General features: G+C 40.2%; 2 protein-coding genes across 2 annotated transcripts; both read left to right on the top strand.

Annotated features, from left to right (window-relative positions):
• The first annotated feature begins 66,646 nt into the window (after window positions 1–66,646).
• LOC137496901 (uncharacterized) lies at window positions 66,647–78,739 on the top strand. Its single transcript, XM_068229820.1, has 5 exons — window positions 66,647–66,779; window positions 75,023–75,099; window positions 77,689–77,775; window positions 78,397–78,483; window positions 78,734–78,739. The coding sequence occupies exons 1-5, from the start codon at window positions 66,704–66,706 to the stop codon at window positions 78,737–78,739; spliced, it is 333 nt and encodes a 110-aa protein (XP_068085921.1). The 5' UTR covers window positions 66,647–66,703.
• On the top strand, window positions 78,387–120,903 carry LOC136884233 (gastrula zinc finger protein XlCGF8.2DB). Its single transcript, XM_067156291.2, has 4 exons — window positions 78,387–78,483; window positions 79,464–79,583; window positions 107,210–107,283; window positions 118,791–120,903. The coding sequence occupies exons 2-4, from the start codon at window positions 79,488–79,490 to the stop codon at window positions 119,554–119,556; spliced, it is 936 nt and encodes a 311-aa protein (XP_067012392.2). The 5' UTR covers window positions 78,387–78,483; window positions 79,464–79,487; the 3' UTR covers window positions 119,557–120,903.
• The last annotated feature ends 23,276 nt before the right edge of the window (window positions 120,904–144,179 follow it).

The following is a 144,179-nucleotide window of genomic DNA, read 5'->3' as shown; positions in this document are numbered from 1 at the left end:
TGGTAATGGTTCTAATCTTAAAGCATGTTTTGTATGTGGTTCTGTCGAGCATCTCAGGAATTCTTGCCCTTCCAAGAACAGAAAACTGGATATTTGTTGCTATTTGTGTGGTTCTCGGCAACATTCCAAAAATTCCTGCCCTAACTCCTTCCATAGACGTAGCAAATGACAAAAGGGTAATGGTAAACTATCTGCATTTCAAAATTCTGAGAATTCAAACAATGTGAATGAAGTTCTCTGTCCCCCCGAATGTAATAAAATATATGGGCTCGTTTCTTCCCATGGTGCTTTCACTAAGGTGGAAGTAAGTAATGAAGCTGTCCTTGCATTGGTGGATTCGGGTAGTATGGTGAATTTGATTGATTTTGATTGGTATAATTGCCTGAAGAGTGCCTGTAAATTTTCTGAATTGCAACCCGTTGGCATTAAATGTGTTGCAGCTAATGGTAACAAATTGGATATTTTAGGAACTGTGAGAGTAAAACTAAGAATAGGAAATTTCACTTGGAAAATTACCTTCCTAGTGGCATCCCAACTACCCTGCAATGTAATTTTAGGATCTGGATTCTTGTCAAAAACGGGATTAGTTCTTGATCTTCAGGACAAAATGTTCTTTTTTAAATTTTCCCCCACCTGTAAATTTAAATTGATTGAGAGTTCTAGGGGTACCCTTAATGTCTCTTGTGTATCTGGGTCTGTACCAGATGAAAGTAGTGGTATTGAAAACTTAAAACTTGATCATTTAAGTAAAGAAAAGGCTGAGGTAATCCGTGTTCTCTGTAGTGAATTTCCTGAAGTATTCACCAGTAAATTAGGGCTAACTGATGTTCTTGAATATGATATCGAACTAACTGATACCAAACCTGTGAGGTCTCCCCCGTATAGACTCTCTCCTCCACGTATGTTGGAATTAAAAAAGATTATTGAGAAAATGCTCGCGGAAGGGGTTATCCGTCCTTCTACCTCTCCATATGCCTCTCCTGTTTTCCTTGTACCCAAGCCCTCTGGTGGCTTCCGTGCTGTTTTGGACTATAGGAAATTAAACCAGAAAGTGGTTCTTCAGTCTATTCCGTTACCTGACCTGCACACCTGCTTTGGGTGGTTTTCTGGGGCAAAGTTTTTCACAGTACTGGACCTTAACCAGGCCTACTATCAGATTCCTTTATCTAAGCGGTCGATACCTCTTACTGCCTTCATTACTGACTGGAATTTGTATGAATTTCTCCGGCTCCCGTTCGGTTTGAATTCTGGTGCTGGTGTTCTCACTCGTTTGCTTGATTCTATCTTCTCTGATATCAAATTTAAATGCGTTTTTAACTATCTTGATGATGTCGTTATATATTCTAAAACCTTTGAGGAACATGTGACCCATGTTCGGGAAGTTCTTGAGCGCTTGAGGAAAGCTGGCCTCACCGTTAAGCTATCTAAGGTAGCCTTTGCCCAACCGAGTATGTCCTTTCTTGGACACGTTGTCTCTTTAAATGGAGTTTCCATTGACCAATCCAGGACACAGGCCATTCGTGAGTTCCAGCCTCCTAAAGATGTCAAAGGCATTGCCCGTTTTGTGGGAATGGTTAACTTTTTCAGAAAATTTATTCCCAATTTCGCTGAGGTAGCTGCTCCTCTCAATCATTTAAGGCGGAAAGATGTGAAGTTCTTCTGGGGTCCTCTTCAACAAGAAGCTTTTGGGAAATTGAAACTTGCTCTGTCGAACGCCCCTGTTTTGGCCATACCTGATTTTTCTAAACGCTTTATTGTTCAGACCGACGCATCTGGAAAGGCTATTGCTGGTGTTCTCCTGCAAGAGTACGAGGATGGACGCAGACCTGTTGCATATGCCTCCCGTGTCCTAACTGATCTTGAGAGTAAATACTCTGTTTACGAGCTGGAGTGTCTTGCAGTCCTGTTTGCCCTCGAAAAGTTTCGGCCATTTGTTGAACATGTAAATTTTGACCTGGAGACAGATAATCAGGCTTTGTCGTGGGTTTTGAACCGGCCCAAAAGAACTGGGAGGATCACTCGATGGGCACTTAGGATTTCTGCCTTTAATTTTCAAGTTAAGCATATCAGAGGTACAGATAATGTCATCGCCGATAGTCTAAGCAGAATGTTTGATGGGGAACCTTGTCCTAAGGAAAAATCTGATGTTGTAAATTTTGATGAAAGTAATGTCGTTGGAGTTAGTGCCATCCTTACTAATCTACCTTTACTTTACCATGAATTTGAAGATCATCAGAAATCTGACCCTGAATTAAGTGAGATCATCGACAAAATTAATAATGGAACTCTTGTGAAGCCTTACTCTCTTGTCAAGGGTGTCCTGTGTTGTAAGGGTCGAGGAGACCATAGTTTCAAAATTGTTGTGCCCAAGGTGCTAATAACGATTATCTTCAAGTATTATCACTACTGTCCAATCGGAGGTCATTTAGGTGTGTTCAAGACAAGGCAGAAAATTAGGCAGTTTTTCATTTGGAAAAGGATGGACTGTGACATCAGAAACATGATTAAGTCATGTAAAATTTGTGCCATCAGTAAACCTAGTTTGAACAACCGTGTAGGTTTGTTATCATCCTCACAAGCCTCTCGCCCGATGGAGCGACTATTCATCGACTACGGGGGACCAATGGTTCGATCTTCTCAGGGGAACACTCATATCTTTGTGTGTGTCGATGCGTTCTCACGGTTCACTTGGATCTTGCCTACTAGGTCTACCACTTCTCGGACTACTATTAACTGTCTAAATTATATCTTTGCTTCTTTCGGCCCTCCCAAGTTCCTTGTTTCTGATAATGCCAGTGCTTTCACTAGTCATCTGTTTAAAAGATACCTTTTCGAGTTGTGTATCTCACATGTCACAACCACTCCTTATTATCCAAACCCATCTTATGCTGAAAGAGTAAATAGAAATTTGAAGTCTGCGTTGATAGCCTATCATCACCATAATCAATCTAAGTGGGACTCCTGTTTGCATTGGTTAGCTCATGCTTTCAACTCTGCAATCCATGAGTCTCATGGAAAAACGCCCATGTCCCTTATGTTTTCTTACATTCCATATTCCCCAATGTCAAATGTGCTTGCCATTGATGATCTTTTGCCTGATCTCTCTAAACCACATGATGTTCGGAAGGTTTGGGACGAAGCAAAGAAAAACCTGTCCGTGTCATATGAGAAAGCCAAGAAAAGGTACAATTTGGGTAGGAAATCAACTAGAGTGAAGGTTGGCGATTCAGTCTTCATTAAATGTTATCCCATCAGTAAAGCTGTTAATAAATTTTCTGCCAAGCTGGCGCCTAGGTATCAAGGTCCTTGCACCGTATTACAATTTCTGTCCCCGGTATCTATGTTAGTGAGTGACCCGGTTGCTAAAAGAATTAGGCGTGTCCATCTGTCTCAAATTAAACCTGGTTGATGTACAGTACTGTTCTACTATTTCCCTTCCTTTGGGGTTTCTGTTTTGTCAAGCACCTGGGGTGCTGGAATCAACATACAACTGAGAACTGCATTTCAGTGAGCTAATTAAACAATTAACACGTTACGGTTTATTGTAAGTGTACTTGTCAGTTTCATTTAGGTACATGTTTCTGTGACTTTGGAACCTAAGGTTGTTATGCTTCTATTTGTTTTGGGACTGCTGATGTTTCAGGTGTGAACATGGTGGTTTGGTGGTGTGTGGAATTTATCACATGTCTGTTTCTTGGGGTTTGTTACCAATAAGTTTCCTGAGCTGTACACCTAATATCTTACCTTTTCTGGGTTTAAATTTTTATTTATCGTGTCAATTCTGCCTTGGCTGTGAGTAGGATTTGATAATGAATTCTTCGAGTCTGCCTTTTGTCATCCTTGATACTCATACTGTGGTATTGCAAAAATGTTATGACCGTGTCCTGTTGATATGTATTTAACCTCCTGTGCAGGGTATGTAGTTGGTAGCCTTCTGAACTATTGGTTGCTTGTTTTAATTTTGTCACCTGGGTGATCGTTCTAAAATATATATATTTTTTTAAAATTGGTCGAGTTTTAACTATCTGGTGGTTGATTTAATCATGGAATATTTTGTTCATATCCTTGACTTGTTTCTGGTGTTGGTGATCTTATCATAATTTATCTCTTTGAGATTAGGTTTAATATCTTATTCTGTATCTTATTTGTGGGCTACTATCGACTTTCAATAATAACTGTGCCTGAGTGCCATTTGTTTAAGCTTCGAAGATTAACACAGTTACTTACCGCTGATCAGTTTCTGCAATCCTTTTGTTTTGGTGAAATCCTTTGGGGTGGTCTGTTAACCTGTGTCGGAGTTGGTAGACCGTTTGCTTCGTGCATGGATCTTGGATCTTTATGGTTTTTCCATCTCTAGCTATTGGTTTCAGTCCCTCTTCATATCAAATGATGCGTTGCCCTTTGATAATTATTCTAAGAACTGACAGTAGTACCTCTATTCTTAGTAATCTCAATTTATTCCTTATTTGGCTTATGGTTTTCCTTTGGTTGAATGTATTATCCCATCGTTTTGAAATTTGGTCCTGTTTTAAAGCTACTCTTCCTCTATGGGTGGTATTAGGTTGTCCTTTATAACGTTTATGAATCTTGTTGTATTTTAATTCACGCATTACCGTTATCGCCACACTACTGAAATATTTTCTTGAATTTACTATCTTCTTGTTGATCTTATCGTTCTGTGCGAGTTGTGGAGTGTATGTTGGGGTGTTATCTGTACCATCTTCCATCTATTGATATTATGTTGAGTAGAGAAGTCAATACATGGACTTAAAGCCTGAGAAGTTATCTTCTTTTACCTTTGTGCTTGGTTTCCTGGTCCTGAATTTGGTGGTGGTGTGGTTTTGCACCATGAATTGGTTAAGATGTTGTGTGGCATGTCGTGGTAGAGGGACCCTGTTATATTGTCTCTTAGTGCTGGTTACCATTGCTCCTGTGAGGATTCTGTGAGTCAATATTAGTTGTGTTATTGCACTCTGGGGGGTGTTTAAGCACCTTTGATTGAACCATTGTGTCTTTGTGAAGATGGAAATTAATTAAGCAGTTTGTGCCTGCAACCCGTATGGTATGTTATGGACTTGGTGAGTGAAAATTGTAATTACCCGCATAACCTATTGCCCTGATGTCATCCTTTTTTCCACTTATTATATTGTAAAGTTCAATTTTGTTAATCCTACCTTCTATGGTTGTTTTTCCTTTGGTTAATTTGCTAACATTAGTAGTTATCGTTGATTTGTCTGCTTACCGTTCTGCATTCTGGATTGTTGAGCGTGTTATTGCTTACCTAGGTGCTATCTCCTTTTTGGAGTCATCCTGCCTATTAATTTGATGATCCCTTAGTGGAATTCATCCTTTCTTCTGTATGTTGTCTAGTAAATTATTATCACCAACATCGTTACCTACTATATATATATGTAATATTTCCACTCTCCTGTTGGTGGGGAAGAGGTCCTGCTTACTCATGGGCAGCAGTGTGTATCTACGGATATAACCTATTTTTAAATAACCGCGTAGTGGCGAGGTTCCTTGGGCTATCAGTTATGTGCGATGTTGGGTTATTGCCCATCACGTCCCCAGTAGTCATCTAATTGAGGTATCTCATTACCTTTTCTGTTTTAATTGGGTGTACTATTGTGGAAGGTGCTCTAGTTTTTCCTCTTCCAATGTGGGTTGGTTATGTGACTCCGTGTTATATCCTCCTGAAGCCTTATCCATCAATTCTTGAATGGTACTTTCATCTGTGCTAGTTTGTTCCTTGCTTAGTGTACCCCCGCGGAATGATTGTCGATGACAAACTGTTGCGCTCCCTACACCTGATAGTACTAGAGGTCTCCAACTCATTATACCTAGGGTTTCCTTTGCTTGGAAAGGCAGTTACCATTAACTCAGTTATGGCTTCACAATGTTTGTGCCCTGGTCGGTAGTTGCTCAGCTTGATGTGTCCTTTTTGAATAATCTCTTCTTCTGGGTTATGCGAGGTCAATTGCTTATGAGTTAAAATCTGCCATCCTTTATGATCTAATTAGTTATTTGGGTTGAGTCATGATGGGTTCTTCACAATTAATGAACCAGTGGCTCACTGATCTGTAGATCTCAGTCTGTTTAAAAAAAAATAGAAAAAGGAAGGGGTTCTTACTCATCTTATCCGTCTGTGGGTGTTTAAGTAAAGCTGTGTTTTGGGGGATTGTATCTTAGTATATTGCTGGTTTTGGGGATTTTTCTTATAGTGGTAAGGGTTCTCCGGTGGAGCACGTGGATTGATTGTTCTCCTTGTGGCTCCCTGTATAGGTAGAAAACCTTAGTGGATGTCACGTCCATTGTTCTCATTCACCTCCTACGTTTAAGTTTAGTGTACTGAACCATTTGGTACTTTGAGGTAAGTACTGTAAGCTTGACATTTATGTTCCACCCTTGGAGTAGGGTGGGTTAAAATTACCCTTGCCTGTGACTATCTATTATGTGTAGTAATCTTGTGATTTTTGGGGTGCTGGTAGATTATTAGGTTCGTACCTACTTAGTTAAACCTAATTTGTGTTCTTGTGTAATTTTGTTTGGTGGGTCAATTGGTACGATTTAGTCTTGAGTCCGCCTTCTACTAAGTTAAGCTATGTGTGATTTATTATTGATTTTATAAATTTTCTTTACTGTATGTATCACCGGACTTGTTTCTTCCTTGTGATTTTTCCTTTTCTTTTGCTTGTATGATTGACTACTATGTCAAAAGGAAATGGGTGAGATATTGCATTTCTTGATAATCTAGAGAATATTTATTTCCTAACCTGTAATAAAGTACTTAATCTTAATATTCTTTAAACGGGTGAATTGTAATATGTAACAGGCTTTACTAGAAGCGCGCTGCCTAAAGAGTGTAAATTCGGCTAAACCTAGCTGTTTTAAACGTTAGGTAAATGGAATCCTGTTTGAGGGAAGCGTGATCTCTTTACTAAACTCTTGCCACCACAAACTTGAACTGAAGTGAGGATTGTGATATTAATATGACTCAAGGTCGGTGTGTTATTGTTATGCATACATGAAGTCGTCATTTGTGGTCTCTATCTAATGTGGACTTGATTTGAAAATTAGCTTACTTCTTGACCACTAAACTGAACTGGAAGCTATATCAGTGAATACACTAGGCTTCGGGGGGAGAGGGCAGTTACGGTGTAACGCAATTTACCCTACCCTGTGAACCTATTTTGAACTGGCAACATCGCCGTAGAAAAAACTTAATTATTCTATACGACTAAGCGTATGGTTTCCCTCGTACACTAAGAGTTTCAGTGATACTCATTGAACATTATCTATATGCCTTATTGTGGACTAATGACTACGTCAATACATTCTCGCAATTATGTATGGTGTGGACTGTTTCATTCCTCGTCTAATATGTGCTGCTACCTTCTGTCTATCACCCACAATAGAGTTCCCCTCCCCGCGCGCTCTTCTACCTATCGGAGCGCGGCTACGGCCTGAGGGAGCAAGCCTCGCCATTTGGTACTATCAACAGTTCGTTGTTGAGAGTCATGGAGTGCAGTTGCGTTAATGGGATTCTCAAGATGTTGGCGTGTTGTTGGAAAATAGACCCCGGCTGAGGGACTTGAGATATGGGTTTGAAACCCATTTTACTTCTTCTTCTGCATCGTCCTATTTAAAAAAAGGTTTTAACTAATTCTGTCCTGGGAAACCAAACTCTTCAGTAAGCGTCTGTAAGTATATGAGGATCTAACTCATCTTCGCTGAGCGTCTGCTTCACTCAAGTAAGTGGTTCATCATTTGGCAAGTTATATCCTGTGATTATGAAACTGCGAGGAAATTCATGTGATCCGTGTTTCGAAATTAACTATTCCATGGTGAAGTTTGTGAAATTAATATTTTTTTTGGGAAACTACAAACCGGACGGACGTGTGGTTATTTCTACTAAAATATCAAGCTTATAGGCATGTAAAGACTATGAAAATAAGGAGATTTATTTATTAACCATCATTTTCACCCGTTAATTAATCATGTAAATTCAAATTGTGTTGCGGCACTCGGTTGCCTTTATTCTGTGCGAGGTTTTGCAGTAGCATATAATTCTAGTTTCCTTGTTCTTTTTAAGGGAATCTTGTTTTTTCCTGTTGTTTCGGTATTTTAAGTTTAGTGTATTTCTAGCTTTTTGTTGGGTTTCTCGCCTTGGTTATGCCTTGTACCTTATTGGGGGACGCGGCGTGTTTTTTGGGTTGCCATGGCAAAGCTTTTTTTTTGGGCGAGATTGTTGATTGTTGCCGGTGGGTTTTGCGTGTTGGTTGTGAGACCTAAGATTACTGATGTATTTTCGACTGATGTGAAAGATTTCCCTATCCTCGCTTGGTCTCTTCTTGTTTTCCTCCTGTTTTTCTGTGTGATTATCGCTCGTGGCTTGAATTTTGCCCTTGTAGTTTATTAATTGGGCTAGAGTTTTATGTTTCTGCGAAGCCTCATTTTGCTAACTATTTCAATTAAACTGATCAAATGAGTGGGTTTTCCCAATGTTTAAACTTTAGTTTTAATTTCATTTTAGTTACGTTAACAAACGGGCCCGTGTACACTTTCTGTAGTCAATTTAAGTTTTTATTCGTATAATTATCTATAATAGTAAGGTTATCAATCCGAACCTTTTCTTGTAATGAATTTGGTGTTATGAATTAGAGGCATTACTTTTTAGCTAATGAGTTCCATCAGTGTTATTACCTGATAGGTCTACGTTTTCAGTCTGTGTTATTCTCCTTTTTTTTACTGTTCATTTTCAAACTAAACAATTTTATTCTCTCAGATGGGACGATGTTAGTTTTGGTTAAATGATAAGATTTCATTCCTTGATTAAAATTTTTGAAAAGTTAATCAAGAGTTTTCTTTCATTATCCAATGGTTCAGCGCCGAAACAAGGAATTTTATCCATTTCCTCTGGGTGATTTTATGGGCCCCATGGTAAGTACCTGATTGGTGTAATTTTCCTATCTTTGTTTCTGACTTTCGTCTTGCTTTTGGTAACTGTCTATTTCACACCGATTCATAGGTTGTACCGACCGGTGTTTGTTTGCTAACCGCTAGTGTAGTGACTTACTGCGCTGGTGGCTTAGTAAACTACTTCGACACTTGTACAGATTATTATTATTTTGTCCACTGGCGAACTTCGCGATATTTACAAACAAATCAATGGACTTCATTCCGTCCCACAATAATTTAAATCACCTGGCAACCCTACCTCTGGATTATCTTAACAACATGCCTTAATATCTATAAAAGTTCCGATAACGGAAAAACACTTTGGAAGCACTTCTAAATGAATATTAACATTATCTTTAAGTGAAACGTGCTCCATATCATATCAAACAACTCAAGCACTTGAATGAACAACTCAACCCTACAATACTCTATTTAATAATCAAAATTATGATGAGTGCTCGATCTAATCATGTACATATTAATTTGTCCCTTTGTCTATCTATCTTTGAATTTATACGAGCCGGAAACGGCTCGTTTCACAATCAAGTTACCATGATAAAATAATATGATTTCCTCCCCCTAACGATAGCAATCTACAAATATTTGAAAAGGTTACTCATCTCTTTTTTGTAGTCTGCTAAGCCGGACGAGAAGCACAGGCCCCGTCCAGTCTTAGCCCTGCATTCCACTGGTATTCATGCCAGCTTGAAGAATTAATCCTTGACCCTTTTCAACTTTACACATTTTGAATAAAAACAAATAAAATAACTGTTGCACTCTGGAATAATTTCCACCCTAAATTCTACTCACAAATTTTACACTTTCGGCCTTGTATCTAGCCCACTTAATGTAGATATACATTCTTCATTCCTTTCCCGGACACTAGGAACTTGGGATACCTCGGGATCCCCTTTACAACGGCCCGTGCGCGCACTTGAATTTCCCGTCTCACGTTCGTGTAGCTGACCAGGTATCAGTTTAGAATCGACTGTTTACTAGGTGACATAAACACTCGTGACCGTTCTCACGTAACGCACTTCCTAATCTGTTGGTAGAATCTCACACTCCGTAAGTTATGCTTTACTGAGTCCTGTCTATTTGAAACACTTCATACTAGTATACTGCTCAAGACTGTAATATGAGCTACATCACGTCATGAATCACTGTACTATGTAACAATAATTATAATACTTCGAACCCTACTCCACGAGTAAGTACACACACGCACCCCTGGCGTAATTACGGCTCGAACAAAATATCAGAAGTTGTCACGCACCCCAGGCGTAGTATCCGCTCGAACGCTTTGTCAAAAGTAGTTGTCAGTCCTTGTCCACGACCTCATATTTATACTCGTATCCCTTCTCTTCCGAGTTCACCGGAGTTCACCTTAGGACGCGCAGTCCCGATATCCTCATATGACTATTTGCGCCTCTGCCAGTGGCTTAAATATGATATCCAATGATGTCATTATGTTCTCAAAGGCTCTATACCAATTCTCAACTATTATCGTTCGCTGGTAATGGATATATTTGCGAATTTAGCTGCCGTATCCCGGCCTGAGATTTCGCGCTCTATTGTGGCGTCCTTTGCCTCCAGCCAATCAACGAATAGCGTCCATGAATTCTCAGAATTACACCATGCAATCTCCCGCAATTATTAACTTTTTATAAGTTTTATAATATAGTAAGGCTCCTAAATTCCACCTTATTCTGAATTGATAACTCATTCCCTTCTATCAGTTTAATCCGCGGAGTTAGCCTCGCTAGTGCATCTGACAATACGAAGTTGGCGTACCTGCGACTGGTCGATGAAATTTTCTATTGGTTCACATAAACCACGGGATCGGGAAGGCTCATATTTTTTTCTTCCAGTGCCAACCCCGCGTTCAACTCCCGCTAGTACATGGAGATACCCTGCCATCATTTCTCAGAAATTTGCACCCGGCTCCCTGCGCTGTTGTCACTACCTATACTGCCCGGGGCTATGAAAACCTTCCGCAACTTGTCAACAACTCGTGCCTTTCTCTTTCCCCCTTCGTCACAATTTCTGAGAATTCTAATTCTGCCGTTCATTGTGTTTGCTAATCTCAGTGGAGACAATAGTCTGTGCATGTTTCACCATACCATCTCGGCCTGGCCTGCTCTTACTGTATGTACAGTAAGATCTTCTCGCTTCTGAAAATGAAATATATGTTCCTCCATAACTAATTATAATTGCATGACGCTTATCACACCCCCACCAGGGCGCATTATTTCCCACGCTACGTTTACAAATTTTGTGCATACATAAAATTTTTAATAACTTTGGAATCACTATAGCGTCATCAATTGTTTTCTGACATCCTTCTAAACTCAATCAGTTCCTTGGCTTCAACAATCTCGTTCCGTCGTTGATGATTCTCCTTTCGAAGTGCCTCGTTCTCTTGTTCTATCTGATGAATCATTGCTATGAACACCAGGACGTCGCTGTCTGGGTATCCACATTCTGAACATGGTCTGGCTATTGATGTAGGCCGGATCATTTGGACATCTACTTCCATGGCTTCTTCTTCTCCTATGGCATCTTCTTCATCTCCTTCCCCCTCTTCTTCTGCCTCGTCATCTTCGTCTTCTTCGCCTTCTTCTCAATCCGCCTCGTCTCCTACTCAAAATCTCTTGTTTTTCTTCTGGCCCCTAGTTGACGTTCGTTGATGACCCTAGGGTCATTTGGATTCAGCGAGCAACCACCTTCATTTTGAAGCATCGGTGATTTGTCCGTGCAGGACGCGTTCCTATCCCCTTTGCGAACGCCATTAGCCTCTTTACTCCAATAATCTTCAAGATATCGCTTCGATTCCTGCTCCAGCTCCTCCATGTTCTGTATGGACGCCTCTATGTAGGGTTTCTCTTTATCACGATCCCACACACTACATGGCCTGTCTTCCTTTCCGCCTTGATTCCTTATGGCATTCTTCCATTTTCTGTTCATTTCATCAATATCTCTCCTACTGTTCTGCTGTCGATTTTCTGATTCATTATATGCGTTCTGACGATCTCTGTACTGGGCTGGGTTCCGTCCTGGGTACGGGTAAGGCCGACTGTCATTCCTACTTCCCTCATATCCACGGTATCCCCTACCTCTCTGGAAGTTTCCTCGGTACTGCGGTCTTCCTTTCTCCTGAAATGTCCCTGGGTTGTTCCATGGTCTATGTTGCCAATTTTGCTCGTACGTTCTCCCCTTAGGAGTTGTTAGATCACGACTGGTGTTTGTGCTCTGGTCTCTAGTGGACTCTGTTTTCGGGCTTGTACCCATTTCAATATTATTGACCTGCGGTTCTGACGATCTTTGGTGCCTACCATTTCCGTGATGGGTCGTCTGGTCAAGCTGTCTGAACAGACTTTCCGCCTGTACCGCAGTGCGTACATTAGAAGCAATCAGCATTCGCTGAATTTCGAACGGCAACTGCTTCACAATGGCACTTATGAGCTCGATCTCACAGACCGGATTGCGGTGAAGTACTCGGAGTACTTTGTTGGCGCAGAAGTAGAGTATCGTCTCGAGTATAACTCTAACCTGAGATTCTGCTGCGATTCCATACTCCAATACTTCTGTAAAAAGGCTTGGCGGAACCCCATGAAGTCATCAAAGGTGTAAAGAAACGCCCTGAACCAAATCGCTGGTGCTCCGTCCAGAAATTTTTCCACTGTCCGCAGTTGTTCTTCGGCAGGTATTCTGTGCTCTTGTATGTAATTCGTGATCTCCCTGATGAACCATTTTGGCGTGATTTGCCCCCGAGAATCGAACTTGGGAGGTTTGTCATCTGACATCCTAATAAAATGAACTATAGGAGACGTCGCAAGGTTCGCAGAGGCCGACGATGATCCGTCTCCAATGTGGAGTTTCGAACCTGTCGTATCAGCTGCCAAGTTTCCCTCCTACATCCTGTTCAACCCTCTGTTCTCTGGGGTCTCGAACTCCCTATACTCTAGGTTAAAATCTCGAGTACCGGACCTGTCCTCGTGCGTCTTTAAAAGTTCAACTTTCTTCCTTAGTTCATCTATTTTATCCGCGTTGACATCCGCAATGAACTTAGTCTTAAACTGTCTCTCCACGCACTCTTCCAGTTTACTGCCTAATTTTCGTTCCAACTCTTCGGTTTCCTGCTCCCGTATTTCAAGTGCTTCGGTCGCTTTGATCAGCTTATCATTTATATCTTCACAAGCCTCCAACGTGTGATCTAAACTTTCGATCCGGACTCCTCCATCCTCTAATTTGGTTGAAACCTCACGATTATTTTTGAGGGATTCAACTTCTGACTCCAGAACCGAAACCTTCGCTTCCGTACGTTGGTGGTCAGTACGTAACGTTTCCACGTTTTTCACTATCTCGTCAGTTTTCCGTGTGGCTTGAATGATATGGCCTTGGATCTGAGACCTAATCTCCTCCCGTCCTAGCCGACACTCCTCTCGCATTTTGTCATTCTGTGCCTTTGACTCATCACGATCAGCTGACATCTGGGTCGTAATTTCATTGAGTCCTGCCACTAGCCTTTCCCTGATTTCGTTACGATCCTCCAATGCTTCGGACCTAACTCGCTCTACCCTCTCGGTCACTCGGATAAGACTTGAATCGAAATGTTCTTTCATTTCCTCCTTCGTCTTATGACACGCTTCGCCTACCTGGTCTAGCCCTCGGGTAAACTCCCGTTCGTAATTTTGACACGCGGTCCGCACTTCACTTATTTGCTCCACTAACTCCATCTTACTATTATCACAAGTAATCCGCATTTCTTCAAATTTCTGCTCCATAGACTTATTACTTTGTTCTGTAGACCTATTAGTTTGTTCGATAGACTGTTTTATGGAATTATTATTTTGCTCCATAGACTGTTTCAAGGAATTATTAGACTGTTCATTAGACTTTTCTAACGACTTAAATTGAAGAGCCATAGCCCTCATCATATCCACCATCGTAAGCGATTCATCCTCTCCTACCTGTCCATCCTGGGATATCTCCCCCTCTACAGCAGACATTATGTATTTATATAATAACAAATTAGGGCCAAACGGCTCCTCGCCCTGCAGCACTACATTTTAACAGTTGGTCAAGGTCCTATCATCTAACTGTTCAATACTCGAATTAAATTTCTATTTTCTTACCACAATTTATATTCAATCACTCGTATCAAACAACGAGTAGCATAAGGACAACAAATCTTGCTTGGTTCCATCCAGAATAAATACGTGTCAGACACATATAGAAAATAATTATAAAACTGTTATGTCAAACACCACCTAGAAATTTTGACATAACACAGCCGTCTCGTAGCTTTAAATCTGAAATTAATAAATTCTCTTCGACACAGTTCCAGTTCTCATTCCTGTATTAACTTGGAGTTTGGTACTCAGTATAAATTTTACCATATTCTCCTTGTTCCTACAATACACTCCTACTGCCCTTTGGTGACCAAAGTGTGGAGCCTACACATTCGCAGATATAAAATCGCATCAGAAAATTTACAAAAAGTATTATTTACTAACTGATGAGCCCAACAACCTACTTCCATCATCCTATAAAATGAGCCCCGTTCGGAAATTACTACTAGCCTATGCTATGTTAATAAATTTCTGAACACAATGACAGAATAAATAAATTAAAAACAAGTGAAATGTAAACATCAAATTTAATAAACACAGTATTATAATAATGGGGTCATCTCATACACCAGATGATGCCATCATTATTTAGATGTACCTTCCTAGATCTGAATAAATGCTTCCCAACAACGCATAACCGTGATGCGGTATATAATTAATTGAAATACCCCAGTTGGGTTTAATCATGATGTAATCAGCCTAAATGTTTAAGTCCCACGATTCGGTCTAACTATTATGCAATCCGTCCCTTAGTTGTGTGACATAATGTCGGCGCTAATGCAACAAAGTTTCGTTTTTTTTTTGTTTTTTTTTGCAAAATTAAAGTCACACGTTGCTCAAGTATGATGCAATCAGCCCTTCACGTTGGCCAACCAGCATTTATCTCAGGGAGTGTTACGGTCCGAATCTATCGCAACTAATAAACAATAAATTTATATTTTGAGATATAAGATCTCAAACTAAATGTAAGGGCGCCATCCAGTCAGTACTACAGGGTTGAACGGGACACTCTAATCTTTAACTTTAAGGCTCATCATAAAACACACAAATTATATATATATATTCAGATCAAAGAGAAATTATGAAGGCTCCATCCTAGGGATAGGGACGGATATTTAAACGGTCGCCAAGGGTTTACTATTCTACAAGAACAAGAACCTGGAACTGTTTCCTTGCAAATGCTAAAGGAGCATTTTATTTAAGTAAACAAATTAATTTTTACACACAATCAAAATCTGTTGACCTTTGATTTGCCGGTAATTTGGCAAATTATTCCTGAAAAATGATTACATGATATTTATCACTTTTGACCACCCTTCCATTTGGGTGGTGGAACCGTTGATATCTGAAGGTATCAGATTTACCTTCGTTAACACCATGACCATATTTGGTCGTGGACCAATTACCTGTTGGCTAAGTGGGCGCGATCACATGGACTATGTTATCGCCTCCACTTTGATTGAGATGAGACCAACCCGGGAAACTACAAACTCTCCCCGGGTTCTTAACCAAGATATGCTAATCGTTAGTTGAAGGAAACGACAAAGCGACTCTAACCTAATGGTCCAGATGTAGGGATTTGCCTTCATTTTACAACTATTAACTTAACTTATTATTCGCAACACTTGACATTATTACGTTAATTCGCCAGCTGACTTCCCTTGTATCATTCGTCAACAGCATCCAAAATAATAAAATAAAATAAAAATATTAAAAAATATTATTATTATTATTATTATTATTATTATTATTATTATTATTATTAGTATTATTATTATTATTATTATCAACATTATTATTAATAGCGGAAATCGTGATATCGTAACCCGTAATCATCCTCGCTATAATACTTCAACTTCTCGCTCTTATTATTCTCATCAAAAATTAAAAAAGTAGCTTCCTTTTTATTCTTCTTCTCCTCCTTCAGATATTCTCATTATTATTATTATTATTATTAGTTAAAAATCTCAAATTTTTCATTTCAACTCCCAACATCATTATTATATCCGAAATATAAAAAAAGTAAATTCTTCTTTTTCAAAAAAAAGTAGCTTCTTTTTTTTATACTTCAAATATTATCATTATTAAAGTGGTTTGAAAATGTCAGTATTTTCAATTCCATCCATCATTATTGTGTTCATAAATAAAAATTTTAAAAATCTTCTTCTTCTTCTTCTTCAAATATTATTATTATTATTATTATTATTAATTTTAAAAAAATAATTTCGCTTGTTAGACGGTAGTCCACTCTTTAATATGTTTAACGCATAAACTCTTTTACAATTCCGATTTATTTTGGCACTAATCAATCCAGATATGATTTACTTGGAATATTATTATTATTTTTATGCTTTCGAGAATCTTTATTTTTATTCCCCATCTTTATAATTTAGTCACATACGTTCTCTCCCAAACAGAAATCACCAAGATCCGAATTCACATCGGTCGGGACATAATAATGTTCGAACCCGCAAGCTCATTTTCGTACTGTCGTTAATTCATGGAGACCATATGCTCCTAAGACAATTCTCAAATCCCATAAACACCTCGCAGTTGGGCAAATACCTCCAATCTCTGCAAGTGTTAAATTAATCCTTCCTTTTCCATTTTGAAGTCCATTTATCCATCGGAACTCTTCAAAACATTTTCATTAATTAACCCTCGGTGTGTGGACTCTCTTCTGCCACTCATATCACCGGTATAGAAATACAACCTCTATGTAGGCCTTAAGATCCATCTATTTCTTCATCAACATCAGTACAATTCACTTTCATTTCGGGCCGGATTTCTGTCCCACAAACTCCAAATCTCAACTTTTGGCTCAAATCACTCTGGGCCTCAAACATAGCGTGACCATATTATCAAAATGCCTATCTCGTTTCTACCAAAATTATTTATGTTTATTATGGAGTCCAAAAACGTTAAATCAACAATTAGTGTTAAAATCGGATTCACTGCCCAAATAAAATATTCATGCCACATAATATCTCCCCATTTAAATGACTTTGATTTGCAATCATTCTATCCAACTAGGCCCGTGCCTTTATTCTCAAAGATTATTATTAAACACGCCTTTACACATTACCCAATATTAATGTAACTACTTCGACACTCACAAGGAGCCTAACGCCAACAAATATATATCGGAAGGAAGTGATCTCTGCCTCCTACATAATTAGGCTTCTTTAATAGTAAATTTAATTGCATTAATAAGTAGACAACAAGTCTACATGAGCATATGTAAGCCACTTACCGGTGTACTGAAACTCCTATTCCTTCCTTCTTCTTTCGTCGTGGATAGAAAAAAATCACACCCAAACGCTACGCAGATATTGAACAATCTGCCACACAGTAGTTTAACGAAAAATTAATGTGAAATGTGCATGAAAACTACATAAACCAAAACTGCACATAACACAGTAAAATACATGTTTGGAGTGAATCTGTAGTAACGTCAGATTGCGGCGGCCGCAAGTTCCCGTCTTCACTTGCACCAGTGCTACTAGATAGGGCGCTGCCTGTGGATGAGGGATATAAAAAGTTCTAGCAGACAACCACAAGTGACGTCAATACGCATAACCCAAAAACATTGTCTCCCGCGAACAGCATCGAGTAGCACAAACAAGCTGAGCCCGTTGCCTACGCTATAATACAAGGCCTTGAAATGCACTCATGGAAACGGGTAGCATCCTAGTTCACCATTCAGCCGCTAGGATCGCGTTCTTGCCCCCTTGTGTTCGCATGGCCGTAAATTATAATGAATTTACAGTACTTTATTTATAGAGCGGTGCTGCATTGGCTTGGATATGTCATTGAAGTTTCAAAACTTTCCTTTTGAGGGTCTTCTTATCAAGTTTCAAAACTTTCCCTCTTCTACTTGAGTGGCTCGAAGCAATGTTGTCTAACAGAGGTCTCAGAAATTTTCATTGTAGAAAAACAGCTGGTTGTCGTGTTAACACTTTCCACAATTAATTTCACTGTTGAAAATGTCTTTCGAAATAAAACGTACAGTTTTTAGTAACTCTCTTCGGGGCAAGTACTGCGTAGCGGAGGTGACAAATTCCGTCGTTCACTGCAGAAGTGCCACAGACGATGATTTTCGGTATCTGAGGACTCCTCGATCTTGAAAACGAATAAGACCCAATGATGGACCTTGAATAGCTGGAGAAGAGATATGTTCTAAACAGCCTTTACAGTCTGGTTGTTCTTTCGCCACACGAACCATAATGTCATTGTATTCCGCTTGGCGTCTTAGGTAGCTGAAGAAGAGCTCGATGTCATAGCTCGCTAGGTTCCTCGTCAATGCATAATGCAAATGTATACCGGTACTTACACATATGAGGTATTTTAGGCAGGCCACGGTGGATTGGGTAGTCAAGATCTATGTCTGATACATTTCCCTCATGAATATTTTTTACTTTCTCTGAATGCATTTGAATTTTCTTAATATAATGACAAACCAAAAACCAAACCCCATGGCACTACAGTCCTTGAAGGGCCTTGGCCTACCAAGTGACCGCTGCTCACCCCGAAGGCCTGCAGATTACGAGGTGTCGCGTGGTCAACACGACGAATCCTCTCTGCCGTTATTCTGGGCTTTCTAGACGGGGGCCGCCATCTCACCGTCAGATAGCTCCTCAATTCATATCACGTAGGATGAGTGGACCTCGAACCAGCCCTCACGTCCAAGTAAAGATCCCTGACCTGGCCGGGAATCGAACCCGGAGCCTTCGGGTACGAGGCAGGCACGCTATCCCTACACCACGGGGCCGGCTCCTTAATATATGACAGGAAATCGTTAATTAACCAACTGAGGCGTTCATCTTCAGTACTAAAAGATGCTCGTTTGTTCTCATTACTGGAATATGTCCCATGTGAGGTGTTGCAGACGTCATGCGCATCGAACAATTTCATAAAATGTTCCATAAAACAAATGATTTATTTTAAACTGTATTTAATGCTCTCGGGACAAACCACCTCCATACTTTTCAAACCAGAGATTGTTCCGGGGGGAAATAAAATACGGTATTTTTAGCTCTTGCTACATTCATTTACTCCAAATTTGTTGGGCAAATTATTTTTCTGGTTGGTTTCCAAATTTATAATTTCTCAGTTTGAAGAGGCCTCTCAAATGATCGCCGGTCACGGTAGCAATGTTTACAAAGAAGTCCAGTGACAAATTTTGGGATCGCCCGATTCTTATGACGTAACTCGGATCAAAACTTAGGAACCTAATTTCATCAGGTGGAAATCGTATCTCATGCGTAATACTTCCTCTGTATAATCTTTCGAATATTGAAGATTCACTGGAAACTTGTGAAACGAAATTCCACTACCTTTAATTTCTCGTGAATAAACCATGACTAGAACTGCGAATGCTTAACATCAGACAAATACATAATACATTCACAACCAACTTAGTTAATAAACACGTTTAAAGGCACGAACCCTAGCGGCCCAGCAATGAACTTCAGTGTGACCACTTCGATAGCGTATTACGGGCTCTATATCCAGGCCCTGTATTATAACGTAGGTAACGGCTGAGCCATAGACACGTTCATGTACAGGGGTCACCGACGGAGAGAAGGGACACACCATCTCAAAGGGCATGCATACAAACACACCAAGCGCTATGGGGTCAAAGAAGGAAACATTTGAACTGAGCAGAAAAACATAATCATAAATAGGAACAAAATCAGCTCGAAGTTAAAGCATAACATAAGGAATCATAAGCAGGCTTGCGAGATGCCACGGCAACCAAACAAAATCGACACTGATTACGCACGGAATATCATAAGAGCAAAAGGGAAACATATTACTGTTACCTGTATGTGCCACCTATCTCCGGAGAGAAGTACGGATACCGAGCTCCTCTATTGGTCTGTAATAATTATGTTAAATTATGATTGTAAGAATTATGAAAAGAGAATTAATTTTTGTTGAGTGAGATTTAATTTTCCGGTCTAGAAAACCAAGAATAACGACCGAGAGGTTTCGTCGTGCTGACCACACGACACCTCATAATCTGCAGGCCTTCGGGCTGAGCAGCGGTCGCTTGGTAGGCCATGGTCCTTCGGGGGTGTTGCGCCGTGCGGTTTTATTTGGTTTAGGGGGTTAATTTTTTGTGTAGTAAATTTAAATTTATGTTCTGTATGTGTATGTGTGACCAGAAGTGTCAATGTTGGCTGTGTGTTGGTGTTTCGCTAGTCCTGGTTTGTCGCCCGTCCAGGTACTGATCGCACCCTTAATGATGCTTATCGTTTGGCAACGGGACTGTACCGGTGGTATTGCGCAGTGACTCACATATTTGTAAAAAATCAGCATTTGTGTGAATTTCCAGCTTGTGCCCTCCGCCTCGGCCGAAACCTAAGATTCCAGTGCTTCTATGCTTTAGATTGGAAGTGAGAACTTTTCATGTTTTTCGCGGCGGGATCATTTTACTTGGTGTGGGGTGGGGTGGGGTTTAATGTAGGATGAGTGATCTGCTTTGCACGGTGGGTAATGGGGGCGGGTTTTGGGACGAGAGTAACTTTAGGAGAAGTTTGTGTAGGAGGGTGGATGTGACTTGGCTGGGCTGGTGCGTATGCACGTTGGTGAGATGACCAGGGATCGAGGGTAGTTGGATTTTAAGGCTTAATCGTGGCGGAGGTTTTATGCGCGTTTAGATATTTGCATGCCTGTAGTGGGCTATAATTGCCTTTTTAAGAAAAGGACAGCCAGGGAATGAGGCGGCGTGACTGCTGTGCCAGTTCCCGCACCTCGCCTGGTCCCTTGGTACCTTACAACCAACGTAGCGGTTCTGTTGCAGCAGGTGGGTTCTGAGTAAACTGCTGCAGAATGATTCAATTTAAGGGAATAATAGCATTGTGTGATGAGTGTGCGTCTGGTGGGTGTGCGGGTTTGAGTTGCTGTTGTGGGAGTGTTGCGTGTTGGTAGTTCTTGTGAGTTAGGGGCAGGTACTTTACGCCTGCTCTTAGTCTGTGTGCACTTGGTTTGTGTTTTCCTTTCTGGTCGCGAGAGTGGTAAGGTCTCGGTGGCGGGTTCGATTGGTAGTTGTGGAGTGAGGAGGGAAGTGTCTGTGTCTGGTGGTAATGTAACGCCTGTCTGTGTCGTTTGGTGTCTGCCTTGCCTGTCTGTTGTTATGATAATTCTATGATATTTGTTTGTGTTGCTGAGTGTTCGATGGGAAATATATTACTACTTACGATATTACCAGCTCAAGGATTTGTAGCTCGTGGCAGAAAGGCGAAAAATATGGAAATAAAGGCAGAATCAGCTCATCTTATCAGAGTTAGGCACAACAACCTCCCCGGAGAAAGGACAAGGCAAATAAAGTAATGTCAAAGACCGGAGCCTTGCTGTCCCTCTAGTGAACAGGAAGAGTATTACAAGAAGGAGCATAGAAATGCCAAAGAGAGAAAATAGGTAGCAGATATGAACAAAATCTCCACAGAAAATGAGGCTAGGGTGTGTAAAATAGTGAACCGAGGTTTGTTTCAAATTTCCTATGTGTAAGCCACCCACACAGCGACAATAATTAACACAGAGAAACTCCAATGAGGATAGGGTAGAGTGACGTAAACTGAGATCCATACCACAAGAAGGAAAGTCTATGGCCGGCGCAGAAAATGCAAATAGGTTTATTGAGAGATGTATTATTTACTTACTTTGTTTCTGATAAACCCCGTACAGTGCGGGCTTATGATAATACAAGATGGGGTTCTCGTGTCGGCTGTATTCTCAGAGACGACTCTTATATGGTTTTGATGAGCCTTGATACATATTACGGCAAGCCCTTTGTTACTGCACAAGAGTACTTTCTGAGTATTTTTGCCTTATCCATTACTTGATTTCTGTTGACCTGCTGTATTATCATATCCCCCGGTTTCGTATAATAATCTCTGTGTTTCCCTTTAGCTTCCCTTCTTTTCACTATGGTAGTATAGTAGATACTACCCTCCGGTTGTTGTTTCCGACATCGGCTCCAAATTATAACAGTTTCCACGTTTGTTCCGGGGAATTACAGGTACATCAGCATTTTCTGCTGGTTATTATCGTTAGGTGTGTGTTGAGGTCATATACTCCGCCATTCAACCTCCACCGGTCCTGGTGACTCCTTTCTTTCCAGATACAGCGTGTTCCTTGTTTTCTAAAACCCTCTCCATTTCTCAACTTTTTCCTCATTTTCGTCCCCAAGGAACCCATCACTCGCCATCTGTTACTCGTCCCCAATACCAGGATACATCTCGTAAGTTGGACCGCAGTAGGGTTGTCTGTTGGAAATCGTTCTGCTTTATCCTGTACTCGATGTGACTTACACGGCGTCAACCTCAATCAGTGTGTAAGGGAAGCTAAGTGAGCACCGGCGGGATGACCCGACACTTATGTCCGAACAAAGAAGGTTTGGAGTTTTCCTTCGTTGTCGCCATGGGTCAAGGTTAATTGTGGCTCTAGGAGCTTTTATGCTATGTTGGATATAGTCGCTACTTCTTCCTTTCCTCTGGATGATTTGGCATTCAAAACTCTCAACATGCTTGACGAATTTCCTAGTTTGGTTACTGCTTATCACCAGGGTTTCTGCGCCCCATGATTCTGGGGTCACATTTCATGCATTTGGCTGGTGTATCCCTGGATTTTATCACCCGAACCTTTTAAATCCGACAAGAGTTACCCTTTCGAAACATGTTTCCAAAAGGCTGCTATTTGTACCATTTCAAACTTTAAATCAGCAGCGCTTCCGGTGATTTGGCGGAAAATCAGAATCTGATGTCCAACAATTTGTTGGAGGATTTCTGCGATGTTATGACTGCCGATTTATGTTGGGCAAAGAATTTCTCGCGTTCCATCGAGTTGAAAGATGACGTTCCAGTTAGATCCTATCCTTTCGGTTGTTCACGACCCAAACTGTCTGCCATGATGGATTATGCCAACGATCTCCTGGAAAAGAAGGTAGTGAGTCCTTCAAAGTCTCGCTACAGTACCGGGCGAGTTGGCAGTGCGGTTAGTGGCGCGAAGCTATGAGCCTGCATCGGGGTGATAGTGGGTTCGAACCCCACTGTTGGCAGCCCTGAAGATGGTTTCCCGTTGTTTCGCATTTTCATACCAGGCAAATGCTGGGGCTGTACCTTAATTAAGGCCACGGCCTCTTTGTTACTAGTCTTTCCTATCCCATCGTCGCCATAAGACCTATCTGTATCGGTGGGGCGTAAAGCAAAAAAATATCTCCCAAGAGTAGCCCTGCCTTCATCATTCCCAAAATGAACGGTAATATCAGACTCATTGTGGATTATAGAAAGTCAAAGGCGAAAAGGTAAAGGTGAACGCAACGACCCACACTCATACCGTGGTATTGGCCTGGAGAATACCATTTTCTAAGTCTTTACAAGCCTAATCCTCAAGAGAATCACCCCGGCACTAGACCCATGATCCCTGAACAGCAATTCGGGTTCAGGAAAGGAAGGTCCACCTTGCATGCCGTAAGGAATCTATTAAATGACAGAGAGGAAGCTCTTAGACATCCCAACGGAATATTTCACACAGTGTTCGTAGACTTCACAAAAGCTTTCGACTGACTGACCAGATCAAAGCTTGTTCAGAAACTAGAACGTATGCTAACGGAGGACCACGGATTCACACGGGTAACAAGGAACATTTTGGCCTAAAGTGGAGGTATATGATGGAATATCGACCTCAAAACAAATAATCCAGACAAATGGAGTTCTGCAAGGGGACCCACTGAGTCCCATCCTGTTTAATGTCGCGACAGTAGCCATCACAATGATTTTAGAGGAAACAACTTCAGTTTCTCTCTATGTTTACGCAGACGACATGGTCCTGGGTTCCCCAAACCGGCAAGAGCTACAGAAAATCCTAAACAACCTTCACAATTGGGCAGTTGATAACGATTTCAACATAAACCAGAGAAAGACAGTGTACGTGGCTTTCCGAAAAGGGGGAAAACTAGCAGCGGAAAACAAAATGATTCTCAACGAAGAAGAACTCACGTCGGTAAATACCTACAAATACCTCGGCGTCACCCATTAAACAACGTGCCACTCTTTCAGACACCACATAAAGGAACGAGCAACAGCTGCCATCAGAGGAACATACGATTTGAAAAACATAACCAAACTCTCACTACGAACAGCAATGACACTCTTCCACGCCAAAATAACTCCCACTATCTCAAACGGCCTAGAGATAATATGAGAAAGGCTAACCACAACAGACCTCACCACGATAGAAAAAGTGAAAGCACGATTCCTTAAGAGAGCACTGGACCTGGCAAGATCGTCACCGTCCACACTAATCTATGAATTAGCAAGGGAACCTTTCTATATAGAAGACCTCCGATTCAAACTACACCTGCCATCTACCCTGCAAATGGAGAAGGTACTTGAGCAGAAGCATCTGAAGCAACAGTACATACCACTGGATTTTTACGCAGCGGAAGCAATGACCGATAGACGATGGACACAAGAAAATCAGGAACTCAGAAACGTAATCACTAGACTCGACGTACACGGCTTCCATGACAAAATTTGCAAAAACATAAAATATCATGAACCGAACAAAGAATGTATATGTTCTCTGGGTGAGAATCCATGCGACAAATACCACATAACACTATGTAGTAAAAGGGAAAAGAGCATAGTTGACTATATCAAAGACTAAACCGCCTCGAGCATCTGTAAATCGCAGTATATTTGTGACAATATTTCATGATTACTTTGTAACCTTGAAACCTATTGTTGTATCCCATTATATGGCCATCTGGCTGCAATAAAGTCTTATTATTAATAGAAATACTTTGTTGACAATTTCTTATTGCCCACCATTTAAAGCGCGTTCCAACACTTACATGGCGCAGAATTGTCCACCATTTTTTTACTTCAATTCCGCCTACCAGCAAGTACCCTTACATCCTAAATATCGGCCCCATACTGCCTTTGTCACCCCGTTTAGGCTTTTTGAATTCAGCAAAATACCGATGGGCAAAACGATAGGTGGACAGGCGCTCAGCCACATTCTGGATTCCATCTTTGGGGATTTGAAGTTTTCCTACGTGTTCAACTTTCTTGAGACTTGTTTATTTTTCTCCGACCTCTGACAAGTACCTTTTTCATATTCGCGAGGTCCTTTGTCGTTTACGCAAGCATGGGTTTACTCTAAATCCATAAAACTTGTCTCTATGTTCCAGACGTCTACAATTTCGGGGTGATGTTATATTAGATTCTGGTATTAGTGTGAACTCCGACACGGTTAAGTGTAGCCTATCGAAGATTTTTCGCAACCCAAATACTGAACCATACAGTTCATGGACCAATAGTATGGATTTTAGTATTAGATATTGGGATTACCTGAGACCACCAAGGAAGTCATTGTCTTACAATTTATGTCATAAAAGATTCCAGAAGAAGCGTTCTCGTGGGAAGAGAGCTAGAGCATCATTATGAAAAATTCCAGAGACTCATTAAAGGGATTTATAGCCCAAGCGAAGCCTCTTAATGGAGACCGGGGACGCTCCCAAGATCGCGGCAAACAAACCTTTGGAGGGAAGAAGGAATTAATTTAATATCCCTGGCTACGGAAGAGATGCATTGGATCTGATACAAGAATTGCAACCTGCATAATTTATGCTAAATTTGGATATGCAACATGGCTCTAATCATAAATGCATTCGTTAAGTAGGGTACTTGACGTGCTTTGTGCGGGAGAACTTCGAGTCGCGGGCGCGCGTATCCTACACGCGATCAAGCGGCGTGGTTACGCTAACCTGATTATAAATGCAGGTCCGCCTGGCACGTTAGCCTCATTCTCTGACCGTAAGGCTGCTTGAACGAAGTCGTCACGCTGCGAGTCGGCACCGAGAACAACGTCTTATCTTCAAGCTGCACATTCAACTAGCACTACTGAATCTGGAAGAAATTACCCCTGCATCAAGCCAGTACGAGCTTTTACATAATCATTGCGAGGAAGCCACAACGGGAGCTGAAGCCGGCACGACATCGGTAATCGATCCAGGAACGTTGGGCGTACCTGATCAGCGCGACGTCGAAGGAGACATCTTCTAACCATCTAAGGAGCTGCAAGAAGGATTCACGCCAGATAGAATGTCTCCAGTTGTCCGCTAGTATCTGCTGCAAGCGTCGCAGTTTATCATGATGTGGTAAATTCAGTGGTCCACAGGAAGGGCCACTCCGTCATGTCATCAATCATATAAGGTCAGAGCTTTCCAATTCTGTTTCAAGCATGTCATTTAAATTTAGATAGGAACAGGGTGGGCCGTCAGCCAACAGGTTAGTTTATGGTAGGAAAATTCTTGGTAATATATAGCTATGCCTCAAGCTCGAACCCAGTACATTAGTGTAGGTAGTAGGTTGTATGTTCCTTGTTGGTGTGATTATATTTCATTTCGATAGTATTATATTAGTGTACGTGTAATCTTCATGGGTCAGGTAGAACTCCCTTGGTCATGTTAGGTAAGTCTGACAGACAGGCACTGTTTATAGTGTAGCGTTTAGGCATATGTCTTTGCAGACGTAGGTTGTGTGTTTGAGATCAGGATTTACTCCGTAACTGACCTAGCTTATCTGACAGGGTGGGCGTGTCCGTATGTTTGAGAGATTTGGGCATTATGCATGTAGCTGACTGTATGAATTGATATGAGAGAGCCCCAGCACAGATTAAGAGTGTATTAGATGCATATGAGATGCCTTATTATGGCTATGTGATGATAGCACACTGGATTGTGCCTTTGTATTATTAAGGATGAGCCCATTGGAGGCGGAAATGAGATTTGTTGTATTGCTTGTGGCGTTGAGAAGAGGGCGTGTAGCCCATATGTATTTAAAAGAGCGCTTTAGCAGCCAGATTATGTGAGGTACTTTGAAAAGCGAAGTTTCTTTGCACTCAGCCTACAAGTCAGTCAGCTGAGCTCATAATTTGTGTGGGCAGCCGCCTGTCTAGTGAACCGCTGGTGAGAGTTGTTGTGTTTGACGTCACAGTCTTGAAACTCGGTTATATTGCTGTCTGCAGCTTGTCGAGTGTGTAGAGGGGAAGGACGACCTTGATGTTTTGACGCAGGGAGAGATTATAGTTCTGTTTGTTCTGCTCTACTTTAACGTTTTGCCCGTTTTATGTTGACCCTTGGACAAGGTAGTTGTGTTCCTTTTAAATTGTTTTTGTATATGATTATTTAACGCCTTGCTCTTCATTGGACCAGGGATCGATACCGGGTCAGGGCACTGTACATTATGTGTTTATATTTGTTTGCACCGGGGTTCGATGTTCCCAGGCATAGTAAATTTTTATGATGAGGAGATTACTGTTAGATGTGTATTTCAGCAGATATCCATTTTCTCTTTATTTCATTACTTACACCATTGTCCCATGCTTGTTACAGCATAGCTGTTTCGTGAAGGCAGTGAACTGGTAATCATCGGCTCAACATTATATTTACCCCAGTCACATTTGAAAGTTCTTATATTTGTAAATAGTATTTTTATGTAATAAATCCCTGGTTGTAAAACTTTGAATGCAGCGATGTTTTCTGTTAGATTTTTTTTTGTAGGATTTTTCTCTTACCCTGCATTATTTCGTATCGACCTAAGTTACCTTATTTAGCCCTCATTTCTACCCTGATACCCTGATTCATGTTCTACTGAGCTGCAGATTGTGGATACGCCCCGCAAAGTAAGACATGTGCCGTATATACATCTTTTCTTGGGTGTATTGGTCACTATAATGTTCTTTGTTCGAATTCGGCATTTGCCTGACGGGAATCAAAAGCATTATAGGGCACAATATGTCCATGGTGCAAGGAGGTTCCTGGCTATGGCGGAGTTCTAGTGGCTTCATCAAAAAATGTTCCCAGATTTTGGACCTTTAAAACAGTTAAGAAGGTAAAAAACACCCGTTTTATTTGGGGTGAAAATCAAGATAATGCCTTCTCCAGTTTAAAGAATACCTTACGTAAAACCTCTGTATTGCACATCCAGGATTTCTCCGAAACGTTAATATTGCAGAGTTACGGTAGTGACTTTGCTATCTCTGTCGTTTTAAACCAGAGGATAGATGATTAAAATTTAGCACGAGTCGTATATTTTAGTAAGTTGCTACACGGGGCAGAACATAGGTACTTGGTGTATGGAAAGGAATGTTTGGTTGTTGTGGTAGGGATAGATAAAGTCCATTCTGACTTAGAGCACAGTCTTTTTTATTCACACCGACAATCAGGCTCTGTCGTGGATGAACCTATTGTTAAAAGTTTGGGAAGGACGGCGAGGTGGATATTGCGTCTATCTGCTTACAGATTCACTGTCGTGCATATTAGGGGACAGAACAACGTTGTTGCTGATTGCCTCTCCTGTATGTTCGATGGAGTTGAGTCTCCTGTCAGCGATTCTGATGGTAATCCTTGTCATGATGGGAAAATTCACTTTCTTCAATATTACCCGTGAACTTTTACGGATATCTCGAAACACCTGAGGGATGACCCAGAGTGTACCAACCCGGTCAAAGGAGCTTTAGGAGACAAGTTATTTCAGATCAAACGAGGAGGAACAAGTCTGCCCAAACTTTTGTCCCAAGCAACTTGAGGCTTATGATATTACATTATTTTCACGAGTCCTATTTGGGTGTCCATTTGGGTCAGTACAAACCTTTACACAAAATTTTTATTGGGCCAAAATGAAAAAAGAGGTTTTAAGATACGTGAAGAGTTGCGACACTTGTCAGAAGTGTAAACCAGCTCAAAACTCCCAGACTAGTTTTCATTCAGCTGACGTGGCTACGTACCACAGAGAGAAGTCTTTTATCGATTTCTTCGATCCCTTCGTAAGATCTAAATTAAACAATATCGGGATTTTGTCCGTGATTGATGGATTGCCCAATTTCGTGCGGTTATTTCCTGTCATGAGCATTAATTCTAAGTTTGCCATTGACTGTAAATCCAGACATACTTTTGGAGTATCCGGCTCCAGGGCTAAATGGTTAGTGTGCTGGCCACTGGTCACAGGGGTCCGGGTTCGATTTTTGGCAGGTTTGCGAATTTTCACTGGCACGGGCGTTGAGGTGTGCGTTGTCTTCGTCATTTCATCCTCATTACTGGTGTCAAATCAAAAGACCTGCGGAACATGTCTTCGGAAACTCCCGCCACTAGAAGTCACACGCCAAATCATTTCATATTTTTGGAGTTTACGGTCCGCCAATTTCTTGGTCTCTGGCAACGCTTCCACCGTTACCTAATGTAAATTCCGAGACTTCTTCTTCTCGTGCAGTGTTAGTCATATATTATTGAGTCCCTACCATCCCTAGGCCTCACACGTAAAAAGAAACTATAATAATATAAGAGCCTGTTTGAGTACTCATGACAACGTTGATCAACACTGTTGGGATAGCAATCTCTCTGATTTTAACCCCCTGTGGGTGGGGGAGGTAGTGTAACACCCATGGTATCCCCTGTCTGTCGTAAGAGGCCACTAAAAGGGGCTTCAGGGGCTCTGAACTTTGGAGCGTGGGTTGGCGACCACGGGGCCTCAGCTGAGTCCTGGTATTGCTTCGATTTACTTGTGCCAGGCTCCTCACTTTTATTTATCCTATCCGACATCCCTTGGTCAACTCTTGTTCTTTTCCGACCCAACGTTATTACGTATGGAGGCCTAGGAAGTCTTTCATTTCCACGCCCTTCGTGGCCCTTGACCTCCTTTGACCGACACCTTCATTTTTCGAAGTGTCGGATCCCTTCCATTTTCCCTTCTGATTAGTGTTATATTGAGGATGGTTGCTTAGTTGTACTTCCTCTTAAAACAATAATCACTACCACCACCACCTCTCTGATTTTACCCTTCGTTTTAATAGTGAATCAAATCGGCGTACTACTGCTTAACTATCCATGGGTAGAAGTGTTACTGATCCACTGTAATTATATTGGAAACTTGATTACTTGTCACAGCCGTCAAACCACCGGAACGTGCGAGAGAAGTGGGAAGAAGCTGTACAGTATAGGAAGGCCCTAGCCCAGGTAGCCAAGGGGAGACCTGCTCCTGCTTTCAAGGTCGGCGACCCTGTTGTTGTAAGGAGGTTCCCAACTAGTTCGGCCGTAAGATATGCCAGCGCCAAACTGTGTCACAGGTGGACCAATCCCAAGCGAGTTATTGTAGCCTGGGATAGTGGTAACCTCAAGATATCCAAAGCTTTTATTTCTCATTTGAAATAGAATCATTTCAGAGGAGAGTAATTTCTCTGGTGATTTAGATATTTCACTTAGTTTGTTCTTCTGTTGGTGTAATAACTTATTGAAATTGCGTTTGGTAACTAACTAGTTTGGCGCGGATTTTAAACATAGCTATTTTTATAGATGATACCTTGGCAGAACCTAACCTCCATCCTGCCATCATAAATACGTGGGCGCGTAATTTAAACAGCTCTCAATATAGAAGCGGTTAACTTGTCGAACCCTAACCTCACATTTTTGGACAAGAGAACGTCGCTAACCTCACTGCTGGCATCCTGGCAGTGTCTAACCTCCCTGCTTCCCTCTTCCTTGACTATCTCTTCTAACCTCCACACCTACCCTGTATCAGGTATATGAGGGAGGTTATATGCTTTTTGGTTAGTTTACTGTTAATCGTCAAGCTATTCACATCGTGGTAAGTCCACTGGTCCTAAAGCATCAATGGCAACATTAGAAAACTCTATGGGGAGGACACTTTCAAGAAGGCTTCAAAATTCAGCAAATTAAGGAAAAAGAAGTCTATTCTTTTTTCTTCTTTGTGCTTTCTACTGAGAAGCAGGGACCATAACATCATTCCCGACTGTGTGAAGCCCGGAGAATATATCAACGCGCTAGCGAGGTTTTTGTGATCGAGAGAGTGCATAACACTCGTAGGGAACTGGATTCAGTCTCACGAAAGTTGTTTTGTTTACACCTGCTCTTAAGCAACACGCTCTCGCGGGAATTGTGGTTGACTTTCGATCGCATTACTGCTATACAGGCTGAACGAAAATTAAACCAGGTGTCGTTCAGGCAAAAAGTAAAAGTTCCTCCGTCTAGCTCAGAAACAGGCGGTCTGTCGCACGAACCCGGATGCTAGTAAAACTGTCGTCAATCTTTCGAAGAAATCCTTTTACGAGAACCAAACGGCAGTTCTAGCTAGGGGTCTTAATTTTGCTGTCGCTCAATCTAAAATTCCCACTGAGGAGTTAATTACTTCCGTTGAGGCAGCCATCCACAAACTACCTACGGATGAGGCTGAGGAGTTGAGACAGGAATGTGTGAGACTCATAAGGTCCGCTGTTGTACACGCGCCCATTTTAACAATAGGCGAAGGGAGAGCTCTGAAGGAACTTGGAGGTGATTCTGAACTGATTCCTCTCTCAGTTGATAAGGGTAATGCGACAATGTTTATGGACACTGACGGGTATAAGAATAAGATCTCGGCTATATTGTCAGAGCCAGTTTACAGACTGAGCTTATGTGACTCCAACACTCGTGTGTCCAACGCTACAGTGAAACTCTTAAGACAATCTTCAATTCCAAAAGAGGAGGCTAAACATCTGTCCCCGCGGAATGCAGTGTCACCTAGATTACATGGACTGCCTAAGATTCATAAAAAAAGGTGTTCCCCTCAGACCTATTGCTAGTGCGATAGGTTCCTACGTATGCTCTGGCTAAATACCTAAGCAAATTGCTTCAGCTACACATAGGATTATATAATGATACAACGGTACATAAACTGCCTAAAGAATGCTAAATGTTACCCAGGAGCAGACATTTATTCTGACCATATATTAGTTGTAGCAGAGGTAATGATTAAATTGAAAATAGTATGGAAAGGAAAGAAGAGAGAAGAAATTAATATTGAGAAACTGAAAGATAAAGACAAGTGTAGAGAACTAGAGGATGGGTATTGTAACTGTTACCGTGTTTTAGTGGTAGTAGAGGTGAAAGAAGGTGCGGGCGTGAACGGGTCTCAAACTACGGAATCAAAGTTAATGTAAAATTTAACAAGGTTATATTTTCTTTTTAAAATAAAGAAATAACAAACATGGCAGGTACAGAGTAGCAAGTCAAAAGGGTAATTACAATATTTACAGAATTTGGGCTTCGAGCCCTGACTTCACAATGCTTGGGCAATCAGCCCAACCTTACTTCAAAATGAGTATTAACAGAGGGGCAGAAAACCCCATTCATGCTCAGGAGCACTTGCTCCAAATTACACCGAAAAGCCTCCACGAGGCATCCAACACTCAATTTTCGAAAAAGAGCCACATGCTCTCAACTTTAAGCCTCTCAAAGGCCACACCAAACTCCACCTTCAAGTTGTCCTCACTGGACATAGACGCAGGGGTAAAATACCCAACCTACTGAGGTCTATTAAATGAAAAGGGGTAATTACATGACCTCCAAAATAACAATTTGAGAGGAGGCGATCTGCACTCCTAATACACTTTGTTTTTAAAACCTAATCTGGCTCTAGGCCACTAATGCAAGGGCTAATCCCATACTACAGAGGTGACTTTAGAAAAGAACAAATTTACATAATGTTAAGGAAGAATAGGTTGAGAAAATAAGTTCACCTCAAAACAATATGAGTGGGAGCTCGAGAGGGTTACGCACTCTCTATCCCAATACGTAGTTTAAAAGATAGAATAGATACAAGTTTCTTTACATTTTTAAGGAAGGTTACATAATGGAAAAACTTCGGACCCGTCCCGAGAGTTAAACTGCTGAGCTAGCAAAGAAAGAAGTTATTAATTGGCCATTACCTTGTTGTTGACCGCTGCCGAAGAAAGAGGCGCTTCCCGCCCCCTGCTATGTACTTTACACACTGAAAGATGGAACAGAAGTGGCCCGGAGACCCTAACATCAGCAGTTTATATCCTCTCGCGGAAGGTTCGAGGCGTTAGGGGAATGAAAACACCCTCCCACAAACTCTTTAATGGGTAGGATACAGCAACATATTCAAGTTGGGGGAAGATACCTCTGATTGGTCAGAAATTAATAAAAGAAATTCGGGATTGGTTAAATACAAAACAAGGGGAAAGAGAGGGGTATACAGCCAACTTAAACAATAACAGAAAGAAATTTAACAAGAAACAAACTTTTGAAATAAAAATTTTCTCCAAAAAAACCCAGTTCTTTCACTCCGCACTAGGGTGCACTATTGTTGATCTTCAGTAGTGTCCTCTAGAAGAGAAAGTTCACACTTCTTTCTACAAGCGAAACAAAAATACGTCGAAAATGACACAGTTCAAAAACTCTAAAATGTCCAGGTAGTGACATCTTCTGAGAAACTTGAAAATTAATACCGTCAATAAAGTTCAGACTTCCTCCAGCAGAGGAGTTTCAACTGGCGCACATTTTAAATTAGCGGCGTGGAGGTGTACCGCCCGGTACAGACCTCCCCCCCCAAATGTTCCTCCAGGGGTGACACATGAAATTTGTTTGAAAACAAGGTCCAAGTTTTGATATAGATATGGAGATTAATTGCCGAAGAATTTATAAGATTTCCTTAATGTGGTTTGATTCAGTTTCAAAATTTTTGTTGTAACTGGAGAAGTAAAGTTTTTATGTTTGTAGAAGTTGAATTCAGAAGGAAAACTTTAGTTTTTAAAGTTGAGGAAAATTTTCTAAGTCCACCAGAAACTGCAGTAGAATACCCAAGAAAAGGTAGTAAAGTTGATCTGGAATGTCCATATAATTGATGTTGATTAAGTTGGATGGCCAGACCGGCCATTGCAGCTTGCGTCCAGAGGAGGCCGCTCGGACCCCTCAAGTACCCTGAGATACCGCTCGCCCGCACTATGAGGGGAGGAGTGGTGTAGAAGCACGCCGCGCCCGCGGTGAACATATACAGGCTGCGGGCAAGTAACAGGTCGTGCGCCGCACATCAGCCTTGGCCGGGAGGAGAGCTCCGGCTCGCCATGCACATATCGTCCTCGCTGGGGTCGAGGGGGCCCTTCCTCTAGCCCAGTCGCGGCACGGCGCCACGCGGCTGCGGGGGCACTGAAACATTAAAACTAGGCGGCAGAATTGTTGGACCATCATCATTTTTTGAGGGCACAGGCTTGGTGGAGAGGTTGAGGGGCCAGTGGCGTGCAGATATCCATGGCATTTAATATAAGCAAGCCACAGTGTGTATAGCAGGAGACGGGAGCGTGGTAATGGCCGTGGTAAGGACAGAATGGCAGTTTAACGGTGCGGGGAGGGTTTACAAAAATACTTACATATGAAACTAAATTTTATAGAAGGGGCAGAAAGCCTTAAAAGTGAAACTCAAAAAAAAAAATAACCTTCATATTCCTTTCAAATTATATGAAGCAAGTTGACACAAAATTTACACTGGTTTCACCTGTGACAGGTGAACCCTAAATATCCTCTCGGTGGCTGGATTACTTAATAACAACGTAACCGGCGTAAGAAAATCGAGAATGATACAAGGCCCATGAAATCTGGGGGCAAGCTTGCCCGCGGGAACAAAGTTCTTGACCATAACTTGGTCACCTACCTTCAAAGGGGTGGGTCTCCGTCCACGATCATACCTTTCCCTAACCTTTTCATGAGACACTTTAAGATTGGCTTTAGCTTTCTTCCAAAGATCTTTAATGTTGTCCGGATCTATTGTCTCGGGTAGAATGTCACTCAGAGACCAGAGGTTAGAGAGCGGCGTGTTGGGAACAAACTTGAACATCAAAGAGGCTGGAGTAAATTTATGTGATTCATGAACCGCCGAATTCAAAGCAAAAGCTAACCAATGCAGGGACGTATCCCACCTGGAATGATCTTCATGATGATAGGCAATAAGCGCGGACCTGAGATTACGGTTAACCCGTTCAGCCAGAGATGGTTGAGGGTAATAAGCAGAAGTTGTCACATGAGTGATGGACTGGTCAAAGCAGAATTTACGAAATAAATTAGATGTAAAAGCCTTAGCATTATCAGATACAATATATTGGCACGGACTAAAAGAGGCAAAAATAGAATTTAGGCAAGTAATGGTGGACTGAGCGGTAGCCAGCTTAGTCGGAAATAACCAGGAAAATCTTGTAAAACCATCTACGCATACAAAGATGAACTTGTTGGCATTTCCCTTTGACTGGGGGAAGGGTCCTACATAATCAATATACAGGCGTTCCATGGGGCGCGACGCTTGATGCGAAGACAAAAGGCCTACCTTGGTGGACATGGTGGGTTTACTGATTAAACAGGGTTTGCAAGCCTTCACTAGTTCACGGATTTCACCGTCCATACCTTTCCAGATGAACATTTCACGAATCTTTTCACGAGTTTTAAAGATACCAAGATGCCCTCCTAATGGGGTTTCATGATAATACTTGAAGATCATAGGTACAAGAACAGCTGGAACGACAACTTTCATCATCTTATCATGCCTCGATGGGCAACATAAAACACCATTCCTCAGAACATAAGGGACAACATGTTCCCCAGAAGAAAGGGTTTCCATTATCGGAGCCAGCGTCCGATCTTCACGTTGGTATTTCTCGATATCCCTAAAGAGCATGGGAGCATCAGTTAAGATGGCATTAACATCAGATAGTATGGACTCGGGAGGTGATGAACTGTCGACCGGTTCATGGGTCTCGACGTCGTTGGAAAACATACGGCTGAGTCCACCAGCAACAGCATTTTCAGTACCTCTGATATGCCTGACATCGAATTGGAAGGCAGAAATACGGATGGCCCAACGGGCTATACGACCAGTACGACGCGGCCTACCTAAGACCCAGCTTAAAGCTTGATTATCTGTCTCCAGGTCGAATTTGACGTGTTCCAGATAGAGACGGAACTTTTCTAAGGCGAATAAGACTGCCAAACCTTCGAGCTCATAGATGGAATACTTGGCTTCTTGAGCCGATAGAGTCCTAGATGCATAGGCGATGGGTCGCCTCCCTAGTTCAGTCTCTTGAAGAAGGACTTCCGCTACTGCTGACGACGACGCGTCGGTTTGGACGATGAATTTCTTCGAGAAATCAGGCATAGCAAGTACAGGGGCATTACAGAGAGCTAATTTAAGATCTTCAAAAGCGGCTTGTTGAGAAGGTCCCCACTCGAATTTGATGCCTTTCCTACGAAGAAGGTTTAAGGGCGCCGCTCTATTAGCGAAGTTAGGAATAAACTTCCTGAAGAAATTCACCATACCAATGAACCTGGCGATACCTTTAATGTCCTTGGGAGGTTTAAAATCACGGATGGCCTGTGTTCTAGAATGATCGACTGCTACACCATCAGGTGACACAATATGCCCTAGGAATGACATAGAGGGCTTAGCAAAGGCAACCTTGGACAACTTGACAGTTAACCCAGCCTTACGAAGGCGATCGAGAACTTCTCGCAGATGATCTAGATGTTCTTCAAAAGTCTCTGAAAATACGACGACATCATCCAAGTAGTGATATAAGTACTCAAATTTGATGTCGGAGAAGACCCTATCTAGTAGCCTAGTGAGTACAGCTGCTCCCGTGGGGAGCCCGAAAGGCACGCGGTTGTATTCGTATAAGTTCCAGTCCGTGGCAAACGCTGTAAGGTGTTTAGACTCTTCGGCAAGGGGAATTTGATTATAGGCCTGATTCAAGTCCAAGATAGTATAGAACTTGGCCTTACGAAACCATGAAAAACAAGAATGAAGGTCAGGAAGGGGCACAGATTGTAACACCACCTTCCGATTGAGAGCCCTATAATCAATGACAGGCCTGAAGCCTCCTTGGGGTTTCGGGACTAGAAAAATAGGCGAAGAATACGCCGACTTAGAGGGCCTAATAATACCATCCTTCAACATTTGATCGATGATTTCTTTCAATGCCTTCATTTTAGGTGGAGATAACCTATATGGTGGAAAACGGACAGGAATCGAATCCGTGACCTCAATTTTGTATTCAATAAGGTCAGTAACACCAAGAGTATCAGAGAACACCTCTGGAAATGACTGACATAATTTACGAATACTATCAGCCTGCTCCTCAGGTAGATGTCTAAGGTCTAACAACATCTCATCCTGGGTAGGCGAAATAGATGAACATGATACAGAATTACACTTTAACAAGGGAATTTAACAATTGGACGCAAACAAGAATGTGCACGACTTACTCTGGAGATCGAGCACAAGACCAGTGTGAGAAATGAAGTCCGCTCCCAGTATGATGGGGCAAGACAAGTGCTTAGCCACAAACAGTTTGATTTTCCATGTAAATTTAAAAATACGAATTTTGGCATTTACAGAACCTAGAATTTCTAATGGGGATGAATTAGCCGAAACATATTGAACAGGAGATGAATCATAGTCAGGTAATTTACAAACAGACTTAAATTTTGAATACCATTGGTCCGAAATAATTGAACAAACACTGCCTGAATCTAATAGAGCGGTTATAGGCTCGTTATTTAACTCAATCTTAAGAAAAGGAACAGGTGCGGGGGTATCCGCCGCAATCCTAAGACATTCTTTAGGGCATTCAAAAGATGAATTTGAAGACTGATTGTTCCCTGAATTCACGACCTTTTTGCCAGGGGCTGAGCCTTGGGAAGCAGGATTAGTCGACTCAGCCGAAGTCACTAGTCATTTTTATTATTGGCATTGGTGGAATTTGCACCAGAAGATGAGCAGGAGGGGGTGCTATTTGAGTTTGGGCAATTCTTGGCGATATGTGAGAAAGCCCCACATTTAAAACAGCCTTGTGATGAACCAGCTCCATTATTTGCCCTACTAGACTTGATCAGTGGACACTAATTGCGCAGATGGTCGGGCGACCCGCAAGCAAAACATTAACGGGGTGTGACTGGTCGGCGAGGTGGAGGCCGAGTATTACTAAAGGAAGGTGGGGGTTCTTTCGCGACACGCAAGGAATCGGCGTATCTAACTCCTTCCGCTGAGACGGCCAATGCTTCAAGTTCAGAGAAAGTTTGCGGGCACGCCGCGAAACACAAATATGACCTATAGGATGGTGAGATACCTTCCACAATGGCTTGTACAATCTGATCCTCAGGGAAGTGAGGAGCAAACACCCTAGTATAAAACTTAATGTCCTGTATGAAATCAGCCAAGTTTTCATCCAAGCGTTGTACACGGTAATAGTACTTCTGAATCAGAGATGACCTCGCGCGGGCGGGAATAAAATTTGCAAGCAAGTGTGCATGAAAATCTTCAATAGATGACTGTTCAGCTATGGCTCTTACTATTTTGTCAGAGAGAATACCAATTGCATAAGGATAGATAATTTGCAAAATTTGACATGGAGAAAGAGAAAACACAAGGGCATGATCCTGAAATTCAACTAGAAATCTTAAAAATGAAATTACGTCACTGGTGGTATTAACGGAAAACTTAGAGATACCTCTGAGCAACATTGCCAATGGATGAGGCAAGCTACTAAACCCGGGTGACATAGTAAGTAAAGGTTTCAATGGCAAGGAAGTTAATTCAGAACGTACATTATTTAATGAGTTACGGCGTTCAGACTCGTCCAATGGGGCAGAGGTTGTTTGAGCAGCGATGGTTTTCCTATTTGCTTCTCCCTTAGGAGACTCTTCCTCACTACCTACATTCACTGTGGTGGGTAGATCGCTTTTGGGAGGAACCACCCCCGTTAACAATTGAGTGACCTTGCTAGACAATTCAGAAATATTTTCAAGCAGCGTACTAGCTTCCTTCCTCTGAACGTCATTCAACTTCAGAGACAACAGATCGTAAACTCTATTTGAAAAGTGATGTAGCCTGGCTTGCACACGCTTAATTTGATTAGGAGAAGGATCATTTTCATCAAAAAAACTAACTACAGAAGCTAGCCCAGTAATATTCTCGACGATCGTGGAAAGAGAGTCGTCAACTTCTTTCTCTCCCAAGGTGGGGATGGAAATGGGCAAATCAAGGGACTCTCTAAGCTTATTTGTGTCTACTGCAACCGTGCCTCCAGATTGCACATTTCTAATAGTTAATTCATAGATTAACTCCTCCTTGCGCAAATAGTTAAGATGGAGAACATCGCGAGGGCCGGGCATGATGACAGAACGATTTTGAAAAAATCAAAAAAATTCCAGCAACTGAGAAAATTGTTAGAGTTCGGAACAAAACAATGTTTAGCCGTCAAAAGGGGCTAAATTGAGACCCATTCAACCACGCTCTGCTACCACTTGTTACCGTGTTTTAGTGGTAGGTAGAGGTGAAAGAAGGTGCGGGCGTGAACGGGTCTCAAACTACGGAATCAAAGTTGATGTAAAATTTAACAAGGTTATATTTTCTTTTTAAAATAAAGAAATAACAAACATGGCAGGTACAGAGTAGCAAGTCAAAAGGGTAATTACAATATTTACAGAATTTGGGCTTCGAGCCCTGACTTCACAATGCTTGGGCAATCAGCCCAACCTTACTTCAAAATGAGTATTAACAGAGGGGCAGAAAACCCCATTCATGCTCAGGAGCACTTGCTCCAAATTACACCGAAAAGCCTCCACGAGGCATCCAACACTCAATTTTCGAAAAAGAGCCACATGCTCTCAACTTTAAGCCTCTCAAAGGCCACACCAAACTCCACCTTCAAGTTGTCCTCACTGGACATAGACGCAGGGGTAAAATACCCAACCTACTGAGGTCTATTAAATGAAAAGGGGTAATTACATGACCTCCAAAATAACAATTTGAGAGGAGGCGATCTGCACTCCTAATGCACTTTGTTTTTTAAAACCTAATCTGGCTCTAGGCCACTAATGCAAGGGCTAATCCCATACTACAGAGGTGACTTTAGAAAAGAACAAATTTACATAATGTTAAGGAAGAATAGGTTGAGAAAATAAGTTCACCTCAAAACAATATGAGTGGGAGCTCGAGAGGGTTACGCACTCTCTATCCCAATACGTAGTTTAAAAGATAGAATAGATACAAGTTTCTTTACATTTTTAAGGAAGGTTACATAATGGAAAAGCTTCGGACCCGCCCCGAGAGTTAAACTGCTGAGCTAGCAAAGAAAGAAGTTATTAATTGGCCATTACCTTGTTGTTGACCGCTGCCGAAGAAAGAGGCGCTTCCCGCCCCTGCTATGTACTTTACACACTGAAAGATGGAACAGAAGTGGCCCGGAGACCCTAAAATCAGCAGTTTATATCCTCTCGCGGAAGGTTCGAGGCGTTAGGGGAATGAAAACACCCTCCCACAAACTCTTTATTGGGTAGGATACAGCAACATATTCAAGTTGGGGGAAGATACCTCTGATTGGTCAGAAATTAATAAAAGAAATTCGGGATTGGTTAAATACAAAACAAGGGGAAAGAGAGGGGTATACAGCCAACTTAAACAATAATAGAAAGAAATTTAACAAGAAACAAACTTTTGAAATAAAAATTCTCTCCAAAAAAACAGTTCTTTCACTCCGCACTAGGGTGCACTATTGTTGATCTTCAGTAGTGTCCTCTAGAAGAGAAAGTTCACACTTCTTTCTACAAGCGAAACAAAAATACGTCGAAAATGACACAGTTCAAAAACTCTAAAATGTCCAGGTAGTGACATCTTCTGAGAAACTTGAAAATTAATACCGTCAATAAAGTTCAGACTTCCTCCAGCAGAGGAGTTTCAACTGGCGCACATTTTAAATTAGCGGCGTGGAGGTGTACCGCCCGGTACAGTAACAATAATACATTAGGAAATGAAACAGAAAATGTAGAAAGGAGATGGGAAACTTTTAAAAATGGGATAAAAGAAGCAGCTAAGAAAACGCTTGGAGTCAAGGAGAATAAAAGGGCAAAGAAGGAATGGATAACATCAGAAATGATAAGTAAAATGGAGGAACGCAGGAAATGGAAAACAGTAAATACAGAAGAAGGAAAGCGTAACTACAGGAAGTTAAATAATGAATTAAGAAGAGAAACAGAAAAGGCAAAGAAGAAATGGTTGACAGAAAAGTGTGATGAGATAGAGCAACTGGAGAAAGAAGGGAAATATGACTTGATGTACAAAGAAGCAACAAATATAGTATTCAGAGAAAAGAGAAGGAACAACAGCAATAAGGAAATAGAGGCTACAGATGGCACAATGATATATGAACCCCAAGAAATAATGAAAAGATGGGAAGAATACATAGAATGGCTATATGATCGGGACAATCGATCAAATGAAGAAGAACTTGAATTAGAGGAGGAAGATATGCTTAAAGAGGATGATAAAGGGGAAACCATACTGAGAAGAGAGATCGAAGCATCACTGAACGAGATGAAAAATAGAAAAGCAATGGGAATAGATGAGATTCCTGTTGAACTGTTAAAAGCGTTAAATAATGAAGGGAGAAAGGAGTTGATTGGATTATGTAATCAAATATACATGACAGGAAAATGGCCAAAGGACTTCAGTGAAATCATCTTAATCCCTATGGAAAAGAAAAAGAGCAGCAAAAAATGTGAAGAACATAGGACACTGAGTCTGATTTCACATGCAGCCAAAGTCTTACTGCGGACGCTCAACAGAAGGATATATGGAAAGCTGAATAACTTTATAGGTGAAGAACAATTTGGTTTCGGGAGAGGAGTTGGAACAAGAGACGTCATTGGACTTCTGAGGGTGATAGGAGAGAGGTACATAGAGAAAAACAGGAAGGTTTATGCTGTATTTATTGACCTTGAGAAGGCTTTTGACTGTGTCAGATGGGACAAATTGATGACAATCCTGAAGAAACATGGAGTTGATTGGAGGGATAGAAGGCTAATAAAGAATTTGTATATAAACCAGAGAGCAAGAGTGAGAATAGGGGATGAGTTGAGTGAAGAAATTGAATTAGGAAGAGGTGTAAGACAGGGCTGCTCTTTATCACCGACACTGTTCAACATCTATCTCGAAGAAATAATCAATGACAGTTTTAATTGAAATAGTGGAGTTTGTGTTGGAGGTAGGAGAGTAGAATGTATAAGATTTGCAGATGATATGGTTGTGATGGGAGAAAGCGAACGTGAAATGATACAAATGTTAGATAAACTCAACATGAAACTAGAAGAATATGGAATGAGAATTAATAAGAAGAAGACCAAAAGTATGATAATTGGAGGAAAAGATAGAAGTTGTCATATTAGTATAGGAGGAGAAGAAATAGAGCAAGTCAGTAACTTCAAGTATTTGGGAAGTATGATCAGAGATGATATGTATTGCACAACAGAAATTAAGAAAAGAATTGCCATAGCAAAAGAAGGCTTTAGGAAAAAATCAAAATTATTTTGTGGACCACTAAACAAAGATTTGAGGAAAAGACTTGCTAAGTGTTACATTTGGAGCATAGCGCTGTATGGAGCAGAGACTTGGACATTGAGAAAGAAAGATGAGAGAAGATTGGAGGCACTAAAGATGTGGGTATGGAGGAGAATAGAACGAGTGAAATGGGAAGACCGGGTAAGGAATGAGGAGGTATTACGAAGAGTTGGAGAAGAACAAAGTATGTTATAAACCATTAGAAGGAGAAAAATGAACTGGATCGGACATTGTTTGAGGAGGGACTGTTTACTGAAAGAAGGAATAGAAGGAATGGTGAAAGGCAAACGAGGAAGAGGAAGGAAAAAATATCAAATGTTGGACAATATCCAAGGAAATAAATATTCGGACATGAAAAACTTGGCGCAGGACAGGCAACAGTGGAAGAGGTTCATCCCATGAGAAGACCTGCCATAAGGCAGAATACCTAGATAGATGGACACATAGGACGTACTGAATCATACGTCAGGGACTCTCGGTATTTCGCCAAAAATCTGTCAACCATAACCCTTCAACCTAATGCACTTTTGGTCAGTTTCGATGTGGAGTCCTTGTTCACTAAGGTGCCGACTGACTCGGCAATGTCTCTTATTTAACACCTGTTCCTTGAGGATAATACTAAGCTATTTTACCACTGCATGACTTCCAGGAATTTTTACGAACAGACGGACGGAGTGGCTATGGGAAGTCCGCTTTCGCCCGTAGTGGCTAATTTCTTTATGGTGAATTTTGAGGAGGAGGCTATTGCTTCGGCACCCGTCAAACCTATGATATGGTGGAGATATGTTGATGAAGCATTTGTGGTTTGGACAGAAGGTCCTGAGAAAGTTCATCTATTTCTAAACCATCTAAATCAGCAACATCCTTCAATAAAATTCACTATAGAGATGGAGTCGGACGGATGCCTTCCTTTCTTGGATGTTCTAGTAAGAAAGAACCCGGACGCCTCCTTAGGACATACTGTCTATCGTAAGCCTACTCACACAAATCGCTATCTTCATGCAGTTTCTCACCACCATCTAGCACAAAAACAAGGCATTCTCACGATACTCTCCGAGAGGGCGAGACGAATTTGTAAGCTATCACATATCCAGGTAGAGATGGACACGCTCAAGGTCGCGTTCAAGGGTAATGGTTACAGCGATTTGCTGATTCATAGAGCCCTGCACCCCAGAAAAACGACCAAGCAAATCTCACAGAAGGAAGAAGTGAAGGGAACTGCCTACTTGCCTTACATTCACAACACCACAGGGCGAATCGCCAATGTCCTCCGCAAACACAATATAAAAACCGTGTTTGGCACCGCTACTAAAATTGCTCACAGCCTGAGTAAAACCAAGGACAAATTGTCCCCACTTTTACATCCTGGTGTATACGAAATTCCCTGTACTTGCGGTAAGGTACACATCGGCCAAACACAACGGTTCATTGGTACCCGTATCAAGGAACATGAAGTAATATTCGTCTCAACCAACCAGAAAAATAGGCAATAGCTGACCACACTCTATCGTCGGGTCATGATGTCATGTTCCAAGATGCTCGATCTCTTACCCACACTAGACACTACAGCTCCAGGATTATACGGGAAGCTGTGGAAAAACGTAGAAATCCTAACAATTTCAACTGGGACACCGGATATCAATTAAGTAATACCTGGTTGCCAGCCATTAAGAATTTACGTAGGCAGTTCCCTTCCCTGTCCTTTCACTACTGTTATTTTGCCTCGGTATTTTCAAAATTCGCACATTCTTCGTCGCCAGATGTTTCATTCTAGGCTTGTGTCTATGTCATACACCTGTCAGTGCCATATGTTACGTACACACGTAATGTGAACCGCTTAGACTCTTTCTGAATTCCACCTTATTTTCTTGACACGGCATAAGCCCAAAAGCCTATACAGTATCATGACAACCCATTTCTAGCTATATTTGCAAAGAGTATGGAAAAACATTTCCCGAGGCTATCACAAGAGACGTCATGAGATATCTTGTAGGACAATTATTCGATTCAAACATTGTAGAAAATAGTTCAAGAACGCTTACAACGCTCAACGTCACGAAGCCGCGTATAATGTAGCTTCGTCGAGAAGAAAATATAAAGAGCTCAACCGTATCCAAGCAAATAATGATTTATTTTTTAAAAGTACACCCCTGCGAGAGAATTTTAAGTCCCTTATTGTCTAAGCCTGCTACTACAAGTTCTGTTACTAAGCCACATTTCAAGATAAAGAGAAGCAAGATGATGATGATAATGATCACGAAGAGGATGAGGATGCTGATAATAATAGTGATAATAATGAAAAAGGGGAAGATAAAAAATCTGAATGTTTCTTTGCCATTAGAGCTTTATGATTTTACTTCATTTTCTAAGCCTACTACAAGTTCTGTCGCCAAGCAAACATCTCAAGAAGAGATGCAAGATGAAATAGAAGACGATTTCAACGGTTGTTTGCTATCAAAACAAGTTAAGTTTGTACCTGGAATCGCTACTGCAGAAGCATGTATTACATCAAAACAAGTCCCTACACATCAACTGTCTGCATGCAGGCTCAGAGTTCACAGCAAGCCTCTGTTACCCTATGTAGACGTAAGATACTGTAAAGACCCTAACATACTCGTAAAACGTTTACAACTACTAAGAGCCTATCAAGATGCTGGTTACACAGAAAAAATGAAATAGCGTATGGCTTTTATTGCCGCGAGCGTCCGAGGACAAGTTCGGCTCACCAGAGCAGGTCTTTTGATTTGACTCCCGTAGGCGACCTGCGCATCGTGATGAGGATGAAATGGTGATGAAGACGACACATACACCCAGCCCCTGTGCCAGTGAAATTAACCAATTATGGTTACAATTTCCGACCCTGCCGGGAATTGAACCCGGGAACCCTGTGACCAAAGGCCAGCACGCTAACCATTTAGCCATGGAGCCGGACGGTTACACAGAGTATAAAGCAGATATTTTTGAAATAGAGCAAGAACTACGTCTGGCGGGCATTATTGAGTAATAGCTCTTCATAGTAAAGATCTTACCTGCAAGCTCCCGCTCGACAGCACAACGGCGTAAACACCTTCCTACAATCCTAGCTCTCACCTTCAATCTCATCTAAGTCATCCTTCTGCAGCATATAGTGGATCGATTACCTATATTGGTACAGAATCTTTTCCAACATTCTCCCTTCCGTAGGGTGTTAATTCCGCCTCTAGCAATAGAGCTGGTCTCAAGCCCGGATAAAGAGAGGAGAGGCACCCTAAATACTACAAAAAATATAAGCCCTTTTGTTCTTTAGACCTTTTGCCGGTTTGCCCATTAGCCCATCAGCCCTTTAAGCCATCAGCCATTTAGCCCATTAGCCCCTTATTCCGAGGACAAGGAGGAGGAGGAGGAGGGCGTGGTAAGATGGAGGAGGATGTCCTTTTGCCCTTCCAATAACATGTGACTCCTGAGTTCCATTCCCTACCATGTGTGTCGCACGAATATATTTTTCGGCTCAGCATTTTACAATCCTACACTTGTCCCACCAGTTAGGTTACCCGGTGTCAAACTAAACTGATTGGCAGTAAAAACACAACACAGGACAAAGATCCAGAGGAAAGGAACAAAACGGAAGCGTGATAAACACTACACACCCAGAAAACACCAAAAGAAAATAGTAAAAGGCAAACTTACCTCCAGGTGGTAGAAAATAAACAGGTGGATCAAGCTACTAACCGACAGTGTGTCAAATAAATGTTGCGTGGAAATAAAGACCAAACTTTCTTTTTTTTTTTTTTTTTTTTAAAGAAAATATATAATTCATGAAACTCAGATTAACAAATGTTAAATAAATGACATCCTCGTAGTTAGTAATATTTAAAAAAAAAAACTAGGTACCAGAAATCAAATAAAATCAGGTGACAGGTTTAAAATAAGGAGGCCTTTAGAATTTTAAAAGATTAATTTAAATTAGGTAAAATAAGGGAAGCAGACCTCACTTAAAACCACAGGAAAAACACAGTTAAACTCAAGAAACACCAAATATAAAATTAAAGAAAAATGATTTAAAAACCGCCGGACGGTAAGAAAGTAATGAAAGTAAATGAAATGGTACCTAGAGTTTGAAAAAAAACCAAAATTAAGGAATTAAAACACCAAACGCCAGTCGGCAAGAAAGATATAGTCTGCAGGAAATATTACAAACACCTCAACCTGATTACTTAGTAACAACCACCAAATCAATTATCAGTGGATTCCATTTGGAAAGGATACCTTGTTTAAAATTAGAAAATACAACCTTCTTGGTTCACCGTTATTCCATGAGAGATACCAACTCTCTATCCGTTTCACATCAACAAACGGGTACCATTAATACGGTGGGAGTTCCAGTCATGGGATGCTAAGTGCTTTTCATAATAATTTACCAAGGGAAAGAAAGCCACCACAACAAACGTAGAAGGAAAAGGGAAACAGAGCAACTGGGGTGCCCAAGAAACAGTAAATGCGCAACCGGGTGTCAAAGATACAGAAACAACATCAGACAGGATAGTCTCCCAACATAAAAATCATCACCAACATCATTCCTTTTTAAAAATCAACATCCATTACCCCGGCAACAAAAGCAATTGTTAAACCATGGGAGAACCAATCCCGATGGAAGAACCAACAATGGCACCAAAACAATGGAGGCCAGAAGGGCAAAGATCAAACGCAAAACACGATTAAAGCCCCCCAAAAAAAGATAAATTAAATTAAAATAAACCAGCATAGCACAATTAATCCCTACTGGATCTCCCACGTATTACTCTTCTTTTAACAACCAAAATAAATTTCAGAGCAGCAGTAACATCTTTACGGAGTGATGATAATAATAATAATAATAATGAAAATTTTACACCACTGCTTTTCTTTGGAAATTACCCCAAGTAACACTTAAATTCCATTACAAGAAATGTTATACACTAGGTAACTGAATTAACAAGGACTTTTCAACCCGATACTTTGTTTTGGAAGAGCACAATAATTTTACCCAACAGTGAAAAGGTCCACATCATTATAATCGGAACGCACAACTTGATAGTTAATAAGTTTCCTCCGAAGAAATCACACGAAGAGTTTTCGGTTGATGAAAATACCAAAATAACAAGGTTGACTTACGGTTGGTTGGTTCTTCAATCAGTAGAAGGATAATTCATGGCTCGGCCATGTGTACTTTACCAAGTTGGAGATCTTCCTTGCAGCTTTTTAAAACAATCACACACTACGAGGTTACAAATAGAGGAAAAAGAAAATATTATTAGGGTGTGGAGCACATCCCCACATCCTTACGATTTACTATCCACCGTCCATGATGATATCCCAAAGCATCGCCTTGAGTACCGAACGCCAACGACCTTTAGCCATGTTTACCAAGCAGCAACTGCCTGCTCGCTTCGCTTCCCTCTCTCTCGCGCCAGAGAGAGTGTCTACATCAAGATGGCTGACACCAAGCGCTGATTGGCCGGAGCAGCTTCAAGGAGTAAGGCGACAAATACTTCTCATCATAGCCGTAGATGGCGGTAACAATCAGAGCTCACATACGCTCGCAGAGTTAAACGTGAAATATAGTGAGAACACCGTTGAAAGCAGAAGAAAATTAGAATACAGTTTTCTACACCGTAATAGGCAAACTCAAAACGTTGGTGGAAAGGAGACAAACGAAACCTCGGTTTCAGCCTCCCCCCCTTTAAGGGTTACATATCTTCTTACATCACTCCATGACGAAGTCCAGTGTATGAAATTAAGCTAGATTTTAAGTGTTTCAGTCCACAACAAATAAAGGTCACTGGTACCAAGTCCATCTCCAGATTGTCATAGCATGCAGAAGTTAAAGCATTCCAAAACGGGCAATGTACATAGCTCACCACCAATCAACCATTAAGTTCATTAAACACAGTTCAAGGTCCGGAAGTTATAGGATACGATAAACTTACACAGCGCCACAACACAGTTTTTCTTTTGAAATTCACAATCTCCAAACAGATTAAGGATTCAATTTTCCTACATGTTTTACACCAAGTTCGCTTTAGATTACCTTTCACATACAGTTTCATAGCAAACGCTTTACCATAACCATTCCTGAGTTCATGTGGAATCTGGAAGTTTTAAAAATTTTCACATAACCAGAATCAATTTTCTTCGCTTGCAGACTTCAATCACCAAACATACCTTGTTTACAAGAGAAGTTCAATGGACCTTTAGAAACCAGTATTTTAAGTCCACTACAGTCCAGGGTAGATCACCTAACATTTCTTACAATACCCTTCCAACGTTTAAACCAATTTTCTTTATTAAATCGGGTTGCTAATAAAGAAACGCACCATCAAGATTGTTTCAATTACAGTGAAATGGCCCGTAAAAGAAAAAACAAGGACCAAAGGGAGGGAAGAAAAATGCAACGTTGGTGAGTAACCAAAAAAGGTGATAAAATCCAAAATATCCAGGTAACGTGATAAATTAGGTTGGCACTAGTGTATATCTTTGGCTTGAGAAGGTACCAAGAGCGAGGAAAAGGAAAAAAAAGGTAAAGAAAAGGAAGGGAACCTTACTAAACAGAATATTCTCCCCCCCCCCAAAAAAATAGCAAGGAGCAAAATTACAATAACAGAAAAGTCACATGCATACAATCGGAGCACAATCAAGGTTTCCGATATCAGAAGGAAACCACCTTAAATAAGGTCAATTAAAATTTACACAAATCAATTAAGGGGAATTAATGCCCTCAACGAAGGAGCACACTTACACATTAACTACAACACGGTAGCTAGGCTACGCACAGACACAGCTTAACCTAGGAAAGGAAAACTAAACGAACCCCAATTACTCACTTTAGGGAGTTCCAACAAGATGAGGAGACGGTAGATACATGATAGCAAAAAAAAAGAAAGTACCACGTACCTCGAAAAATACAGTTTAGGAAATACGCAACATGACCATGCAATTCCACAGAACTGCCACAGAAACGCCGCAGAACCACCCACAGTGGGGCCAACTAAAGGCTAGCTTACTAAATATACTACAGAAATCTTCCCGAAAATTAGTAATACTCAGGTTTACAGTGCCACACAAGAAATCACATACATAACCCAGTAGAAGGAAAATATGAAACAGTATAGCGATCAGAATAAGTACACCAGAATGACAAGTTTAGCAAAAAACAAATCCATGGCTACAGGGTAAAGGTTTACTCAGGAAGAGCAAATTGATAGAACGGACGGAGACATCTAGAGCTCAAATAGATGGAGGGCACGCGTTCAAGTTGGTCATCAACGACCAAACTATCAACAGCATCAAGCAACGAGTAACCGGGATGGACAGAATTAAATTTCACAAGACCAAGGCAGTACCATGGAAAAAACATAACAGGAGAGGTTTTGAGAAAATAAAATTTCATGAGTTCAGACACAAGCACAACCCAAAGACCAACCAACGTCCGCTAACACCAGTTATTTCCCACCCGGACAGCTAATCAAATTAAAAGGAACGTGAAATACGCCTCAGATCAGTTGACCAGCAGGAAGAAGAGGAACCATGTCCTACACAACATAACCTACCAGTAGCCCGTCAGGACCTCGACACAAATCGGACTAAAGATAAGTGACATCACCCTGTTGCTCAACAGCAGACAGGTACCTATCTCCATTTCCCAAGGAGATGAGGTAAATAAAAGAATAAATGGTAGAGACGAGGCAGGACGATAGAAAAAATATTCCATAAGACTAGGAAGAAGGAAGGAAGGCTACCCACAAACCTCATGATCCTTTAGCGGAAGGACGCTAGCATACATCCAGAGTTTCCTCAAATAATCCCATACTTATTCGGAGAAACACCGAACGATAGATGTTAAAACGACCATATCAACAAGCATCGAAATCCACCAAGCAACACCTAGAGCGGTAGGTCGACATTAAATGAACTTATAGCAATAATAAAGGAATACATGATGACGTCAGAGAAACAGGTTATGCATGAAAACAAGGGAATGGCAGAAACAAAATACAACAGGAAACCAGTTACCTAAATCTACCTTCATACAATACTACAAGAGTTGCGTGCAACCTAAAAACAACAATTCACAAATCTACCAGGACACAGGAGAAATCAGAAGGCCGTACAATCTTCCATCAAGTGTCATAACTACCCAATAACGACTACATAACATCAAAACGACAATAACTTCCAAAAACATGTGCCAGCCCATCAGGGTTTAAAAGATTTCACAATCTTCAACACCATGTTAAGAAGTCAACATTCGACCATCAAAATTTTACACATCAAACAACACCTCGGTACCGAAATAACACCACCAGATACAGGCCCAACACCAAACCTATCGCGGCTAAAGAAGTAGAATTCTCAGGTTAAGGACCTTACCTTGACAACCAAACGCTACAACAACAGGTAGATAAGGTAGGATACTCGACATACTACAAGAGCACACAACTCGCATAGAACAGCACAGAACAGGAAACAGACCAAATAATTTGAAACAAGGAACCTGGCGAAGAAAGCTTCCAGAGGAGCACGGAACTAAAACATTATCGTGGTGCTACAGAAAACAATGATGAAAAGGAAATTTCCAACAGTTATCAAATTGAGTACGAAGAACTATTAGGAACAACGAGCTAGCTACGAGCCAATCTCAAAAGGAACTCACAACTCCCAAAGACATGGGAATAGTAAGGAACATAACATTAGATGAATTAGCAAGGGAGGAGCACCTATTACCAACCGTCAGGCAGTGGAGAACCAGGAAGACGCAAGTCCATGCACAAGGCAAACAGGTTACCACACTCAACACCAATCAACAGAGCTCCTTCACAACTAATCACATCCGCCAAAGATTTAACATAAAGAAGGCTTCACTGACATTAGAAGGATTTTTCAACCTACACCAATTAACAAATGATATTACAAGGGAAACCAAATCCTGGGATGACACCTTACTATCAGCAGGAAAGAGGAATCTTACAGTAGAAATGAAACAAACAGCCCAGAGACAGAAGAATCAGAGAAATCAGAGATAATGATAATGTACAACATCTCGAAAGGGAGCCCTAACCCCACATTGCATACGCAAATCATTTTAGACAACAAACTTTCCAGGACGGGAGAGGCAGCACAACATAAGCCTTGGTTATTAGGAGGGGTAACTACATGGTTTGAGGAACACTGAGGAATAGGGTCAGAAGGATTACATTTTTGACTGATTTTTAGGTTATCCATATCTCTGCTGGCAATCATCAGGTCCAGCTCAGCGGAAATGCTAGAGGCAATAGCCAACAATTTGGTGCACTGAGAGATAAACTCGGGTTCAGGTTTAAGCGACAACAAATCATGGATCCTTCCCAAGTAGTGATATACTCTGGCCTTTAAACGGTCAATTTGTGCTTTAGAAGGAGACAATTCCAAGAACTCTTCCCTTATTACTTCTATCTCTGTCAAGGCCTCAGTGATAAAATGAAGTGACTCACCAACATTGCTGGGGCGAACACGGGATGGATTAATGGGCACCTGAATAAGCTCGGAAAGAAGATTAGCACAATCAGCAACAGAACCAGCAGGACTAGCTCCACGTATCGCTAGCTCATAGGTTAACTCTGCCTTACGGAGCTTGTGGGGAAACAGCACCGCTCGAGACATCGTGGAGGTACATGAAACAAAATTCCAACGAATTAATCAAGATAAATGCGCTTCTTTTCACAAAAGTAAGTAACCTTTAAGACCATTCGCCTTTTTTTCCACCACTCAACTATTTGACACACTGTACGGTTTTCAAGAAAGGGGGATACGACCTACCTACAGGAAATTAACACTAGCACGAGCGTAGTCAACTTAGTAACCACGCTCTGAAGCTACCACTTACTGTCCCACCAGTTAGGTTACCCGGTGTCAAACTAAACTGATTGGCAGTAAAAACACAACACAGGACAAAGATCCAGAGGAAAGGAACAAAACGGAAGCGTGATAAACACTACACACCCAGAAAACACCAAAAGAAAATAGTAAAAGGCAAACTTACCTCCAGGTGGTAGAAAAAAAAACAGGTGGATCAAGCTACTAACCGACAGTGTGTCAAATAAATGTTGCGTGGAAATAAAGACCAAACTTTCTTTTTTTTTTTTTAAAGAAAATATATAATTCATGAAACTCAGATTAACAAATGTTAAATAAATGACATCCTCGTAGTTAGTAATATTTTAAAAAAAAACTAGGTACCAGAAATCAAATAAAATCAGGTGACAGGTTTAAAATAAGGAGGCCTTTAGAATTTTAAAAGATTAATTTAAATTAGGTAAAATAAGGGAAGCAGACCTCACTTAAAACCACAGGAAAAACACAGTTAAACTCAAGAAACACCAAATATAAAATTAAAGAAAAATGATTTAAAAACCGCCGGACGGTAAGAAAGTAATGAAAGTAAATGAAATGGTACCTAGAGTTTGAAAAAAACCAAAATTAAGGAATTAAAACACCAAACGCCAGTCGGCAAGAAAGATATAGTCTGCAGGAAATATTACAAACACCTCAACCTGATTACTTAGTAACAACCACCAAATCAATTATCAGTGGATTCCATTTGGAAAGGATACCTTGTTTAAAATTAGAAAATACAACCTTCTTGGTTCACCGTTATTCCATGAGAGATACCAACTCTCTATCCGTTTCACATCAACAAACGGGTACCATTAATACGGTGGGAGTTCCAGTCATGGGATGCTAAGTGCTTTTCATAATAATTTACCAAGGGAAAGAAAGCCACCACAACAAACGTAGAAGGAAAAGGGAAACAGAGCAACTGGGGTGCCCAAGAAACAGTAAATGCGCAACCGGGTGTCAAAGATACAGAAACAACATCAGACAGGATAGTCTCCCAACATAAAAATCATCACCAACATCATTCCTTTTTAAAAATCAACATCCATTACCCCGGCAACAAAAGCAATTGTTAAACCATGGGAGAACCAATCCCGATGGAAGAACCAACAATGGCACCAAAACAATGGAGGCCAGAAGGGCAAAGATCAAACGCAAAACACGATTAAAGCCCCCCAAAAAAAGATAAATTAAATTAAAATAAACCAGCATAGCACAATTAATCCCTACTGGATCTCCCACGTATTACTCTTCTTTTAACAACCAAAATAAATTTCAGAGCAGCAGTAACATCTTTACGGAGTGATGATAATAATAATAATAATAATAATGAAAATTTTACACCACTGCTTTTCTTTGGAAATTACCCCAAGTAACACTTAAATTCCATTACAAGAAATGTTATACACTAGGTAACTGAATTAACAAGGACTTTTCAACCCGATACTTTGTTTTGGAAGAGCACAATAATTTTACCCAACAGTGAAAAGGTCCACATCATTATAATCGGAACGCACAACTTGATAGTTAATAAGTTTCCTCCGAAGAAATCACACGAAGAGTTTTCGGTTGATGAAAATACCAAAATAACAAGGTTGACTTACGGTTGGTTGGTTCTTCAATCAGTAGAAGGATAATTCATGGCTCGGCCATGTGTACTTTACCAAGTTGGAGATCTTCCTTGCAGCTTTTTAAAACAATCACACACTACGAGGTTACAAATAGAGGAAAAAGAAAATATTATTAGGGTGTGGAGCACATCCCCACATCCTTACGATTTACTATCCACCGTCCATGATGATATCCCAAAGCATCGCCTTGAGTACCGAACGCCAACGACCTTTAGCCATGTTTACCAAGCAGCAACTGCCTGCTCGCTTCGCTTCCCTCTCTCTCGCGCCAGAGAGAGTGTCTACATCAAGATGGCTGACACCAAGCGCTGATTGGCCGGAGCAGCTTCAAGGAGTAAGGCGACAAATACTTCTCATCATAGCCGTAGATGGCGGTAACAATCAGAGCTCACATACGCTCGCAGAGTTAAACGTGAAATATAGTGAGAACACCGTTGAAAGCAGAAGAAAATTAGAATACAGTTTTCTACACCGTAATAGGCAAACTCAAAACGTTGGTGGAAAGGAGACAAACGAAACCTCGGTTTCACACTGAGTGAACTTTATCACTTCTAACAGGATAACAAAGTTAGGTTATAACAACATTCTATGTTTATCTACATCTCCTCAATCTGATTATGCTTTTAGCTTTGAGCGACTATCCTTCCTCGAGAGCCCTAGTGCAGCTTTCCCCATGGTTAGTCCCATAATAGCCTATGTATATGCAAGAGCCCCTGCGCTAGACTGAAGTTACGAAGGGTAACCGGTTAAGAGAATAAAACGCCCGCATTAGCCCAATACGTGAAAAGCCCTAGCACAACTCTTCCCAAGTTAGCGCCATAAAGCTCATGTATCACCACTACCTCCCGTGCTAGACTAAAGTTATAAAGGGTAGTTGGTTAGAAGGATAAGCGATAGCCCAGCTCCTTAAAGTTAGTCTGATATAACCAATGTACAGCACCTACCTTGCCTAGTAGCCCCTGCCTCAATTCCTAACAGTTACGTGATAAAACTAATAGGCTATAAATTACAAGTTGTAAGCCCCTGAGGAAGCTCTCTAGAGTTCGGACCATGAGAATACAGTATAGCAGCCATCTTGCATAGTAGCCCTTACCTCAGATCCCGAAAGTAAAGCTGATAAATCTAATAGGTTATAAGTTACAAGATGTGAGCCCCTGAGGCAACCCTCTTGTTAAGTTCTATACGAATATAGTATAGCAGTTATTTTGCATGGTAGTCCTTGCCTCAGTTCTCGAATGTCAGGCTGATCAAACTAATAGGTCGTAAGTTACAAGTTGTGAGCCCCTGAAGCGACCCTGTAGTTAAGGTCTATACGAATAGAGTATAGCAGCTATCTTGCACAGTGGTCTTTACCTCAGATCCCGAAAGTTAAGCTGGTAAATCTAATAGGTTATAAGTTACAAGTTGTGAGCTCCTAAGGCAGCCCTCTAGTTGAGGTCTATACGAATATAGTATAGCAGTCACCTTGCATCTTAGCTCTTGCCTCAGTTCTCGAATGTCACGCTGATCAATCTAATAGGTTATAAGTTACAAGTTGTGAGCCCCTGAGGCAGCTCCGTAGAGTTAGGCCTAGAACAACATATCGCTATTAGCTCCTGGTCCATCTCCTCAAAGTTAGTCTCATATAACCACTGTATAGCAACTATCTTGCCTCGGAGGCCCTAGCACTAGGAAGTTGTACGCGGCCACCATCTTGCGCAATCGCCCCTAGGCCGTCCCCTTAAGTCCTACCCTAGGCCAGATTTCTCCATAAGAGCCTATGTATAGCCACAATCTTGCGATTGTGCCCCTGTGCCAGCTTTCTCCACAAGCGTCTATGTATAGCTGCCATCTTGCGCAGTAGCCCCTGGGCCTGCTGTCTCAACAAAACCATAATCACGTCAGTAGTTGGGTCTTAAGAAAGTAATGCGTAGGCCAAGTAGGGCAAGGTACTAGTCATCCTTCTCAGTTGTAACCCCGACCCAGAGTCTGTAGCTCCAGGACACTGTCCTTAAGGCGGTAGGAGGTAGAATTCCTTGCTGAGTCCGATAGGAAAAACCGACCCTGGATAGTAAACAGATAAAGAAGAAGAAGAAGAAAAAGAAATGTTACAGAATGCCTCTATAAGGCTGTGTGTATGTCTATTTACCCCTGTGTCCTAACACAGCTCTCCCCTGAGTTAGCTCATCCCTTTTAGTTACCCTTACGACTAGCAGTATACCATTAATAAAATTATACCCCTCCACCCTACCTCATAAAAAATTAAGATCTACGTGGAGTAACGTCATCATAGTAGCAAGAGTTGTAGTAATGTCACTGCGAACAAGCTTTGACCTGCTGCTGAAGGCTCTGAGTTCTCCCAAGTTAGGTGTCTTGCGTCGTAACACACTGTCGTATTCCTTTACAACACCAGGTCGGAAAATTACAGCTTAGCTCGCAAAGTCATTTTTCTTTCTGCTGAGATGTGCATGTCTCCACATTTACTGCAGTCTGTACACCTTCATCGTGCGCACATTTCAATCAAAGTGAGGATATTTGAATTGCACATAAGCTCTTTAGTTTTGAGTTTATGTCAACACGTTCAAATCCTTAGAAGTGACATTTACTCTGCACCCCTAGGGCTGAAGTGTCTCCTACAAGAGTTAGCCAAGAAAGTTAAACAGGCGACAGCTTAGCGCACATGTCTAGACTCAGCTAAAGATCCCGCGATTTCGCTAATGCAGACACAACAACAGCACAAGTTGCTCGGCTCCAACCTAAGAGAAGTGTGCCCCTGGAGGAGCTTTACTCTGCTAGAACCTCACCACATCAAAATAACGTGTCCTACAAGAGTTGGCCAAGGAGGTTAAATAGACGACGGCTTAGCACTCAACATGTCTAGACTCAGCTAAAAGACCCCTAGTTTACAAATGCAAACACAACAACAGCACAGGTTGCTCGGCTCCTACCTAAGGCAAAAGTGCCCCTGGAGGAGCTTTACTCTGTTCGACTCCCCCACCCTGGAATAAAGTGTCCTACAAGTGTTGTCCATGGAAGTTAAATAGACAACAGCTTAGCAGACATCATGCTTAGACTCAGCTAAAAACCCTGAGTTTGCTAACCCATGCTCTCTAAAGTCAGGCGCCCCTTTTATTTGCCTCTTTCAACAGTATTCCATAAGATGGCGACATCCTATTTTCTCAAAGTGTCAGAAGTCGTAGAAGTGGATTGCGCCTGGTGGCCATCTTGCGCAGTAGCTCCTGGGCCAGCTCCCAGGAGTCAGTCCCGTAAGAACCCGTGTATAGCAGCCATTTTACACACTTGCCCCTTTACTACCTACTTGCGAAAACATGTGCATGAAAGAACAAAATTTTGTCAAGGATTTTCTTCTAAGTACACAGTACATAGCATGATATCTGTCGCATTGAAGATTACATATTTCACATACATAAGTTTGTCCTGGTTCGTGAAATCGTTTGTTCGCACGTATCTTGTAATGGAATCCAAGAGTTTCAAATCATATTTTAATATGTCTGAGGTTGAAGTCTGCTTGCTTCCAATCACTGGAGGTATAAAATTCACTCCATATTGCAGATCGTTTTCGTTGTCTGTCTTGATTAATTTCTCAGAGTTCACTCTAGAAGGCAAACTGTTACTTATCCTTAAATCTTCTATGAAGAATATTTCTCTAGTAAGTTCGTATCACGGTCTTGAAAGGGTACATTTTGATAGGCCTAAAACAGCTTTCAAAAACCGAGCTTTCACTTTTTCCACTGTGGCAATATCATGGGCGGGGAGATAGTTTGGATCATATGATTTCAATGCCATATGTTAGGCTGGGTAAAATTTTGGCATAAAAATGCTTCATGGCAGTTTCTAATGAGAGCTGTTGTATGTTTTGTACATCATAAGTACCCTTTATTGCTTCTGTTGATCTATTATATGGATTTTGAAGGACTTGTTTGTTGTTTGAAGAGTAATTCCTGGGTATATAAAAGTGTTCACTACTTCTAATGGTTTATTCTTATGAAATACTTTATGGTTTGCTGATAAATTTCTCCCTTTTCTAAATATTATTCGTACTGTTTTCTTATCGTTGATTTTGAATTTGTTATCAACGGCCCTGGGAGCTATGCTGTCCAATCCTTCTTGAAGATCTTCTTTGTTGTTTGAGACCAGAACCATATCATTAGCATACATATACAGTGATATGTTTGATATGTCCTTAATTGATTTAACAATGTCAAACGTTGCAATGTTAAACATAAGTGGGCTTTTGGAATACCCCTGTAAGACTCCATTTGTCTGAATAATCTGAGGCGAGCTTGATGTGGAATCATTAATAATTACATAGTTGAGTGCTAGAATATTTATTAATAATTTAACCTGTGAGTGTACTTTTCCAAGAATTTGCTTGAGTTTCTGAAGAAGTAGTTGTCTGTCTCGTAGATCAGAAGCTTTTGTATAATCAATAAATACACAGTAGAGCTTTCCTTTTTGATGCCTTAAAGATTCTTCTTCCAGATCATCAATCAGGTATTTTATTGCGTGTAGTGTGCTTCTGCCTTTACGGAAACCAATTTCTCCCCAATCGACATTTTGAGCTTGATCGATTGTGTTTGTTTAACAAAGGTTTGACCAAGTTTAACCAAGACCGACTCCAATCCTCACACCAAGACCAACTACGATACCTCAGACCTTACTGACCCATCGAAACTGTCCACAATTGGAGTGCTAGCATGCGTTTGTTTTGATTTGTGTGAGTAGTGTTATTACCAAATATTTACGAAAATTTTAATATTATTAATCGTGAATTATATTTATTTATAGTCTTTAAAAGGTTCTTGTTACAAGAATATAAAATCATAGATGTATTCAAACAAGATTCAGTCAGAATAATCATTTATATGCAAAACATTCAAGTATATTAATGAATACAAAGCAGAATGAAGATACGTACTGTGCGTGCATAGAACCTCACTGAGTAGGGAATGACGTAACAACCATGTTTCATACCTGGCTACTCGAAACACATCCGTTTTAAGGATATTTGGTGTTCGCTGCTAATATATCGCCTTTTGAATGAGTTCCTTGTACCCGTCTACGGCATACAAGCAGTCTTAAATGGCAGCCGACTGAGATGGGATATTAATATATGACGTATCAATTTATTCCAAGGGGTGGTAGAGGAGTACAATCCTGCTAATGCTCCATTTTGCTCTTATGACAACAGGATAGCCATAGCAAACAGCTCTGTTCAACACCATCACGGGAAAACTGTGGCACATAAATTTGTGGAATTCAGTATTTAAGTTGAAGACAAGAAGTGGAAGAAACTAAGCTATAAATTATTTTATGAGCTAAAGGGTACGGGGTTTTTACAGGGGTTATTTTTAGTTTGTACAGAATCAGAGGTAAACTACGGTACATAAAAAATTCAGCATTGAGGTAAGGCAAATTTGGGAGAAAATAGGCACATAATTTTTATGGGTTCGAGGGGTGAGGGATGTATTTTATTGCATTTAATTCACTTCTCCAGGCAATAAAGGCTAGAAAACAGATGAAACACATAAATACGGTACTGTAGATGGCTCTACAAAAAAATCACAGTCTTAGCGTTAAATAAAGAAATCACACACGTAAGCCTACTGCATAACTCTCACTCAACACAAGACAATTCGCACTGTTGTCGCCAATTTGCTTCCTAACTACAAATGTATTTATGAAAAAAGAAATTGTTATGTAGTTATTTTAATAACTCACGGGTAAAAATGCCTCGTCCTTTTTATCTATCTTTTATTATACCGGTACCTTACAAGGTACAGTATAATATCCCTTAATCACGAGGATTTATGGGTGTCTCAGAGGGGGAGTGTTCACTCCTTGTAGGTCCATAAGAACCTACTGTTTTCTTAACGTGGAATGAGCCATAGGACTTAGAACGTAGTAATGCCTTTCTAAGTCTGATGAAGAACCACATCTAAAATGGTATGGAGAAAGAGAAAGCGGAGGGCGTGATAACCTGGATGTTACAATCCATAACCATCATCGTCATTAAAAAGAGGAAAATTCTCGGATAAAAGGGTCAAAATTATTCAACTCTCTTGCTCAATGTTAATTGTGTAATCATTTAATTAATTGTCTGTAAAATATTAAAATGGGCATATTTCTAAATATCTTCCAAACGTTGGACTAAATTTCGAGCCTCATTCTCCGCCAGGCAGTCCATCAGCCAAGGTAATGACCACCAGCCTCAGTTTTTGTAGCTACCTCCGCAGACTTACACGAGGGGAAGGTTGAAATTTCTAATTATGTAACCTCCTGTTTTCTAAAATGTAAACCTTCTTTCGGCTTCGCTGTAACGAGTATGTTTAGCAGTCTATATATCTTTAATGTCGTTGATAAATATATCGTCCTACTTCTTGTGTGCAAATATTACCAATATTACGCACAAAATCACTAATAATGCTACATTTCGGGACCTAATAATATTCAAAATGGAGTCCTAAACACATGTGAGTAATTTTCAATGCAATATATTATTATTTCCAGTCCCCTACTTCTTTACCACTGCCAATTTACAGCCTTCCAGTGGAACCCCTCAATATTACAGTTGAATTGAGAATTCACAGAAAGAGCTTTCATGCTCTCCCACTCTAATTTCTTACAGCTCGCTGAAGGCAACATTACACAACACCTTACAATCTCTGGCCTCTCTAGGCACAATTTACAACTTAAATTTTTACACAGGGGTATCAATTACCCAAACTACTGGGCCTTCGTGGAAAGAAGAACGGGTTAAATTACTGGCCCGAACACAAAATGAATGGAGGCGTACTTGCGCTCCTAGAAAATTAGATATAAAACCCTAATTGGGCTCACGGCCCGATGATGCTGGGGCTAATCCCAAGCTACTGAGGTGACTAGAATGGAGATTAATCTAACACTTTACAGAAAAGAGAAAAGGTTGCAAAATCATAGTCACCTCAAATTACATTGAATGGGAACTCAAGAGGGCAACGCACTGTCTATCCTCAATTTACAGTTTTAAGAATTTGTGAAATTTTTCATTAGCCTTCTCTTGGTCAAACCTCGCCTGACTTCATTCGACTGAATTTATTTATTTATTTATTTATTTATTTATTTATTTAACATTGCACACCTTCTCAAAGATGGCCATCAGATTAGCAGTCTATATTTTTAATGTCGTTGATATTTATGATAGCCATCTTTGTTTCCAGAGATGTTATAGTATAGACTGGTTACCTTGACTTTACAACAAAGCAAGGTATTTCAGATAGGTGAGGAGAAGCATGGAAGGTACAATGCAAAGCATGGATGTTACAACATAAAGCATGGATGTTACAACTCCTCTAATTTAGTAGCTGTAATTTATCTTTGCAAATTCAGGCCAACCTCTGTCATAAGGGGACCACACTCCCTTCGAAAGGCTCTTAACTATCGCCGCGGCACATACTGCCCGCACGGCAAGAAAAAATATAATTTACTAGCTGTAACATATCTTTGCAAAATCCAGACCAAGCTCTGTCATGAGAACAGTGGGGCACACTCCCTTCGAGAGGCTCTGAACTATCGCCGCGGCGCATACTGCCCGCACGGCAAGAAAAAAGTATAATTTAGTGGCTCTAACCTACCTTTGCAAAATCCAGGCCAAGGTCTGTCATGAGAACAGTGGCCCCCTTCGGGGACCACACTCCCTTCGAGAGGCTCTAAACTATCGCCGCGGCGCATACTGCCCGCACGGCACGAAAAAAGTATAATTTAGTGGCTGTAACCTATCTTTGCAAAATCCAGGCCAAGGACTGTCATGACAATAACATATTTGCATTGTAACTTCCATGCTTTATGTTGCAACATCCATGCTTTCTATTGTAACATCCATGCTTTGCATTGTAACTTCCATGCTAGCATGCGTTCCAATGTCAAAGTAACCAGTCCAACGAGCTAGAATTACATAGAGAGGCGGAAGCGCTGCCTGGGTGAACCTAATAGAACGAACGTCCGCCATGTTTCCTGTTGTCACACAAGCAAGGGTGGATGGCCTTTAAATGACGATAAGTGTAGAAAATGAGCACTTTAGAATCGCTGGGGGAGAATTAAAGTCCGTTGCCGAAAGCTTGAAGCATCATATTGCAGCACGAGGCCAACATCACGATCAGTTGATTGTAGGGTAGTTCGAAATCATCGCACAGTGACATACGAATAGGCCTCGAAATCGGAACAAGAGCGTTACCCTGCTTGGGTGTTGTGGTTAAGCGTAAATTAGAATAAAAACGATGGACATAAATATTTATGACAGGAAACCTTAAAATCATAGGGACCTATAATAGGTTACAACCTCATTTTGTTAATATTTATAAAATTATTGCATCCTCATGAGTACTGTGTTCCTTTCTTAATCTGTTTACCCTCCCGGGTTGATTTTTCCCACGGACTCAGCGACGGATCCCACCTCTAGCACCTCAAGGACAGTGTTCTGGAGCGTGAGACATTGGGTCGGGGGATACAACTGTGAGGGAGGGCTGCACATGCTATGCTGAACAGGGGCCTTGTGGGGGGAGAAGGAAGCGCCCGTGGCCTTAAGTTAGGTACCATACCGGCATTTGCATGGAGGAGAAGTGGGAAACCACGGAAAATCACTTCGAGGATGGCTGAGGTGGGAGTCGAACCCACTTCTACTCAGTTGACCTCCCCAGGCAGAATCCCGTTACAGCCCTCGTGCCCCTTTTCAAATTTCGTGGCGGAGCTGGGAATCGAACCCGGGCTTCCAGGGGTGGCAGCTGCTCACGCTAACCAGTGCACCATAGAGGCGGCCCATGAATACTTTACCACAATAATCGTTTAGTGTAATTATTTATTATAATATAGGGGGGATATCATGTTTCTCCCATTACCATATCATACTGGGATTACTAGCTTGAAAGTTGTCCATTATGAAGTGTGGCGTAGTTTTAAAAACCAAGGCAACAGACATCTACAATAAAGGCTGTATACATTTCAAAAATAGCAGTTAAATGCTGTATTTATCATACTTGGTGTACGTTTGAACGAAATAAGTGATTTTTTGTGGTTACGTTTTCTTGGTGGTGGGCGTTCCATTTCCTTTATTTGTAAATGTGAATGAAAATTAAATAGGGCTGGAAATGTACAGAGCATAAGCAACTGAATTGAGTGGGATACCATTTATCTCTTTTCGCCCTCACAACGCATTGTTCAGTTAATTCCTTGTTCTTTAAACGAAATCTGAAACAAAATTCGACAAATAATTACCGTGGCTATCCGTACTTTCGCCAAGTAAACAATAAAATGGATTTAATTACAAACAGAAATTACAAAAAGGAATCTCGGCTATAATTCAGTAATACTTACTTGAAGTACGATATATCCTTGGTTTTATTACTCCGATTAGTACAACCATACGCTGAGCTTACGGCTGGCATTCTTGAAAGCGAGAATCTATCTTTTCATTTCTTAAAACTTAGGGAATTAAATTGGCATGCACGATCTCCCTGTCACCTCAACATATGCTCTCGCGCCAATTCGCTTTGTTTTGACAACCGTTAACATGGCTGCCCCTTATCAACTTGCTTCAAGCAGGGGGCGCTGATGTCAGGTATACAGCCCCTCTATGTTATTCTAGCTCGTTGAACCAGTCTATTCCATAACATCTCTGGAAACAAACAAAGATGGCTATCATGAACACATCTTTATACTTAATATGTGCAATTATTACCAATATTAGCCACAAAATCACTAAGAATGCCACATTTCGGGACCTAATAATATTCAAAATGGAGGCCTGAACACAAGTGAGTAATTTTCAATGCAATATTATTATTATTTCCAGTCCCCTACTTCTTTACCGGAGCCAATTATACTTATTATGAATGCTGAAACTGAAGAAGTCACATGGAAATATCACTGCATCACCTGAATGTTTCGTCTTAAAATGATGTTTGAAGGTTTTTTCTATAATTAAAGGATGTAGAACAGACTGTGCACATAAAGTTATTCATGACTACCTTATAATTAAATAATACACTAGCTTAATCATTTCACTCCAAAATTCTCAAAGAAAAACTTCAAGCCACGTTTTTACTAACTTCATCCTACTACCGCACGCTACAGATTGGGAACGAGCATCTTTCTGCGCGGGATCTTCGGGAATGCATACACTACAAGAAAAGACAGAAAGACAGAAAGAAAGATTTGTGTCACACACGAAGTTATTCATTACTATTTTAGAACTAAATTCAATACACTACCTTAATTAATTACTTGTGACGACACGATAGAATTAAATAATATACTAGTTAAATTATTTCACTCAAAGATTCTCAAAGAATGAAAGGTGAGCGGGACTTGTGACGACACGATGCATTCGGCACTACGAGCCGAGTGACACAGAATATAAGCGATGACGACATCATTCGGTGTTCGGCTGTTGTGCAGTGCACACGTCTCGCTCCGGTCACTGGTGCAGCGGCTTTTTCCCGTCTGTAGATAAGTAGAGTGTTTTATGTTTGTGTTTGTATCCTAGTAATTTTTCTTTTGTGTTTGTACCGGTGCTAGTATAGTGTAATCCCCTTTCGGAATACTATGTCTGTAGACAGTGGCGGTGGCCCTTTAGGACGACCTCCTGATATTGGTAAAGATGCCGTGCGTGAGGACTTACACATGGACGCTAGTAATACTGATACCCAACGAGACAGTTCTCAAGCTTCAATACGTGACAAGGATCAGCGTCCGCACGTTCCTGTACCTACCTATTCTAACACTCATCTTGGCCCTTACATAGTATTTGTCGAATCGACTGAATCTCAAAATAAAATAGGACATATTCACCCTATGACTCTGGGTCGGATTTTCTACGAGAGGCAAATTGGTGACGTCAAGGCCATTCATAGGAAGGGCAGAAATAGAATTCAAGTTACTTTCATGTCTAGTAAGGCTGCAAACGCCTTTCTTTCTCATCCCATTCTTACAGAAAAGAAATTGACAGCTTTTATTCCGTCCTCGAATATTCAGCGAGTAGGGGTAATACGGGGAGTAGATACTACTATTTCCGAATCCGACATTCTCACCTATTTAGACTCACCATATCCTGTAGTGAAAGTACAACGTCTAAATAGACGTTCATCCAAAGAAGAAAAAACTGAATATATCCCTACAGGTACTGTGAAGGTTGTATTCGAAAGTCAACAACTTCCGAAAATAGTGTCCATTTTTAAAGTCATTTTAGAGGTTCAGGCCTTTATATTCTCTCCTTTATTATGCAAACGATGTCAGCGGTATGGACATACCGCTACTAATTGTCGTTCCAGGGAGCCGAGATGTGGAAAATATTCCCTTACTCATTCTACTGAAGATTGCACTCACCAAGTCGTTAAATGCGCTAACTGTGGCGGAAATCATCCTGCGGGAGCAGAACATTGTGAAATCCACAAACAACAAAAAGAAATTAAACGCATTATGAGTGTTGAAAACAAATCATATTTAGAAGTGAAAAACTATTTTGCCCCATTACAGTCCCTATCTAACCCCCTTCTGATGCCCCAACATTTTCCTCCTTTACCCAATAGACCATCTCAATCGGAAGAAACTCTCCCTCGAAAGCGTAAATTTACTATGGTGGTTAGTAACCCTTCCCGCCCACCCGTTAAACCAGGTTATGACAGGGCATCATATCTCAATTTGATAAGTAATCCGAAGACGGTTCCAGAACATTCTGGCACTCCAGTCGTGCGTTTGATACCTGCTACTTCTAACGAGCCTGCATCTACATCACGGAAGTCAAGTCCCCAAGGGCAACCTTCGGATTCCCACGCACCACTTTCAGCATCTCCCTCTGTCCCGGCTTTACACGGTAATTCCAATGTTAATTTTATCGACCAATGTCGCACCTTTTCTAAGAAAATTGACGATTTAATAGCAGACGTGGGACAAAATGTCCGCTTGAAGCATTTGTTACAGTCATTACAGGAAGATATTCTTTTATATTTACCCTCCCCTCCTTCCAAGTAAAACATACGGCTATTGTAATAGAATTGTAGGAGCACTTTCCACACATCCGCCTCCGCCTCAATCGTGTCTGTAAGCTTACACATCTCTCTTGCCTTACTTTTCTTGACAGTACATTCTGTCCATGTGGCCGAGTAGTCAGTACTGTAACTCCCATCTTTTTTCACTGTCAGACATATGACCATCACCGTCGCGAATGCATAGGTAAGCTTTTTTATGAGGGTTACCAACTGCCGTTAAACGTTTCGTGTTTCGTGTCTTAACCGACTTTTCACGTTGTGGACTTAATCATCAATTTTTTTGTTGTATGTAACATCCATTTGTAACCTTTTCCTTTCCTCTGGGTACGGACTTGCACATACTCACCCTTATATGTGGTCCGGTTTTTGTTTGTTTGTAGTAAGACGTCGTGACAGACCACACAGACGTGAAGAATTAGAACCCTGTGTCCCAGTGTTTTTGTGTTCTTTCCTGATCGTTTAGCCTATATATCATTGGTATTTTCCTATGTTTCATCATTAACCGCTGCAATTCGCTTTTTTACATAGCTCTCCCTCCTCTTTCGTAGTGTACTACTTTCTTCTACTGTTGGCACCTCTCCCCGACATTAATTAACCCGCAAACCAGTGACTGGACGTAGCGTCTTACGACGATGTCCAACAACTAACCAAGAAGAAGAAGAAGAAGAAGAAGAAGAAGAAGAAGAAGCGATGACGGCTCCTGAGTGTCAGGCGCTAGAGTCTTTGAACGTCTGTTTCCAAGGTTTCTGTTGTGTATTCCTTGGCGGTATTTTGTTTTGAAACTTTGCACATGCTTTTATTACGTAGTGTTTTGAATTGTGATCATAATGCCTAAGAAAGGGAACGTTGCAAGACGGAAAAAGAGGAGATTTGCTGGAAATCGCTTTACTAATAAAGAGAGAGGTAATTATGGCAATGTTATTATTGACGTAACCAGTAGGCCTAGTGCATCAGCCAGGAAACTTGGGCCAGAGGTTAGGTCACCTGTCAGTGATGCTAAGAATACTGACAGCGTGTCATATAGGATTATCGATTTTTCTACTTTAGTGGATAATATAAGTGAACATTTGTGTTGCAAATTGTGTCATAGAAATGTGAAACTAACTGAAAGTAATATATTTGGGTTGGCCAGCACATTTTGTTTATTGTGTGAGAATTGTGACTTCAAACATTATTTAAAGAACAGTCTTTCAAATAATAACAGAGTCACTGAAATAAACAGGATTTTAGGTCTTTGTCTTAAGGGGTTGGAAACTTTTTGTGGTCTTATGTATCTCCCATCAGTTATAGGCCTAAAGCAAACTACTATGCCCTGATCTGTAACAGAATTCTCTCTGCCACCAGGGATGTTGCTGAAGAAAGCATGAAAGTAGCAGCAAAACAGGAGGTCAGTCTCACAGAAAATCCAGAGAACTGTTAGATTTCAGTTTCTGGGAATGGATCTTGGAAAACTTGTGGGCATATGTCTCGCCTTGGCATTGTATCTGTCATTGGGGTGAAAAGTGGGAAATTGATTGATGTAGAGGTCAAGTCATCAAAGTGTTCTGTGTGTGATCAAAGAAAGGGACCTAAAAAAAGGAGCAGAATATAATGCATGGATTGAAGAACAGCTTCCTCATTGTGTAGCAAATCATAAGGTCATCCGTATGTTCCACCTATCTCCGAAGAGATAGATGGTTTGTGACATGCCGATACCGGTGCGCTATTCCGCGCTCCTCTGTCGGACTGTTGTGTGTGTTGTTGTCAGTTATGTGAATGAATTTAGTGTGTTTTTTAGCAGTTTGTTGTTTTTTACAGTTATGTGTGCTCGTGGTCACCCATCCAGTGGGTGACCACGCCCGATGTTGCTTTGGCAGTTTGTGTGTACTGTATGCTTTATTGTGTTTTGTTTGTAGATTTAATTGTTGTAGTCATGTGTATTGTGTGTATGTGGTCGTGTGTGTGTGAGTGTGACTAGGGACTCGCTTCATTCAGTGTCAGGTTGACACAGCGGTACGTGTGTGTCGGCTGTGGTAGCTCTGGGGTATCCCAGGGCTAGCCACACCCTGTTGCGTTTGGAAGTTTGCAGTGGGTGTTTACCGACATCGTAAAGCAGTGACCCACACATAACTAGCTGACGCCACGTTATTGCGTGGGTGTGCGGTGTTAAATTTAGAAATAAACAGCATGAGAAATGCGGCAGTTGGTTGTGGTGCACCCGCCTCGGTTTCCGAGTGTTCCAGTATTTTATTAGAGCCGTAAGGAGTGGGGTGCTTAAGCAGTTAGGAAGTGAGGGCGTGTTCTTGCTGTCTGGGCGGGGGTGGGATGCTTGGAGACTTTAGTCTATTATAAGTTGCTTGCTTGGCATGGGGGGTAGGGGGTTCTGGTTATGGGTCGATAGGAGGTTCAGCAGTAATAAATTCAGTATGGTGGTGGTGTCTTGGCTGATCAGGTTGCTGGGTTGATGGATGTAGGGTCCGGGGTTCGAGTGAGGTAGGGTATTGGTGGCTGTATGTGCTGTAGGTTTAGTGTTTGAGTGTAAGTGTTTGGCGTGTCTATAGTGTTCCTTCACTGCCTTTTTGATAAAGGGGCAACCAGGGAATGAGGCGGCATGACTGCCTTGGCAGTTTGCACACCTCGGCTGGTCCCGCGGTACCGTGCAATCAGTGTGGCGGTGTGAGCCGCCACATCTATTGCAGCGGGTAGTTGCAGAGCAAGTAGCTGCAGAATGATGTAGTAGAAGGCAGTTGAAGCATTGTGTAACAAGGGAGGGGCGGGATGGGTCATGGGTTCGAGTCACTGTTTTGGTGGGTGTATGTGTTGACTGTCTGGCAGGCCTAGGAGCGGGTTTTTTACGTCCGCGCCTGGTCTGCGTGTATTTGTTTGCTGTGTCTGTGCCCGGTTGTGAGACTAATGAGATCTCAGTCCCGGGCTCGGTTACTGGTGGGGGGGAAAGGGGGGAGGTGAGAGGTGCATCATCTACAGTGTCATCTGTTTGTGTTGCTTGGTGTGGATTGTCAGGGTTGGTTTGCAAGTACTTGGTGAATGTGAGTGATGTTGGGTCGGTCTGAGCTGCTGAGTGCTGTATGTCGGGTTCTGTTTGCGCAGATGTTTCTATGCCTGTGGTGAATTGAGAGCAGACTCTGTATTGGATGTTCAGAGTTCTTAGGTGTGCAAAGATTGCATTGTGACTTAATTCTCTGTCAAGAGAGAAAATGATGATACATCCATTACAGAGCTCTTGTGTCATTTGTACGTGTTGGATGACGGGTCTTATGGCTGTATATGTGTTTTTGCTGTGATGGTACAACCGTTTTGGAGAGATATCCCTGTATGGGTCATATGGAAGAGGGAAGATGAAGGGATAGGAGCTGGAATGGCGTTCCTTGGTTCGGATTACAAGTGGTTCGTTGAAGTTGGGTGGATCAGAACTGTACGAGGTCATGGTTTGCAGTGGGAAGGTCGGAGTCTCGGCTACTCAGTCCACCGAGGTGGTCCCGACAAGGCTGGGTTAGGGCTGGGGAGACTTGGGTGTTTATTATAAAACACTGGAACGGTCAAACTCAATAAGAGGACCGGCGCGCTGTTAGGTGCTTGCTCAGTGGGCACGGTCGAAGCAGGTTTAGTTTTGACGTATCTCAACGGGACAAGCCTCGAACCAGTGACCACACTGAGGGCTCTGACAAATTTGCTTAGGCCTGCCGTGAACTTGGCTTGCAGGCGGTTGCAGTTTCTGCCTATTGTTGGTGGCAGTTAGCGATTGTTGTTTTGAAATAGGCAGTATTGCAGGTGGCCTATTCCCGTGGTGAAGGGGCTCTCTGGTATAGCCCTATGTCTTGGCTGGAGCGTAGGTATCGCAGTTAGCGGCTGGGTAACTAGCGTTCTGGGTGCTAGGTTCTTGGTAGCCGGAGCTTAGTGCTTACAGGACTGCACTGCACGAGCGCTGAGCTGCGAATGTGTGCAAATCATAAGGGCAGTGCAGCTAGCATGGAGTGTAATAGTATGGTAGACATTTTCAAACGTTCAGTTGAAAAGCATGACTTGAAATACTTAGAATATATTGATGATTCATGGATTGAAGAACACCTTCCTCATTGTACAGCAACTCGTAAGGGCAATGCAGCTAGCATGGAGTGTAATAGTATGATAGATATTTTCAAATTCAGCTGAAAAGCATGGCTTGAAATACTTAGAATATATTGATGATGGATATACTGAAGGCTTTAAAATGGTACATGATTCTAAGCCATGTGTCCGGCTGAATGGTTAGTGTACGATTCCCGGCAGAGTTGGGAATTTTAACCATTGGTTAATCTCGCTGGCATATAGTCCAGAAGTAGAAATTGGAATGTGTAAGTCATGTCCAGAAAAGGATGGGAACAAGACTTAGAAATCTCAAGAAGAGCCTGAGTGGAAAATAGTTGTCTGATAACCAGAGTATAGGTGGCATGGGTAGGCTAATAGACAAACTGCAAGTTTATTATGGCAGGGCAGATAAAGACTCTTTGAGTGACATGGGGGCTGCAGTGTGGGCAATTTGGAACCACAAGGGTTCAACTGATCTGAATCCCACTCATTACTCATTACTTTTGTCCCAAGGGCTCAGAATCTTGGTGTGGCTATCGACGAGCTGAATCAGAGGGGACAGTTAGTAAAGGGAGAAAGCAAAATGCAAATGAGTCATTCAACTGTAAAGTTTGGTCCACTTGTCCCAAAACAAGCATTGGAAATAAAATTGTTCAAATAGCAACCTACAGTGCAGTGGCCAGATTTATTTATGGAGCTAGCAGTAGTCTACAAGTACTGAAGGCACGGGGAAACGAAGTTGGGAAGAATACTGTGGAAACTTTGAGCAAGTTTGACAAGGTACATGCAGCTTCAGCTGAAAAAAAGTCATTTTTGGAGGCTAGAAGGGCTAGGCAAAGACTCAGACTGGAAGAACAATCCAAGAACATCCAGATAGAGGATATAACATAAGCCAGAGGAGCCTTCTAAGGTGAACTGTGTTGACAACTTTACATGCGATTTCCTGAAAATTTATTTTTCAAACAAGACATGTAATATCACAAGAACCATTTGTCTGATCTAAATGAAACATTGCACAGTTGTTCAAATAGGAATTCTATAGAGGATGAACTAAAATAATGGAACTGAGACAAATTTTTCGGCTTAATATAATGAAATAGAAATGTAAAAATTATATGTTTATTTTTTAAAAATCTGCTAAATTTGAATGCTTTAAGGAAACAACCATTGAGCTCATATTAAGAGCTCTCATGTTTTTTTGTCATATCATGTGGTTAATAATTTTATCAAAATTTATTAATTAATAATGTGGCTACTTTACATTAAATTTTGATTTGTACTAAATCAAACAATAGGTTAGGATGTTATATATCACCATATTCATTTTCAATGTCCTACTTGAAGTAATGTAGGACATAGTCATATTTTTGTCAAGTGGTAACTAATCATGGGATGACTAGTGTATGACCCCATCGTTCAAAAACTGCGATTCGAGTAGTCGGATATGGTGGAAACGTGGGTTTGTTTTGGTTTGCTGTTACCATATGTAGTCAGTGGATTTCATTAAAATTGACAATAAATGTTAATTTCTTTGTAGAATATAAGTGTGCGAGTGTATTCATATAAGTCAGTGGATACATACGATCTGTAATTATGTGCAGTAATGTGAAAATATGTTTCTTTAGATTGTGTTGTGAACCAGGTATAAGTCTAACTATGGCAATGCCTCTCATACAACTATTCTTACATTTTCTACAGAATAAAACATTAAGAGAGAAATTGATTAAGAATATTATTGTGATTATTTTGAAGTCGATGACAAAACTGTACGTAGTGTGCATACACAATTTTGAGAATAAGTCTGAGGTTAGGGAGGATGTTTCTCTAATTCCAAATGGTGAACCTATTAGTGTTCTCGAAAAATATTAATTTAGATAGAAGATAATTGATATTGTAATATTCCTTCAATATCTATGTGTTTAAATGTGTCGAGTGATTTAGATGGAAGTATATTTTACAATAATCTGCGCTTGCCTGCAGAAATGTTTGCCTGGATCTTGGAGTATACCAAAACTTATAAGTGTGACAAATGGAGCAATCTGTATACTATTACACACAGGAAATAGTGACTTCGAGGGATTAGCTGGGTTTGTAATGCAGTGTTTTACACTACCAATACCTTCCGATTCGTGCTGTAGTTATCTGTTATCAAGCAGACTACACTGAACTGAAGCTTGTCCATGTAGGTTAGATATCAGTGTTTAGAGTCAAAAGAGTTTTTGCACTCATGTTCTTTAATAGATAAAAACCTATTATATCTTTAGTATCCCATCGTTTCATTACTGAGGTTATCATCATTGTGTGAAATGCTCCTGTGCCATGTGTCAACATTATGTTAGCACTACCAGGGCCGTTCCTTGGGTTAACATAATCATTTCAGGTGTACTTGGGCTGAGTGGCTCAGGCTGTTACGGTGCTGGCCTTCTGACCCCAAGTTGGCAGGTTCAATCCCGTATTAGTCTGGTAGTATTTGAAGGTACTCATATACTTCAGCCTCATGTAGGTAGATTTACTGGTAAATAAAATAACTCCTGCAGGACTAAATTCCGGCATTTTGGCATCTCCGAAAACAATAAAAAGTAGTCAGTGGCATGTAAAGACAATAACATAACTGGTATTATTTTGGGTGTATTTCCTTTTCATTAGGTGCTGAACATAAGAAATTGTCCACCACTTCAAAACTAAGGCAACAAATTATGTTTCATATTTTTCATGAAACCAAATAAATTGAGGAATTTTGTACCTTAATTTATTTTTAAACATTCAAAATGTTGTTATAAATAACATTTTAACAGTTTTATCATGTATTTTCACCTATCCAGAGAAGTGAAATCTAAAAGAAATGTTATTTGTCTAATTGAAATTTCCAAATAATCAGCTTGTTTTTCTCTTTTCTTTAGAATATATGTTATTCTAGTTGATTATATGTGGTGTGCACTTGTTGGTGAAGCATTTTCATTCGTGAAATGTGATTTTCCCCATGATGTTACATGTATCATGTTAAATTACTGCCGTTTGTATAATATGTACGTGACATTTTCATGTTAGCCAATACCAGCAATCCAGCTACTTTTGCTGCCATATTTTTTAATACTACGGTCTGAGGTTTGGAATCAGTCTTGGCATCACTCTCTGCTGGAGAACAGCACTGAACATCTACGCTGTAAATACTGTAATTCAATTTTTTCTTTTAATAAGAAAAGCAAAGCACAGGTGCTAAAACAGACTATAATATCTTCTTTGGGGACATATCAATCTCAAATTAGTAGTAGGCCTATAGAAGTCAATTGGATGACAGCTTGTACAAGCGCTCCAAGCAGTCTAAGTTGAATTATCAGCTTGGTGTTCAGAAGGATGATTGTTTCTTGTGCAATAACTTGCCGGTGTTTACATTTTTTGTTTGTTTGTGATGAGCTGGAAAGCTGGAAAAGTTTGTTTGGTGTATTTTTTTGTAAGGAATGTTAAAAAAATGTGTCGTTTCTCTCGTTCCTGCGAGATATAGAAACATTAGTAATAGTGACTAATTAGAAACCGATTCTTCCTTGTTAAAAACAATGTCAACTTTATTTCTACTGTATATTAGTTCATAATCTTTGAATATATATTTTTGTCATGATCTTGATTTTTAGTCTTGCAGTTGTGCTGAGGGGGTTTGTTTAAGCAGAAGGGCAGTCTTAGACACTTTTTTCAAGAAATGTGGTCCTGAGAAACTGAAACACAATATGATTTGTGCAAAATATTTCCAGCCGCTGGATTTTAGGACAAGAAATTTAACCAGCAAAGAGTAAGAAGTAGATTTATCATTCAGTTTCAGTCCATTTAATGGTAGAGTTCCGACTGCAGGTATCACTGTACTAGGAAGCAGGAACAGCATGTAAAAATTATCTGAAACAATACAATAACAGGAAAAGTAGCAGTAAGAGGGAGCTAGCCAAGGACCAACCAAACTGCCTCCAGAATTATATTTACTTGTACAGAAGAATTGAAACTGAGACTAGGAAATGTAGGAAAAGGTAAGTTTGCTGTTATCTCCATGAGAGTGCACATCATGCTTAGCACAGGGCTGCGAGCTTCGATGAAAATTATAAAGGTGCCTAGCTTGAAATTGCCTTCGTGTGTGCAGGATGTGATTGCTAAATCCTTGAAATTTTTATGATAATATTAGCTATGAGTTTCACAGGTTAATAAAGCAATCCATTCATCATACACTGTGTGCCATATAAGTTATCTGGAAGGGAGTGTTAAGAACATAATTAATTTTCTTGTGCTGGAAACGTACCTTAATCCTCAAGCAGTTGGCTAGGGAGTGCATTTTTGGAGGCATGCCCTGTAAAAGTGATGCATTTTGTAGCATACATGTTCAATTTTTCTTCCAGCGAGCACTTTACATCTCCCGGAAGAATGAGGTTGACAGGTTATTCTTCATTCATTCAAGTTACCTGTGGGTGGTACCATAATGTGTGATACTCCATGGGTTTGCATTGCCTATGATTAGTACTACCAGGTGAGCAGCACCAGGAGTATATGTGGCCTGTGATTAGTTCCACTATGTGAGCAACACCACAGGAATACCGGTGCCCATGATTGGTTCCACTATGTGAAGAACACCATGGGCCTGTGTTGCGTGCGAGTGGTGCCCGTATGTGAGGAACAGCGTGGGTCAGTGTTGCCTGCGAGGTGTAACATAAGCATGGGTCTACATTAGTTGTGATTAGTACCACCATGCGACGAACACCATGATTCTGCTTTGCCAGTGTTTAGTACTATTATGATGGGTCAGTGACCTGGATTTTGGACCCCTTTTCATAAGAAGCATCATCTCAGAAAAGAAGGCATTATGAATTGGATCCACTGATTGTTTTGAATTCATGGTCATTTTTTCATCATCATCATTCATTTTATATTTTAGTCAGTGGATATATTTTGAAGTTTTAATTATTCTTTCATTTTATTGCACCTCGTACCATTAGGGGCCAATGACTTAGATGTTAGGCCCCTTTAAACAACCACCATCATCATTAAAATAATTTCTGTATAATCCCTTGATTATTTCAACTAATTCTTTCACATATTTGTTTAAGCACTGGGGTTTCTCTCAGCCATGGAACAGGACACATCACTAGGTAGCGATGATGACATTAAACAAGACATACCCCAGGTAAGTATCTCCAGAGTATAATAACAGTTTTCGAAGCCTGCCTCGTTTGTTGCTTCTATTCCTTTCTGTTCATTAATTTGTCATGTACAATAAAAGTGTTTTACCCTGCACCTTTCAGACTGAGGGATTGTCGGTTGTTTCATATTTTTTTATATTACTTCTGTAATTGTTCGGTTATTAGTGAACAATGTTATACATTAATATTAAAATCTGGTGATATCCTTCCACCATATAGTCTAATTTTCTTTTATACTGTAGTAAATCTTGAAACACGCTTGTCAGACATCTGAAAAGATGGCCTCATTTGTTGGTTCCATTTTCTTGCACAATTCTTTATCTCAATTCCTGTTTCTCCATGTGGAGCAGAGGGCATTCAGCAATGCTCTTCATTCAGTACATTCATAGTGTTCTTTTGAATTGTTTTGAATTTGTTTGCTGGGATGTTTCATCTTCCCTTCTGGTTAATTTTCTTTATTTTATTTTTTGTGTGACCTTTAACTGAAGTTGTTATTATGCACTTCATTCTTGTAGTAGAAAATTTAGTCTACTAAAAGGTACCCTGTTATATTTTTTATTGTAGTTATTGTGAGCTCTCAACTGGTATAGTCATATGACCATTGATCTTGGTTGATAAATTTCATTTTGTTCCATATTGATAGTCACCAAATGTCATAAAAGAAAGAAAAGTTCCACCTGATCAATACTTATTTATTATAACATGTATAATAATACTACTACTACTATTATACACATTATAATAAATAAGTATTGATTACTACTACTACTACTACTACTACTACTACTACTACTACTACTACTACTACTACTACTACTACTATACACGTTATAATAAATAAGTATTGATCAGGTGGAACTTTTCTTTCTTTTATGTCATATGACCATTTATTTAAGTTTTTTTTTGGAACTGCAATTTGCATGTAATATTGTACAATTTTAAAATGTATTATTCGGTATTCTAATTGAGTCTTTTAGTACCACATTTTAAACTTTGGTAATTGGTACCCAAGATGTATGTTTTAACCATTATTTTGGTAGATTCCTTTTTTTTAAATGGTTTCAGTAAAATAAATTATTTCTTCTTATTCTTCATTTAATTTATTTAGTGCAATTTTATTGTTTCTTAATTTGTGAAATTATTTATGGGTGTTACTCTCTTTTTTACAAATATTCTTATTCATTAAACTTTTTGTGGTTTAAACTATTTATGGCGTTTCATGGTATTTTACTTGAATTGCTCTCTCCTATTTCCCTGGATACACCCTCTGTTGAGGTTCTTTCAACCTTTGGTTTTGCCAAAAATTCCATCACTTCCCTGTCCTGTGACTTGTGTTTTGATTGAAGCCTACCATAAGTATTTGGTATGATTTTGCGCTGGGATGGCCTCTAGTCTCTCTTGTGGTGGTACTGGCAATCGAAATTGAGTGTTTGCAGTGTTGTGCCTTTAGTTGTTTCGTTGTACTTGTGTTTGATTGTCGGTACGTCACACTCTCCACCCCAACGACGGCAAACACGAATGTGATGAAATTGAAAACTGACTGGGTCACTTTTGGAAGGCGGCGTAACAGATTCAATTTTACCAGTAATAGTGGAATTTGTGCTAACTTTAGGGATAATCCTGAACCATTGACAATATTTTAACATTTTCTTAGTGATGAAAAATTAACCGAAGTAAAAAAATACGCAACACGTGGAAAATTAATGCTCAGTTAGGGGGTTAAGTCCATAAAATATGTGGGATGGTTGACAGTTGGGCACTTCCTAGCCACATCAAACATATAACTCATCCATGAAATGATATGTGTGAGAATTGCCCTACAGAGCGATTGGAGGAGACTTCAGAAATTGTCGTGGATTCTTTTGTAATGCTGTTTGGAGGTTATAATCACTTATTTGACTTGCATTTCGTCATCTGCTGATATGATGAAGGCCATATCCCATCCAGTGTAATGATGCACTGTAGTAAAGCCTCCCATTCCTGCCCATATATTGTAGTGTTCAGCATCATATCATTACCATTTCCGGAGTTCTGTTGAATTACGAAGCAGTTTTCAAGGCCCAATTGATCTTTCAGGATATAAAGCAAAGTCTGGCTGTATCACTGGTGCACTCACATATTATCTGGCTGGCATCCATAACCAGTAACATACCAACAACCTGCGAGTCCTCTTACTGACACACGGTAGGCAAGGTGTTGACATCCGTTATTGAGGACCACTGTTTTGTAAGACCATGATAACATTGCTGTGCTGTATGGATATGACATATTAAGTCTTCCAAATTGTCTGTCCCCCTTTCTTTGCAGCATGGCAAGTGCACAGATTGCTGAATAGAAGTGTCTGTGTACGCTGAGGTAGGATAAATAGTAACCTAACAGTTGGTACTGACAAGACTTACTGGGTTCATTTCCTGATGTATATAAATGTGTTGCCACTATAAAGAACCACCCCTCATAGAAACAATTTAGTTTGTTTCTAAACTGTACATTCTTTTGTGTATCTTCACATGTTTGAGTCAGTAAAGTTATTTTTTCAAAATTCTTCCTGTAATATTACTTCTGTTTATTTGTAGAATCCCTTTCGAGATGTGGAATGTGTGTGTGTTCCTGAGGGAAAACCAGTTTCCTTGTGTGCTCCAAAGGTTGAAGTTTTTACTCAGGTGAGTTTTCAGTTCACTATTGTAGTACAAGTGATGAAGTCGGAAGGGCACGAAGAGAATGATGACTTAGTTGAAATTAGCCATATGAAAAATAATAATTATGTAGGGAATATATGGCAAAATAGACTGTACTGAAATTGATCACCAGAAATCTGCAGCAAGATGAAGCTACGTCCCATATCTCGAGATGGTCCCTTGTTCTTCTGCACGAACACTTTGGAGATGCGCCTTCCCACTCCCCAGATGTTATGTCCGTATCAGATGATAGACCTAAAAATGTTCACGAATTACAAGAGAAGATACAATATTTTTTGTGTCGTTGTGGCAACCTGTCTTCATCATCATGTTCTACAATCTATTGGACCATTGAATAATTTGTGAGACATGAGGGGCTCATTTTGAAGACATGCTCTCATGCCTCATTTAGGTACTTGTTGCTGTCATCTTCTTGCATGTTGTAAGGACATAATCTGATATTTGTAGCAATTTCAGTTTGGTTTAGCTGCATAATACATATACCAGGTGAACCAGCTTTTAGGCCTTCTACCTGTTAATGCCAGTCACAGTAGTTATGCAAATAATTCAAAATCCTTTCTGAAATATTACTTTTGTTCTTCCTAGGATCCTCTCAGAGATGTGGAGGGTGTGTATGTTTCTGAGGAAAAACCAGTTTCCTTGTATACTCCAAAGGTTGAAGATTCTTCTGAGGTGAGTTTTCATGGCACATTGCGGCACTCTTTGCATGACTTAACGTGTGATGAAATCAGGAAAACATAACAAGAATGATGAGTTACTAGAAGTTGTCATATTATAACCAGATGCCCTTTATAATACAGAGTATTGTCAGCCACCTGAACTCATTATTCCCTATAGTTACTCAAATAATGCAAAATTAAAGTCAAGGAATATCTCGACCAAGGACCTAGCAATGTTTCTAATTTCTGTTTACTTGTCTCAGAGTTAACAAGAAACATATAAAAGTTGTGCCACTAAACAAGCAGTGAGCACAGCAGTGACATGATTATTTCCAGGAAGCCGATGTCTAAATTAAATTAAATTAGACCAAGCTCGATAGCTGCAGTCGCTTAAGTGCGGTCAGTATCCAGTATTCGGGAGATAGCGGGTTCGAACCCCACTGTCGGCAGCCCTAAAGATGGTCTTCCGTGGTTTCCCATTTTCACACCAGGCAAATGCTTAATTAAGGCCACGGGCGCTTCCTTCCCACTCCTAGCCCTTTCCTATACCATCGTCGACGTAAGACCTATCTGTGTTGGTGCAACGTAAAGCAGCTTGCAAAAAAAAAGAAATTAAATTAGAGAACTCTTATTCTTCTTACAATGACCTGGCATTTACTTATAAACTTAGCTTTGTCCTTTCTGTTTCCTTTTCCTGTGCATGTCCGTGATGATTATTATCTGAGTCTTCCTCCATCAGAATAGGAGATCTATCAAGAGTGTTGAAGTCTGCCTCTTGATGGAGCTAGGATGCTGAAACGAGCTTGGCAGAATGGAAAGGAATGGATTTAAAAAAAACTTGGATTGATGAGAGGAGGTTGCCCTTGTCTCTATTCCACGGATGGCAGTCGTGTACTTTTGAACTCCCCATACCCATTTGCTTTATTCTTCATCTCAGATTGGGGTTTTTTCCCTGGTAGCAAAATCGTGAGAACTACAAAATCTTCATTGCAGAATCCTCACTATAAACTGTATGGGATGCATCAGCTGACTCAGATAAATAAGACCGAAGAGATCATCTTGGTTACCCCAAAAATAGAGCCACTCTCTCCTCAGACACCTGTAGCTGGAGACGTAAGTACTATATTTTCTTGATTTGGAAAGTAAATGTTAATACTAAGCACTTACCATAACAGATACTCTTGAAACCTAACACTGTTACCCCAAAACTACAAGAGCTTGTGATTTAAATTAATTTTGTAGATAATTTGTCTAATTTTCTGTTAAATTATAACTGTTAGGTTCTTCATTCTGCTGAATCTATTCTGTGAATAAAATTTGTGAAGTACTTGAACCAAGTGAGTTGTCTGTGCAGTTACAGTGTGCAGCTGCGAGCTTGCATTTGGGAGATAATGGGTTTGAACCCCACTGTCAGCAGCCCTGAAGATTTTTTCCATGGTCTACCATTTTTACACCAGCCAAATGCTGGGGCTGTACCTTAGTTAACGCCACTGCTCCTTCCTTCCCACTCCAAAATTTTTTTCCCTATTGCTGCCAAAAACCTATCTGTTTCAGTGTGATGTAAAGTAAATTGTAAAAAAGCCCACCTGAGAAATGAAGTTGTTTCTTTTCCAGTAGAATTCTGTTATCAACGTTTTCAGGTAGGTTATAAATTTATTTATTCATAAATTAGTTTTAGCCAACTGAAGAACTAAGTCAAACTGAGTCAAAATTGCTTCAAATATCACAAATGTTGTTTTTAAGACGACTTGTATGTCAACATGGTAAAAAATGCTCTAATATTTGCTTATATTTATGGTACTCTTGCTACTGAAGTTTAGAATGCACAAGGTTATAATTATTGTGATAATTTCACAATAAGTTTAGAAGTATTTTAATCCCACAAAAGTTGTGCTTTTCCAAAAAATACTTTTGATATTGCACCCGTCCACCTCCCGAGTCCCAGACTAGCATTAATCTCAGGGGTGTCGGTTCATTGTTTAAGTCAACAAATATGTAAATATAGAGGCCTCGATGAACACGGGAATGAACGGAGCAATTAAAAATAAAATGGGGAATGCTCGATTGTAAATATGAATTTAAGGACTCCATGATAGGACTAGGAAGTGACATTTAAATTGAAAAAGGGCATAACATCAAACTACAATAAAAAGATTATGAGAATGGTTTCCTTTGAAATAATTACCAGAAGGAGCAGTTTATTGCGCCATGCAGCGCACGGAATTTTGGTACATTTGGCAACAACAATTAAATTTCTCATACGTTACATAAAACAAATCACTTGCTATACCGCAAGTGGTAACAATATGCTGCTGAGTTTATCCTGAAATAAAATGACATTTTGGGGTATAATTTACAGATCGATTATGTTTGAATCGAACCGTCGTTCCAGGAAGAGCCTTCCTTATATCGAGAGCCCGAGCATAATTATGTTTATGGTCGGCTTCTCAATTTAACCTAGATGTAGTGCCCCGGCTATCTACATTTTTCCAATGCCGGTACTCGGACTGGATAATGTCTTCGTGATCATAAGGAACTGTATTACATGAACAGGCCCTATCTTACGATATCCAGCCGATGCCATACCACTGAATTAACATTTATATTTTATTTACACCTGATCTGAAATATTTCAAAGTGGCCTCAGTAGACTACTGGCACAAATGAGATAACGAGGTGCGGTGGGAAATACCGTGCTGATGACCTCTATTCGCATTGCAAGCGAAGTAAACAAACACACCAAGTATTACAGTAACTTGTCTCGCGCGGAAGCCGTACGATAACGAAGTAACCAAAAATGACTATTATTATTATTATTATTATTATTATTATTATTATTATTATTATTATTATTATTATTATTATTATTATTCAAACTATACGATCAGAGGGATGTTGTCATCAATTATTTAATTAACTATCATCAGCATATTCCTGCCTCCATGAAATTATCATTATTGACATTATTATTATTTTTATTATTATTATTATTATGCGGGACGCAAACACATAGGTTATTACTGTTATTATTATGATTATCTCTCTCTTGTGATTATTACTATTATTATTATTATTATTATTATTATTATTATTATTATGCTCGACGATTCCTGGCACTGTCGCGTGTGATTATTATCGTCATTATTATGCGGGACGCAAACACATTGGTTATTACTGTTATTATTATGATTATCTCCCTCTTGTGATTATTATTATTATTATGGCATCACTCAAGATTTTATTATTATTATTTTTATTATTATTATTAATGAACCGGTCACTTCCGCCAAAAATGCATTAAGATATTGGTCGCGATTACAATTATTCAATGATCAACCAAAAGACGTCATTACTATTATTATTATGACAATTATTATTAATCTGACCACGATGATTTATCATCGTTCTAACGTTGTTATTATTATTATCGGTTGCATATTATCATTTAGATTCCTTTTTAACATCTTTACCATCGCCCATTTAATTATCACGGTCCAACCTTTTATCTGCAATATTTGTTATTATCATCACGGCATCATGATTGTCATCTCTCGTCATTACAAAGATTACAACATACGGTCATTTATGAGGACTCTGAACTCTCATTATCCTTAGATCCGTAGTATCTCACCCAATAGCTGCGCAGTCTATTTATTTCATACATGCTGTCACGGGTTCGAATTCTATCCGCTACGTAATTCAGTATTTCTCTGTGACACTGCCCATGTATTTTACACTCATTTCAATATGCTAAGTGTTTCTCATACAGAATTTATATCCCTTTCTATCTCAATATTCCTTTATTCATTTATTTCTCACAGAATTATCAACTGACTTATATATTCCACTTCTGACATCGTATGACATTGTATTATCTGACTGCAGGTTCTTTATCACCTTTCTATTCACATTCGATTTACATGGTAGTTCATTCACCACAAATAATCGTAACAGTCTGAAATTATATTTACCAAAATTTGACAACCATGGTTTCGTAATATTAGTCATATGTGTTCCAGCTAATGAATTGCAAATTTAAGACACGACATTCATTCGTAAAATTATTGGACTGTAATTTAAACAACACGTTCATTAACATGTACGGATATTAGCACCGATATTATTATTCAATATTATTAATTGATCAAATTAAATTATCACACACTTTAATTCCGAATTAAAACGACATCCCGTCATTAAATTATTCTCGATAATCTCAACACATTATCACTCAAATTTTATTATTAACCACTGTTCACGTAAAATTCCGATATCTCATGAATTATTATTATTATTATTAATCTCACTTCTCACAACTTGTACCACCTCATTTTGAAAATATGAACACACTGATAAAAACAACAACACAGCTGGCATGACAAGGCTGAATTTTCCTTAACATTATTATATAACTTGTCAACTGACTGACAGAAAAGCACACTTTGGGTCGATCTGAATATTACAACAAAATCAAATGTCAAACATAAACTCTTGACTATAAAGAAATATGAATGCATGCATGACTTAACTCACTACCCTATATCTACAAAATTTATATCTACAACAATCTGAAATATATAAGCAGACCCGATATTTACTTTATTATTACCTAATCCTGTCCGTGCTACAATTTAGAATGGTGTCGTGAAGCGACCCATCTTGTTACATAAGGTAACCAAGTCAAATCAAATTATTCCCATTTTCCCAATCACGCTAACATTTCCCAAATATTATATACATATGAATGGGTGAAAACCATAACGGTATAAGTGACATTTCTTTAAAAAATGAGTTAAGTGCAGGATGTAACTCCAGGAGGATGTACCCTTTCACCAACCAGGGGATACAAGTGATAGCGGTAATATTCTGCGCTCTAGTGATGGGTGGTATAACTACAAATACATTGCTTTATATGAGTGTTGAAGATGTTTAAATGTCTTTTTCTCTGAATGACTAAAATGTTACTTATACCGTTATGGTTTTCACCCATTCATATTGCACTCATCTGGTTATGTGATATCCATTGCAGCTTAGCAGAGGAGAGACCATTACGGCCCCGTTCTGCCGTTCTATTCGCCCATACTTGCTGGCGTTACTCCACAAAAGATTTCCTGGCACATCGCCATCTTTATACTAATATTTTAAATATCACACTACTTCACCATTGACATTGTTAACACTAAAGTTGATTTATACAGAACAAATTAACACCCTAGACCCAAATGATTCTTATTTTACACTGTTTGAACTTCGTCCTTTTTACCGCACAAAAGGACATGGACACATACGATGGATTGTCGAATTGTACGCCTGGTGCGATTTACGTTGTCCGACGCGATACACCCGATTTATATGGCACTTTTTTGAAGTGTTCATGATAGCGGTTCCATCTTCCAAAGTACCGGCTATTATTCCCTCAAGGTACTGTTCTTCACACAGTATTCTATTTCTGCACTTATTGCTGTGCAATTGAAATTTATATTACTCACTCTTATAATGCAATTAATTGACTTCACTACGATATTTATAACTGGCAAACCCTGTCCTAAGTTAACTACTTCCAGTTCATGGTGCTCGAGTGCGATCACATTTTATAAGTACCGGCGGATGCTTGTGCCAATAAATGTTGAGTTACTGTAAGCACGACAGGTTTGAAGTCAGCTGCGAACAACGGTTCAGCTCCAGAGATTCATTTCAAGTGTGTTTTTTGAGTGTCCCTTGCGCTCATATATATGGACGAAGCTTTCCCTCGCGGATTCCTTGACGTCATGTCCATGAGGGAGGGGGTGGATTTTTAATATCGGTACTTGCATTCTGAATTGGATGTTATAATTTATATCACATTTATGCACTCCTCTAGAATAGACACTGGATTAAATATGAACTCCTGACGATCATAGATTTCGGAGATATGGATGGATTTCACTCCTGATTTTTTGGTGCCTTCTAAAGCGTCTATCTCCACGTTGTCGTCTCTCAGTCAATGGCAATCGAGCAGCTCAGATTCCAAGAAAGTCTTTCTTCAGTTAAGTTAATTTGCTATTTATTATTAATTATTCTTCCACATATGACATCTAAAAAATTCCGTAAGTTGATCCAGATAACTGTAATAATTTATTGATGAATATATTCAAAGCTGCTTTTATTCTTTCCCCCAGATCCCTCAAGATGGTATCCCTGAGTCGCCATCTAAATTTTTGTGATTGGACTACAAGTGCGCACGTGGTTTAAGTTTCCACCTGGAACAACCTGGGCCAACGATTGTCGCAGAAAACACTGTACTTTTCCGTTCTCTATTTCCGAGAACTCGTGACGTAGCGGAAATTTTTCGTCCGCCCAGAATATACTCTCACAGTGTTCAAGTTGCAGAATCCCCATTGTCTCAAACTAGCCTTTCTCCTTCTGACCAGAACTTATTTGTGGACATGTATTTTCCAGGTCACCAAACTAATGAGCTCTCCTGCTGTGAAGCAGCTCTATGTTGTTGTGACAGACTAAGCTCCACGGCTCCAGTCTGTCGGGTAACCAACTTTTATTTCAACATTACTCGTATGGAATAAAATTTTCTGTACTCCAATAAATGTACCATATATTATTTCATAAATCAAATTATGATTGACTTTGGACCCCATTCACTCGGGTTCAATATGCATTTTTTTAACGGGTTTTTGTAAAATTCAATAAATGTTTTCACTTCATGGATTGATACATAAATCTCAGAAACTATTGAAGAGAGAGAGCTGAATTTTTGTACAGAACTCTTAGGCAGATATCTGATAAATTTAGACAATTTTTAGTGTACTAGATGAAATAATTCCTATATTTAGTTAGAATCATCTGCTGAAAATTTTCCATAACTTTTGTTTGTAAATATGAAAATTCACTCTGTAGGATTCTCATACACACTAGAAATGTAATAATTGCCGACTTTGAAGTTTAGATTAAAGTGAACATCTGTGAAAAATTTCATTCCAGTAAAATTGCTGCTTTCTCAGATACATGTACCAGCTCATGAAGTGACAAACTTTATTGAATGTTATAAAAACTTATTAAAAAATTTATCAGAAAAGTAATTTTTGGGAAAGCACTACTTTTATGGGTTTGAAATACTTGTAAAGGTATAGTCAAGTTATCCTGACAATTCTAACCTTGAGCATTCTTAATTTCAGTAGCAGGAGTACCATAAATATAAGCAAATATTAGAGTATTTTCAATAATGTTCACTAGAGTTCGTGGTTTATAGCATTAAAAAATTAGAGATTTAGCGTTTTTATTTTCAAATTTAGCATTTTGTAGCATCTAAATTTCTCAAATTTAGGGTTTTGTAGCAAATTGGTTAAAAATAGGCATAATTTGCTAATCGAAACCAACTTTCAACCTATTAGGTCGTGTTAGGTACATTTACTGTGTGTTGAAGAGATGTTGAGTACAGAACAAAAATGGCCAACCATACACCAGTGGAATCCAAGCCCACAGCCTTTGAATTCACGTAGAAAATAAGACAAACATCAACATAAGACTGCAAGAAGTACGGTATTAACCCACACGCATGAATATGCCTAGTTACACATTTACAAACACAATTTCAAATTGAAAAATACTATTCTGAACGTATTTATTTATCACAGTACAACACACCTACAAGGAACAGGAATTTCAATGATGATTGAAGTACAACATGCCAATTGTTTAAACGCTGTCCTCCTTCATTCGAGACCGCCAATCAGTTACAAGTATCTTGTACTTGCTAAAAAAAATTCTACATCTGCACTGTTCGTGGAGGCCCAAATGCATACCAGTGCTGCCACGGCAAAGGAAGGACTGCAAAACATTTCTTTCTTCAAGTCTTTGATTGCAAAGTCGGCACATCAATATAGGCCTATCTGTATCACTTACATAAAAATGTCCCGATTTGTGACTCGGCATGCTGTTTGATCGTCACTTCGTTTCTACCCATGGCTAGCAGACAATAAAATAAATTGCTACCATACTTTAAAACAGAACTACTGCTCAACACCAATGTCAGGAATAACCGACTATGATCAAGGGTCAACACAAAGAGAATGAACATCTGTGAGTGAAAGATATTCCACACATTGAATTATTTAACCCTTTGGCCCACCGTTACTTGTGAAAAGAAATATTCCCTTGCATAACATTTATTTATTTTTTTCATCAATTTAACATAAATTTGATTAATCACATGCATAAGAATACACAGAGCAAAGTGAGCGTTTAGCTCATCTATAGTAACAGTAAACCAATGTTTTTGTTCGTAAGTATTACTGGTTACAAGGGAAGCAGATAAATTAGCAAGAAATATAGAGGCATAGGCATTGGTTTCCCTAGTAACATGATCCCAGAGCTGTGGGGTTAGAAATTCATTCCCTACATCCATTTCTTTCAGATTATTTCCCAACCCCCTCCTCACTATAGAGTGAATTTCAGCACTATTTTCAAGCCAGTTACGAATAACCTCATCCACGCTTGGATGCTGCCATCTTCTTCTTCTTCTTGCTGATTGGGGGGCGGTTTGAATGTTACCCAGTTGCAGAATTATGGGGATTATCAGCCCGTTTATTGTTTAAAAAACTTTCCACACAAAACACACTTAATATTATCTGTCTCACTTGTATACTTTTAGCACTCATGTATACACATGTCGATGTCTATAAACTATGTACGAAGTCGAAGAACAGTTGTTGTAATGTTGATAACAAAAGAATGTAGGAGTTTAAGACCTGTGATGAAACTAACAAAAGAAGATCAATTGTTTACAAAGTTAATTTAGTATGATCAAGAAACTGATTTAAAAGTGTAATTATATTGGGAGAAGTTTCAAATAGTAAACAATGAATGCTTGTTGGCAAAAGTATGTGTAATTTTATTAATTGCTTGAATAAAATATGGTGAGAGGTTGAATATTGAGGGCATTGAAAAAGCAGATAGTTACTATCGCCGTCAGGATTTCCACATATACAGTATGGGAGGTTAGAAATGTTAAAGCGGTATTTATATGAAGGGGTTAATGTGTGATTAAAGCGCAATCTTATAATGTTAATAACATGTCTTCGGGTATATGAGCCTTTTAGATACCAAGGTTTCAGTGGAATATATGGTTGTAATTGATAATAGAATTTCCCTTTAGTACTCGAAGTATGTTGCCATATGTTCTGCCAAGTTTGAAGAACATCATGTTTGAGAATTGGAAAATAATCTGTAATAGGAGTCTTTATCTGAAGGGGATCAGAAGGGGAGTTACTAGCTGCTTTCACGGCGAGATCAGCTTTGTCATTACCTGTGTGTGCTGAGTGTCCCTTTATCCATATTAAATTGAGATAAACTCCTGAATTCTCAAGTTGATATAGCATTTGTTTAACATCATATAAATATCCATTATAAGACTGTGTGGTGGTACTTAGAGCTTGTAGCACACTTTGGGAGTCAGTAAAAATGTTTACTTTATGAAAGGAATGTTGTTGAACATAAAATATTGCCTGCCGAATTGCAAAGAGTTCAGCTGTAAAGATAGAAATATGATTTGGTAAATGATACTGATAGATTGTAAGTGTATTGGAATCAAAAAAGGCCGCTCCTACACCGTGTTGAGACTTCGATCCATCTGTATATATATTTACGTCACATCCGATTGACGAGATTTTGAGTTTCTTAGTCACTGAAGAAAATAATGAGGTACTTTGTAGGGGATGTGGGGTAATGGATGAGGATTGAATAGTAATATGTGGTATAAAGTTTTAGAGTATCATATGGGAAAGAAGGCATGTGTAACTTAGGAGCTCGTAGTAACGAGGAGCGAATAACTTGCATCTCAACATAAGCCTGATATAGCGCAGGAGTTCTTGTGTTTTTTGGAGGGCGTTGGCGATAATATTCATAAAGAAGTTGCAAGTTCGGTATGAGGATGAAACGTGATAGAGCAAGATGTTTTAAGATATATTTTTTTTGCAAGCATTAAGCGTCTAATGACAAGGGGGCATTCACTTGTTTCAACCAGTAATGCATTTGTGGAGGTAGTTTTGAGAGCATCAGTACAAAGTCTTAATGCTTGGTGTTGAATTACATTGAGTTGAGATTAAGGTGGTTTCTGATGCTGTATCAATAATGTGAGCACTGTAATCCTTATATGAGCGTATAGTTGCTTGGTAGAGCATTAATGTGATTGAGGGTTCTGCTCCCTACTTACGCCTAGTAACTGTTTTTAGAATTTTGAGGTAACCATCTGGTTTTCTTCGTAAGGTCTGAATATGTTGTTTCCAAGTGAGATTACGGTCAAGAAGTATACCTAAATATGTATGGTGATTGGTGAAGGGAATACTGAAACCATCAAAGGAAATAGGACTATTATCAAATGAGCGTTTATGTGTGAATACCATTGCAGCACACTTGAAATGGAAAGTTGTAGACCATGAGCGCTAAACCAAAGTAATACTTTGCTCATAGCTGTAGATGTCACTTGTCGGCATTCTTCAATGTTTGTATGTGTAACATAAATAACAAAATCGTCCGCAAAGGCTAACACTCTAGCAAATGGTGTTACAATTTGTTCTAAGTCACTCATGTAAAAGGCAAATAATATTCCACTTAATATTGCACCTTGAGGCAAACCATGAGATGTCTGTCTACTCGGAATTTGGTAGTGTGCTGATTTAATAGTTAAAGTACGATACGAAAGTAATTGATATAGGATAAATAGAAATTTGAAAGGGAATCCGTTCATAGCTAGTTTTTCCCATAGTAGGTGTAACGGTACCAAATCATAGGCACCTTTTATATTGAGAAATATAGTAATAGTACTCTGTTGTCTCCAACAGGCTAACAGAATATCAAGAATGAGTATATTAATTGGATCTTGGGTGTGTGTTTGAGTCATCAGTCCATAGACTGGTTTGATGCAGCTCTCCATGCCACCCTATCCTGTGCTAACCTTTTCATTTCTACGTAACTATTGCATCCTACATCTGCTCTAATCTGTTTGTCATATTCATACCTTGGTCTACCCCTACCGTTCTTACCACCTACACTTCCTTCAAAAACCAACTGAACAAGTCCTGGGTGTCTTAAGATGTGTCCTATCATTCTATCTCTTCTTCTCTTCAAATTTAGCCAAATTGATCTCCTCTCACCAATTCGATTCAGTATCTCTTCATTCGTGATTCGATCTATCCATCTCACCTTCAGCATTCTTCTGTAACACCACATTTCAAAAGCTTCTATTCTCTTTCTTTCTGAGCTAGTTATTGTCCATGTTTCACTTCCATACAATGCGACGCTCCACTCGAAAGTCTTCAAAAACATCTTTCTAATTCCGATATCAATGTTTGAAGTGAGCAAATTTCTTTTCTTAAGAAAGCTCTTCCTTGCTTGTGCTAGTCTGCATTTTATGTCCTCCTTACTTCTGCCATCGTTAGTTACTTTACTACCCAAGTAACAATATTCATCTACTTCCTTTAAGACTTTGTTTTCTAATCTAATATTTCCTACATCACCTGCCTTCGTTCGACTGCACTCCATTACTTTTGTTTTGGACTTATTTATTTTCATCTTGTACTCCTTACCCAAGACTTCATCCATACCATTCAGCAACTTCTCGAGATCTTCTGCAGTCTCAGATAAAATAACAATATCATCGGCAAATCTCAAGGTTTTGATTTGCTCTCCTTGGACTGTGATTCCCTTTCCAAATTTCTCTTTGATTTCCTTTACTGCCTGTTCTATGTAAACATTGAAAAGGAGAGGGGACAAACTGCAGCCTTGCCTCACTCCTTTCTGGATTGCTGCTGCTTTTTTAAAGCCCTCGATTCTTATCACTGCAGACTGATTTTTATACAGGTTGTAGATAATTCTTCGTTCTCGGTATCTGATCCCTATCATCCTCAGAATCATAAATAGCTTCTTCCAATCAACATTATCGAATGCCTTTTCTAGATCTACGAATGCCATGTACGTGGGCTTGTCCTTCTTGATTCGATCCTCTAAGATCAGACGTAAAGTCAGGATTGCTTCACGTGTTCCTACATTTCTCCTGAAGCCAAATTGATCTCCCAACTCAGCTTCAACATGTTTTTCCATTCTTCTGTAAATAATACGTGTTAAAATTTTGCAGGCATGAGATACTAAACTAATGGTGCGGTAGTTTTCACACCTGTCAGCACCGGCTTTCTTGGGAATAGGTATAACAACATTCTGCCGAAAATCGGATGGGACTTCTCCTGTCTCATACATCCTGCACACTAAATGAAATAACCTTACCATGCTGGTTTCTCCTAAGGCAGTCAGTAGTTCAGAGGGAATATCATCAATTCCAGGTGCCTTGTTCCTATTTAGGTCACTCACAGCTCTGTCAAACTCTGACCTCAAAACTGGGTCTCCCATTTCATCAGCATCAACAGCCTCTTCATGTTCCAGAAACAAATTATCTACATCGTTACCTTGATACAACTGTTGGATATGCTCCTGCCATCTTTCTGCTTTGTCTTCTTTCCCTAGAAGTGGCTTTCCATCTGAGCTCTTAATATTCATGCACCTAGATTTCCTTTCTCCAAAGGTTTCCTTGATTTTCCTGTATGCAGCATCTACCTTTCCCAAGACCATACAGTCTTCGACATCCTTGCACTTCTCCTTCAGCCATTCTTCCTTAGCTACCTTGCACTTTCTATCCACTTGATTCTTTAATCGCCTGTATTCTTTTCTGCCCTCTTCATTTCTAGCATTCTTGTATTTTCGTCGTTCATCAATCAGGTCTAGTATCTCCTGAGTTATCCACTGATTCTTAGTTGATCTTTTCTTCCTTCCTAACATTTCTTCAGCCGCCCTACTGACTTCATTTTTCATGACTCTCCACTCTTCCTCTATTGTGTTTCCTTCAGCCTTTTCATTTAGTCCTTGTGCAACATGTTCCTTGAAACAATCTCTCACACTCTTTTCTTTCAACTTGTCTAGATCCCATCTTTTTGCATTCTTTCCTTCCTTCAATTTCTTCAACTTCAGATGGCATTTCATGACCAACAAGTTGTGGTCAGAGTCCACGTCTGCTCCTGGGAAAGTTTTGCAATCCAACACCTGGTTTCTGAATCTCTGCCTAATCATAATGAAGTCTATTTGATACCTTCCAGTGTCTCCAGGTCTCGTCCACGTATACAGCTGTCGTTTGTGGTGTTTGAACCAAGTATTGGCAAGGACTAAATTATGATCAGTGCAGAATTCAACCAGCCGACTTCCTCTTTCGTTCCTTTGTCCCAATCCGAATTCTCCTACTGTACTACCTTCTCTTCCTTGGCCTACCACTGCATTCCAGTCTCCCATCACAATTAGATTCTCGTCACCTTTTACATATTGAATTAAATCTTCTATCTCCTCATATATTCTTTCGATTTCTTCATCATCCGCTGAACTAGTAGGCATATAGACCTGCACTATTGTGGTGGGCATTGGTTTGGTGTCTATCTTGACAACAATAATTCTTTCACTATGCTGGTCGTAGTAGCTTATCCGCTGCCCTATTTTCTTATTCATTATTAAACCAACTCCTGCATTTCCCCTGTTTGATTTCGTGTTGATAATTCGGTAGTCGCCTGACCAAAAATCCTGTTCTTCCTGCCAACGTACTTCACTTATACCAACTACATCTAACTTTAGTCTATCCATCTCCCTTTTCAGATTCTCTAACCTACCACAACGATGCAGACTTCTAACATTCCACGCTCCGACTCGCAGAATGTCAGTATCCTTCTTTCTGATGATCGCCCCCTCTCGTGTAGTCCCCACCCGGAGATCCGAATGGGGAACTAGTTTACCTCCGGAATATTTCACCCGGGAGGAAGCCATCATCAGTACATCATTCATACAGAGAGAGCTGCATGTCCTCGGGAGGTAGTTACGGCTGTAGTTTCCCGTTGCTTTCAGCCGTGTAGCAGTATCAACACAGCTAAGCCATGTTGAGTATTATTACAAGGCCGTATCATTCAATCATCTAGACTGCCGCCCTTGCAACTACCGAAAGGCTGCTACCCCCCTTTCGATGAACCATTCGTTAGTCTGGTCTCTCAACAGATACCCATCCGATATGGTTGCACCTGCGGCTCGGCTATCTGCATCATTGGGACACGCAAGCCTCCCCACCGCGGCAAGGTCACATGGTTCGCAGAGGAGGGGATCTTGGGTATTACGTCCTTTTATGAAGGCATATTGGAATTTGGGAAAAAGGTTATAGGTGATCTAGCAACCAAATTAGTCACTGTATTATGATTTTACAACAGGTTTTGCATATGCAAGAACTGAATACTATTCCGCAGAAATGATCTGGGGTATCAGGAAGTTTATGTGGCTTTAAAATATGTTTTAAATGAAAATTGTTCCATTGAGTGGGAATGCGCGCTGTGTGTAGGATATCATTATAATAGTGGAGGAGTGAAAGTTGTGGCAGAGATGGGAGTAGTCAGAGCATTGTGTAAGTTATAGAATCAGGGCTAGGGGAAGAACTATTTGCAGTTAACATAACACCTCGTATTTCATTTAATTGTATTGGTTGTGTTAAAGTAGAAAAATAAGGGTGTGTTGTATATGAGGGCAAAATGAATTAAGGTATAATATAATCAGGTGTGAGGGAATTGAGAAAGGAACAGAGAACGGTTCGTGGGAAAGGTTGCTGTGATTGATGGTGAAAGGCTCTTGTAATCATTCGTATAACATTCCACAAATGGGTTGCTGGGATATGAGAAGTTAATGATGACATGAATGTTTTCCAGGCATTTCTCTTTATAGTATTAAAAATAAGTTTAGTTTTAGTGAAATGTCGCTTTATTTTTAAATAATTTGCGTGCGTTATCGATTGACGATAGGTTTTAAATAGAATCTTGCGGTGTTTAATGAGTTTGTGACATTCCTTGTCCCACCATTGTATAGTCTGAAAGGGCTGGGAAGAAGATAAAATTATTGTTTTGAATGGGTGATAAGTATTTAAATAATTATTCAGAATTGTAAGAAGAGTTGAAAATGTAGGATTACAACCATGCACACGTGTAAATGAATGATTGAGGTACCTGCTGAGATTTACAAAACACAACTTTATTATTCGCTTCAAATGCAAAATACACTATTTACACAAATAAAAATGAAATTTAACTTGAAGCAAATGAATTAGGAATCTTGAGAAAGAGTCTATCTTTTGTACACTATATACAAGTTTACAGTATTTACATCCACTTCTATCTCGAAAAGATAGTCCTTGATATGAAAAGTCGATAGTCGAAAACTATCAGAAGTACTGACATAAATGTTTTGGAAAGTCCTTCCTTGTTGAGTTCATAAAGGCAAGTTCAATGTTGGAAGAATTCTTACTTGGCGAAACCAAGGGAGCTTGCATTCATTAGGGAAATATAACGGTATGTAATAGTATGACTGGATATGGGCAGCGGAAGAGGAGCGGTGACCAGAGGTGAGACCTCGTACTGCCAGAAATTCAGTCCACCTGGTCTAAGCACATTTTCAAGAGGAGTAGCCTCCGTGCTCGACGTAGGGTGTATTCTGGAGCTGGACACCGGGGCAAGTGGGCATCTGGACAGGCTGGGAGTTCCTCTTTATAGTACACACACGACTGTTCAGGCACGCGCACTGAGGGCTGCGCGTCGAGGCTAGAAGAATGACACATGGCGCGCGTGTAGCTGGCTGGCGGAGCGAGAAGTGAGCGCCGGACATACAACACCCTCCCCTCCTAAATACGCCGGTACGGCGTGAAACGGCGGCGGCTGCGATGCTGGGCCGGAGCTGCTGATGTCTCTGTTGGATTGTCCGGAGCTGGGACCGGGCGGAGTGGCGCTGTCTCGTCCTGAAAGGAACCCATTGTTATTAAATGGTCTAAAGCTCGTTCAGCAATAGATTTATCTGGCTGAGCAATAGAATCAATAGCTGGACATGGGCGGTAGCGCAGACGTATCTGGTCTTGATGGCGGCAGATACGTTTCTCCGTAGTCTGTATTTCGTAGAGACGATGACCCAAAGATCTGCAGATGACTCCAGGTATCCAGAGTGGGTTTGACCTGAATGTCCGGGTGTAGACCTTGTCGTTGACTGAGAACTTCGTTGGTGAGGTCTGAGACTGGGCCGGAATAGGCTGCAACAGAGAAAGTAAAGTTCTGTGAGGTCGTCCATGGAGCTTTTGTGCAGGAGTGATATTATCAGCGCCGGGCAGAGTTCTGTAGTTGCTTAAGAGTTGGAGCAATGCTTGGTCTTTAGTTAAGCCTGAAGAGACAGCTTTTTTCATACTTCTCTTAAATGTTTGTACAAAGCGTTCAGCTTCACCATTAGATTGAGGGTGAAAAGGCGGTGCTAGGATATGACGAATGCCATTATATGTACAAAATTTCTTAAAAGCAGTAGGTGTAAATTGAGGTCCGTTGTCCGAAATGAGGACTTGAGGTAAGCCTTCTGTAGTAAATATCTTCTGTAGAGCACGAATGGTAGCTTCGGTCGTAGTAGTCGAATGCATATCCACTACATATGGAAAGTGCGATAGTGAGTCGATGACTATTAACCACATGGAATTGAGGAAAGGACCTGCGAAATCGATGTGAACTCGTTCCCATGGAGTAGTAGCAGGAGGCCATGAAGCTAGATCAGAAGACGGGGCGTTCTGATTCAGTTGACATTGTTCACAATGACGGATGAGCTTTTCGATGGCGGCATCAATACCGGGCCAGTAGCAGTGTTGACGTGCTAGTTGCTTCGTTCGGGATATACCCCAATGGCTTTGGTGTAATAATTCGAGAACTTGTTTCTGTAGGCTAAGTGGGATAACCACTCGGAAGATGGTGCCTGCTTCTAGGAGTACGACTCCAGCACGAGTCGTGAGACGATGCTGCATACGATGATAAGGTGCAAGGTGGGCGGGAAGATTGCTCTGAAGAGGCCAACCGTTGCGGATGTAAGTACGCACAGTAGCAAGTGTACTGTCCTTATCCGTAGCTTTAGCTATGCAGGTAGCATCAATAGGAAAACTGGAGACAGTATCTTCAAGTTCTATGTCCAACTGAAGACATTCAGATTCTTGAGAATCGAAGGCAGTATCAGGACCAACTGGTAAGCGTGAGAGGGCATCAGCATTACAATGCTGGGATGTGGCTCGATAGACAATCTGATAGGAATAATCAGAAAGGAACATGGACCATCTTTGAAGCTTTCTGAGGGAATTCTCAGGGATCTTATTACCAGGATGGAATAAGTGTACGAGAGGCTTATGATCAGTAATGATCAGGAAATGGTTGCCATAGAGATATTCATTGAAACGGCGAATACCAAAGATGATGGCTAAAGCTTCTTTATCTGTGAGTATCGACGTTGATGGTCATTAAGTGTTTTCGAAGCGAAAGCGATGGGGCGTTCCCGTCCATGACGATCCTTCTGGGAGAGAACGGCACCGACACCGTAGTCTGAAGCGTCAGCAGCTAGCGTGAGGAGCTTGTCGGGCTGAAAATGAGTGAGTTGTATAGCTTGAATTAAGGCGTTGTTGATGGTTTTCCATGCCTGTTGGCATTGCGGAGTCCATTGAAATTTAACACCTTTTTTACGTAGAGCGTTTAATGGAGCTGCCACTGTAGCGAAGCGGGGAATGAACTTATTCTAGTAGTTCGCTTTGCCTATGAAGGACTGGAGCTGCTTGAGGTTCTGAGGTGCTGGCATGTTGACGATAGCTGAGACATTCTGTGCACTAGGGCGAATTCCAGTCTTATCAAGGATATGTCCTAGGTAGTGAACTTGAGGCTGAAAGAATGTACATTTAGCGAGATTCGCTCGTAGGCCATTGTCTTTCAATTTCTGTAGAAGGAGGCGTAGATTGTTTAGATGTTCCTGATGATCTTTTCCCGTAACAATATCATCCAGGTAGTTAGCACAACCGGGAATGGAGGCAGTGAGTTGAGCTAAATAGCGCTGAAAAATAGCCGCTGAGGATGAAACACCGAATGGGAGCCGCTGGAGCTGGAGCAGTCCGAGAGGAGTGTTGAGTGTTAGAAATTTCTTAGAGTCTTCGTCTAAAAGTAGCTGGAGATATGCTTCTTTAAGATCAACTCGAGAGAAGAATTGTCCACCAGCGAGACGACGGAATAAGTCTTCTGGACGTGGAATAGGAAAGATATCTGTGTCGAGTTGTGCGTTGACTGTAGATCTAAAATCGCCACAAAGTCGAACATTACCATCAGGTTTCTTGATTACCACTAGTGGAGTAGCCCATTGACTAGAAGTAACTGGTACCACAATTCCAGTTTGTATCCATCTGTCTAATTCTTTCGTGACCAGGTCTTGAAGTGCTAGGGGTACTGGACGTGCTTTGAGGAAGCGAGGCTTAGCTCCGGATTTCAGCTGTATGTGAGCTGTATAGTCTTTTGCTGTTCCGAGCTGAGAGTCGAAGACTTCAGGAAACTGCTTTAGGAGATCGGTAACGTCAGAAGTAGGATGCAATGTAGATACAACGTTAATGTTGTCATGTATCTGGAAACCAAAGAAGTTAAATAGATCCATGCCCATAATGTTGGATGCAGTGTAGTTGTTAACTACGAGAAGAGGAATGGCCTTCTGAATTCCTTTATAACTAGCCTGAAGCTGGATTTGACCTTTAATGTCAATTTTCTTTCTGTTAAACGTCACAAGCTGGATGTCAGCTGGAGAGCATGAAGGGGAACCTAAGTCATGGTAGGTAGCCAGATTAATATTAGAGACAGGTGATCCAGTGTCTAATTGAAAATCGACAGATCGAGTAGAGAATGAGAGAGGAACGATGATCTTGTGAGAATTCCTTGTGGGCAGAATAAGATTGATCTGATCAACTTCCATGGCTTGGCGGGGCTGTATATGCTTCGGGCGTGCTGCAGGAGTCTTAGCAGGGCGGAGCGAACTCCGACATACAGTCTTAATGTGTCCAAGTTTATTACATCGTTCACAAGTGGCTTTGAAAAAACGATGGTCACGACGTTCATGATGCTTGAAACAGCCTCGGCAGGAAGGCAGGAGTTTCGAGGTGCTTTTAGAATTGGGCTTCCTTGTAGCATTACAAGAGGGAACCTGGCGAGAATGCTTGGTAGAGAGCGCCTTATCTGGACGGTTCACTGTAGCAGAGGACTTGCGGGCCTGAGTCGAGACTTGAGCAACTTCGTGTGGAGAAGCTATGGCTGCGGCAGTCTTGGTAGTAAGCTCATAAACCGTAGCAATACGCTGGACGTCTTCTAAAGAAGGGTTACTCTGCTTGACAGCGTCAAAACGTATCTTGTCTTCAGGAGTATGTAAAATTACCATGTCCCGAATGAGAGAATCAGTGTAGGGTGAACCACAACCGTCCTTGGAGCATATGAACTGGCAGGGTTTAGCTAGACCACGCAATTCAGTTATCCATTCAGTATGTGTCTGATGGGGTTGCTTTCTGCTCTGAAAAAATTTATAGCGAGCAGCCACTATGTGAGGAGCTTTGGCATAATGTTCAGTGAGACGGGCCAGGAGCTGTGCGAATGGTACCTCAGAAAGGTTTTCTTCTGGACCTAATTTACGTAGTAATTCACACGTAGCATTGCCAACTGAACTAAGAAATAGTGCTCGGCGGCGTTGATCATCTGTGACAGAATGGCAGATGAAATGCTGTTGTAAGCGTGCTAAATAAACTGACCATTCTTCCTTAGCCGGATCAAAAGCAGAGAACGGAGGAATAGCTGATGGCTGTGTAGAGACAGAAATAGCTTGAATAGCCTGAATTAATGCTGCCTGTTGTTGTTGCATAAACTGTTGTTGGTGCTGCTGTAAGGCTTGGAATACCGTAGCGAGTTGCTCAGCTGTAGCCATTGCGAGATGCGTGCAATAAAGAGCAAGGAGAGCTGTGTGTCAGAACTGGTTGTAGGCGCGACCTTGACCGGTAAATGCTGGGAGTGAGAGAGAGAGCAAGCAAACACGCTGGAGCGTGCCACACAGGTGGAGCGCACGACAGAGAGCTGTGGAATGTCTGTTAAGTGGGCGACACACTGGGCACTGATTGACTTCGTCGCCAATGTCTAAGTGTATGAGGGCACTGAGTTTGCTGTACCTCGTTATGAAGGAGTGGATGAATAGCAAGTTATTATCTTGTCGCCACAGAGTTGGTGACTGGGGCCGATGAATTGGAGTGTTTGTTGCGTTCCTTTTTTTTTTTTTACCTCGTCGCCATAGAGTTGTGTTGTAACCAAGGTTGAGATTTACAAAACACAACTTTATTATTCGCTTCAAATGCAAAATACACTATTTACACAAATAAAAATGAAATTTAACTTGAAGCAAATGAATTAGGAATCTTGAGAAAGAGTCTATCTTTTGTACACTATATACAAGTTTACAGTATTTACATCCACTTCTATCTCGAAAAGATAGTCCTTGATATGAAAAGTCGATAGTCGAAAACTATCAGAAGTACTGACATAAATGTTTTGGAAAGTCCTTCCTTGTTGAGTTCATAAAGGCAAGTTCAATGTTGGAAGAATTCTTACTTGGCGAAACCAAGGGAGCTTGCATTCATTAGGGAAATATAACGGTATGTAATAGTATGACTGGATATAGGCAGCGGAAGAGGAGCGGTGACCAGAGGTGAGACCTCGTACTGCCAGAAATTCAGTCCACCTGGTCTAAGCACATTTTCAAGAGGAGTAGCCTCCGTGCTCGACGTAGGGTGTATTCTGGAGCTGGACACCGGGGCAAGTGGGCATCTGGACAGGCTGGGAGTTCCTCTTTATAGTACACACACGACTGTTCAGGCACGCGCACTGAGGGCTGCACGTCGAGGCTAGAAGAATGACACATGGCGCGCGTGTAGCTGGCTGGCGGAGCGAGAAGGGAGCGCCGGACATACAACAGTACCCAATGTATGTGTCATTATTAAAATTTTTAAAGGAGCGTATGTTACTGGCTTGTTCAATAAATCGCATCGAGATTTGAGGTTTATTAATACCATAAGTTATGATAATCAGAAAATGGTCGCTTGTGTGGGTATCTGATAAAGTGTGCCAAGTAATATTTGGGACCAAAGCTGTACGACATAAAGTTAAGTCTACGGCGCTAGGAGGAGAATGGAAATTCTAAGTTCGCATAGAAGGAATTAGATATTTTTCCACCAATAGAGCATATAAAAAATCAGATAAAAAATTAGATGTATGGCTTTTCAGGTGTTTGCTCTATTAACCAGCGTTTCATCTTAGGTCTGACACTAGACTCTTCAGAGTGGGATGTGTCAGACCCTACCCACTGATGCTGGGTGTATGCAGGTGAACTTATCAGAAGCCTATTTAAGAGGCACAGTCTGACAACTGCATACGGGAGATAAAACTCCACAATGGAATTAATGCCCGCCTAGGATCTGATCTGATTTTTGATATGCTCTATTGGTGGAAAAATATCTGATTCCTTCTATGGTAACTTAGAATTTCAATTCAGAATTGCTAGGTGGGCATTAATTCCATTGTGGAGTTTTATCTCCCGTATGCAGTTGTCAGACTGTGCCACTTAAATAGGCTTGTGATGAGTTCACCTGCATACACCCAGCGTCAGTGGGTAGGGTCTGACACATCCCACTCTGAAGAGTCTAGTGTCAGACCTAAGACAAAATGGTGGTTAATAGAGCAAATGCCTGAAAAGCCATACATCTAATTTTTGATCTGCTAGGAAGAGAACCGGGAAGGGAGATTCGCGTAGGAGAACCATCATTTAAGTATCGTAAAATTATGCTGGTGAGAGAGACAAAGAATATGTGAACCCTTTGGTGTATCAGGTATACTTCCCCTTTCTGTATGGTGGCAATTTAAGTCACCAAACACAATGACATTTGAGAAGGAATCGAATTGTGAAAAAAATGGGACCATTGCAGTGTCGAGATATAAATATCTGGGGGGCAGTATATATTAACTAAATGAATATTATTATAGATGATGCCTACAACATAAGTTTGGGGAATTTGATTATGGATTGGAAAAGGCATATAGGCAAAGGAATTGTGAATACATATTGCCACGCCAGCGGATCCGGGCCATCTTGTCTTACAATATTATATCCCGGGAGAGTGAAATGGGAGTGTGATGTGAACCAAGTTTCTTGAAGCATAATAATATGGGCCAGGGTTTCCTGAATAAGTAGTTGTAATTCATGTTTTTTTGAATTACACTCCTAACATTCCATTGTAGGATGTTGATCATACATGTCTAGAATGTTTGCTATGTGATCACGTAATTTATAAACTACTTGAGTAAGTTGTGGCTCATTGCCCAGAGTTTGTATTAATCAGACTAATATTTGTTGAATTTCTTTTTGAAGATGGTCCTTCGTATTGTGGATCAGTTGGACCTGTGGGACCGACATATCTGTATTATACATATTTTGCGTGGTTGGCGTAGAAGGTTGAACAGTTGAGTTAGCTGATGTTGTAGTTGGTTGAGAAGCAAGTTGTTCCACAGGAAGATTTTCATTGCGGATGATGGACATATAACCCTTTTTATCATATCCTGGGGCAGGAGGAGGAGAATGCATAATAACCTGCGTGAATTTCCTTTTTCTGGGGTTTTCAGGAGGAGGTGTACGATCTCGGGATAATGGAGGAAAATGATTAGGGGTTTGTTCCGGGGAGTGTGCTTCTGCAAATGAAATATGTTCTGTGCTCATGATTTTTTCAATTTTACCTGGTATTTGTGATCCAGACAATCAGGGGATCCTGTCAAATGCTCCCGTTTACAAGATACACATTTTGTAAACTGTTCAGTACATTGGGAACATTTGCCACATCTGTGAGCTTGTGCTTTACAGTGTTTTTCGGTATGTCCATACCTCTGACATTTCTGGCATCTAATAGGTGTAAAAATAAATAGCTCGACATCTAAGTAAACTTTGTATAATGCTACTTGTTGAGGTAAAGTCTGTGCGCAAAAAATAACTTTAATGGATCCTGTAGGTAAATATTCGGTGGTGTTGTTTTGAACGACTTTTCGATTGAGTCGTTGTATAGTTCTTATAGGCACTGATGATTCAAGTAGGCGGAGTATTTCGTGATGTGATAAGTTTTTATCGACACCTCGTATAAGTCCTACACGTAGGACATTCGAAGAGGGGAGGCTTTGACTTTAAGGGTCTCAAGCAACTGGATTTCGTAAGAAGGTATTTGCCTGTGCTGCCGTGTGAAAGGTTACTTGAATACGGTTTCGTCCCTTGTGTTGCAGGGATTTTACATTTAAATCGTTTTCATAGAAACGTCGTCCTAAAGCCATAGGGTGTAATTGGCCTATATTTTTAGCAGTGGATGATTCCACAAACACTATATAGGGACTGTAATGGAACTTATTATAGTACTCCGGCACATTTGTAGACTGGGCTACAACACTGAGTTGTGTATTTTGTTGATCGCATGAAAGTTCCTTGTTCGGTGGAGTTTGCCCTTGTTGATTGGGTTTGCGTTTGATTAGTAGATTCTGCAGAAGAATTGTCTATAGATTCATCGTCCATATGCACTTCAATTTCTTTATCGACAATTAACTGATCACCTGTGAGGGGCAGATGCCCCCCATTGGAGGCAGCCATCGTTCACTTTGCACTCACTACACACACTAAAGCACACCAGCAACTGACACGCTGCTCACAATATCACTACTACACGACCTTCGTGCCTTATGGCAAGCAAGCAACTGAGGATGCTGCCATGATTGTTTACAACGAGCGGCAAACTTAGGTGCTTTTTATTTTATTTTTATTTTTTATTACTTCAGCTCAGAGTTACTATGTACACAGAGAAAATAGCTTCAGGTATCATCTGACATCAGTCGGGTAGGTTGCAAAACAAACAGAATAAATCACTCTGACCAGCTAACCGCGATAATGAACTTATAAATGTTCCGTGCACCAGGACGGAAGTGTCCGTCAAAGTATGTTACTACCTTACGATCACAATGGGCGCCATAATAATTCTTTCTCCTGAAATAAATAACAACATATATCTTATTTTTAAGAAAACTGCATCGTTTTTAAAAAAAGATATGTTTATTTCGTATAAAACCGAGAGTTTTACATTTATTTAGCATAAATAGCATAATTTTGCATTTTATTGCTAATTCAAAATCGCTAAAAACCACTTGTACAGATTATATAAGATGAAGGCACATACACTGACAAAGTTTTGACGTATTTCGCATTTGTGATACAATTCCTTTAGTTTTGCCAATTGCCACCTTTTCAATACAATAAAAATATATTACAAACTTAAATATTTATTATGATGTTTACATGGTACATGTTTCGCTCCTTTTCGTGAGCATCATCAGCCAAACTATCATTAATCTAAGATTGTGTAAGATCATAAAACAATTCTTTTGGTTCAAGATTACTCTTATAAAACTAATTGACAATCTTATAACATTTTAAAATTCACACAACAAAAAAATTATGTCTTAAGTTAACTCTTTTTGATGTAAGACATAATTTTTTTTTTTTCATATTTGGATTGTGTTCTGACTTTGTGCCTGACGTTGTATGCAGTCTGGCTCATTTAACTGTTCTCTGCTTTTCGTGAACATTGTGAGACAGTGCCAAACATTGCGTGTGCCGTGCTGATGCTCGGAAGATTATGCATTACTTCTTTTAAGTGACTTACATTCCACTTCGTCTAAATTTAACAGTGCCTACCCCCATCATTTTTATATCGCCTCTTCAACTGATATTGTATGGACTTGACCATTAACTTCTTTCTTACTCATGCATTGTTTTTCGAGTTATAATCGGCTGATGATGATCCAGACTGGGGTTTTTTTTTTGAAAACAAATAAATAGCTTTTGGAATATATTTTCTTTAAAAAAAATAGCAAGCCAATTGGGTTAATGTCAGGAACAAAAGTATCAACTCATAATGGATTGTGAAAAACTGCGTGAATATCACTCTATATGGAACATGTATTTACTGCTGTACAATGGAAAGCCATTGTCACAGCTGCCAACATTGGGGTTCGAACTCACCATAAGCAGATGCAAACTGACAGCTATGTGACTCAAACTGTGTAGTCAGTTGGCTTGTATCTCAGATAGGAATATTGTAAATTTGTAGTGACCAGGTGATGCACTCTGGCAACTTCGTAACCTAACAAACAGTAAGAATGAAGAGAGCAGTCATTCATTCCTGTAATCTCAGTCATGTTCTTTCTTACTCTTACTCGTATGTCAATTTTGGGCATGATTCAAGTTTTCAAGATACTGAATTTCATCCTAGAAATGAGCCCCCATTTTAATACATGTCTGGATTTGACCCCTCATCATCTCAAGAAAAAACACAGCAATCCAAGGTCGGGTATCGCCATAGTCATCTCCCTCATTCAACCTTGGTCATGGTCATTGCACCAAAATGTTGAGCTGAAGTCATCCCCTGGATTCTTTAAAGTATCAAAAGTTTGTTAAATATTTTATTGTAGCGGCCTATCCCATTCAGAATGCAGCAGGCGATCAGGGTAGAGGAGTGATTTTGACTGATGTCGATTGTAATATGGGTCCGCCTAGTCGATACTTTTTTGTGACAACAAATTGTTATCCACATTTCATTTAGTTCAGTACATGTTTCAGGATTGTATTTTAATCCCTTCATCAGCCTTCTTACGAAATCCTCTTAGCATATTAAAACATTTCATTCTGTTACTAGGTGCATCAAATATAAACCGGAATTTAAAATTATCGGCTCCGGTAGCAAACTTAAATGGGTGGGGCTTTGAGAGGGTGTTGGTGGGGATGTCCGGAGTAGGGGTCTTGATGCATCACACACCACAGAGCGACTGCTCGCTTCAGTATGCCATGAACAAGCAAAAGGTGCACACGTCTGTTGCTCAGTGTATCATCATCAAGTTTCTGGCGAAAGAAGACACCAAAGCTTCGGAAATTTTGAGAAGGCTCCGTGCACTTCGGGGACGTAATTCCTTCAAAGACCCAGGTGCATGAGTGGCACAAACAATTTTCGGTAGGACGGGAAGAAGTGGAAAACTAGCCTCATCAAAGACGACCACCGACAAGCATCACTGTAGACAACATTCTTGCTGTCCGTGACCTTGTTTAAGAAGATCGGCTCATAAACATTTCTGAAATTGCATCATTCATAGGAATAAGCTTTGGAAGTGTTCAAGCCATGTTCAGTAATGAACTTGACCTTCGGAAATTGTCTTGTGGTTTCCTTGTCTCCTCGCCCAGGAACAAAAAATTTCCGCCAAGTATATTTGTCCGAGGCATTTGAATTGCTACGAGGAGGAAGGATATGATCTTTTGCATCGCATTGTAACTTCTGATGAAACTTGGGCTCATCATTACACCCCGGATTCAAAACAAGCAACCCTGGAGTGGCAGCAACGAGGTGCAACTGGCCCAGTCAAGGCCAGAACATGCCTTTCTACTGGATAAATGCATGGAACTGTTTTTTGGACTATGCAGGCAATTTGCTTGTGGATTTCTTGCACGACTGAAGGACAGTGAGTGGCGTGTTTTAGTCGAGACAAAAGCTGCATATTGCAGCAAACATCGCCGGCAACCTTCTGATATGTTCTTCTGTGTGACAATGCAATGCCACACACTGCTGTTATAACATGGGAAAACTGGAGGAAATGGGGACACCTCTGGAACATCCTCCTTACAGTCCAGACTTGTCACCTAGTGATTACCACTTGTTTGGACCACTGAAAGATAAACGAAGAGGAAATTGATTTCATGATGATGCAGCGGTAGAGGAGTACATGCGCAACTGTCTGTACACACACCTTGTTCTTTTTTTCGAGGACGGCATAAAAATGTTGCCAATTCGGTGGCAAAAATATATTTCAAATTTGGGAGATTGTAGACAAATGAGATGCTTATTGTGTATTTGTTGGTGGATTCAATAAAATTGTAATAAATAATTCTGGTTTATATTTGCTTCACTATTACATGTTTCTTAAAAGAATTGAAATGCAAGACCATTAAAATATTGTTTACTGGTACGCTGTCAAAATATTATTATATTACATGTGCTTGTCATTAGACACAGTTGTTATGGTATAAGGTAAGTATTTGCTACCAGAACCTTACTTCTTCACTATTTTAAAATTGTTAAGTAGTCTATCACTTCTCTATTGCACAGTCCCTAGTTCGGTCTTGTATTAATGCATTGAGATGTTGTTCTACTGATGTACTAATGTCTAAGGCGAATACATATTGTTTACATTTCCCATTATTAGGCAGCCAGGCTTCCCACCAATCTACAATCAGAAATCATTTCACTAGATTATTAGAGCCTTACTGAAACACTGCATTTAAGGCGCTGGCCTTCTGGCCCCAACTTGGCAGGTTCAATCCTGGCTCAGTCCGGTGGTATTTGAAGGTGCTCAAATATGTCAGTCTCGTGTCGGTAGATTTACTGGCACGTAAAAGAACTCCTGCGGGACTAAATTCCGGCACCTCGGCGTCTCCGAAAACCGTAAAAGAGTAGTTAGTGGGACGTAAAACAAATAACATTATTATTATTATTATTATTATTGAAACACTGCATGAGGGGGACTCAAATGTGTTATTGACAGAATATATCTGAAGCTCATGTGAATGTCTACCAGCGGCAGCAAATGAGTGCGCGGAGCCTTGCTACTACGAGAGAGGAGTGCCTGTATGCTGGAGGGAGTGTCCTCTCATTGTGTAGGTAGGGATGGAAGAGAAGTGGGAAGGGAGGAGGGTTTAAAGGAGATCCTTTCGTTTTGTTCGTGTAATTTGAACTAATTTAAATAGTGGATTTTCTTCCGTAATATATTCGTTTAAAGTATTTTCCCTTTGTGTACCTGATGCAGTAATTCCATGACTTGCTGTAGGAATATGAACTTATGATTACTCTCGTATATGTGCTCACCCATCACTGTGTACCTAGCATACGTTTTAGCATTCATGTGTTCTTTATATCTAATTGTCTTGCTTCTTCCAGGTTGTCCTATATATTGCTTCCCACAATCTTGGCATGTCAGTCTGTATACTGCTGCCCTATGCTGCATGCATTGATCAGTACCTTATTATTATTATTGTCCATGCAAAATGCTATTTTGATATTTTGCTTTGTAAAGGTATTACCTATGTTAAAGTAGCATATTTCTTCGTCTACTTTCTATTTTCCAGCATAGTTTTAGGTTTGTTGCAAATGTGACTTTTCATTCTATTTACGTATGCTCTCGAGTACCCATTCTTCTTAGCTATTTCGTGTATAATTCCCATTCCCTCCTTAAATTTATTTTCCAGTAGTGGTGTACTAATTGCCCTATTTACCATGTGATGATAGATAGCCTTGTTATTCCGTCCTGGGTGGTTAGAATCATTCCTCAAAACTACTTTGGTTTGTGTTTACTGAACTAAATAAAATGTAGATAACAATTTGTTGTCACAAATAAGTGTTACCTAGGCAGGCTTACATAACCTTGATTATTGTATTTTGTCGACACTGTTCATTTGAGCTATAAAAATGGTCAAGATTATAAATTCTGACATAGGTTTAGTTTCCCTTATCTGGTATGAGATGATGACCTGTATGTTTACATGGCTGGGTTAACCTTAAGATGACAGCTCACCCTTGAAAAAATTGAATTATCATGAAAACTTTCATCCACTCCAAATAAAGTGTGATCAAATGCTTTTTTTTGTAAGAACTTTAGGCATTTTCTGCAGTCTCTTTGCTTTTACTCAGAGTACTAATATATGTTTTTTTCTAGGTTGAAGACAAAGGAGAGTTCACTGTGGGATATTCAGAAATACTTCCAGACACTTGCCTGAAGGAAGAAATTGGGTAAGGCTCTGCGTAACCCAACAAACAATTATTGTATAACAAAGAACTTCATTTCACAATATATATATTATATGTATTAATCAAATTAATATATACTGTTTAGATTAATTATAGAACCAGGCATGATATCATAAATCATGTGGGTTCATTTTTATCAGTTAACATTACATAAGAGACAGTATGTGGCAATGATGCATTCATTCATACATTTTCATTACGATTGTTATGCCTTTCACAAATCAGTCTGTAACTTTCTCTTAAATCATCTAGTACCTAGTTCAGCCTTCGCCACTACTTCTTTTACCTTCTATTGCTGAGTGCATTATTCTCTGAGGTAACATCCCCCTCCATTTGCCTCGCATAACTGCACCACCAAAGCCTGTTTATCTTATTTCCTCTTGCTGTTATTTCTGCCTGTTTGTACTGCCAATTATTTTTGTTACTTTCATATTCATTACTTCCAATTTATGGATAAGATCTCTTGTGTCTACCCAGCTTTCACTTCAATACACAATGTCATTCTGAAAACAGATTGATGCAAAGTTAATTTTGTCTGAGAAATCACTTCCTTCTTGCAGAAGATGCTGACTGCAGTACCTTGATTCTACCATCCTTCGAGAATGCTAATCCAAAGTGCTGGAAGGGATCATCTCAGCCTAACATTGATTCCCTACTGACCACTTTCTTCTTGGAAATGCTAATTTTCTTCCCATACTCACTGCATCTCTTCTCTGGCCCCAAGTATTTAGGTGCCATGCTTTCAGCACAGTCTATTATTAAGAGCAAATTGCCAGTATGGACTAAATAACTTACTAAATTTCCACCCATCTGAATTCCTCTGTGCTATTTTATACTTTTCATTATATGATTCTTCACTAGAGAGCACAACAAAAGTTAAAGATTACAGCCTTGCAAACCCGTCTAGCCACCTTGAATACATGATCTCTAAGAATATTACTTCAGGTATAAACTTATATTTTATTTGTTGAAGATTTATTTAAAATTATATTAGCCCTTTGTGGGCAGTGGTAATTCATGGCCATAGGCAGTGAAAAATTGAAAAATAAAAAATTGCATGAAAAATTTGGAAAAATTTACTAAGATGATGAAAATACAGTATACCCAAATTAACCACTTGACGTACTTTGACGGATCTCTCCGTCCTGGCTCTCGATTGCACTCCGGTACAAAGACGGATCTCTCCGTCCGCGCGTAGTGTTTATTTCCGTACCTGCTCCAAGCCGGTTTCCTTTGTGAAAGTATTTGATATTAGTAATGTAACCTCTTGACAGATGGAATCACTGTTTTATTCCATTGATGTATTCGATAATCACGCCTGTGCAGTTATTCCGCGGAAAGAATAACCTGTATCTTAGCAACCTCTTCGTAAGCGAAATCATGGCTGCCTCCATGTTGAGTGACGAAGCGATTATATGGGAAGTTTTAGAAGTGAATGACATTGATATAGAAATAAGCGACGAAGAATTTAGTAGATATGAAAAGTAGTGAAAGTAGTTCGTGTGATAGAAACTTTAGCGCTGGTAGGGGTGAACAAAGTGCTGTTTTGCCGTCAAATATGTCACTGAATTTTAGGCCTACAACTGATGCCGCACCAGCGGCTTCTAATCATGTTTTACGCGATAGGGTATGGAACTGGGCGCACGTATGTAATACTCCAGAGTATCATTCATGCATCGCAACTGGTGAAATAGTGTTTTCCAAAGGCACCTAGGGCAATGCCCGAACGAACTACAAGTTGTGAACGAATTTCTAACAGCAGACTTTTCGGGAACATCTAACCAATGAGGTAAATGCTTATGCAAGTAAAGACCTTGTATCGGCTGCCGAGGATATAAATAGGGTAATGTCATTTGGAAAGGAACACTGGTTCCATGTATCTGTGGATGAAATGAAGGCCAGATTACCTTGAAGTGATAATGTATGATGGAAAAAAGACGTTCAGACCCAATCTTGTTGTTGACTACAACTATGGAAAGGGTGGTGTTGATTCCCATGACCAGGGACTCGCATCATTCCCCCTTGATGAGGAAGTATGTAAAAGGATACACAAAATATACTTCTACATGCTAGTCATGACACTTCTGAATTCCAACATCATTCATCCCCTCCTCAACCCTGAAAAGAAGCGAGTAGTCTCTGCCACCTTCCGGATCAATTAGGCCGAACAGCTTGACTATCCAAAATAAGGCACCCAAGCCCTGGGGATACACCACTGAGACTTCAAGAGAGGCACTGGGGACACTTTCCGACCAAAATACCCCCAACAACGAAGAAGGTTATCCCATCACGGAGATGCAAAGTCTGTGTGACACGGGGTCTGAGGAAGGAATCTTCATTTGAATGCCGCCGGTGCAAGGTGGCGATGCACGAATATGACTGTTTTATGACCTACCATATTCATAAAGACGTCACAAAGTACATCTGACAGTAGTTTGGATATTTCCTCTCATTACGTTGCTGGAAAGCATGCTTTTTCAATGTCGGTGATAATATCATGTAATGTAATGAAAATAAATGGTACACCAAGGCACAAAATAAGTTCAGTTAAATGGCATGTGAATGGGTTAACCACATACCTTGTTTAATAGTGAAAACCCACTTTGAAGTACACAAAATAAATATTGTCTCATCACTTTTTTCATTGGAAGAATGGCATAAAGGACACTCAACGTTATGATCTAACAATGGTTAGCTTTAAGCACTGTGGAACCTCAATTCTCTGTTTTTGGAGGGACCACGAAAGAAAACGTACAACACGGGAAAACAGAAAATCCAAAAATTAATGAGCCGTTAACAATTTGGCTAAACATCACAAAAATGAAATATGTATACTTATAATCTTACAAACACCCCTAAACCATACCAGACTACAGCTCCAATGTACCTTGCGCCTACCAAGCTATTGCTGCTCTGTCTGAAGGCCTGCAGATTACAAGGTGACGCATGGTCAGTGTAATGAATCCTATCGACCGTTATTCCTGGTCCTCTAGCCCTCATATGCCTGACCTGGCCGTGAATCGAACCCGGGCCCTCCGGGTGAAAGGCAGGCAAGTTATACCACAGGGCCGACTTCAAACATTAATTACCAGTACGTGACTTAAAAATCTCGAAACTTTACATTCGGAAAACTTCTTTCAGTTCAGCAACTTTGATCAGCCAAGCTCTTCAAAAAATCTAATACCTACCCGTAACGCCAAGCCGAACAATGATCGACCACATGCAGTTTTTAATTCTGAATTAAAGCACAAGAGATACAAAAGCGCCCAATATGCTGGTGAATTCCCTTTTTTCTTATCTTCCATTGTAATTTGGTCACCGGTATAATGTTCGTATTACAAGTGATAAAAATCATTTTTCGTCCGTATTGAAAGTTTCATAAACTGTATATAGGATAATATCTTTTGTTTATTTCCACCTATTCAATACATTACAAGAAGTTGGCATTTACTTTAAAACATTATTCAGATGAGACATGTTTCGCCTCTCACTGTGAGGCATCTTCAGTCATTATCAAAAACCTTATTATTTTACCAGGCATCTGGTTAAAGATATTAAAAATGTGTTTGATGATTATAAGAGAGTTAAGATTTACGTTAGTTATAAACATGTTCATGAAGTAACTAAAAATCTAATATATTGATAAAAACATAAGTAGTTCTTTGTTGAATAGGACTTGTTTGATTGTACTATATAGTAAAAGAAGGTGGCTTGAAGCTGTAGTCATTAATAGATGTCTAATACATAGTGGAAGGCATAAAATATCAGTTCTATGAGAATATACATTACATTCAAATGATACTAAAAACTAGTGGATTCAAAGGTAGTACATATAAAATGTTCAATGAAATAACTATAGATCTAATAAAAAGATAAACACATATGTAGTTCTTTGTTAATTAGGACGTTGTAAGATTGTACGGCTTAAAGCCGTAGTCATTAATAGATGTCTAATACATAGTGGAAGGCATATGAAATCAGTTCAATGAGAATATATAATACAAACAATTGGTACATAAAAACTGGTAGATTCATAAGAGGTACATTTAAAAATGAAGGCGTCATGTGACTATAAAAGACAGTTGATGGCTTAAAGCCGTAGTCAAAGTTTGAAATGTAGGTCAAATAACTGCTAAATATATGGTAAAAAGATATAAGTCAAAATATACAGCTTAGTATAAAAAATATGAAGGAAAAACATTCCAATTGCTTGACAAAAGTTACTTGACGTTGGCATGCGTTTGTCCGTGATATTTATTGGTCAACATTTCGTAGGTTATTTTAGATTTATTCGGCAAGATTGCGTTGACAAGAAGTTCACCAGATGTTTATAGTTTGCCTAATTTGTAAAAAGAAAGATGCAGAGATGATGATGGGTGGAAATTCTCAACGTTGGTATGGTTTTCTGACTGAAGGTTGGAGAGCTGTTGTGTTCTTCTTCGATGACAATATATTTATAAAACGTTGATTGTAAATAATTTATACTATTGAAAGCCCAGTGACTGTACAGTGCCCTGAGTAAAGTGCCGAAAACCTGTTTGGTGATACACTTGAAAAAAAAAGGTAAAAAAAAAGACAACATCTCACCCTGGACATAATGTAGACGTTTTGCAAGTATGAATATTTGAAGAAACTTGTTCCGTCTTCAAGTAGAGCTGCCGAAATGAGCTCTGTCTCCTTCCAATTGTTGTGGACATTCTCTGCTTTATGATTTCCAAGGATTCTCTAAACAATACCATCTGAATACGATGCTAAGAAGGTCACTTATACAAGTTCAACACCGATCGCTATTCCAGTCCAGTAGGCTACTTCTTTAAATTACCACCATGATCCATAATTATGCAGTAGTCGTCTTATCGTGAGATACAATTTCTTGAAGAACGCATGATCGAGGATTTAGCGTTGAGGGACTGATATTTCTGGACGGCTGATCCGGGAAATTGTTTCTTCGAGGAACGGATAATGTGGGATTTTAACAATGTGATTTAATTAGGATGCTTGCAAGACCACTTAATTTGATCGAATAACACAGGAAAACGTAGTTTCCGGATACATATAATCGAGGTTCTACTCTACATAGTAGTCCTCTTTATGTCTGCCCGTTAGTTCCCCTTCCTGAAACGGGGTCAGGGATGAGGTGAGAGGAATGTACATGGCATGCTTTTACAGCCAGTTGGCCTTCCTGAGGAGCTAATGAATTTGACATGAATAGTAGTGAGTGAAAGTAGCTGGAAAGAAACGGTTCTTGCCTGCGAATAGGAGCTATCCCGACATTTGCCTGGAAGATCTGAATTTAATACGAATGATGGGAAGCATGATCAACAAATGGCAAATAACTTAATATGGGAAGAACACCTGATTCAGAAAGTGATGGAACCAGGTAGAGGGAAGAATATCCTGGACGTGTTGCTGATAAAACCACATGAGCTCTATAGAAAAACTGAAGTAATAGATGGTATTAGTGATCATGAAACTGTTTTTGTCTTAGTTAAAAGTAAATGTGAAAGGAAGGAAGGTATTAAAATTAGGACTACTAGGCAGTACCATGTGGCTGATAAAGCAGTAAAAAGTTATTTTTAATTGTGCAGAACGGTAAATAAAAATGTAAACAGACTCTGGGATGGGTTTAAAGCAATTGTTGAGGAATGTGAAAAGAGGTTTGTACCTTTAACGGTTGTAAGGAATGGTAAAGAATCACTATATTATAACAGAGAAGTAAGGTGACTGACAAGAAGATGTAGGTTGGAAAGAAATAGAGTTAGAAATGGCTGTGGAAGTAAGGAGAAATTGAAGGAACTTATTACGAAATTGAATCTAGCAAAGAAGTCAGCTAAATATAACACGATGGCAAGCATAATTGTCTGTCATACAAATTTCAGTGAAAAATGAAGGGTATGTATAGGTATTTTAAGGCAGAAACAGGTTCCAAGGAAGACATTCCAGGAATAATTAATGAACAAGGGAGTGTGTATGTGGGGATCTTCAAAAGGCAGAAGTATTCAGTCAGCAGTATGTAAAGATTGTTGGTTACAAGGATAATGTCCAGATAGAGGAGATGACTAATGCTAAATAAGTATTAAAATTTACAGATGATAACTGTGACATTTACAGTAAGATACAAAATTTGAAAACTAGAAAATTGGCTGGAATTGATATGATTTCCGGGGATATACACTGACTGACAGAGCAAATGCAACACCAAGAAGGAGTGGTTCGAAAGGGATGAAAGTTGGGGAAAAAACAGAGACGGCACGGACGAATAATTGATGTTTATTTCAAACCGATATGCAGGTTACACAATGCGCACAGCATCGACTTAGTAGGATGTAGGACCACCGCGAGCGGCGATGCACGCAGAAACACGTCGAGGTACAGAGTCAATAAGAGTGCGGATGGTGTCCTGAGGGATGGTTCTCCATTCTCTGTGAACCATTTGCCACAGTTGGTCGTCCGTACGGGGCTGGGGCAGAGTTTGCAAACGGCGTCCAATGAGATCCCACACGTGTTCGATTGGTGAGAGATCCGGAGAGTACGCTGGCCACGGAAGCATCTGTACACCTCGTAGAGCCTGTTGGGAGATGCGAGCAGTGTGTGGGCGGGCATTATCCTGCTGAAACAGAGCATTGGGCAGCCCCTGAAGGTATGGGAGTGCCACCGGCCGCAGCACATGCTGCACGTAGCGGTGGGCATTTAACGTGCCTTGAATACGCACTAGAGGTGACGTGGAATCATACGCAATAGCGCCCCAAACCATGATGCCGCGTTGTCTAGCGGTAGGGCGCTCCACAGTTACTGCCGGATTTGACCTTTCTCCACGCCGACGCCACACTCGTCTGCGGTGACTATCACTGACAGAACAGAAGCGTGACTCATCGGAGAACACGACGTTCCGCCATTCCCTCATCCAAGTCGCTCTAGCCCGGCACCATGCCAGGCGTGCACGTCTATGCTGTGGAGTCAATGGTAGTCTTCTGAGCGGATGCCGGGATGCAGGCCTCCTTCAACCAATCGACGGGAAATTGTTCTGGTCGATATTGGAACAGCCAGGGTGTCTTGCACATGCTGAAGAATGGCGGTTGACGTGGTGTGCGGGGCTGCCACCGCTTGGCGGCGGATGCGCCGATCCTCGCGTGCTGACGTCACTCGGGCTGCGCCTGGACCCCTCGCACGTGCCGCATGTCCCTGCGCCAACCATCTTCGCCACAGGCGCTGCACCGTGGACACATCCCTATGGGTATCGGCTGCGATTTGACGAAGCGACCAACCTGCCCTTCTCAGCCCGATCACCATACCCCTCGTAAAGTCGTCTGTCTGCTGGAAATGCCTCCGTTGACGGCGGCCTGGCATTCTTAGCTATACACGTGTCCTGTGGCACACGACAACACGTTCTACAATGACTGTCGGCTGAGAAATCACGGTACGAAGTGGGCCATTCGCCAACGCCGTGTCCCATTTATCGTTCGCTACGTGCGCAGCACAGCGGCGCATTTCACATCATGAGCATACCTCAGTGACGTCAGTCTACCCTGCAATTGGCATAAAGTTCTGACCACTCCTTCTTGGTGTTGCATTTGCTCTGTCTGTCAGTCAGTCAGTGTATTATGGACAATGGGTTGGGATATAATACCGTATGTAAAGTACTTATTTGATTACTGTTTGCATGAAAGAGCTATATCAAATGAATGAAGAGTTGCTATATTATCCCCTCTGTATAAAGGAAATGGTGATCGGCATAAAGCTGAAAATTACATGCCAGTCAGCTGACAACACAGCGTAAGGCAGGACGCAGAACTTCACACAACCGACTATGAAACTTATTTCAAGAGTCAGACTATAAATTAACTTCAACTACAGTTGTTTTCAAGAGTTCCCCCAAAAATTATATGTTTAGAAAATCTTTTATATTCTTAATTTTACCTTCAAGATTCAAGAAGCATGTACTTCTCCAGCCTTAAAAGAAAACCCCTTACATCAAATTTATTGACATTGACTTGTTGGAAACTTTTAACCCAACGTGAATGAACATTTTATCTTATGATCATTATCATAATTATCACAAGTATTTTATTTCTCTTGTCAGTTTTTAAATCTTTTAGCTAATGATGTTTCATAATTGGAATGAAACGTATTATACTCACAAGATTGAGCTGAATTATTTTGTGTAAATAATAAACTAGCTATAAGAAACTGTCAAGTATTTGAAGGTGGGAATCTCCTTGTAACATAACCTTAGTTACCATTAAGTTCGACGTGCATTGCATGTAAGGTTTAGGAAAGCATTCTTTCTGATTATAGTAGACATGTTTGCAAAATTAATAATCGATTCATTAGAAGGCAGTTTGGTTTAGGAAAGTTTATTCCAGTGAAGCTCAACTTGTAGGATTCCAGCAAGATATAGCAGATATCTGGGATTCATGAGGTCAAATGGACTGTGTAGTGATTGACATTTCTAAAGCATTTGATATGGTGGATCATGGGAGACTACTGGCAAAAATAAGTGCAATTGGACAAGGCAAAAGAGTGATTGAATGGGTTGCTGTATTTCCAGAAAATAGATCTCAGAGAATTAGAGTAGGCGAAGCTTTATCTGACCCTGTTAAATAAAGAGGGGAATTCCTCAAGGCAGTATTATTGGACCTTTATGTTTTCTTATATATGTATATATATATACATATATATGACTGATAGCATAATTAACAACATAAGATATGCGGATGATACAGCCATCTTGTGTGACAATTTTTAAGGTCTGCAACTCCTGCTCATTAATATAAGTGCATAAATTGAGGACATGGGACTAAAAATAAATGTAAACAAGACCAAGTTCATGATCTTCAGCAGATGTGCCAATGCTGAGGCAATCTTGCAAGTAAACAACCGACAGATTGAGAGAGTAACAACTTTTAAATATCTGGGTGCCATTGTCACTGAACAACTTGATCCTGATAAAGAAGTAAAGCAGAGGATAGCAATAGCACAAAGAATATTTACAAAAATGAAATCTTTCTTTTGCCATGACTACTTAAATTTAAAACTTAGACAGAGGATGGTCATGTGCTATATATGGTGAGCCTTGCTATATGGTGTGGAAACATGGACTCTCAAGAACATATCAGTGAAACGCTTGGAAGCCTTTGAAATGTGGATCCACCATAGGATGCTCAGATACTAACAAACCAAGAAGTACTCAGAAGGGCAAGAGCAAGTCGTGAACTCGTTCAAACATTAAAACATCGAAAACATCCTTAGAAATGACCATTACCTCATCTTGCAGTGGATTGTACAAGGCAAAATACAGGATTGAAGAGGTGTCAGGAGGAGGTGAACATCAAGGGTTGGAAACATCAAAGAATGGACTGGAATTCACAGTGTACTGGTACTGAAGAAGAAGAAGAAGATATACAAATGATACGAGTAAGGAAGTGGAATCAGAGATAAGGCTTGTTGCCTTGCAGTAGCATGGTGAGAAGGAAGTCAGAGCAAGGCTCGGATAGGAACTGGCTATAAGGAGTTTTACCAACTTGTTGACCTTGTCTTTTGAAAGGAATATTCATAAGAATTAATACTATTACTATGCTGGTAGTCATGCAGCGCAGATCTATGTCATACAACTGGCTACCTTGAAAGCATTACTTTCCTACTACCAGAAATACCTTGTCTTTTGAAAGAAATTTTCCTAAGAAGTAAAGTTTTTATTGTTCTGATGTGGATATTGTCCCATTTTCCTATTCCAAGGCCAGAGTTCAAAGCTACCGGCTACAAGCACTGCATGTCATATTATAAAGAAATATCATTCCAATTTTAACGTGAAGAATTTTTACAAGAAGTGATTGACGATTTTATTTTCTTTAGTTTATTTTCTTTAGTATATTCTCAGATGGTTTGTAAAGAACATAGGTTCTTCCATTTTTTAAATTATTAGACAGTAACAAAGATGTATCATAATCTGTTATGAGATGCTATGACTGAAGTCTTAAATTAGATGAAGCATGTTTAATATATTGTTATATTAAATAGTTCTCACTTGTATAGTGAAGTGTATTGATTAGATGGACCATTAAACTCAGCACTAGTTTTTAATTTAAGTGGTTTGTTCCGAGCTATCAGCAGAGGAATGCCGTGGAATGACATTAGTATACAAATACGTTTGAGTGATATCTATAAAAGTAAGAAAAATCACAATATGAAAATAAAGTTGGAATTCATTAGGACAAATTGGGGCAAATATTAATTTATATGAGGGGGAGTTAGGGATTGGAATAACTTACCAAGGGATATGTTCAGTAAATTTCCAGTTTCTTTGAAATCATTTATGAAAAGACTAGGAAAACAGCAGATAGGGAATCTGTTACCTCTCAATGTAGATCAGTATTGATTGATTGACTTGAAGTATAAATGGGTAAGGTAAGGGTTATTCTGCCCGAAGGCAGGTCCGAACCTCCGCAGAGGTGTTCCTAAACCGGAGTTTACGTGCGGTAGGGTGGCCAGTTCCTTTCTGCTTCTCCCTTCCCTTACCCCCCACCAACAGCGCGTGGCAACCCATCCAACTCCTGACCACGCCCAATGTTGCTTAACTTCGGAGATCTCACGGGATCCGTTGTTTCAACATGGCTACAGCCGTTTATAAATGGGAAACCACAGAAAATCATTCTCAGGAAAGTCGACATTGGGAATCGAACTCGTGCGTTTGCTGAATGTAGATCCCCAGTGTGGCTACTCTTGGTACACATTAGTCCATTATTACGAAGTCTATATTCAGAAAGCTACTTTCAATCAGGTTTTGTTTCTATTTGATGTCTTTGTTCATCAAAAAGTGGAAAACTTTTAGTCAAGAAATAGTCACAGAAGTTGAACTGGCGCTCTGCACATGTAACGTAAATAAATATCCTATAGGGTGTGTTTCAGTATCAGTGTTTGACGGCAACATTGGTCTTTGATCAATATTAGGAACAGGAATGATAGTCATAGATCTGGGACTCTTGTTATGTCAGATCCATTCTGTCACTGTCACTTGTGCGGTTGTTTCTCTCAGATGAGCTGAAGGGGAATTTTTAGCTTCAGTCACATATACTAAAATCAGACACACTTTTGTATCATCCAGTATTGACATTATATTGGTATTGCTAATCTGTGGTTGCTATGCCATTTCACCGGAATACCTCAAAAATGCATAAAAAGTATGCATACACAAAAAACTGCGTCACGCCACATGTGTATTACGCAGCTCTCACCAACAGGAGTAAAGTCATTGTGAGATACTGAGGGGATTTCCGTCATTAGTAGAGTTGAAGGAACAACTTCCGCTATCTATAAGTATGTTTGTGTACATGCTCGGCAACTAAGGCCACAAAATTTGAATTAAACATACATACATGTTTCCTCCTGGAGAAAAAGGTTTAAAGGTTTAAACAAGCATAATTTACTCTTGATGTCTTAATGGTGAAGGAATTTACCAAATTATTAATGATACTGGTTGTTTCTTTTTTCAGGCAACAGGCAGTATTAATTTCACAGACACTGACTGGAAAACCTGTATCCCCAGATGATCCTCCTGTGGGTGAAGTAGATTTACCAGGAGTTTTGAACTCTGGCACCATTCTTTCCCTCAATGTTGATACACAACAAAAGTTTAATTGCGCTATTTGTAACAAAGAGTTTGTGCGGAAGAGGGCACTGAGGAGGCATCTGTGCAATCACTTACGTCATCGTCAATTCAGCTGCCAAATTTGTTTCAAGCAATTCACTGCAATGGGTAGTTTGAAGTCTCACGTTGTAATCCATACGGGAGAAAGAGAGAGAAAGTTCCAATGTTTTGTCTGCTCTAAGAAATTTCTCCGCCGTAGTTCTCTCAACATGCATATCAATATAATACATCAGGGACAGAAGAATTATACCTGCTCAGTGTGCTCACTTAAATTCTCTAGGCAAGGAGATTACCGTAGGCATCTGCAAACTCACACAGGGATTGAAAAGAACTTTCAGTGTCCTACGTGTCATAAATCGTTCACACGGTCATTCAATTTAAAAATCCATGTACTCGCTCATTCTGGGGAGAAAAATAATGAGTGTCCAACTTGTTTCAAGGCTTTTCTGAGAGCTGGTGACTTGAAGCGACATCTTAAGGTACATGTAGGAGAGAAGAAATTTGAGTGTTCTATTTGTCATTGGAAATTTGCTGAACGGTACAATCTCAATGCACATTATCTTACTCATGACAGAAGATCTGGAAAAGGTACCAAATTCATTGTAGGTTGATATTTTTGTTTGAAGTTCGTCAACCATGGGTAGAGGAGATTGTGTTTGGCCAAAGAGTATTTATCAACAGGAATATATTTGTTCCTCACAAGGCAATTGTGCAGAAGCATATTATGTCATGTATGAACGGTAAGGACCGTACTAAACACGAGCACTGAATGAGATCAAATGCCCACCCTGATATTACAGTGAAGTGTGTGTGTACAGTCTTTTGTACCCCTACATACATCATTTGCCATTAATGCTTCACTGAATTAATTAAATACGGCAAACAATTCATACAAATACATTAGCAGGATGGGGTCTGCTTATGAAAAGGATCAGAAACCAACACTATTAGACATCACATTTTCAGTGATTGGCGTGCTGCTGATTATTCAGATCCTCACTTTGATGTAGAAGAGAGGTTTATATATGCAGAAGGTGTACAAATGTTGCAGTTTAGATACCTTTACTGATTTTGAGTAGAAATATGAACAGGAAGAACCCAGAGTCTTTATTAGAGGGAATGGGTTGAATGTGTGGAGCACTCAAAAAATATGGGTAAAACAGGTGAGGGATGCAGTCCTGTCTAAAATGAAAGACACGCTATTGTTGTCGTGTTATTTATTCTGAACTAACACTTTCAGTACTATCACATCTTAACATGGACCTTGGCAGTTAACTAGGTATTTTCCATGAATATTAATTCATACCTGATTTTTGTATCATATCGAGGTATCAGCCATCCAAAATTGAACATGTCACTCAGGAAGTAGGTATCTAATTTATTTATACTAGTCATATGGAAAACATAAGAAATGTATGAAAATCACTCTTACAATCAAGTTATATCATTAAGCCTGCTCAAACCATAAAAATGAATCATTTACTGTGGTTGCTTAAGCTACAAATAAACACTGCATTTGAAATACAAAATTTACGTATTTAGGAATCATTTGCTTTGGTATAGTAGCCATAAAAACATTGGGCAATGCACAGTCCAGCGTTGCGCCACCATCTACATTCTCTTCATAGTTTGGGTGATTCATCAGCCTGTGTCTCTTCATCTAAATGAAAAATAAACCCAAATTTCGGGAGTGGTGAAGTATTTTATATTGTTTGTATACAGAGTAAAATAATACAACTTAAGGCTTCCATTCAAGTGTTATGTAACAAATAAAATTCTTGCCCGAACTATGACTTGATATGTTATCTGGTTCGTAAGCAGATTCTCCATTACTGTCATTTACTGTATTTCTGAACCCGCTTCTAGTGATAAAATATCCAGTATATTACCTTACAGCTACATATCATTACCTATATTTCAGAATAAAATTCAGAAATAATCCTTATACTAATTTATTAGCATGCTAACTTTGTATGAAAGAAAATAAAATTGAAATATATGTTGTAGAGAAAAGAAAATGAAAATACGATAATTAACCATCTTATATACATTGATTCTTTCTGTCAACATAGTTGGAATTGGGTCTTTTGTACCCCTACATACATCATTTGCCATTAATGCTTTGCTAAATTAATTAATTCCATCATTTTGCATAAATATTGTTCATAGGGTCATTTTTTCACAAGGTCATGTTCTTTATTTTTGTTGGGATGTGGAGGATGTTTCATATTTGGGTTTTCGTGTTCATCATACGAGATAATTAACAAGTTTCCTCATTGTGGCTTTAAACTATCACCACGCTCTAAAATACTATTATAATTAGAAATACTAACTAGACAAGGTTATATCAATTCGTTTATAACCTTAGAAATCATATATATATAATCAATAAGTGCCTCTAATGAAATAGCCTATCGATATTAATTCTGAAATTGTGCCACTCATATATATGTGCTGCTATTAACGATGTATTCTCTTATTTCATCTACCGCTGTGCCAATACTTCAACGTAATATAATTCCTCAATCTGCAGTTTATTCTGGGAGACGTACTCGTTCTGTAGGGCGATTACTCATAATGTCTCTACATATGCACCAATAAGTATCTGAAACTCAATAACCATGCATAATCTTTCACGTTATATCACCAATCGACATTAAATAAGCTGGTCTGTAACTCTATGTTCACATCAACATGACTTAACCTCATAGCTTGCACTTTATTTATCATGATTATCAATATCTATCACATGGATCAGTTATAACAACTTCCTTCATTTAACCTTATGACAAAAATAAAACATTATATCTCAATACTCTCATTACTACACATTTCTCATATACCTCTTATTAATCTACCTGAATATATATATATATTTTCTCATTTCACTTCCACTACATATTATCTCTGTTATGGTTCGTTACTCCCTCAACGATATATTCTTATAAAACGTGTATTCCTAATATAATCCATCTCTTCGTATAATAAAGTCATTTCAGCCATGTCTGTTGATTTGGTTTACTCAAAAATTAGCTGATACTATGCAGTTCATATCTACTGTTTTTCAATCTCCCCCCATTTCATGGTAGAATAAACTTTCTGTGTAGATTGTTATGTTAAAATCGATATACACACTTCACGTGTGACAACAATAACCTATAACTACATTTTGATTATATCTGCTACTTAAATTGGCACACACTTGTGGTTGACTGCTTATGATCTAACACTGATATTCACAATTTGGCACATATAATTTGTTTATAGGTTACACTCAATTGCTTTTAATTTAATACAACTACTACTATTAATTCTTAATATATATCGGAAACTTATCTCTTATCTCGACTCGAGTGGGTCAGCTGCTGGCTCCTGCTTGTCGCTATGTCATCTCTGTGTAGTAAGATTCCATGTCCGGACACATCACAGCTGGTTACTGGGCATCGCACTCTTGGTCTCCGTCATAGCAACCTGGGCAGTCTTCCTCCATCAGATTAAGCGGTTCTCATCATATTGGTGGTGTCCATGCAAGAAGAAAACAATATTATACAGGCAGAATAATTAGCTAATTCTTTCATTTTTAGCATTAGCAGATATGAATAAATGCCAGTATTTTCTCCTATATCTCAAAATTGCACTCTTATATGAATTCGAATGCAGCTTATTCTCATTAAATAGATCTTTTTCTTCACGTTGACTAGCACTTCTAGATATTATTTCTGTTATTCTTGATTATATTTAGCCCCTTATAGTGCTAGAATTCGCCCTTTCTCTTTGATCTTGCACCGGTCCTTATATTCCTTTTTCTCCAATATTTTAAATTGAAATGTGTTCATTTCTCCAAGTCTTGACTTATTCTTTAGCCGTGAATACTTGAATTCTTCACCAATATTTATATTTTTAATACACAGTTCTCTTCCTGTTTGTTAATCAACCTTTGCTTGGTTCCAAGTGGGTTACTTCTTTTTAAAAGCAATCTTCTTTCTCAGGCAGCAAGAAATTTTTTTAAATTTGCTTTATGTCGCACCGACACAGATATGTCTTACGGCGATGAGTAGCAAGAATTAATTTAATTCAATTATTTTTCAGGACAATAGTTGTTCCAACATGAAACTCTTTTTTCAATGGTCTTTCATAAGTCTCTGCCTTCTAAACTGTGATTAACTTGTGTCTTGGTGATAGTTCATACATGTCCGTGTTGTGTGAAGCCAGTGAAGCCAGCTGGTCTTTTTAGCCAGTGTTACCATTTACGATATATTGTCAGTTGGTCTTTCTCGCAGGGATTGTCACTGACGATATATTGTCAGCTGGTCCTATAAGGGTTAATATTGAAAAAACAATGACATGTATTAAAATGTTGAAAAGTCAATCTGTCACATTTAAGCACAGACTTTTAAGAACACAGTTCTTGTAAGACTCAAAATCAATTATTTGATGATCATAGTCCCATTGAGTTTTAATGTACAAATTGATTTTGGATCATTTCCCATTCCATACACAGGAGGGGACAATATTGCGTGCGTTTGATATGGGCTACGGCAGCTGTGATAGATGATAACAGAGCGGAGTTGTAGGTGAGGAGAAGGAGTTTGGTGTTAAGACCCCAGCTGGTACTGGTCAGCCGAAGTACCAGATGAGATCTTTTAGAGGATTAGAGGACTTTTATTTTAGATTTAGTAAGTGGGGGCAGAATGTGACGTTCTGATCTATCAGGGTCTCGCCGATTGATATGCCTAGGAACAACTGTGTGTAGAGATGGGAAAAAAGCGAACATCTTGGTGGAATGGTGAAGTGAGAGCAGCTTGTAAACATAAAAAGATGGCTTATCAGAAATGGCTGAAAACAAGGGCTGATGCAGATAACCTGAAAAGGCTAGATCAAGCAGCAGGCAAACCTTTCTGGACAGTAATAAAGAATCTTAGGGAGGGAGGGAAAAAGGAAATGAACAGTGTTTTGGGTAATTCAGGTGAACTCATAATAGATCCCAGGGACAGTTGGAGGGAATAATTTGAAAATCTTATCAATGTAAAAGGAAATCCTCCTGGTGGTATCGTGAACAACCAAGCTTATAGAAAGGAGGAAAATGGTGTTGCTGAAATTATGTTTGAGGAAGTGGAAAGGATGGTAAATAAACTCAATTATCATAAAGCAGCAGGAACAGATGAAATTAGACCTGAGATGGTGAAGTATAGTGGGAAGGCATAGATGAAATTGTTTCATAGAGTAGTATAATTAGCATGGAGTGTTGTTAAGGTACCTCAGATTGGACAAAAGTAGTAATTGCACCTATCTATAAGCAAGGGAAGAGATTTCTCATTGGTTTGTATACCAGAAAAAGTATTCACTGGCATCTTGGAAGGGAGGGTGCGATCAGTAGTTGAGGGGAAGCTGGATAAAAATCAGTGTGGTTTCAGACCACAGAGGCGCTGTCAGGATCAGATATTCAGTATGTGCCAGGTAATTGAAAAATGCTACTAGAGGAATAGGTAGTTGTTTTTATGTTTTGTGGATCCAGAGAAAGCATATGACAGGGTAAGGAGGTAAAAGATGTCACCATAATGGGGGGACTATAGAATTTAGGGTAGATTACTTAAATCATTAAAAGGCTTTTATGTCGACAATCGGGCTGCAGTGAGAATTGATGGTAGAATAGTTCTTACTTCAGGGTACTGACAGGAGTTAGTTAATGCTGTAATCTTTCACCTTTGCTGTTCGTAGTTTATATGGATCATCTGCTGAAAGGTATAAAGTGGCAGGGGGGGATTCAGTTAGGTGGAAATGAGGTAAGTGATCTGGCCTATGCTGATGACTTTGTCTTTAAGGCAGATTTAACTGAAAGCCTGCAGTCTAATATCTTGGAACTTGAAAATAAGTGCAATGAGTATAAATCAAAATTAGCCTTCTGAAGACTAAATTGATGTCGGTAGGTAAGAAATTAAAGGGAACTGAATATGAGATTGGTGATACAAAGTTGGAACAGGTCGGTATTTTCAAGTATTTAGGATGTGTGTTCTCCCAGTATCGTAATATAGTGAGATTGAATCAAGGTGTATAACCTAATGCATTGAGCTCGCAGTTGCGATCAACAGTGTTCTGTAAGAAGGAAGTCAGATCCCGGACAAATCTATCTTCACATCGCCCCATTATCAGACCAACTTTACTTTATGGGAGCGAAAGCTGAGTGGGCTCAGGATATCTTATTCATAATTTTAGAAGTAACAGATATGAACTAGCAGGAATGTTTCCTGGTAAAAATTTGTGAGAACAATGGCAGGAGGGTACTCAGAATGTGGAGATAAAGGAATGAACTTGATGCATGAAGCTGTACGCATAAACCGGCTTCGGTGTTGGGGCCATGTGAGACAAATGGAGGATGATAAGCTACATAGGAGAATAATGGACTCTGTTATGGAGGGTAGGAGAAGCAGAGGGAGACCAAGATGATGACGGTTAGATTCAGTTTCTAATGATATAAAGATAAGAGATATAGAACTAAATGAGGCCACAACACTAGTTGCAAATAGAGGATTATGGGGGCGTTTAGTAAATTCACTCTGGCTTGCAGACAAAACGCTGAACGGCATAAAGGTCTATAAGGGAGATGATAAACACCATTCATTGTCATAGAAAATGTGAAAAATTTCTAAAGTAATTTTCCCCTCCTTTTCCAGCTTTCTTAGTTGATCATGTACAACAGGAAACTTTCAGACTTTCAACATTGTAATTTGTTCAATAACTTGTTTATTCCTTGATAGACTTCCACTACTGAGATTTCTTGTTTCTCAATACATTTAATTGTTGTGGCTGACTGACAAGAAAATGTAGAAAAGTAATAGAAAGAGGGTTCTCAAAGAGGATAACAGGACAGAAAGTAAGATTTGAAAGCTGGGAATATTTCTACAGTTCCTTCCAGTGCTGATAACAAGGGCAGTCACCTAGTGTTCAGTTTCAGTGAAAATAAGGAATGATTTCAGAGATTCAACCCCTACTGTAAATATGTGGATGTGCTGACTGTGTGGCTCAGATGGTCGAGGCGCTGGCCTTCTGACCCCAACATGACAGGTTCGATCCTGGCTCAGTCCGGTGGTATTTGAAGGTGCTCAGATAAGTCAGCGTCATGTCAGTAGATTTACTGGCACGTAAAAGAACTCGTGCAGGACTAAATTCCGGCAGCTCAGTTATGGGACATAAAGCCAATAACATTCTTCATTCTGCCCAACTAAGGAGCACTATTGAACTTATGTATTTAGCTGATGTCTTCTCACTGTGGCTTTTTTGTGTAATCTTCTGACCAGGTTTTGTTGGTGGTAATGCTTGGATGATGTTTAAAGCAGTGATGTTGACTAATTTTCTGAACCTAGATCAGTCTAGCACAATGTCTTGAAGGTCTTTTCCAACTTCGAGCAGCCAGTTCATTTTTACTTTCATTGATAGGGTAAGATTCAGAATTCTTTTGGTCAATCTCTGATTACTCATTCTGAGAATATGTCCATAAAATTTCAAAGGTCTTTTCCTAAATGTGTCTGAGATTTTCTCTGAGTGTTGGTACAGGTCATGAGATTCCCTTATTATCCAGATTCCCCCTGAGCAGACTGGTCCAAAAATTTTCCTTCAAATATTTCTTTCTTGCTTTTCTATATCCTTAATCAATGATCTCCCCCAGTGATCAGTTTTTCAGATGCATATAGTGCTTCAGGCTTGATTACAGTGTTATAATGTCTTAATTTTTGCATTTCGACATAGAGTATTTATTATATCTGCTCTAAGTGAGTCTGTATGTTCTTTGTACTTTAGAGATGCTTTCTTTCTTTGCTCCATGATTCAGTCCTGAAGGATTGATGACTTCTTGCAGGTATTATTATTATTATTATTATTATTATTATTATTATTATTATTATTATTATTATTATTATTATTATTATTATTATTATTATTTGTGGGTTACTGTAGTCACGTCCTAGTTCGTGAACCATGGGCAACGGCTGAGTGGCCTAGTAAGTGGTCCTGAGAGTCGGGATACCAGTTGCTATGGAATGGGAGTGGGCATCTCGGACATATTCTGAGTCATGGCCCTCCTTGTGCTCAGGCGGCTAGAACTATACAATTCACCGGTGGTCCATAACCCGTTAGAGGACAGATCCTCACTTGGACTATGTGCAAGTAGGGTAGCATCCTGCTTCATGAATTTACTGAGCTCAGAACATTCTAAGCAAGCCTCGGACCTATGGGAGTAATGGAGTCCCACTCCCATTTGACAGGCGAGGGACTCCTTGGAAACAACTTGGCGAACGAAATGGAATTCAATGGGGAGCTATCAATATTAATGGCGCCTATGGAAGAAAGAAGGTAGAACTGGCTGAGTCAGCAAAGAGGATTCATCTGGATGTGCTAGGAGTAAGTGATATTCGGGTAAGGGGAGATAACGAGGAAGAGATAGGAGATTATAAAGTGTACTTGACGGGTGTTAGAAAGGGAAGGGCAGAGTCTGGGGTAGGGCTCTTTATCAGGAATACCATTGCACGCAATATAGTTTCTGTTAGGCACGTAAATGAGCGAATGATGTGGGTAGATTTGTCAGTTGGAGGAATTAGGACAAGAATTGTGTCCGTGTATTCACCATGTGAGGGTGCAGATGAGGATGAAGTTGACAAGTTTTATGAAGCATTGAGTGACATCGTGGTCAGGGTCAACAGCAAGGATAGAATAGTGCTAATGGGCGATTTCAATGCGAGAGTTGGGAATAGAACTGAAGGATACGAAAGGGTGATTGGTAAATTGTGGGGAAGATATGGAAGCTAATGGCAATGGGAAGCATTTGCTGGACTTCTGTGCTAGTATGGGTTTAGCTGTTATGAATACATTCTTCAAGCATAAGGCTATTCACTGCTATACATGGGAGGCTAGGGGTACCAGATCCATAATAGACTATAACTTAACAGACTTTGAATTCAGGAAATCTGTTAGGAATGTACGAGCTTTTTGCGGATTTTTCAATGATACAGACCACTATCTGATTTGTAGTGAACTAAGTATCTCTAGGCCTAGGGTGGAGAAAGTGAAATCTGTCTGGAAACGAATAAGGGTAGAAAATCTCCAGGACGAGGAAATTGGACAGAAGTAGGCTATATGGATATGATTTGTGAAAAGTTTCGAACAGTAGACAGTAAGCAGGTTCAGGATATAGAAAGTGAATGGGTGGCATACAGGGATGCTGTAGTAGAAACAGCAAGGGAATACCTAGGAACAACTGTGTGTAAAGATGGGAAAAGGCAAACATCTTGGTGGAATGATGAAGTGAGAGCAGCCTGTAAACGTAAAAAGAAGGCTCATCAGAAATGGCTCCAAACAAGGGCCGAGGCAGACAGGGATTTGTACGTAGATGAAAGAAACAGAGCAAAACAAATAGTTGTTGAATCCAAAAAGAAGTCCTGGGAAGATTTTGGTAATAACCTGGAAAGGCTAGGTCAAGCAGCAGGGAAACCTTTCTGGACAGTAATAAAGAATCTTAGGAAGGGAGGGAAAAAGGAAATGAACAGTGTTTTGAGTAATTCAGGTGAACTCATAATAGATCCCAGGGAATCACTGGAGAGGTGGTGGGAATATTTTGAACATCTTCTCAATGTAAAAGGAAATCATCCCGGTGGTGTTGCGAACAGCCAAGCTCATGGGGAGGAGGAAAATTATGTTGGTGTAATTATGCTTGAGGAAGTGGAAAGGATGGTAAATAAACTCCATTGTCATAAGGCAGCAGGAATAGATGAAATTAGACCTGAAATGGTGAAGTTTAGTGGGAAGGCAGGGATGAAATGGCTTCATAGAGTAGTAAAATTAGCATGGAGTGTTGGTATGGTACCTTCAGATTGGACAAAAGCAGTAATTGCACCTACCTATAAGAAAGGGAACAGGAAGGATTGCAACAACTATCGAGGTATCTCATTGATTAGTATACCAGGCAAAGTATTCACTGGCATTTTGGAAGGGAGGATGTGATCAGTCGTTGAGAGGAAGTTGGATGAAAACCAGTATGGTTTCAGACCACAGAGAGGCTGTCAGGATCAGATTTTCAGTATGCGCCAGGTAATTGAAAAATGCTACGAGAGGAATAGGCAGTTGTGTTTATGTTTCGTAGATCTACAGAAAGGATATGACAGGGTACCGTGGGAAAAGATGTTCACTATACTGGGGGACTATGGAATTAAAGGTAGATTATTAAAATCAATCAAAGGCATTTATGTTGACAATTGGGCTTCAGTGAGAATTGATGGTAGAATGAGTTCTTGGTTCAGGGTACTTACAGGGGTTAGACAAGGCTGTAATCTTTCACCTTTGCTGTTCGTAGTTTACATGGATCATCTGCTGAAAGGTATAAAATGGCAGGGAGGGATTCAGCTAGGTGGAAATGTAGTAAGCAGTTTGGCCTATGCTGACGACTTGGTCTTAATGGCAGATTGTGCCGAAAGCCTGCAGTCTAATATCTTGGAACGTGAAAATAGGTGCAATGAGTATGGTATGAAAATTAGCCTCTCGAAGACTAAAGTGATGTCAGTAGGTAAGAAATTCAACAGAATTGAATGTCAGATTGGTGATACAAAGCTAAAACAGGTCGATAATTTTAAGTATTTAGGTTGTGTGTTCTCCCAGGATGGTAATGTAGAAAGTGAGATTGAATCAAGGTGTAGTAAAGCTAATGCAGTGAGCTCGCAGTTGCGATCAGCGGTATTCTGTAAGAAGGAAGTCAGCTCCCAGACGAAACTATCTTTACATTGGTCTGTTTTCGGACCAACTTTGCTTTACGGGAGCGAAAGCTGGGTGGATTCAGGCTATATTATTCATAAGTTAGTAGTAACAGACATGAAAGTAGCAAGAATGATTGCTGCTACAAACAGGTGGGAACAATGGCAGGAGGGTGCTCATAATGAGGAAATAAAGGCTAATTTAGGAATGAACTCGATGGATGAAGCTGTACGCATAAACCAGCTTCGGTGGTGGGGTCATGTGAAGCGAATGGAGGAGGGTAGGTTATCTAGGAGAATAATGGACTCTGCCATGGAGGGTAAGAGAGGTAGAGGTAGACCAAGATGACGATGGTTAGACTCGGTTTCTAACGATTTAAAGATAAGAGGTATAGAACTAAATGAGGCCACAACACTAGTTGCAAATCGAGGATTGTGGCGACGTTTAGTAAATTCACAGAGGCTTGCAGACTGAACGCTGAAAGGCATAACAGTCTATAATGATAATGTATGTTGTTGTTATTATTATTATTATTATTATTATTATTATTATTATTATTATTATTATTATTATTATTATTATTAATTCACAATTAAATGACAATCTGGACCAGTTTGTAAAGAATTGTGCACAACATGTGCTGGACACCCAACACTTATTAGGCTGTTAGTTGTGTTATGTTGCAGTTTATAGAACAACTTGTTTTCCCCTTTCCTCTATTTACCGCCAAAATTGTTATTAATATTATTACCAGAAACTGCAGTTACCTTTTCCTCAAGTTCATTTTTTTTTTTTTTAAACCTCTAACACATAACTCTGAAGTAAATCTGAAATTTCTCCAGATAAATTGATCTGTTCGAGCACTTTCACCATGATACTGTTTTCAGAATGAAAATATCTCGCAAGTAGAGGAACCAACTTACTTGTCCAGATGATTAGATGTATCAGTTGTTACTGAAATGAGTCAAGCTCTTTTCCATTCATTTAAAACCTGCTGATAGGGTGCAATAACATAACATCTGTCGCAACATGCATCACAGGTTCCTCCTCCCATTCTTCTACTTGCTCTCCCTCCACACACCGCTGTTTCCCCTAACCAACACAATCTTGGAGCAATCCCCAGCCAATGTGAAGGTCAACACCGACTGAACTTGAAAAATATAAGCCCAGGGCTGGAGGAAATAGAAAGTGAGTAATGTATGCGTCTCTTCTTATTATATTTTACTTCAACCTCATATTTTTTCATTCACACACTCGGCCTTTTGGATTCACTTTTAGATTCTATTTACATTTTTATTCTTCGTGAAGAAATTACGGAGCTGAAATCTTCTCTCCTTTCCAGAAGTGTGACAAACGGATAGCATTTGAGAGTCCTCATAACTTTAAAGTGTTCCTCCAGCTAATTGATAGTTTTGATAAGCACGGTTGGACTCACACCTGTTTCAGCTAGATTCATCCTAGATTGAAGTAGTGAGCATTTCTAAACAAGGATTCTGATTGTACTTTATCTCATTTAAGTTTTTTTGTATCACTGTTTTATAGATGTTTTTTCATCCTTATGTATTTTAAACTGAATCTGACCTGTAGGCTATGTCAAAACATGTCCTATGCAGCATTTAAGGCAGACCAATTATTAAAAGGCAATAATTTGTATTGAACAGGTGGACTTAACACACAAGTAAATTCCTTTTAGAATTTTATCCTAGACACTCATACAATATTTCTTTATTCTAACATATTCACATGTTAGACCATCCATCATCTCCAACATCAAATTTTGATTTGCACAGCGTACATTCTACAGTTTCTCTACTACCGGTGATAAAAGGAAACGCACTTATTATATTGCTGTTGAAATTGCACTTCTGCTTTGGCATGTTGAAAAAATAATGTCCTAGATCTAAAAACTAAACATCTACCATAAGAACAAAACTGCTCTAAATAAAACTGAAAATCACGCCAGTGTTTCCAATAACACGGCATTGAAAGTAAAAGGCAAAGAGTTTTGAGCAACTTGTACAAGTGGCACTTCTTTGCGTACCTGCACAGTAAACAACGAGACAAAACAATGTAGTGTAAGATATATTGGCCAAGCGGAATAAAAACAGGACATTTGAGCATCCCCAATAAAACATTAGGGACAGTGGGACATTTTGCAAAAAAAATAAATAAAAAGGACTGTCCTTGTAAGACTGTTCTATCTTCAGCTGGCTGGCTTTAGCAAACCGCAGGTGTCCTGGGCTTCCTCGAAAGTCAGCTGGGGGGTCTCTCCCCTTTAAGCCTGAGAGTTAGAGACTGCTCATGATAACACCATATTCAGTAATACCCACTACCACCTGAACCACCACAACCATAACTACGACCAATATTTTGCTATCATTCAGCACTTCGATGATCACAACTCCTGCACACTGTTGAGAGGTTGCATGCCCCAACACAGAATTCTTCCCTCCACCTCTGCCAACACACTATAGTTTAGCAGATCCAACACCACAACAAACCACCAGGATCGCTGTGAAACACTCCATCTCCAATCTAACGGATGAAGAAACCACCCATAAATGCTTTTTGGAAGCCATGGCAGTACCAGGACATTGCAGGTTATAAATTTCATTTTTTGCCTGTATTGAAGATCTACTTGTGATACATGTCCCTCATGGACACTCCAATTTTCCCACCAGACATTAACTCCATCTCCAAATTCCCACCCTTCTCCTGAACCCGTCAACCAATCACTAACCTCTGCACTCTTCAGAAAACTTTGCAAGGCACACATACATTTCTCCTGCACTATCCCTCACCAGTATTCCACCAGCCAAGAAATATCTTTGCCACACTCATCAGATTCAACGTGCAAGGCCATGAGATAGCAGACATCCGCCCAACTAATAATGGTGTAATCATTAAAGTTAACAGGGAGAACATCACATGTTTGCTCGCCCACACCATAGGAGCTGCCCAGTTAGGATCGGAACCACCCCTCAAGCCTTTGTCCACTCCCACCACCAAAACTCCTCCTCCGCCCCCCCTCACAGCCTATTCAGTTGCGTTATCCTGGGAGTGGACCCTGATATTGCAGAAGACACCATCTTTCCCAGATTAATGCGGAGGGCATCCCCGTCCGGAAAGCCTTCCGCATCAGAGATTCATCAGGATTTACCTTCATGGATAGGGTTATTGCTAGTGGGTTTTCCATCTTTCACCACCACCTTCCCGCGCCCTGGCTTCCCAACCAGTCTGTTGCCAAAGGTGTCTGGTTTACAACCAGCGCCCTATAGCACACTGCACCACCGAACGCCTGGTGTGCAGACATTGTTCAGAACTACATCCCACCTCCTGTTGCCCCAATGTTCAATGCCCACCATGTGCAATACCTGTGGTGACCCCCACCCCACATACTCACGAAAATGTAAGGCCCATCCCACCCCTCATGAAAACCACCAAAAATTAGTCGCTCCCATGTGCATCATACAGTACATACCCCCACCAATCCAACTCTCTCACTCTTCCCTGCTCCTACCCTTGAAGACATCATTCAATTCATCACCATCCCCTCCTTTAACATTCATCCATTCCATCGCTCCATGGACCTCACCCAACTGCAAGCCTTTAATATGCACTTTCAATCCTCCCAGTCCGGCCTCAACACCCATTTCCACTTCATCCCTCTTGAGACCCCAGTTTGATCATGGATAGTGTCCCTTCCAGATCCCAGTCTCCTAAGCCCATCTCCACCCTCTTCCTTATCATCCAGCCGTTTCACTTCAAACGCCTCCATCGTCAAGCCCTCGTAGCCCAACACCCCTCTCGTCTCCTCCTCCTCAGTGAAACTATGCTCCATCCTCATCAGTTCACCCTTCTCCACGGCTTCAACCTACACCACTTGGACCACCTCCATGACATTGGCAGAGAGGGTTCTGCACTAGCTTCATGCACGTCACTCCCAGTCCGCATACACCCCCCCGCTTATCCTCTCTCCTTCCCTGAATCCATTGCTGCCACGATTTATTTTCCCTCTCGAATCGTTCATGTTTCCACCGTTTACCACCGGTCCCACCTCCCACTAACCCTGGACTATATGTCCCACCTCCATGACACATTTCCCCACTTTTTTCTCCTAGCAGGCCTTAATCTAACATACTGCTCCCACATCGAAATGGATTGTTTGCAGAACCTATTCATGCACATTGATTGTTCCCTCATCCCTATTCCTGGACACACCTGGCCTTCCTCCAACACCACCACAGATGCCATCATCACCCACAGTCCCCTCGTCCACCTCCTAGAAGTCTCTCTACTTCCAAGTATTGGCAGTGACCACCTCTCTGTCCTTCTCCAAGTCCCCTCTGCTAACCACCGTTCTCCACCCCTCCCCTCTATCCTCATTACCAACTTTGGCGAAGCAGACTGGCCCTCTTACCAGACCCATCTATCCCAAGCCATGGAAAACATTCCTCTTCCATTGAACGACCAACATCCGTGGACACCCTGAACATGTATACCCTATCTGCAGTTATTTCTGCATCTCCGGCCCACATTTCCACTCCCCTCCACTTACTTTTCCCAACCCCGACTCCCCCCTCACCCACACCATTTTGTCCACCTCCAAAAACTCCAATCCTATTTTCACCAATTGAAATCCACTCACAATCCTTACTTTCCCCGCCTACATTGACAGACCCTCTCCACCATCTGAAACTATCTTGCAGCCCACAATTGTCACTCCTGGGCCCATACCTGCACCATTTTCAACACTCTCCATGCACACCAATCCAAGTACTGGTGAAACTGGATACTCCCCTTGGTCAATCCTCCACATCTAGATATGCTTTCATGGACTGTGGCATCATTCCAGCCAACGACACAGACAAGTTGGATATCTTTGCCCAGCACTTCATACACCATTTCAACACATATGCTGACTCTAATTTCAATATTTCTGACACTCAGCTCTACCTAAACCTAGCCTTCCTCCATGATCATGCCCTGCACGAACCACACCCTCACAAATCATCACAAATCCGCTCCGTCTTATCCAAAACATGTAATACTGCACCTGGACCTGACAAGACTCACTAACTACACATCCATAAGCCCTTTTGATCCTTTTCACCATTCTAGCAACACTCTACACCTTTATCCTTAGAACCGGCTTTTACTCTTCATCCTGGAAACATACCACAATGCTCCTTTTCCCCAAATTTGGTAAACCTCCCTCAGACCTCGACTCCTACCACCCCCATCATCCTTATTACAGTCCTTGCCAAAATCCTTAATAAAATCCTTGTTCACCGTCTCCATCCGCATCTACACAGTAACCACTTACTCCCTCCATCACAATTCGGCTTCTGTCCTGGTCTGACCACCACTGATCAACTTCTACATCTGGTCCAAATCAGATCCAATAAATGTAACCGCACTCATCCCACCCTAGTATCATGTTTGATTTCCACCTAGCATTTGATTCAATCTGGCATCCTTACTTCCTTTTCAAGTTACATTTCTCTGTTCTGCGTCTCTCCTACATCCTGCCCTACCACCTCCCACTTTTCTTCAAATCACTCCTTTCCCATCAGGGTGGGGAATGAAAACTTCATTATTAATAGTAGTAGTAGTAGTAGTAGTAGTAATCGTGAAAACCCCTTTTTTCAATGATTTTCTCTGCTATGGATCTGCGTGTCCCAGTACTTAAACCTGGTCCCTTTACATGTATGTATCAAAGCTAGGGACTTTTTAAGGAAGGACAGCCTCACACCTAAGGTAAGTCGCTACTTACCTTAAAGATATTATCTATTGGGGAAATATTCGTATCTGTTTATGTATTAAATATGTAACCGGATTGAAAGAACCCCTACTTTAATCCCCCTGTGGGTGGGAGCTAGAATAACAGCCACGGTATCCCCTGCCTGTCGTAAGAAGCGACTAAAATGGGCCGCAGGGACTCTGAACTTTGGAGCGTGGGTTGGGGACCACGGGGCCCTTAGATGAGTCCTTACATTGCTTCCACTTACTTGTGCCAGGCTCCTCACTTTCACCTTTCCTCTCTGACCTCCTTTGGTCAACTCTTGTTCTCTTCCGACCCCAACGGTATTACGTATGGAGGCCTAGGGAGTCTTTCATTTTCATGTTCTTCGTGGCCCTTGTCTTCCTTTGGCCGATACCTTCATTTTTTGAAGTGTCGGATCCCTTCTATTTTTTCTCTCTGATTAATGTTATGTAGAGGATGGTTGCCTAGTTGTATTCCTCTGAAAACAATAATCACCACTACCGCCACCCCTACTTTAACACACATGAGCTCATCTTTTATATATAGTAACCTAGTTTTTCGCCTGATGGGCAATTTTAATTTTGAAAAAGTCTCCTAATGTAATGCCGCGATCATGAAGACCAGCAGGGATACGAACTAGCACACCGGGAGCTGCGGCGTATCGTCGGTATTTTAGGAATGTGTGTAGTTTTCGTGAATCGTGGTGAGTTTGTCATTACGGATATGACCCTGTTCTGAACCACTTGTAGCGCTCTCACACGGGATTTAAGGACAGGCTAAGTATAACCTCTTTTTGTGAAGATCACGCAAATGCCAGTGTCTAATTAGGAGATACAGAGCGCACATACAGACTTTCGCTCTGGCGGTAGCTTGTGCAATGTGATCACGCCACAGCAACTTCCTGTAGAGGGTCATACCCAGATACTTAGTCCTGGAGTGGGACGTCCAGTTTTCTTCTAGTGAATATCATGGCGACCGTTTTCGTCATATCAACCTTCAAACGGTTAACGTTGCACTAGTTCACAAAGAGTTAAAATATTCAGATAGATATTCGAAGCTCAGGTGTTGTCTAGCCATGGCGTACAGCGCAACATGACGTGCGGCAGTCTGGGAAGATCGTTCACCATGAGACTATACAGCACCGGTGGGTACTCCCGCTTCTATAGAGAAGCGCTCTCCATCTTCCGCTCAGAAAGCTGGCTACCATGGCGACACATGAACATCGATGTGGGTGCCACACTGTATCAAATGCATATTCGAGCAGTCGATAGCAGTGCTAATATCATAAGCCAAACTCAGTACCTATACACGGGCACAACGCTTGGATTTTAATTCAAATTGCTCAGCTTGGATGATATTGTGGCTCTTGAAAATCTTTGAAATATTGGACAGCAGTTAGATGGATCGGTAATTTTGCGGGAAAAGACGGGCTTTCCCGGGCTTGAGAATCATTATGATCTTTGCAATTTTCCATTCACTAGAAAAGTAGCCAATGGAAATGCAGGCATTGAACATACGGTATCGCCAAATATTTCAATGCATTGGGGGCATATGCTTTAAAATGAATGTATTGTCTTCGCGCTGTCAGGGCAAGCGGCTAATTTCCATAGGAGAAATCTTATCTTATTCGTATATGTAAGAGTTGTCTATCGTCTTCTCAAACTTCACGCAGAATATCGTCGTGAATGGAGCCCATGTTGGCCATGAATAGCGCGTTTAGCTTATTTAGGACGTGCAAGAGAGCGAGCGACTCGCCAAAAGTCATTTTTGCTCTCTTCTAAAATCGCAGTTAGGGACTCCCATCTTTCAGTCTTACGTTCAAGTAGTCTTTCCTGGACACATTTCTTTAATACTTTAAACTCACTCTTATTACCAGGACTACGAAATCTCTGCCAGCGCTTCCTGATATTTTTAATTTTGATCAAATCCTGGAGGAGATCTGGGGTCCTTGTCCGATTGTCTCGTAACTTTTTCCGAACTTCCGTTCCGTTTATGTACCGAGGTCCAGGCGAATCGTCGTGAATACGTCCAGCGCCAGGCAAAGGTGATCCTGTGTTTGCCTGGTCTTGTTTGTATTTACCGCACTTTGGTACCGTTTTTGTCTTTGCATGACGTATTGGATTACGTATTTTATGAATAAAATGCGTAAGAGCAAAGACTATTTGTCTTTAGCCCCGAAAGTGAACCTGGTATTTAGAAGTGGGCTCATCAGAAATGTAAATCAGACCGTTGTGTTCTCTGAGAAAATTGGCTAGCGTTATTCCTTCTGGAGTAGTAACCTCACATTTGAAGTCTTTGTGCTTAGATTGAGATCGCCAGCTCCATTTATAGGAACCCTACCTTGTTGGTTTAATAAAATGTCCAAGTCTGCAGGATGCAGAGGTTGTAAATAAACAGAATATATGCGGTCTGGACCTAATGGAGGTGGTTCTGCTTAACCTCTAAACCGATACATTCTACAGTCATGCCAGGAGGAGAAAGTAGCACATGATGTACTATCTTCGGTTTAATACATACGGCCAATCACCCCCCCCCCCTCCCTTTCCTTTCGTCCGTCATATTATGTACTAGCTGATGTACCCGTGCTTCGCTACGGGATTTTAAGGAAGACTGTCGTTGTGGTTTTCCTAACTACAGTTAGTTAACTTAGGCCATTACAAAACCGTCAGTAGGAATGTAGGGATTAAAAGCAATGTTAGCCTATATAAAATACTCGCTCAAATGAAAAACCGCACATTTTCTCACTTTTAACGAACAGTACTACGATGCCGATCTAACAGTCCAAAGTTCCAGTGCTGGTATAACCAGGTCGCAGACAGCCGTGAACACTCCTGTGTCATTGTTCCGTTAAATATACACATGGCTCATTCCAATCAGTGTCTCAGAGTAGGGATTGAATAGCTCGAATGCTATGATGAGCCAGTGTGTTACGTACCAGTAATATCAGAAAATGTATGAACCAGAGGAATGGCATGCTTAAGAAGAAAGTTATCCAACTCCCCAGCTACTTCCTGCCAATGTTCAGGCAGGCTGTTATACTCGGTACGACCGGGCGAGTTGGCCGTCTGGTTAGGGGCGTGCGGCTGTGAGTTTGCATCCGGGAGGTAGTGGGTTCGAAAACTACTGTTGACAACCCTGATTATGGTTTTCCTTGGTCTCCCATTTTTACACTAGGCAAATGCTGGATCTGTACCGTAATTAACACCAGGGCCGCTTCCATTCCACTCCTAGCCCTTTCCTATCCCATCATCGCCATAATACCTATCTGTGTCGATGCGACGTAAATCAAATGAAAAAATACTCGGTCAAGATCTGTCTAGGGAGGTCAAGTCACGAATGCTTCTTATGGAGCCGCCATATTGGGTCTTTAAGCGAGCGTAACCAAAGGCAAGTGTATTTGAATTTAGAGGATTTCGGTGCCGTACATTGGAATAAAACAGAACATCAAGTAATTTTCGTAAAGAATTTAATTTGGTATGTACTGTTCATGTATATATAACATTCACAGCTATTTGAATAGGAAGATAATTAGCAGAGCCTGAAATTCTTTTTTCTTTTTTTGAAACAGGAAAGCTCATGTCCTACACTTTTACTTCCTTGCAGTGTTTCCTATTAATATCAGCTGACAAATACGTAATCTTATTGAGAGAAACATAGAAATCTGTACAGTACCTGTGTCATATTATGATTACCGGTACAAGAAATACTGAACTTGAAGTACTATATTTAAAGTACTAAAAGACAGTTGTAATAAATTACCTTCAGCGCTTTCTTTATTAAGAAAGTAATTACCGATACTGCGTTTCTAAGGGGTTACCCCAGTGTGTTGACGAACACCGAATGCCTCTTGAGCTGAGTGCATTAAATTATGTATGGTAACTGTTGTTATCCATTCATGTGGTATTTCTTTGGGTTCTAAGGCAAAAATACTCTGCACATGTGCAACAAGGGTGATGTTCTTAGCTATTCTTAACTAGTTTATTGCAGCTATATAGTACCAAGTGGTGGTGGTGACGGTTGTTTTAAGAGAAAGTACAACTGGGCAACCATCGTCTATAAACACTAATCAGAAGAAAACAAATGGAAGGGGTCCAACACTTCGAAAAATGAAGGTATCGGCCAAAGAAAGATGAAGGCCACAAAGTGCGTGGAAATGAAAAACTTCCTTGACCTCGCATGCGCTAATGCCGCCCCGGTCGGAAAAGAACAAGTGTTGACCAGGCGAAGTCGGATGGGATAGAATAGGTGTGAGCGTAACACAAGTGAAAGCAATGTTAAGACTCAGCTAAGGGCCTCGTAGTCACAACCCAAATTGATTTCCCCCTGTGGGCGGGGGAAATAGAATAACACCCACGGTATCCCCTGCCCGTCATAAGAGGTGACTGAAAGGGGCGTCAGGAGCTCCTAACTAGGGGGCGTGGGTTGGCGACCACGGGCCTCTCAACTGAGTCCTAACGTTCATGCATATAATAATAATAATAATAGTGGTTAGAAAATTACAGCCATTGGTAGACGCGATTCCTTAAGAAATAGAAATTCAGTCACTATTGAGTTAACCTAGGTTAGGCTATTTTAGGGATTACATTAGGATATTGTGTTAGGGTACGGTACGTTAAATTACAGTAGTTGGTTAGTGCGAGGGTTGTGATCTTTAAGTATTTGTCCAGCCAGATAATGTACTCCATAGAGCATTTAAGGTGAATGAAATATAGCTGTAAATAGTAACTACAGTACCGTAAAAGACTGCTATTAACAATTATTGTTGTAATGATGACAAGCTGGACACAAATTGTTGGTTTGAAGAGATAGGCCAGCGAAATTAACCAATTACGGTTAAAATTCCAGACCTTGCCGGGAATCGAACCCGGGACCGCTATGACCTAAAGGCAAGCACGCTAATCATTTAGCCATGGAGCCGGACGCATGAAAAGGATTTTTTTTCATAAACTACAATACTACTATTACACATTTCCTGTTATTTTCCTTGCTTGCTTTGATTATTATTTATTATTATTATGTTATTTGCTTTACGTCCCACTAACTACTTTTACGGTCTTCGGAGACGCCGAGGTGCCGGAATTTAGTCCCGCAGGAGTTCTTTTACGTGCCAGTAAATCTACCGACACGAGGCTGTCGTATTTGAGCACCTTCAAATACCACCGGACTGAGCCAGGATCGAACCTGCCGAGTTGGGGTTAGAAGGCCAGCGCCTTAACCGTCTGAGCCACTCAGCCCGGCTGCTTGTTTTGAAAGACAGTTCCCTTTCTTTGGGAGGTTCCCTATAATATGTCAAAGACTTGGGTGGATTAGGGACGTTGAAAATTGTTGGGATGGAATTCCACTTGAGTAGTTTCCGTCCATCTGCCCTCTTTAGTTCAAATAGCGATTCTTCAAAATTATGCTAGAAGAAAATACATAATAAGACCTATAAATATAAAACATCGTTCATACAAACATATTACTGTATTATTCAGGAGTAATACGAGTGTATAAGTTCACAAAACCGCGCACAAGACGGAATTATCTGTCATGCCTACAGTTTTGTACCCACTGAGCTCTCCTTTGCTTAACTTTCGGGAAGCGAAACACTCTAATTCCGTCAGTTGTCTTATTTTGACAATTTGGAGCGGCACAGTATCCCATTTTCTTTCAAAATACAAGTAATAACTCACATCATTACATCGTGCACGCCCACATAACAACGATATTTGAGACCCAATATGGCCGCCACCGCAAAGGATTGTGGTAGCGTGACCAGACCTCCCTAGACAGACCTTGTACTCGGTATACAGCAGTAATCCCATCTATCGGACATGACTGGCAACGGAAGACACAAAGCACATCACAACAAAAAATGGTCAATGTAAAGGCCGGTCTCCACTGATTAACATTTAACAACAACATGTTAAATGTTAAAAGTGTTAAATGTTAACTGGTGACACCATCAGCATGTTAAATGTTAAATGTCAAATACTGTTTCGTTTAACATTGTGTCCACACTTAATAAACATGTTAAACTTGACATCCTTTGTTTATATACATGTAGATCATCACATCAATTTATGGTAATACTTTTAGGTGGTGTCTAGTATTTTTAAGCAAGGACAATGGACTCATATGAAGAGGAATTGGCCTTTGTTATTGCCACTGTTGCTTCTTGTTATGATTTAGAAATGCAGTTTTATTAGGCACATTTCCTCCCCTCATTCTGCTAATTGCTTCAAAAGCAAATTACTTTGAAGTATAAATTTCGTCCGCTCCCGACTACCGAAATTTCTGAACTTTCTGCAATTCTCGACTGAACTGGGAGCGGAGGGACGCTAGTTCTTTTTTCGAAGCACTCGCGGGAACAATTATAGATACTTTCGAGTTCCTGGAAACTGTCGGCTTTCTTCGCTTTATATCTGTATTCCTCTGATGAGACATCCCACAAATAAGGCCTTTCTATTATATAATGAATTAAGTCCAGAGTAATCTCCTTGGTCTACTCCATTTCTGACTATACATTTTAATGCAGAGAGAACGTCACACGTGCGTGTACTATATTTGTAGCTTATAACAAAGAGAATGAGTGTTGCGGAGTGTTGTAATTATAATCCTACTTCATGATGAGCACGTCGTTTGCGTCGTTTAGGCTATGTGTTGGCATGGAAACAGCATTGAAGTTGCCAAAGCTGTGCCGACATCGCACGAACAACGAATTGACTTGACACGTTTTCCACTTAGAGCGGAAAACACGCCAACATGTTAAAAGTGTTAACTTCAACATTCTGAGTTAACATGCAAAGTCAATTCGAAGACACAATCACAATATACATGTCAACTGTAACATGTTAAATTTAACATGTTGGTGTTAAATGTTAAACAGTGGAGACCGGCCTTAATGTTACTGTTGTTCAATGTTATGAGCTTTCTGTATTGTAGGCCTTCACATTTAGTTTTCTTTCAACTCTGTGATATTAGGGCGTCTTACAAATTATTTATAGCGTATTCCCCGACTTTACATGACGATTTTCATGAAATTCTGTCTACCCATTTCCTCCGGACTTGGCGCTGATATGGACTTAGCAAACAAAAATCCAAATTCAAGAATATATCTGTTATCATAGCCGGTGCGGTGAAAATATATGACACAAATGATCGGAAATTTAATACTATATAACTTTAGTAATGTAGTATTTGTCGATAGGACCACTAAAAACACAAATATTTGAGAATTAAATTTTAGGCCTTCCTCTAAACCACAATTCCACTCAGCGTGAATAAAATTATGTATGGCCTAGATTGTAGCGACTTATTTCCCGACTTTGAATACCGATTTTCATTAAGATAGGACCACTAATAACGTAAAAATTTGAGAATTTAAATTTTAGGCCTTCCCCTAAACTACCATTTCTCTCTGCGGGAATAAGATTATTTATGGCCTAGATTGTAGCCTAGATTGTAGCAACTTATTTCCAGACTTTGCATACCGATTTTCATTAAATTCTCTTCAGCCGTTTTCTCGTGATGCATGTACATACATAGAGACAGAGACAGAAATTACGGAAAATTAAAAAGTGCATTTTCCTGCTACTATCGACACGATCGATACAGAAATACCATCCTTTTTAAATTCTGAGCAATGTACAGACAAAACTCTTATTTTATATATATATATATATAGATTTAAAAATTCATGTGTGGTTTAAGAAAGGTTTCCGGTAATAATAGTATGTCGATATCGTTGTCAGAGACAAAAGCCTCGAGCTCGAGTTTCAGTCCCGTGACACCTTCATATAGTGAGTCCATAATCTGGCAGACGCCTAATCTGTGCCACAGTAGCTCATAAATCAGCAGGCCTACCTCAGTTTTATAGAACAGCTTAACAGCTGTGTCTGTGGAGGTTAATTTTCCGGAGAAGGGATAAAATTTCTCCTATACCGGAGAGGTCATTGGTGTTGCTTCCTGGAGCAGCAGAGATAGGAGGGGCATCACCTCCTGCACCTTTGGTGAAGGTGAAGTTACTATTAACTTGCCTTGCTGGCTGTATGCTCACTAGCCTTTGTGCGGGTGATTTTTGTGCTCTAGCCTCCTGTTATTTAATAAATAATTATTTATTAATTGGCAACCTTTCCAAGAAGCTGGATGTTCGCCACCACAGTACACGCAATGTGCCTTATTTTCTGGCTTTTTGTGCGTGAGAAGAGCCGCACTTTTACACTTCTTAACGGCATACAGCAGTAATTAGCTGAATGGCCCAGCCTCTGGCATTTGAAGCATTCTGCAGGGGTATTGCCACTCTTAAATGCTTCTATTTGTACCTTACAGCCACAGATGTACCGCACGCTGTGTATGGTTTCTGAAAATTCACCTTTTGGAATGGTGATGAGCTTGATGATACTCATAGTGGTATTGTCTTTTTTACTGAACTATTGTCGCGGCCACCAAATTAGGCGGGTCTGAGGAATTACGCTGTTGCCAAGGTTATGTAGCAACTGGCGAAGAAATGTCTAACTGAACACATCATTTCGGAGCGCGAGGCAAGTTGTTCTCTCTCAAGCTCCTTATGTTACTTCATATAATGTTTCAAAACAAATTATACTACACGCTTCAGAAAAGACTGCTGATTTCAGTGGTATAACTATTTTTCATATAAACCACTTCAAATAACTATTAAAAATAAAATCGTGAACGAGTAAATTTAAATCCGTAGAATCATGTATTGAAAATTTCAGTAAGCGGCCAAGTTTT

This window comes from Anabrus simplex, chromosome 12 (assembly GCF_040414725.1).
Source record: "Anabrus simplex isolate iqAnaSimp1 chromosome 12, ASM4041472v1, whole genome shotgun sequence".
Lineage (NCBI taxonomy): Eukaryota > Metazoa > Arthropoda > Insecta > Orthoptera > Tettigoniidae > Anabrus > Anabrus simplex.
This window is presented reverse-complemented; position numbering and strand designations above follow the sequence as displayed.

Excerpts from the sequence above, each read along its gene's own strand:
- LOC137496901 (XM_068229820.1), top strand. The coding sequence starts at position 66,704 with ATGCCTAAGAAAGGGAACGTTGCAAGACGGAAAAAGAGGAGATTTGCT. Across the intron at positions 66,780-75,022 it reads CTTTACTAATAAAGAGAGAG|CACTGGGGTTTCTCTCAGCC; the intron begins GTAATTATGGCA and ends TATTTGTTTAAG. Across the intron at positions 77,776-78,396 it reads AGGTTGAAGTTTTTACTCAG|GATCCTCTCAGAGATGTGGA; the intron begins GTGAGTTTTCAG and ends TGTTCTTCCTAG.
- LOC136884233 (XM_067156291.2), top strand. The coding sequence starts at position 79,488 with ATGCATCAGCTGACTCAGATAAATAAGACCGAAGAGATCATCTTGGTT. Across the intron at positions 79,584-107,209 it reads AGACACCTGTAGCTGGAGAC|GTTGAAGACAAAGGAGAGTT; the intron begins GTAAGTACTATA and ends GTTTTTTTCTAG. Across the intron at positions 107,284-118,790 it reads TGCCTGAAGGAAGAAATTGG|GCAACAGGCAGTATTAATTT; the intron begins GTAAGGCTCTGC and ends TTCTTTTTTCAG.